The 133,203-nt window shown below is 44.5% G+C and overlaps 14 non-coding genes and 1 pseudogene across 14 annotated transcripts; all 15 read right to left on the reverse strand.

Moving 5' to 3' along the window:
* Window positions 1-5,003: 5,003 nt before the first annotated feature.
* LOC119733554 lies at window positions 5,004-5,145 on the reverse strand (annotated as a pseudogene).
* A 5,404-nt stretch (window positions 5,146-10,549) lies between these two features.
* On the reverse strand, window positions 10,550-10,734 carry LOC119733500. Its single transcript, XR_005271868.1, has one exon. It is a non-coding gene; the product is annotated as a U2 spliceosomal RNA (small nuclear RNA).
* A 5,809-nt stretch (window positions 10,735-16,543) lies between these two features.
* Window positions 16,544-16,736, reverse strand: LOC119733480. Its single transcript, XR_005271850.1, has one exon. It is a non-coding gene; the product is annotated as a U2 spliceosomal RNA (small nuclear RNA).
* Window positions 16,737-28,306: 11,570 nt separating this feature from the next.
* LOC119733483 lies at window positions 28,307-28,499 on the reverse strand. Its single transcript, XR_005271853.1, has one exon. It is a non-coding gene; the product is annotated as a U2 spliceosomal RNA (small nuclear RNA).
* Window positions 28,500-33,908: 5,409 nt separating this feature from the next.
* On the reverse strand, window positions 33,909-34,100 carry LOC119733575. The gene has a single exon (XR_005271915.1). It is a non-coding gene; the product is annotated as a U2 spliceosomal RNA (small nuclear RNA).
* A 5,391-nt stretch (window positions 34,101-39,491) lies between these two features.
* Window positions 39,492-39,684, reverse strand: LOC119733496. Its single transcript, XR_005271864.1, has one exon. It is a non-coding gene; the product is annotated as a U2 spliceosomal RNA (small nuclear RNA).
* Window positions 39,685-45,093: 5,409 nt separating this feature from the next.
* On the reverse strand, window positions 45,094-45,286 carry LOC119733508. Its single transcript, XR_005271875.1, has one exon. It is a non-coding gene; the product is annotated as a U2 spliceosomal RNA (small nuclear RNA).
* A 5,409-nt stretch (window positions 45,287-50,695) lies between these two features.
* LOC119733520 lies at window positions 50,696-50,888 on the reverse strand. Its single transcript, XR_005271886.1, has one exon. It is a non-coding gene; the product is annotated as a U2 spliceosomal RNA (small nuclear RNA).
* Window positions 50,889-56,296: 5,408 nt separating this feature from the next.
* Window positions 56,297-56,489, reverse strand: LOC119733532. The gene has a single exon (XR_005271893.1). It is a non-coding gene; the product is annotated as a U2 spliceosomal RNA (small nuclear RNA).
* Window positions 56,490-61,897: 5,408 nt separating this feature from the next.
* On the reverse strand, window positions 61,898-62,090 carry LOC119733544. Its single transcript, XR_005271899.1, has one exon. It is a non-coding gene; the product is annotated as a U2 spliceosomal RNA (small nuclear RNA).
* A 5,408-nt stretch (window positions 62,091-67,498) lies between these two features.
* Window positions 67,499-67,691, reverse strand: LOC119733556. Its single transcript, XR_005271903.1, has one exon. It is a non-coding gene; the product is annotated as a U2 spliceosomal RNA (small nuclear RNA).
* Window positions 67,692-73,100: 5,409 nt separating this feature from the next.
* Window positions 73,101-73,293, reverse strand: LOC119733563. Its single transcript, XR_005271904.1, has one exon. It is a non-coding gene; the product is annotated as a U2 spliceosomal RNA (small nuclear RNA).
* Window positions 73,294-78,702: 5,409 nt separating this feature from the next.
* Window positions 78,703-78,895, reverse strand: LOC119733564. Its single transcript, XR_005271905.1, has one exon. It is a non-coding gene; the product is annotated as a U2 spliceosomal RNA (small nuclear RNA).
* Window positions 78,896-84,303: 5,408 nt separating this feature from the next.
* LOC119733566 lies at window positions 84,304-84,496 on the reverse strand. The gene has a single exon (XR_005271907.1). It is a non-coding gene; the product is annotated as a U2 spliceosomal RNA (small nuclear RNA).
* Window positions 84,497-89,899: 5,403 nt separating this feature from the next.
* Window positions 89,900-90,092, reverse strand: LOC119733567. The gene has a single exon (XR_005271908.1). It is a non-coding gene; the product is annotated as a U2 spliceosomal RNA (small nuclear RNA).
* Window positions 90,093-133,203: the final 43,111 nt, after the last annotated feature.

The following is a 133,203-nucleotide window of genomic DNA, read 5'->3' on the forward strand; positions in this document are numbered from 1 at the left end:
TGACAACAGGTCATACAGTTGTCGGACCGTAATTGGCCCCCAGTCAATATCCGGCGAAATTGTAGATACAAGCAGGACCAGCCTGCAAAAATGGCGATAAAACCCAGTGGGTTGGAGGGCGTGTGGGGTATCATTCCTCCAGATGTTACGGGGGAGAACACCAAGGAGTGACGAGGCCGCCCAGTACAGAGAAAAAAATCTCCAAGGAGGACCATCGTCACTCAACAAAACCCTAAACCCACTGACAAAGAAAGCGTCACATTTGTGACGAATATTGGTGACCCCAAGGCCACCATTAGCTAAAGTCTGGACAAGGACTGACCTTTTTACAAGTTCAGTCTTGCCAGACCAAATAAACGAAAAAATGGCCCGGTTAATAACCCTCTCTACCGAAACCGGCAGAGGATAAACCGGGGCCAAGAAAAACAACGGAGTTAAAATCAAGGTGTTGACCAGCAACACCTTGCCTAAAAGAGAGAGCATTCTCCCTTTCCACATGTCCAAAGTGGACTGCAGATTGGGGATCCGCTCTCTCCAATTCATAGGGCCCATGTCCCCACCGCCAACCCAGACACCGTTGATTTTAATCGGGTCTCTGGTCCACTGGATAGGGACCTCGTCGGGAAGGCAGTCGGGCCATGAGCCAAAAACCAAGCCTTTCGACTTGGCAAAGTTAAGGCGAGACCCGCTCGCACGAGAAAATGCATCGATGATGCCAAACAACCGCCTCACCGATCTGAAATCCCGAACTATGCAGGTTGTATCGTCTGCGTACTGCAGAACCCTGCATTCGAGGCCACTGGCCCCAGGGATTGTCAGACCGGCAAGACGGCTATCTTTAATGACAGTCTGAGCAAAAGGCTCGATAAAAAGCACGTATAAAAGAGGGGAGAGGGGGCAACCCTGCCTCACTCCCCTCGTGACTAAAAAGGGTTCTGAAAGAGAACCATTAGTTAAAACGGCACTGGATATGTTTGTGTACAACAGCTCTATCCAGTGCCTAAAATTAGGTCCAAAACCAAAACGGTCGAGGACTTTAAAAAGAAAATCCCAATTGACCCTGTCAAAGGCCTTCTGTTGGTCTAGGGAAATAACAAGGCAGTCAAGGTTCTTCCCATCCACGAATGCTACCAGATCCCGAAGGAGTCTGATATTATCATGGATGGACCTCCCCTTGACGCCACAAGTTTGAAACTGACCGACAATGTCGGGCAACACCCGACCAAGGCGGAGGCACAAGGCCTTCGACAGGATCTTGTAGTCAACATTGAGAAGGGATATGGGACGCTTGTTCCTAGGATCAAGCGGATCCCCACCCTTCTCTAAAAGTGTGATGATTCCCAATCGCTGGGAATCACCTAGACTATTTAAAGAAAAGGCACAACGGAAGACCCCGAGAAGGTCGGGACCGACCAAATCCCAGAACTTCACGTAGAATTCCTTGGGCAGGCCGTCCCCACCAGGAGTCTTACCGTTGGCCATACTACGTAGAGCCACATCGAGCTCAGGCAGCCCAAGTGGGCTGTCCAAGTCAATGCGGCTAGCTTCGTCCAAAACATTGGACAGAGAGTCTAGAAACGGAGACTGCGATTCAACCTCCACAGGCTCGGCCGAAAACAAATCGAGATAAAAATCTCTATAAACTGTCGAGATTTCTTCCGGAGAGGAAACAATGTCCCCTCCAGGACTATAAACGGAAGAAATAGTTTTCTTCCGAGCCTGAGAGGTCTCGAGCTGGTAAAAATACCTGGACGGCTTCTCCCCTTCCTCGAGGTCACGAACCCGCGCGCGGATCCGAGCCCCCTCCGCTTCAAAGTCGTCCAGTTTAGCAAGCTCGTTTCTAATTTCCTCGTGCCGAGCAAGAACCTCAGGGTTACATTGCCCGGAATTGAGGGCGGAAACGACTGAGCGCAGGGCAGCCACAAGTGACTCCCTGCGCCGTCGTCTATTTCTTGCCAACCGGCAAGAAAAGGAAATAATAAATCGCTTAATGCGGGACTTGACGTCCTCCCACCAGAGGAGTTCGTTTCCGTACCCCTCCTTGAGAGTCCGCCAGCCCGCATAAGCCTTTCTGAAATCCGTTTGAAAGCCAGCGTCGGCCAGGACGGAAACATTACATTTCCAAAAACCCCGACCGGCGCCGGCAATCTCCGGGAAATTAAATTTCAAATCAACACAGTCATGGTCACTGAAATAGCATGGCGAATGCCCGCAAGACACGACACCCACCGAACTGGATGCGTAAATACGATCCAGCCGGCTAGTGATCGTGTTTGCCGCATTTCGCCATGTAAAAGAATGCGTGGACGGGTTGAAAGACCGCCAGCAGTCCTTAAAAGAAAAGTCGGAAATGAGGTGACCGAGCTCCGCGGCGCCGATCCCACAAGATGTGGAATCTGAACCACGGCGGTCAAGCTCTAAATCCAGGACACAGTTGAAGTCTCCTGCTAAAATAACAGGACAACTACCCGTCAAGAAAAAAGACAACTCCGTGAAGAAGAGACGACGCGACCTGGGGTCAGTCGGGGCATAAACTGTGCACAATCGCACACCCTTTCCTCCCCCCGGACCGCGCAAAATTCCAGAAACGATCCTTCCATCAGAATCGATGGAAAGATCAGAAAATTCAAAAGGACTTTTGGCAGGCAGAAGGATGACGGTCCCGCAGGAAGAAGATGTGCCAAAACTGGCAAAAATCTTCCCCCTCCACTCCGCCTGCCAAGAAACTAAATCGTCATTGCCAGAAATATGACACTCCTGAAGACAGGAAATATCATACTCCCGACAAAGACTAAAAACGCGTCTCCTCTTCACGGGGTCACGCATTCCATTGACGTTCAATGAAAGCAAATTGACCATGGTGTGCTGAAGTGAACATATTACTCGGGTGGATCACCTTTCGGTTTACCACCCGAGTCTAGAGTGGCAGCGGGGGGAGAACTACTGTCCCCCACCCGCTTGTCCGTATCCGGGCCCTGGGGCTCGGACCGGCTAGTTTGTGTGTCCCCCAAAGGTGTTGTGCGGGGGACAGCACTAGTTTTGGATGACTTTGTAGGCTCATCCACTTTCATCTCAGACTCAGATGAGTCTGAGAGACATTTCCCCGAGATTTTTTTGGGGACTGCACCCGAAGAGGGAGAATCGGAGCCAGAAGAGGGATGACGAGCCCTCTTCTTCATCTTCCTCTTCCCTCTAACGGGTAAAAAACCCAACCGCCCTATCTATTGCAGCCGCCTGGCAGTCAATGGCGTCGCAAGACACCACGGGCTTGGCGTTAATACCCGTGCAGTCTGCGCAGCCGGCCACATGAAAGGGCATAGCCCTCGAAATCCCACGGTCGCAATGGAAACATTCCCACGCGACCGGAGACTTCAGAGGGCCTATCTGCCTCGAGCATTGAATGCACGATGCTCGAGGCAATTCAAAATTCGAAGACTCGGAACTCTCCGAGTCTGACAAATCAGACCCGGGAGTTACAGCTGGGTTGGACTTCTCCGCCGCCGCCACGTCCAAAACGGGCGTGGACTCGGGGGAAGACGGAGAAGACTCCAACCCACTAGATTTGGCAGGAGAGGATTCCGCTCCAACAGATGGTACTGGAGCAGACCTCCCCTGCACTACTACATCAGCCCACCGTTTGGTGGGCTGAACTTCCTGGCGAAGGATTTGGGACACAGCTTAAAGCCATGCCCCTCCTCCTCGCACAAAGTACAAACCACCCTGTTGGGGCATTCCCCAGAAGGGTGGCCTACAAGCAAACATTTGTAGCACCTTACGGTACTACATTTGTTTGCCGAGTGTGTCGGGTCCCCGCACCGGGCGCACGTCCGGGTCTGGCCGGAGTGGCCGACCCAGGCGTTGCGGTTCCCAATGCGGAGAACCGACGGTATAGATTTGACACCCGACATTAAGTACTGTCGGGTGCCAGTGAATACGGCAGGTTCCTCAGGGTAGGTTTGGAATCTTCCCTTGTGGACCCTGCCGTACCTAGACAAGATGGACCGGACGACATTGTCGTCCACGTCCATCTCAACGTACTTGACAGTGACCAGCTTCAGGCCGAATGATGAAACACGGCAACCTGGAAGCCGGTCTAAAACTGGCTCAAACTTTCGAGCTAGTGCGACCGATTTGAACGTCATGTCAAATCGGCCGCCAGGTAGTGGTTGCAAGGCCTCAAGGTGATTGGCCGGGATAATCCCGACCCCCTTGAGGGCCTTGAACACATCACTTGACGTCTCCTTGCCCCCAAAACTAAGTTCGAGGGCTCGGAGACGCCTGGCTTCGCTACCGTTTGACGGCATGCTAAGCCGAGAAAGAAAAAAGAAAAGGAAAAATCCGACTTGGATTACTTTCACAAAAATAAAAAATACCGTTACAAGCTTGTAACGGTATTGACTATATTAAATATATACAAAAAGAGTGAGTCACAACTGCTGACTCACTCAACAAGAAGATAAATCACAGGTAGCAACTGCCTACCTGTGATAAGAAAGAAAAATGAACGCGGAGGCCAGGCCCCGCAGACCCGAAATTCCCCACCGGTGTAGTGCAGAGAACCCCGAGCCTACAGGCCCGCAATACCCGCGCTACGGCTCGCTCCCCGCTGCCGACCCACCACCTAGTGTAACGGCGGTAGTCGGCTGCGTAACGGGTCACAAGCCGCAGCACAAGCACACGGGTCCCAACCCCGCAAACACTAAAGAAAGGAAAAAATTCCCCCAACAAAGGACTTCACGGGGCTATGCACACGCACAGCCCCACCCAAATGAATAGGGCCGTGCACGCTGCCACGGCCTAAACAAAGAAACACGTAGAAACGAATGGGCCGTGCACGCTGCCACGGCCCAAACAATAGACGTGTACAAATGAATAGGCTGGCGTGTACAGCACTGCGTACACAGCCAGCAACGAAAAACCAACACGAAAAACACCCAAAATATCACCAAAAATGCAACAAAAATCTGTAAAAACTAGACCTACTTGGTCTATAAACTAAGACGAAAAGGTAGATACAAAAATTATCGACTAACGCGATCTAAAAACTCGATTTTCTTCGAAGACAACCCGGAGCTCCGGGGAGGCGTGGCTGTCTGAAAAGAACAGATACTACACATGATCTTAGCCAAAAGGCCGAGAAGCGATAACGATTAATATTAAAACAATAGCGCGGAAAGGGATTATTCGTCTTGAAATACTGTTTGCTATTGTTCTTCTTATTATTTATTTTTGCCTTTTTTTGTTTCCTGGTGTGAAAACAAAAAAAGACTCCTGCGCGTCCACCGCAACTCAACGAAACCCAGGGGAGAGAGAGATGAGCAAGAAATCTCCGGCTTTCTCAGATTAACAGAGACATATACATTCTTAAAAATATTTCTATCATGCATTTTCATACACCTCGATCATATTTCACCAAAAATCTTGTTGAAAAAATTAATCCAGACAAAAAATGGGATCAATGCATCAGTGAGCGAGAGCGTCGGCACTAAATGCCGTACGTACGATGTACCGGGACAAGCATATCAATAGATGGCGCCCTTCAACACTCCCGGTCATCGCGCCTCGGCGTTTCCCATCTGGGTATTTCTCAGGCCCTGCCAATGGGTCCCACATTAGGGGCGGGGAAATACTTCAGTTTGTCAGTAAGCTCCGTGGCCGAGTGGTTAGAGAGCACATGTAGAAAGTAATAGACCGTGGGTTCGAGTCCCAGCCTGCCGCTTTCCTTTAATTGCTTGGTTATTGTTTTTGTTTTGTTATTTTTTCACTTACTTATTTCCCCTTTTTGTAATAATTACTATTTTATTTCATTGATTTATTGTTTATTTCGTCATGAAGTTATAAGAAGAAAATTCGAAAGAAAAGAAAACATTCGTCATACCGTTTTCATTTGCGCTTATAATACTTATGTATCAATATCAATGCGGTCCCGCGGGGAGTTAATTGAAGAGAGAAAGAAAGAAAAGAAACAAACGGGAAACAAATGTCAACGCACCATTATTTGTCCATTTTTGTAACCTTTGGTGAATAAGTCATTCACATTCTACATGAGGCAACATTTAAGACAATACATATACATACATGTATGGCTAATGTACTCAGCCGGCCGGCCGGTCACATACGTTAAAGGACACAGTGGGAATTCTATCTGGAACAGTGTTCTATTGTTTATAAAAAAAATAGAGAAATTGATTTCGGCTATGAGTGAAGGTAGAGGTGGAGTTAGACAGGCAGCGACAAATCTCTTTTTTGAAGGTTGTGGTGGCTCTGAAAAGAGCCTTTTGGGTTTGTGGATGCAAAGTAAGTTCTTTTCTTTACTTTGACACTTTGGCGGTCTTCTTGGGCAGAAGAACTTGCTGGATGTTGGGAAGGACACCACCCTGCGCGATGGTAACTCCGCTCATCAACTTGTTCAACTCCTCGTCGTTGCGTATAGCAAGCTGCAGATGGCGGGGATTAATTCTCGTCTTCTTGTTGTCTCGTGCAGCGTTTCCGGCCAGTTCCAAGATCTCCGCGGTAAGGTACTCCATCACTGCCGCAAGGTAGACCGGTGCACCGGCACCGACACGCTGGGCGTAGTTGCCCTTACGCAGAAATCTGTGAACACGACCCACGGGGAACTGGAGTCCCGCCCTGGAGGACCTGCTCTTGGCCTTGCTTCTTGCTTTGCCGCTCTTTCCTCGCCCAGTCATCTTGACAGTATAGTGACAGAAGATGAATGTACTCTGCAGTAAAGGTGGTGTGTGAATGAACCCACTTGGAAAACACAACACTAGTTATAGCGTTCTGGTGGATTGGCTGAAGCGTGCCAAGTAGCCAATCACGCGACACGGGCGTGCCCGTCGCACGGTTGGGTGCACCGCATCCATTTTGGACGCGGGGGACGAGGGAACAAAAAATTACAACTGTGTCATCGTCGTTCAAAGTAATGGAATCACTAGATAAAACACAGAAACATGCAACATTCTTACCTCCATTTTAAGACGTTTTATTGTTATTCCGCCGAAGAAGTCCCATGATCTTTCGACCAGCCTCCGCACAATGGCAGTGATTCGTTGCTCTCACGCGGCGGTTAAAACTGGCCTCGGTTTCTTGCTAGATATTTGTAACATCCCACAGACGAAATCCTAATTTATTTTTTAATAGTAACCCACTCAACAAAATGCAAGCACTCGTCCGGAGATTGAAAGAAATGACCAATTGAAAAAGGCTGTGGCATAAATTAAATTATGTGTTTACGACGACGACAAGACTCAGGGATTAACTTTAATCGCATTACCTCCCCTCGCCTCACGAAGGGTAAAAGCATATTAAAAAAAAAAAGAGAGAGAGTGAAAGGGACACAACAGAATAAAAAAAGGTTAGTTGTAAAACCTAAGAAATGGGCTGATCGGGCGAACTGAGCTGACTGGCAAATCTCTTTTTGGAAACTGTGTTGGCTCTGAAAAGAGCCGTTTGGTTTTGAAGCCTTCAAAATTTCTATTTTGAAGTCGTGTACTTGGTGACGGCCTTGGTGCCTTCGCTGACTGCATGCTTAGCAAGCTCCCCGGGAAGAAGTAGGCGTACTGCTGTCTGCACTTCACGGCTTGTGATGGTGGACTTCTTGTTGTAGAGAGCGAGGCGAGAAGATTCGCTGGCGATGCGCTCAAACACGTCGTTGACAAAGCTGTTCATGATGCTCATTGCCTTGCTCGAGATTCCGGTGTCGGGGTGCACCTGTTTCATCACTTTGTAGATGTAGATGCCGTAGCTCTCCTTGCGACGCCGGTGCCTCTTTTTGTTTGCGCTAACCGGACCCTTAGTATTTCCGGCCTTCTTCTGACCTTTTCCGCTAACTTTGGGAGCCATATTGGAGGACTTGGAATGTATCGGATCGTGAGATCGAATGAAAGACCAGCACGTCTTGGCCGGCTTTTATTGTGCACAGCTTGGATTCTGACCACCCATGCATCGTCCACTTTCCCGCCAGTGACCGCTTAACCCATGCGTGAAGAAAGCGGTATGCGTGCATAGTTATACAATGCACGCACGGCACGACCCCCCCCCCCTCCCCGGCAAGGGTATTTTTAGCCTTTTTCTCAGACTGACACGTGTATAAGTGTCCTTCTTAAATATTATTGTCTACTGAATTTCTGGGAAATAATAAAGTCATCTCCAGCGGAGGGCGAATTAATATGTCGTAGTGCACCAATACTTCTTTAAATGTTGTTTCCCCCTTATGCACCATCCATTTATAATGAATCATACAATGTAACGCAAAACCGACGAAAATAAGAGAACGAGTACCTGTAATTGTCAAAACAGATAGGAAATATATATCATTATTACCATGCCCATAACAATTCAATTTTGCCTGGAACACGTTTCGGATGAGGCATACGTATAGAACCCAAAAAGTGGAATGTATTTGGACAGAATATCAACAATAATAATTCGGAAAAAAATCAACGGCCCTTTATTCTTTATTTGAAGGAAAACTCAGGGATTGGACTTAATCTCTCTTTGAAGAAGTAGTGGCTCTGAAAAGAGCCGTTAGTTTTATTTCTTTTTGCGCACACAACGTGCTCAAGCTCGTTCACCCCGAATTCGGCGGGCCAACTGGATGTCCTTGGGCATGATGGTGACCCTCTTGGCGTGAATGGCGCACAGGTTGGTGTCTTCGAAGAGGCCGACGAGGTAAGCTTCGCTCGCTTCTTGCAATGCCATGACGGCAGAACTCTGGAATCGCAGTTCAGTTTTGAAATCCTGTGCAATTTCACGCACAAGTCTCTGGAATGGCAGCTTTCGGATCAGCAGTTCGGTGCTCTTCTGGTAGCGGCGAATCTCACGGAGGGCGACGGTTCCCGGTCGGTACCGATGGGGTTTCTTGACACCGCCAGTCGCCGGTGCGCTCTTGCGGGCCGCCTTGGTGGCCAACTGCTTCCTGGGGGCTTTCCCCCCGGTGCTCTTTCTTGCCGTCTGCTTGGTGCGCGCCATGGTCAAGGGTATGGTTTGATGAACGGTGATCACAACTGAGTGCAGATTGAGCGAACGGACCCCGCCTCTTAAGGCCGGCGCATAGCATCCTAGGTTGGAAGCCTAACAATGGGCTATCTTCCGATTGGGTGCTTCGGGGGCCAAGCGGAGACGCTTCAGTGATCACGATTTCCGTACGTTGAAAAAGTATAGACGTTAAATTTCAATCGAAAATGCTGCTTTTCCGAGCCTATAGTATTATGAGCCCTCGGCAACAGAATCCATTTGGGATCGTTGTGACTACAATATTTCTCCCACCCCCTACTTGGGATTAATTGAACCCCAATAAACACCCCCTCCCCCACCCCTAAAAGAAAAGTGACAAACATACGGATTTCCCTGGCTGCTGTTTATGTTTGTTTTGTAATAAAGACAATAATCACACACACCCATTCGCGAACAAAATTGGCTGCTGTTTATGTTTGTTTTGTAATAAAGACAATAATCACACACACCCATTCGCGAACAAAATGTCACGGATCCCTCTATACGTTCCCCGCTATATCCTGAGACGAGCACCCAGTAATTATTACTTAATCGACTTTGACAAAAAAATGGAGACCAGACATGTTTTACAGTGGAAATAGGGAGGGGAAAAGCAACTCTAAGAACACACATGACAAGGACAAGTGAAATCGAGTAAAATCAAGATTCAATCTCTTTTTTGAAATAGTGGTGGCTCTGAAAAGAGCCGTTCGGTTTGATTTTTGGATATGGTGTCTAGCCGCCGAAGCCGTACAGCGTGCGTCCCTGTCTCTTCAGCGCATACACCACGTCCATTGCAGTGACAGTCTTCCTCTTGGCGTGCTCGCAGTAGGTGACTGCATCGCGGATAACGTTCTCCAGGAAAACCTTGAGGACTCCGCGGGTTTCTTCGTAGATGAGCCCGGAGATACGCTTGACTCCTCCGCGGCGGGCCAGCCGACGAATGGCTGGTTTAGTGATTCCCTGGATGTTATCTCGGAGAACCTTGCGGTGTCGCTTGGCACCCCCTTTGCCTAGTCCCTTTCCTCCTTTGCCACGGCCAGACATGTTTGTGTCTCCTCAGTCGGTTGTAGATGATTCAATGGCCATCCCAGCCCCGGCGAGGCAACTTATAGGACATGCGCGGACGCGATATGAGCATGCGAAGCCATCAACTGTTACGGCGCCCTCTGGCGACCAATCGTGGCAGGAGCACTCATCCTGGGAAACAAACAAATCAGAAGCAAAACAAGGGGGAAAAGGGATAACAAATAAGAAAAGGAAGAAGATGCCTAGAAACATATTGCAACGAGACTCAAACAATACATTTATAACCAGACACAGAGGGGTCGTGGCCAAGCCTTTTTTTTTTTTTTTTTTTTTTTTTATTTACGCCTTGAACGGAAATCAATGGAAACGCCAACATCATAATTTAACAAGACTTTACACACTTACTAATATTTACCGTAATTCAATGTGAAAGCCCTGTCACCAAAACGTCAAAAGAAAACGAACCTTTAACGACGGGGCACCGTAGTCAGAACCTGTTTTTGTATTAATTGATGTTCCCCGAAGGGAGTGGGCCGAATCCCGGATGTACTGCTATACCGGGCCAACCCGTGGCCGGGACGAGGCAAGCCTCTATTCCACGGCCCAAATCCAAAAATCAGTTTAATATACTGGCTGTTCAATGAACAGCGTTTCAGATATTAAGCTGAAAAGAACAGATACTTATTTTTTAGGGTTCCCCCACAAGACCACAAGTGGGGAACCAGGCAGGCCGACCACGCCGGACCAAGCTAGTAGGGTTGCGAACCCTCCTGCCCGGGACAAAACAACAACACGCAAAACCCGAAGGTTTACATAAAACTGACAACATAGAAACGGCCCGAAGGCCACACACATAGGCCTGTACATTTGGGGGTGGCACTAGGTACCAACCACTTGCCAAATGCACAGAAAACACCCCGAAGGGATACCACCAAGGTAGGATCACCCGAACTGGCCGCCCTTGGGAAACCAGCCGGGGACCGCTTCGGGGGCGGGGCCTTACAGTCTCAAGGCAAAGTGCAATGCCGAGTCTGGACCTCCTCCTGATATTCCTGACCAAGACTTAGACCAAAGTGCAATGATCTTAGCCAAAAGGCCGAGAAGCGATAACGATTAATATTAAAACAATAGCGCGGAAAGGGATTATTCGTCTTGAAATACTGTTTGCTATTGTTCTTCTTATTATTTATTTTTGCCTTTTTTTGTTTCCTGGTGTGAAAACAAAAAGAAGACTCCTGCGCGTCCACCGCAACTCAACGAAACCCGGGGAGAGAGAGATGAGCAAGAAATCTCCGGCTTTCTCAGATTAACAGAGACATATACATTCTTAAAAATATTTCTATCATGCATTTTCATACACCTCGATCATATTTCACCAAAAATCTTGTTGAAAAAATTAATCCAGACAAAAAATGGGATCAATGCATCAGTGAGCGAGAGCGTCGGCACTAAATGCCGTACGTACGATGTACCGGGACAAGCATATCAATAGATGGCGCCCTTCAACACTCCCGGTCATCGCGCCTCGGCGTTTCCCATCTGGGTATTTCTCAGGCCCTGCCAATGGGTCCCACATTAGGGGCGGGGAAATACTTCAGTTTGTCAGTAAGCTCCGTGGCCGAGTGGTTAGAGAGCACATGTAGAAAGTAATAGATCGTGGGTTCGAGTCCCAGCCTGCCGCTTTCCTTTAATTGCTTGGTTATTGTTTTTTGTTTTGTTATTTTTTCACTTACTTATTTCCCCTTTTTGTAATAATTACTATTTTATTTCATTGATTTATTGTTTATTTCGTCATGAAGTTATAAGAAGAAAATTCGAAAGAAAAGAAAACATTCGTCATACCGTTTGCATTTGCGCTTATAATACTTATGTATCAATATCAATGCGGTCCCGCGGGGAGTTAATTGAAGAGAGAAAGAAAGAAAAGAAACAAACGGGAATCAAATGTCAACGCACCATTATTTGTCCATTTTTGTAACCTTTGGTGAATAAGTCATTCACATTCTACATGAGGCAACATTTAAGACAATGCATATACATACATGTATGGCTAATGTACTCAGCCGGCCGGCCGGTCACATACGTTAAAGGACACAGTGGGAATTCTATCTGGAACAGTGTTCTATTGTTTATAAAAAAAAATAGAGAAATTGATTTCGGCTATGAGTGAAGGTAGAGGTGGAGTTAGACAGGCAGCGACAAATCTCTTTTTTGAAGGTTGTGGTGGCTCTGAAAAGAGCCTTTTGGGTTTGTGGATGCAAAGTAAGTTCTTTTCTTTACTTTGACACTTTGGCGGTCTTCTTGGGCAGAAGAACTTGCTGGATGTTGGGAAGGACACCACCCTGCGCGATGGTAACTCCGCTCATCAACTTGTTCAACTCCTCGTCGTTGCGTATAGCAAGCTGCAGATGGCGGGGATTAATTCTCGTCTTCTTGTTGTCTCGTGCAGCGTTTCCGGCCAGTTCCAAGATCTCCGCGGTAAGGTACTCCATCACTGCCGCAAGGTAGACCGGTGCACCGGCACCGACACGCTGGGCGTAGTTGCCCTTACGCAGAAATCTGTGAACACGACCCACGGGGAACTGGAGTCCCGCCCTGGAGGACCTGCTCTTGGCCTTGCTTCTTGCTTTGCCGCTCTTTCCTCGCCCAGTCATCTTGACAGTATAGTGACAGAAGATGAATGTACTCTGCAGTAAAGGTGGTGTGTGAATGAACCCACTTGGAAAACACAACACTAGTTATAGCGTTCTGGTGGATTGGCTGAAGCGTGCCAAGTAGCCAATCACGCGACACGGGCGTGCCCGTCGCACGGTTGGGTGCACCGCATCCATTTTGGACGCGGGGGACGAGGGAACAAAAAATTACAACTGTGTCATCGTCGTTCAAAGTAATGGAATCACTAGATAAAACACAGAAACATGCAACATTCTTACCTCCATTTTAAGACGTTTTATTGTTATTCCGCCGAAGAAGTCCCATGATCTTTCGACCAGCCTCCGCACAATGGCAGTGATTCGTTGCTCTCACGCGGCGGTTAAAACTGGCCTCGGTTTCTTGCTAGATATTTGTAACATCCCACAGACGAAATCCTAATTTATTTTTTAATAGTAACCCACTCAACAAAATGCAAGCACTCGTCCGGAGATTGAAAGAAATGACCAATTGACAAAGGCTGTGGCATAAATTAAATTATGTGTTTACGACGACGACAAGACTCAGGGATTAACTTTAATCGCATTACCTCCCCTCGCCTCACGAAGGGTAAAAGAATATTAAAAAAAAAAAGAGAGAGAGTGAAAGGGACACAACAGAATAAAAAAAGGTTAGTTGTAAAACCTAAGAAATGGGCTGATCGGGCGAACTGAGCTGACTGGCAAATCTCTTTTTGGAAACTGTGTTGGCTCTGAAAAGAGCCGTTTGGTTTTGAAGCCTTCAAAATTTCTATTTTGAAGTCGTGTACTTGGTGACGGCCTTGGTGCCTTCGCTGACTGCATGCTTAGCAAGCTCCCCGGGAAGAAGTAGGCGTACTGCTGTCTGCACTTCACGGCTTGTGATGGTGGACTTCTTGTTGTAGAGAGCGAGGCGAGAAGATTCGCTGGCGATGCGCTCAAACACGTCGTTGACAAAGCTGTTCATGATGCTCATTGCCTTGCTCGAGATTCCGGTGTCGGGGTGCACCTGTTTCATCACTTTGTAGATGTAGATGCCGTAGCTCTCCTTGCGACGCCGGTGCCTCTTTTTGTTTGCGCTAACCGGACCCTTAGTATTTCCGGCCTTCTTCTGACCTTTTCCGCTAACTTTGGGAGCCATATTGGAGGACTTGGAATGTATCGGATCGTGAGATCGAATGAAAGACCAGCACGTCTTGGCCGGCTTTTATTGTGCACAGCTTGGATTCTGACCACCCATGCATCGTCCACTTTCCCGCCAGTGACCGCTTACCCATGCGTGAAGAAAGCGGTATGCGTGCATAGTTATACAATGCACGCACGGCACGACCCCCCCCCCCCCCCTCCCGGCAAGGGTATTTTTAGCCTTTTTCTCAGACTGACACGTGTATAAGTGTCCTTCTTAAATATTATTGTCTACTGAATTTCTGGGAAATAATAAAGTCATCTCCAGCGGAGGGCGAATTAATATGTCGTAGTGCACCAATACTTCTTTAAATGTTGTTTCCCCCTTATGCACCATCCATTTATAATGAATCATACAATGTAACGCAAAACCGACGAAAATAAGAGAACGAGTACCTGTAATTGTCAAAACAGATAGGAAATATATATCATTATTACCATGCCCATAACAATTCAATTTTGCCTGGAACACGTTTCGGATGAGGCATACGTATAGAACCCAAAAAGTGGAATGTATTTGGACAGAATATCAACAATAATAATTCGGAAAAAAATCAACGGCCCTTTATTCTTTATTTGAAGGAAAACTCAGGGATTGGACTTAATCTCTCTTTGAAGAAGTAGTGGCTCTGAAAAGAGCCGTTAGTTTTATTTCTTTTTGCGCACACAACGTGCTCAAGCTCGTTCACCCCGAATTCGGCGGGCCAACTGGATGTCCTTGGGCATGATGGTGACCCTCTTGGCGTGAATGGCGCACAGGTTGGTGTCTTCGAAGAGGCCGACGAGGTAAGCTTCGCTCGCTTCTTGCAATGCCATGACGGCAGAACTCTGGAATCGCAGTTCAGTTTTGAAATCCTGTGCAATTTCACGCACAAGTCTCTGGAATGGCAGCTTTCGGATCAGCAGTTCGGTGCTCTTCTGGTAGCGGCGAATCTCACGGAGGGCGACGGTTCCCGGTCGGTACCGATGGGGTTTCTTGACACCGCCAGTCGCCGGTGCGCTCTTGCGGGCCGCCTTGGTGGCCAACTGCTTCCTGGGGGCTTTCCCCCCGGTGCTCTTTCTTGCCGTCTGCTTGGTGCGCGCCATGGTCAAGGGTATGGTTTGATGAACGGTGATCACAACTGAGTGCAGATTGAGCGAACGGACCCCGCCTCTTAAGGCCGGCGCATAGCATCCTAGGTTGGAAGCCTAACAATGGGCTATCTTCCGATTGGGTGCTTCGGGGGCCAAGCGGAGACGCTTCAGTGATCACGATTTCCGTACGTTGAAAAAGTATAGACGTTAAATTTCAATCGAAAATGCTGCTTTTCCGAGCCTATAGTATTATGAGCCCTCGGCAACAGAATCCATTTGGGATCGTTGAGACTACAATATTTCTCCCACCCCCTACTTGGGATTAATTGAACCCCAATAAACACCCCCTCCCCCACCCCTAAAAGAAAAGTGACAAACATACGGATTTCCCTGGCTGCTGTTTATGTTTGTTTTGTAATAAAGACAATAATCACACACACCCATTCGCGAACAAAATTGGCTGCTGTTTATGTTTGTTTTGTAATAAAGACAATAATCACACACACCCATTCGCGAACAAAATGTCACGGATCCCTCTATACGTTCCCCGCTATATCCTGAGACGAGCACCCAGTAATTATTACTTAATCGACTTTGACAAAAAAATGGAGACCAGACATGTTTTACAGTGGAAATAGGGAGGGGAAAAGCAACTCTAAGAACACACATGACAAGGACAAGTGAAATCGAGTAAAATCAAGATTCAATCTCTTTTTTGAAATAGTGGTGGCTCTGAAAAGAGCCGTTCGGTTTGATTTTTGGATATGGTGTCTAGCCGCCGAAGCCGTACAGCGTGCGTCCCTGTCTCTTCAGCGCATACACCACGTCCATTGCAGTGACAGTCTTCCTCTTGGCGTGCTCGCAGTAGGTGACTGCATCGCGGATAACGTTCTCCAGGAAAACCTTGAGGACTCCGCGGGTTTCTTCGTAGATGAGCCCGGAGATACGCTTGACTCCTCCGCGGCGGGCCAGCCGACGAATGGCTGGTTTAGTGATTCCCTGGATGTTATCTCGGAGAACCTTGCGGTGTCGCTTGGCACCCCCTTTGCCTAGTCCCTTTCCTCCTTTGCCACGGCCAGACATGTTTGTGTCTCCTCAGTCGGTTGTAGATGATTCAATGGCCATCCCAGCCCCGGCGAGGCAACTTATAGGACATGCGCGGACGCGATATGAGCATGCGAAGCCATCAACTGTTACGGCGCCCTCTGGCGACCAATCGTGGCAGGAGCACTCATCCTGGGAAACAAACAAATCAGAAGCAAAACAAGGGGGAAAAGGGATAACAAATAAGAAAAGGAAGAAGATGCCTAGAAACATATTGCAACGAGACTCAAACAATACATTTATAACCAGACACAGAGGGGTCGTGGCCAAGCCTTTTTTTTTTTTTTTTTTTTTTTTTTATTTACGCCTTGAACGGAAATCAATGGAAACGCCAACATCATAATTTAACAAGACTTTACACACTTACTAATATTTACCGTAATTCAATGTGAAAGCCCTGTCACCAAAACGTCAAAAGAAAACGAACCTTTAACGACGGGGCACCGTAGTCAGAACCTGTTTTTGTATTAATTGATGTTCCCCGAAGGGAGTGGGCCGAATCCCGGATGTACTGCTATACCGGGCCAACCCGTGGCCGGGACGAGGCAAGCCTCTATTCCACGGCCCAAATCCAAAAATCAGTTTAATATACTGGCTGTTCAATGAACAGCGTTTCAGATATTAAGCTGAAAAGAACAGATACTAATTTTTTGGTTTCGGGATCCTCCTAAAGAAGATCCCAGGATAGGGTAGTCACACTACACCTTAGTAAGTGAGGCTACGAGCCTCCCTACCCTTTGCCTAATAATTAAACTGACAAACACTTAACACGGACAAGACAAACAAACTGTGTAGCCACGCTACCCACGCGTTACCATGGTAGGGTACGACCCTAACTGTCTGCCGAAAACCATATTCAAACAAAATGCATACTATACACATCCAGACGAAACTTCCAAACTTCGATAAAAAAGACCTAAAGGGTCTAAAACATGAGAGCGAAGACTCTCACAGGTTCGACACAAGGCTCTAAAGAGATGCCATGATTCTACTAAAAAAGGGCCTAAAGGGCCCCAAAACCAGGAGCTGAAAGCTCCCACACAAAAGGGACCAAAAGGGTCCCAGTAAACCAGGAGCAAAAAATCTCCCACACAGAAGAGACCTAAAGGGTCTAAACAGCAAACACCAAGGGTTTCAAAAACCTAAAGGCGAAGAATTAGCTGACCTCCGACGACTGTGCAGAGAATTCCCCGCACGCACCACGTAGCACGGAAGCCGTCTTCGGTCAGCCTAGCAAAATCAGCACGAATTCTATCCCTGACCGCGCGCTTAATCCGATGGAGAACAATATCTGCGCTGGCAGTAGACTTATCGAACAAGGTCTCGCAACGCGAAGACCAAATAAGCCACTTGACAACGCAGATCAAGTACCAAACCAAAACACAATCTGCACGGTTATTCAAACCATCAGCATACAATACACAAGGTGCGGTCAGGGAGAAATGTTCCCCCAAGATCCTCCCACCCACATGTTCAACCCAACCCCAAGGAATAGAAACAAAGGCACAATCCCAAAAAACATGGTTAATAGTTTCCGGTTGGCCACAACCGGCGCGGGGGCACTTGCCGGCCCCATAACCCCAATTAAGAACTTTTTGGGCCGTTTTCACGGCCCGCCAAATGATTCTCCAGTTCAGATCCCGGAGACGGTGATCCAAAACGGAGCAGTTAGCAAATTTAAAAACCAAGGCTAAGTCTTGGAGGACTAAGACCGGTTTCCTAACAGGATCTTGGCCGAAAAAAATCAGGTATAATTGGCGGGAGGTACCCGCTTCCCAGGCAAAATTCGGAGCCAGCTTAAAAACAAGCAAGACCAGCTTGCAAAAATACCCATACCAAGAAGTGAGGTTCAAGGCGTGCGGCCTGCTGTTAGACCAAAACCCAACAGGCAGGATACTACGCAACGAAAATGTTACCCAATAAAGGGCAAAAAACCTCCAAGGAGGACCATCAACATCCAACACGCTCCTCAAACCCCGAACAAAAAGACTATCACATTTATGTCTAATATTAACTACGCCCAGCCCACCCTGATCAACAGGTTGAAAAAGGACTGGGCGCGAAACCAACTCGGTCTTATTAGACCAAATGAAACCAAAAATAGCCTTGTTCACCACCTTCTCCACCGAGGCGGGGAGGGGGTAAATAGGCGCTAGATAATACAGAGGCGAAAGAATAACTGAATTAACAACCAAAACTTTACCAAGAAGAGAAAGATTTCTCCCTTTCCATTTAGTAAGACAAGTGAGCAGAGCTGGAATTCGTTCCTTCCAGCTCTTCTCACCCATGTTTCCCTTACCAACAAAAATACCATTAATTTTAATGGGAGTTCTGGTCCACTTAATGTCAACCAGAGAAGACATATCATCAGGCCAGGCCCCGAAAATGAGGCCCTGAGATTTGGCCATATTCAGGCGAGAACCGCTCGCTAACTCATACTGTTTAATGATACCGAACAGTCGCACCAGCGACAAGCGATCCCTGACAATGCAAGTGGTGTCGTCAGCGTACTGAACGACTTTGCACTGCAAACCACTGCTGCCTGGAACCACCAGGCCACCGATGCGACCGTCACGGATAACTGTAGCCGCAAACGGCTCAATAAAAAGAACGTAGAGGAGAGGAGATAGGGGACATCCCTGCCTCACTCCCCTCGACAAACCAAACGGATCAGAAAGAACACCATTAACTAAAACTTGACTAGAAATGTCGGTGTACAAAAGTTTGACCCAGTGCAAAAAGTTAGGGCCGAACCCAAAACGACTCATGACTTTAAACAAAAAATTCCAGTTAACTCTGTCGAAAGCCTTCTGTTGATCTAAAGAGATTACAAGGCAGTCAAGGTTCTTTCCATCCACATACGCCACCAGATCCCGTAGGAGTCTGATGTTGTCGTGGATGGACCTCCCCTTGACGCCGCAAGTCTGGAAAGGACTGATGATGTCTGGCAGCACTTTGCTGATACGTAAGCATAAGGCCTTCGACAAAATTTTGTAGTCAACATTCAGCAAAGAAATTGGCCGTTTATTACGGGGATCTAACGGGTCACCGGGCTTTTCTAATAGAGTTAGAATGCCCGACCGCTGAGAAACAGCTAAACAATTCAACTTATAAGCACAACGAAAAACCCCCAGCAGGTCTGGACCTAACAACTCCCAGAAGGAAATGTAAAATTCCCTGGGAAGTCCGTCCCCACCAGGGGTCCTACAGTTGGCCATCCCCTTCAGTGCATCGGTCAACTCCGAGAGTTCAAGTGGACTCTCGAAATCCAAAAAAAGGTCATGAGGGACTCTGGAGGTTAACGAGTCTAGAAAGGGAGACTGGAGATCCTCCTCTACCGGCTCCTCGCTAAACAAATCGGAATAAAAGGACCGATAAACAGAGGCAATTTCTGCCGAAGTCTCGACAACAACGTCGTCGGCACCGCGGACAGAAGAAATAAACTTTTTTCTGGCTTGCTCGGACTCCAGCCGAAAGAAAAACTTGGATGGCTTCTCCGCATCATTGAGGACACGGACACGAGAACGTATTCGAGCCCCCTCAGCTTCAAAGTCATCCAATGTCTCCAATCTCCATTTCAAAGAGTCATACTGGGCTAGAAGCGCGGGGTTAGAATCCCCACTATTCAAATCAAGAAGAACAGATTTAAGAGAAGACATTAAGTCCTCCCTTTTCTTCCGTCGTTTCCTGGCTAAGCGGCTAGAAAAGCTGACCAACATTTGCTTGGAACGCAATTTGACGTCCTCCCACCAGAGGAGTTCATTATCAAACCCCTCCTTGAGCGAACGCCAACCTAAATAAGCTTGCGTAAACTCTTCTCTAAAAACGGCATCAGAAAGGATGGAGACGTTACACTTCCAGTAACCGCTCCCGATGCCGGGAGAAGAGGGGAAGGTAAATTTCAAAGTAATAGCATCATGATCAGACAAATAACAGGGCGAGTGCGAACAAGACTCCACATCCAGCAGACGGGACACGTAAAAACGGTCCAGCCTACTGGAGGCGGAGTTCGCCGCATTTCGCCAGGTAAAAGAATGAACATTAGGAAAACGATCTCTCCAACAGTCTTTTAGGGAAAAGGTGGACAAAAGCTGCCGCAACTCCGCGGCTCCCAAACCACACGAAGTAGCAGCAGAACCGCGACGGTCCAAATGGATGTCCAAAACACAATTAAAATCGCCACACAAAATAATTGGATGATTGCCTCTCAAATGAGAGGCCAGATTAGAAAAGAAAAGACGACGGGCTCCAGGGTCCGTGGGAGCGTAAACTACACAGAGATTAACACTACCCCCGTGACCCTGGAGGGTACCGCTAATAATACGACCCTCAGTATCCACTGAAGAATCGAAAAAACGTAAAGGACTACGCCTAGGAATAAGAATTACAGTACCAGAGGAGAAAGATGTGCCAAAACTGGCAAACATCTCTCCCCTCCATTCTGCACTCCATAAAGCCAAATCTGCAGGGGTGATATGACATTCCTGCAGGCAGGATATGTCATAATGATGACAAAACTGAAAAATGCGTTTTCTTTTCAGGGAATCACGCATTCCATTAACATTCAATGAAATAATGGAAATCATTGAAATAAATACAAGAAAGGAAAAGAAACAGACTGATGAAGGCGTCATTTTGCCTAGAAAAAAATACTCAATACTTCAAATAGGACCTAAGGTCCGCCGATCCGGCATCCAAAACGAAATGTGCATGTTCCTGGATCAGGTGGCTAAACCAGTCATAAGAAGACCGGGTGGTCTTGTCACAGCGGGGACACTTGAATTCCACAGGGGACTTATCCTGATGGACTGTCACCCTGTGGCTATTAAGCTCAGACCAAGCCTGGAAAACCTCCTTGCAAGCAGGAACGCTGCAAGGGATCAAATTTTCTTGGATCCCAGGAAGCTTAAGACTTTTAAGTTTAAGTCTGGCTTTCCTTACTACGGCAACGGTAGGTCCTTTAAGAACCTCCTGTGGGGCATCAGGGGTCTCGCTACATGTTTCCATGCCCTCAGAGCCCGAGCCGGAAAGTTCCTTCTCGGAAGCAATGCGGAGCACGGGCGTCAGTGAAGGAGGAGAACTTTTTTTGTGTTGTACTTCCTCATCCGAAGATGAGGAAGAAATTACACGCCTCTTTCTGTTACTTGGTCTTTTCCTGCTGGAACCAGCAGGAACCTTTGGGATTTTTCGCTGGCGTTCCAGCAGAAAAGTGTTGCACTCAGGCTCACTGCAAACAATTTGCGGCGGGCCGTTAACATTAGTGCAATCAGCACAAGAAAGAACAGTGATTTTCCTGTGACCGATGGGGCAGTCACAGGAAATACATAAAGCATCAACCCCGTAGGGTCCAACCTGCGTATTGCAGGAACTACACCGCACCTTCGGACGGCTAGACAAGCTGTCCTCCGGCGCGGTGCTGTTAAGCTTAGTGGGTGGGGTCTCCCCTACGGTTGACGAGCTAGATGGAGATGCATCAGAGGCAGCAGCCTGGGACTCAGGCTCGGCAGGAGTCGACGAAGTCGTCTCCTCCCGCACCACCTGAGCCCAGGTGCGTTTAGGAACTACTTTGTTTGCAAAGGAGTTAGGGCACATCTTAAAGTTGTGCCCCTCCTCCCCGCAAACAGTACAGACAACTCGGTTGGGGCACGAGGAAGCCACGTGCCCCACACCAAGGCACTTATAGCACTTTTCCTGCTTACAGGAATTAGCAAAATGGCCCTGCTGGCCACACTTTGCACAAGTCCTGGGCTGTCCAATGTAGGACACCCAGGCATTTCTATTACCAATCCGCATAACGGACGGTATGTTTTTCTTGATCCTCATACGGTACTGCCTAGTACCGTTGAAGATCGTAGGCTCTCCAGCGTGGGTACAAAACCGACCCTGGAGAACCTCGCCATAGGCACTCAGCAAACGACGAACAATATTGTCGTCGATGCTAAGACAAACATAGTGCATCGTCACAATGGCAATGCCATCAAAAGCAATCACCTGACATCCGGGGATGGATGTCAGGGACGGTTGATACGTCTTCGCCAGTTCTGGCGTCTTGAACACAACATCGAATCGATGCCCTGGCAAAGGCTGGACAGCCGACAGGTGGTCCTTGGCCACAATTCCCAACTTACTAAATTCCGAAAAAACTAGTTTCGGCGTAACTTCGCCGCCGAACCGCAGCTCGACGGCGCACTCTTTATATCGGAGAGATGGCATCTTGCCTATCTCCGACAAGGAAACAAAAAACGAAGGAAAACAAATGCACAGGCCGGTAAATACTCCTGGTAAAACACCGACCAGTTACCAAAATGATTACTGCAGGATGCAACTGCCACCCTGCAGCAAAAAGAAAAAAGGGACGGTCAGCAAATTGCTGATCAGTGAGGTATTTAAATATACAAGTGCAAAATGCACAGAGCCTATATATACAAAATGGCGTAAAAGGCAAGGCTTTTTGCCTTTACGCTTAGACAAAAAACAACAAGAACACAAAATCCCGTAGAGTTACGCACACGAATGCTGTTACGCAACACCACGGGTAACTGAATCAGAAGAAAGGAAAGGCCGTGCACTGCCCGGCGTGAACAAAAGAAGAGCTGAACAAAGGAATACACTGGCTAATACTGTACTGTGTGTTCAGCCAGCTACAAAAACCCACCCCAAAACCCTCAAAAATACACCCAAAATCCAACAAATTTCAAACGAAAAGTAGACAGACTTCGTCTATGAAATAACCAAAACCCCTGGTAAAAAATTTAACTTTAGAAAAGCTCTGAAGATTTACTACGCTTCAAGAAAACACGGAGCTTCGGGAAGTCGTGATGATCTTAGCCAAAAGGCCGAGAAGCGATAACGATTAATATTAAAACAATAGCGCGGAAAGGGATTATTCGTCTTGAAATACTGTTTGCTATTGTTCTTCTTATTATTATTTTTGCCTTTTTTTGTTTCCTGGTGTGAAAACAAAAAAAGACTCCTGCGCGTCCACCGCAACTCAACGAAACCCGGGGAGAGAGAGATGAGCAAGAAATCTCCGGCTTTCTCAGATTAACAGAGACATATACATTCTTAAAAATATTTCTATCATGCATTTTCATACACCTCGATCATATTTCACCAAAATCTTGTTGAAAAAATTAATCCAGACAAAAAATGGGATCAATGCATCAGTGAGCGAGAGCGTCGGCACTAAATGCCGTACGTACGATGTACCGGGACAAGCATATCAATAGATGGCGCCCTTCAACACTCCCGGTCATCGCGCCTCGGCGTTTCCCATCTGGGTATTTCTCAGGCCTGCCAATGGGTCCCACATTAGGGGCGGGGAAATACTTCAGTTTGTCAGTAAGCTCCGTGGCCGAGTGGTTAGAGAGCACATGTAGAAAGTAATAGACCGTGGGTTCGAGTCCCAGCCTGCCGCTTTCCTTTAATTGCTTGGTTATTGTTTTGTTTTGTTATTTTTTCACTTACTTATTTCCCCTTTTTGTAATAATTACTATTTTATTTCATTGATTTATTGTTTATTTCGTCATGAAGTTATAAGAAGAAAATTCGAAAGAAAAGAAAACATTCGTCATACCGTTTGCATTTGCGCTTATAATACTTATGTATCAATATCAATGCGGTCCCGCGGGGAGTTAATTGAAGAGAGAAAGAAAGAAAAGAAACAAACGGGAATCAAATGTCAACGCACCATTATTTGTCCATTTTTGTAACCTTTGGTGAATAAGTCATTCACATTCTACATGAGGCAACATTTAAGACAATACATATACATACATGTATGGCTAATGTACTCAGCCGGCCGGCCGGTCACATACGTTAAAGGACACAGTGGGAATTCTATCTGGAACAGTGTTCTATTGTTTATAAAAAAAAATAGAGAAATTGATTTCGGCTATGAGTGAAGGTAGAGGTGGAGTTAGACAGGCAGCGACAAATCTCTTTTTTGAAGGTTGTGGTGGCTCTGAAAAGAGCCTTTTGGGTTTGTGGATGCAAAGTAAGTTCTTTTCTTTACTTTGACACTTTGGCGGTCTTCTTGGGCAGAAGAACTTGCTGGATGTTGGGAAGGACACCACCCTGCGCGATGGTAACTCCGCTCATCAACTTGTTCAACTCCTCGTCGTTGCGTATAGCAAGCTGCAGATGGCGGGGATTAATTCTCGTCTTCTTGTTGTCTCGTGCAGCGTTTCCGGCCAGTTCCAAGATCTCCGCGGTAAGGTACTCCATCACTGCCGCAAGGTAGACCGGTGCACCGGCACCGACACGCTGGGCGTAGTTGCCCTTACGCAGAAATCTGTGAACACGACCCACGGGGAACTGGAGTCCCGCCCTGGAGGACCTGCTCTTGGCCTTGCTTCTTGCTTTGCCGCTCTTTCCTCGCCCAGTCATCTTGACAGTATAGTGACAGAAGATGAATGTACTCTGCAGTAAAGGTGGTGTGTGAATGAACCCACTTGGAAAACACGACACTAGTTATAGCGTTCTGGTGGATTGGCTGAAGCGTGCCAAGTAGCCAATCACGCGACACGGGCGTGCCCGTCGCACGGTTGGGTGCACCGCATCCATTTTGGACGCGGGGGACGAGGGAACAAAAAATTACAACTGTGTCATCGTCGTTCAAAGTAATGGAATCACTAGATAAAACACAGAAACATGCAACATTCTTACCTCCATTTTAAGACGTTTTATTGTTATTCCGCCGAAGAAGTCCCATGATCTTTCGACCAGCCTCCGCACAATGGCAGTGATTCGTTGCTCTCACGCGGCGGTTAAAACTGGCCTCGGTTTCTTGCTAGATATTTGTAACATCCCACAGACGAAATCCTAATTTATTTTTTAATAGTAACCCACTCAACAAAATGCAAGCACTCGTCCGGAGATTGAAAGAAATGACCAATTGACAAAGGCTGTGGCATAAATTAAATTATGTGTTTACGACGACGACAAGACTCAGGGATTAACTTTAATCGCATTACCTCCCCTCGCCTCACGAAGGGTAAAAGAATATTAAAAAAAAAGAGAGAGAGTGAAAGGGACACAACAGAATAAAAAAAGGTTAGTTGTAAAACCTAAGAAATGGGCTGATCGGGCGAACTGAGCTGACTGGCAAATCTCTTTTTGGAAACTGTGTTGGCTCTGAAAAGAGCCGTTTGGTTTTGAAGCCTTCAAAATTTCTATTTTGAAGTCGTGTACTTGGTGACGGCCTTGGTGCCTTCGCTGACTGCATGCTTAGCAAGCTCCCCGGAAGAAGTAGGCGTACTGCTGTCTGCACTTCACGGCTTGTGATGGTGGACTTCTTGTTGTAGAGAGCGAGGCGAGAAGATTCGCTGGCGATGCGCTCAAACACGTCGTTGACAAAGCTGTTCATGATGCTCATTGCCTTGCTCGAGATTCCGGTGTCGGGGTGCACCTGTTTCATCACTTTGTAGATGTAGATGCCGTAGCTCTCCTTGCGACGCCGGTGCCTCTTTTTGTTTGCGCTAACCGGACCCTTAGTATTTCCGGCCTTCTTCTGACCTTTTCCGCTAACTTTGGGAGCCATATTGGAGGACTTGGAATGTATCGGATCGTGAGATCGAATGAAAGACCAGCACGTCTTGGCCGGCTTTTATTGTGCACAGCTTGGATTCTGACCACCCATGCATCGTCCACTTTCCCGCCAGTGACCGCTTACCCATGCGTGAAGAAAGCGGTATGCGTGCATAGTTATACAATGCACGCACGGCACGACCCCCCCCCCCCCCTCCCCGGCAAGGGTATTTTTAGCCTTTTTCTCAGACTGACACGTGTATAAGTGTCCTTCTTAAATATTATTGTCTACTGAATTTCTGGGAAATAATAAAGTCATCTCCAGCGGAGGGCGAATTAATATGTCGTAGTGCACCAATACTTCTTTAAATGTTGTTTCCCCCTTATGCACCATCCATTTATAATGAATCATACAATGTAACGCAAAACCGACGAAAATAAGAGAACGAGTACCTGTAATTGTCAAAACAGATAGGAAATATATATCATTATTACCATGCCCATAACAATTCAATTTTGCCTGGAACACGTTTCGGATGAGGCATACGTATAGAACCAAAAAGTGGAATGTATTTGGACAGAATATCAACAATAATAATTCGGAAAAAAATCAACGGCCCTTTATTCTTTATTTGAAGGAAAACTCAGGGATTGGACTTAATCTCTCTTTGAAGAAGTAGTGGCTCTGAAAAGAGCCGTTAGTTTTATTTCTTTTTGCGCACACAACGTGCTCAAGCTCGTTCACCCCGAATTCGGCGGGCCAACTGGATGTCCTTGGGCATGATGGTGACCCTCTTGGCGTGAATGGCGCACAGGTTGGTGTCTTCGAAGAGGCCGACGAGGTAAGCTTCGCTCGCTTCTTGCAATGCCATGACGGCAGAACTCTGGAATCGCAGTTCAGTTTTGAAATCCTGTGCAATTTCACGCACAAGTCTCTGGAATGGCAGCTTTCGGATCAGCAGTTCGGTGCTCTTCTGGTAGCGGCGAATCTCACGGAGGGCGACGGTTCCCGGTCGGTACCGATGGGGTTTCTTGACACCGCCAGTCGCCGGTGCGCTCTTGCGGGCCGCCTTGGTGGCCAACTGCTTCCTGGGGGCTTTCCCCCCGGTGCTCTTTCTTGCCGTCTGCTTGGTGCGCGCCATGGTCAAGGGTATGGTTTGATGAACGGTGATCACAACTGAGTGCAGATTGAGCGAACGGACCCCGCCTCTTAAGGCCGGCGCATAGCATCCTAGGTTGGAAGCCTAACAATGGGCTATCTTCCGATTGGGTGCTTCGGGGGCCAAGCGGAGACGCTTCAGTGATCACGATTTCCGTACGTTGAAAAAGTATAGACGTTAAATTTCAATCGAAAATGCTGCTTTTCCGAGCCTATAGTATTATGAGCCCTCGGCAACAGAATCCATTTGGGATCGTTGAGACTACAATATTTCTCCCACCCCCTACTTGGGATTAATTGAACCCCAATAAACACCCCCTCCCCCACCCCTAAAAGAAAAGTGACAAACATACGGATTTCCCTGGCTGCTGTTTATGTTTGTTTTGTAGTAAAGACAATAATCACACACACCCATTCGCGAACAAAATTGGCTGCTGTTTATGTTTGTTTTGTAATAAAGACAATAATCACACACACCCATTCGCGAACAAAATGTCACGGATCCCTCTATACGTTCCCCGCTATATCCTGAGACGAGCACCCAGTAATTATTACTTAATCGACTTTGACAAAAAAATGGAGACCAGACATGTTTTACAGTGGAAATAGGGAGGGGAAAAGCAACTCTAAGAACACACATGACAAGGACAAGTGAAATCGAGTAAAATCAAGATTCAATCTCTTTTTTGAAATAGTGGTGGCTCTGAAAAGAGCCGTTCGGTTTGATTTTTGGATATGGTGTCTAGCCGCCGAAGCCGTACAGCGTGCGTCCCTGTCTCTTCAGCGCATACACCACGTCCATTGCAGTGACAGTCTTCCTCTTGGCGTGCTCGCAGTAGGTGACTGCATCGCGGATAACGTTCTCCAGGAAAACCTTGAGGACTCCGCGGGTTTCTTCGTAGATGAGCCCGGAGATACGCTTGACTCCTCCGCGGCGGGCCAGCCGACGAATGGCTGGTTTAGTGATTCCCTGGATGTTATCTCGGAGAACCTTGCGGTGTCGCTTGGCACCCCCTTTGCCTAGTCCCTTTCCTCCTTTGCCACGGCCAGACATGTTTGTGTCTCCTCAGTCGGTTGTAGATGATTCAATGGCCATCCCAGCCCCGGCGAGGCAACTTATAGGACATGCGCGGACGCGATATGAGCATGCGAAGCCATCAACTGTTACGGCGCCCTCTGGCGACCAATCGTGGCAGGAGCACTCATCCTGGGAAACAAACAAATCAGAAGCAAAACAAGGGGGAAAAGGGATAACAAATAAGAAAAGGAAGAAGATGCCTAGAAACATATTGCAACGAGACTCAAACAATACATTTATAACCAGACACAGAGGGGTCGTGGCCAAGCCTTTTTTTTTTTTTTTTTTTTTTTTTTTATTTACGCCTTGAACGGAAATCAATGGAAACGCCAACATCATAATTTAACAAGACTTTACACACTTACTAATATTTACCGTAATTCAATGTGAAAGCCCTGTCACCAAAACGTCAAAAGAAAACGAACCTTTAACGACGGGGCACCGTAGTCAGAACCTGTTTTTGTATTAATTGATGTTCCCCGAAGGGAGTGGGCCGAATCCCGGATGTACTGCTATACCGGGCCAACCCGTGGCCGGGACGAGGCAAGCCTCTATTCCACGGCCCAAATCCAAAAATCAGTTTAATATACTGGCTGTTCAATGAACAGCGTTTCAGATATTAAGCTGAAAAGAACAGATACTACACATGATCTTAGCCAAAAGGCCGAGAAGCGATAACGATTAATATTAAAACAATAGCGCGGAAAGGGATTATTCGTCTTGAAATACTGTTTGCTATTGTTCTTCTTATTATTTATTTTTGCCTTTTTTTGTTTCCTGGTGTGAAAACAAAAAGAAGACTCCTGCGCGTCCACCGCAACTCAACGAAACCCGGGGAGAGAGAGATGAGCAAGAAATCTCCGGCTTTCTCAGATTAACAGAGACATATACATTCTTAAAAATATTTCTATCATGCATTTTCATACACCTCGATCATATTTCACCAAAAATCTTGTTGAAAAAATTAATCCAGACAAAAAATGGGATCAATGCATCAGTGAGCGAGAGCGTCGGCACTAAATGCCGTACGTACGATGTACCGGGACAAGCATATCAATAGATGGCGCCCTTCAACACTCCCGGTCATCGCGCCTCGGCGTTTCCCATCTGGGTATTTCTCAGGCCCTGCCAATGGGTCCCACATTAGGGGCGGGGAAATACTTCAGTTTGTCAGTAAGCTCCGTGGCCGAGTGGTTAGAGAGCACATGTAGAAAGTAATAGATCGTGGGTTCGAGTCCCAGCCTGCCGCTTTCCTTTAATTGCTTGGTTATTGTTTTGTTTTGTTATTTTTTCACTTACTTATTTCCCCTTTTTGTAATAATTACTATTTTATTTCATTGATTTATTGTTTATTTCGTCATGAAGTTATAAGAAGAAAATTCGAAAGAAAAGAAAACATTCGTCATACCGTTTGCATTTGCGCTTATAATACTTATGTATCAATATCAATGCGGTCCCGCGGGGAGTTAATTGAAGAGAGAAAGAAAGAAAAGAAACAAACGGGAATCAAATGTCAACGCACCATTATTTGTCCATTTTTGTAACCTTTGGTGAATAAGTCATTCACATTCTACATGAGGCAACATTTAAGACAATACATATACATACATGTATGGCTAATGTACTCAGCCGGCCGGCCGGTCACATACGTTAAAGGACACAGTGGGAATTCTATCTGGAACAGTGTTCTATTGTTTATAAAAAAAAATAGAGAAATTGATTTCGGCTATGAGTGAAGGTAGAGGTGGAGTTAGACAGGCAGCGACAAATCTCTTTTTTGAAGGTTGTGGTGGCTCTGAAAAGAGCCTTTTGGGTTTGTGGATGCAAAGTAAGTTCTTTTCTTTACTTTGACACTTTGGCGGTCTTCTTGGGCAGAAGAACTTGCTGGATGTTGGGAAGGACACCACCCTGCGCGATGGTAACTCCGCTCATCAACTTGTTCAACTCCTCGTCGTTGCGTATAGCAAGCTGCAGATGGCGGGGATTAATTCTCGTCTTCTTGTTGTCTCGTGCAGCGTTTCCGGCCAGTTCCAAGATCTCCGCGGTAAGGTACTCCATCACTGCCGCAAGGTAGACCGGTGCACCGGCACCGACACGCTGGGCGTAGTTGCCCTTACGCAGAAATCTGTGAACACGACCCACGGGGAACTGGAGTCCCGCCCTGGAGGACCTGCTCTTGGCCTTGCTTCTTGCTTTGCCGCTCTTTCCTCGCCCAGTCATCTTGACAGTATAGTGACAGAAGATGAATGTACTCTGCAGTAAAGGTGGTGTGTGAATGAACCCACTTGGAAAACACGACACTAGTTATAGCGTTCTGGTGGATTGGCTGAAGCGTGCCAAGTAGCCAATCACGCGACACGGGCGTGCCCGTCGCACGGTTGGGTGCACCGCATCCATTTTGGACGCGGGGGACGAGGGAACAAAAAATTACAACTGTGTCATCGTCGTTCAAAGTAATGGAATCACTAGATAAAACACAGAAACATGCAACATTCTTACCTCCATTTTAAGACGTTTTATTGTTATTCCGCCGAAGAAGTCCCATGATCTTTCGACCAGCCTCCGCACAATGGCAGTGATTCGTTGCTCTCACGCGGCGGTTAAAACTGGCCTCGGTTTCTTGCTAGATATTTGTAACATCCCACAGACGAAATCCTAATTTATTTTTTAATAGTAACCCACTCAACAAAATGCAAGCACTCGTCCGGAGATTGAAAGAAATGACCAATTGACAAAGGCTGTGGCATAAATTAAATTATGTGTTTACGACGACGACAAGACTCAGGGATTAACTTTAATCGCATTACCTCCCCTCGCCTCACGAAGGGTAAAAGAATATTAAAAAAAAAAAGAGAGAGAGTGAAAGGGACACAACAGAATAAAAAAAGGTTAGTTGTAAAACCTAAGAAATGGGCTGATCGGGCGAACTGAGCTGACTGGCAAATCTCTTTTTGGAAACTGTGTTGGCTCTGAAAAGAGCCGTTTGGTTTTGAAGCCTTCAAAATTTCTATTTTGAAGTCGTGTACTTGGTGACGGCCTTGGTGCCTTCGCTGACTGCATGCTTAGCAAGCTCCCCGGGAAGAAGTAGGCGTACTGCTGTCTGCACTTCACGGCTTGTGATGGTGGACTTCTTGTTGTAGAGAGCGAGGCGAGAAGATTCGCTGGCGATGCGCTCAAACACGTCGTTGACAAAGCTGTTCATGATGCTCATTGCCTTGCTCGAGATTCCGGTGTCGGGGTGCACCTGTTTCATCACTTTGTAGATGTAGATGCCGTAGCTCTCCTTGCGACGCCGGTGCCTCTTTTTGTTTGCGCTAACCGGACCCTTAGTATTTCCGGCCTTCTTCTGACCTTTTCCGCTAACTTTGGGAGCCATATTGGAGGACTTGGAATGTATCGGATCGTGAGATCGAATGAAAGACCAGCACGTCTTGGCCGGCTTTTATTGTGCACAGCTTGGATTCTGACCACCCATGCATCGTCCACTTTCCCGCCAGTGACCGCTTACCCATGCGTGAAGAAAGCGGTATGCGTGCATAGTTATACAATGCACGCACGGCACGACCCCCCCCCCCCCCCTCCCCGGCAAGGGTATTTTTAGCCTTTTTCTCAGACTGACACGTGTATAAGTGTCCTTCTTAAATATTATTGTCTACTGAATTTCTGGGAAATAATAAAGTCATCTCCAGCGGAGGGCGAATTAATATGTCGTAGTGCACCAATACTTCTTTAAATGTTGTTTCCCCCTTATGCACCATCCATTTATAATGAATCATACAATGTAACGCAAAACCGACGAAAATAAGAGAACGAGTACCTGTAATTGTCAAAACAGATAGGAAATATATATCATTATTACCATGCCCATAACAATTCAATTTTGCCTGGAACACGTTTCGGATGAGGCATACGTATAGAACCCAAAAAGTGGAATGTATTTGGACAGAATATCAACAATAATAATTCGGAAAAAAATCAACGGCCCTTTATTCTTTATTTGAAGGAAAACTCAGGGATTGGACTTAATCTCTCTTTGAAGAAGTAGTGGCTCTGAAAAGAGCCGTTAGTTTTATTTCTTTTTGCGCACACAACGTGCTCAAGCTCGTTCACCCCGAATTCGGCGGGCCAACTGGATGTCCTTGGGCATGATGGTGACCCTCTTGGCGTGAATGGCGCACAGGTTGGTGTCTTCGAAGAGGCCGACGAGGTAAGCTTCGCTCGCTTCTTGCAATGCCATGACGGCAGAACTCTGGAATCGCAGTTCAGTTTTGAAATCCTGTGCAATTTCACGCACAAGTCTCTGGAATGGCAGCTTTCGGATCAGCAGTTCGGTGCTCTTCTGGTAGCGGCGAATCTCACGGAGGGCGACGGTTCCCGGTCGGTACCGATGGGGTTTCTTGACACCGCCAGTCGCCGGTGCGCTCTTGCGGGCCGCCTTGGTGGCCAACTGCTTCCTGGGGGCTTTCCCCCCGGTGCTCTTTCTTGCCGTCTGCTTGGTGCGCGCCATGGTCAAGGGTATGGTTTGATGAACGGTGATCACAACTGAGTGCAGATTGAGCGAACGGACCCCGCCTCTTAAGGCCGGCGCATAGCATCCTAGGTTGGAAGCCTAACAATGGGCTATCTTCCGATTGGGTGCTTCGGGGGCCAAGCGGAGACGCTTCAGTGATCACGATTTCCGTACGTTGAAAAAGTATAGACGTTAAATTTCAATCGAAAATGCTGCTTTTCCGAGCCTATAGTATTATGAGCCCTCGGCAACAGAATCCATTTGGGATCGTTGAGACTACAATATTTCTCCCACCCCCTACTTGGGATTAATTGAACCCCAATAAACACCCCCTCCCCCACCCCTAAAAGAAAAGTGACAAACATACGGATTTCCCTGGCTGCTGTTTATGTTTGTTTTGTAGTAAAGACAATAATCACACACACCCATTCGCGAACAAAATTGGCTGCTGTTTATGTTTGTTTTGTAATAAAGACAATAATCACACACACCCATTCGCGAACAAAATGTCACGGATCCCTCTATACGTTCCCCGCTATATCCTGAGACGAGCACCCAGTAATTATTACTTAATCGACTTTGACAAAAAATGGAGACCAGACATGTTTTACAGTGGAAATAGGGAGGGGAAAAGCAACTCTAAGAACACACATGACAAGGACAAGTGAAATCGAGTAAAATCAAGATTCAATCTCTTTTTTGAAATAGTGGTGGCTCTGAAAAGAGCCGTTCGGTTTGATTTTTGGATATGGTGTCTAGCCGCCGAAGCCGTACAGCGTGCGTCCCTGTCTCTTCAGCGCATACACCACGTCCATTGCAGTGACAGTCTTCCTCTTGGCGTGCTCGCAGTAGGTGACTGCATCGCGGATAACGTTCTCCAGGAAAACCTTGAGGACTCCGCGGGTTTCTTCGTAGATGAGCCCGGAGATACGCTTGACTCCTCCGCGGCGGGCCAGCCGACGAATGGCTGGTTTAGTGATTCCCTGGATGTTATCTCGGAGAACCTTGCGGTGTCGCTTGGCACCCCCTTTGCCTAGTCCCTTTCCTCCTTTGCCACGGCCAGACATGTTTGTGTCTCCTCAGTCGGTTGTAGATGATTCAATGGCCATCCCAGCCCCGGCGAGGCAACTTATAGGACATGCGCGGACGCGATATGAGCATGCGAAGCCATCAACTGTTACGGCGCCCTCTGGCGACCAATCGTGGCAGGAGCACTCATCCTGGGAAACAAACAAATCAGAAGCAAAACAAGGGGGAAAAGGGATAACAAATAAGAAAAGGAAGAAGATGCCTAGAAACATATTGCAACGAGACTCAAACAATACATTTATAACCAGACACAGAGGGGTCGTGGCCAAGCCTTTTTTTTTTTTTTTTTTTTTTTTTTTTTATTTACGCCTTGAACGGAAATCAATGGAAACGCCAACATCATAATTTAACAAGACTTTACACACTTACTAATATTTACCGTAATTCAATGTGAAAGCCCTGTCACCAAACGTCAAAAGAAAACGAACCTTTAACGACGGGGCACCGTAGTCAGAACCTGTTTTTGTATTAATTGATGTTCCCCGAAGGGAGTGGGCCGAATCCCGGATGTACTGCTATACCGGGCCAACCCGTGGCCGGGACGAGGCAAGCCTCTATTCCACGGCCCAAATCCAAAAATCAGTTTAATATACTGGCTGTTCAATGAACAGCGTTTCAGATATTAAGCTGAAAAGAACAGATACTACACATGATCTTAGCCGAAAATAAGATTAATATTAAACGATTAGCGCGGAAATAGCGCGGAAAGGGAATTCTGTTTGCTATTGTTTCTTATTCTTTTTTATTTTTTTTGTTTCCTTTGTTCCTGCGCCTCCACCGCAACTCAACGAAAAAAGAAGGGGCGAGAGAGATCCACCGCAACAAGACGAATCTCCGAGAGAGAGATGAGCAAGAAACAGAGACATATACATTCTTAAAAATATATTTCTATCATGCATTTTCATACACCTCGATCATATTTCACCAAACCAAAACTTGTTGAAAAAAATCCAGATCCATGGATCAAAATGGGATCAGATGCATCGGCGAGAGCGTCGGCCACTAAATGCCGTACGTACGATGTACCGGGACAAGCATATCAATAGATGGCGCCCTTCAACACTCCCGGTCATCGCGCCTCGGCGTTTCCCATCTGGGTATTTCTCAGGCCCTGCCATGGGTCCCACATTAGGGGCGGGGAAATACTTCAGTTTGTCAGTAAGCTCCGTGGCCGAGTGGTTAGAGAGCACATGTAGAAAGTAATAGATCGTGGGTTCGAGTCCCAGCCTGCCGCTTTCCTTTAATTGCTTGGTTATTGTTTTTTGTTTTGTTATTTTTTCACTTACTTATTTCCCCTTTTTGTAATAATTACTATTTTATTTCATTGATTTATTGTTTATTTCGTCATGAAGTTATAAGAAGAAAATTCGAAAGAAAAGAAAACATTCGTCATACCGTTTGCATTTGCGCTTATAATACTTATGTATCAATATCAATGCGGTCCCGCGGGGAGTTAATTGAAGAGAGAAAGAAAGAAAAGAAACAAACGGGAATCAAATGTCAACGCACCATTATTTGTCCATTTTTGTAACCTTTGGTGAATAAGTCATTCACATTCTACATGAGGCAACATTTAAGACAATACATATACATACATGTATGGCTAATGTACTCAGCCGGCCGGCCGGTCACATACGTTAAAGGACACAGTGGGAATTCTATCTGGAACAGTGTTCTATTGTTTATAAAAAAAATAGAGAAATTGATTTCGGCTATGAGTGAAGGTAGAGGTGGAGTTAGACAGGCAGCGACAAATCTCTTTTTTGAAGGTTGTGGTGGCTCTGAAAAGAGCCTTTTGGGTTTGTGGATGCAAAGTAAGTTCTTTTCTTTACTTTGACACTTTGGCGGTCTTCTTGGGCAGAAGAACTTGCTGGATGTTGGGAAGGACACCACCCTGCGCGATGGTAACTCCGCTCATCAACTTGTTCAACTCCTCGTCGTTGCGTATAGCAAGCTGCAGATGGCGGGGATTAATTCTCGTCTTCTTGTTGTCTCGTGCAGCGTTTCCGGCCAGTTCCAAGATCTCCGCGGTAAGGTACTCCATCACTGCCGCAAGGTAGACCGGTGCACCGGCACCGACACGCTGGGCGTAGTTGCCCTTACGCAGAAATCTGTGAACACGACCCACGGGGAACTGGAGTCCCGCCCTGGAGGACCTGCTCTTGGCCTTGCTTCTTGCTTTGCCGCTCTTTCCTCGCCCAGTCATCTTGACAGTATAGTGACAGAAGATGAATGTACTCTGCAGTAAAGGTGGTGTGTGAATGAACCCACTTGGAAAACACGACACTAGTTATAGCGTTCTGGTGGATTGGCTGAAGCGTGCCAAGTAGCCAATCACGCGACACGGGCGTGCCCGTCGCACGGTTGGGTGCACCGCATCCATTTTGGACGCGGGGGACGAGGGAACAAAAAATTACAACTGTGTCATCGTCGTTCAAAGTAATGGAATCACTAGATAAAACACAGAAACATGCAACATTCTTACCTCCATTTTAAGACGTTTTATTGTTATTCCGCCGAAGAAGTCCCATGATCTTTCGACCAGCCTCCGCACAATGGCAGTGATTCGTTGCTCTCACGCGGCGGTTAAAACTGGCCTCGGTTTCTTGCTAGATATTTGTAACATCCCACAGACGAAATCCTAATTTATTTTTTAATAGTAACCCACTCAACAAAATGCAAGCACTCGTCCGGAGATTGAAAGAAATGACCAATTGACAAAGGCTGTGGCATAAATTAAATTATGTGTTTACGACGACGACAAGACTCAGGGATTAACTTTAATCGCATTACCTCCCCTCGCCTCACGAAGGGTAAAAGAATATTAAAAAAAAAAAGAGAGAGAGTGAAAGGGACACAACAGAATTAAAAAAAGGTTAGTTGTAAAACCTAAGAAATGGGCTGATCGGGCGAACTGAGCTGACTGGCAAATCTCTTTTTGGAAACTGTGTTGGCTCTGAAAAGAGCCGTTTGGTTTTGAAGCCTTCAAAATTTCTATTTTGAAGTCGTGTACTTGGTGACGGCCTTGGTGCCTTCGCTGACTGCATGCTTAGCAAGCTCCCCGGGAAGAAGTAGGCGTACTGCTGTCTGCACTTCACGGCTTGTGATGGTGGACTTCTTGTTGTAGAGAGCGAGGCGAGAAGATTCGCTGGCGATGCGCTCAAACACGTCGTTGACAAAGCTGTTCATGATGCTCATTGCCTTGCTCGAGATTCCGGTGTCGGGGTGCACCTGTTTCATCACTTTGTAGATGTAGATGCCGTAGCTCTCCTTGCGACGCCGGTGCCTCTTTTTGTTTGCGCTAACCGGACCCTTAGTATTTCCGGCCTTCTTCTGACCTTTTCCGCTAACTTTGGGAGCCATATTGGAGGACTTGGAATGTATCGGATCGTGAGATCGAATGAAAGACCAGCACGTCTTGGCCGGCTTTTATTGTGCACAGCTTGGATTCTGACCACCCATGCATCGTCCACTTTCCCGCCAGTGACCGCTTACCCATGCGTGAAGAAAGCGGTATGCGTGCATAGTTATACAATGCACGCACGGCACGACCCCCCCCCCCCTCCCCGGCAAGGGTATTTTTAGCCTTTTTCTCAGACTGACACGTGTATAAGTGTCCTTCTTAAATATTATTGTCTACTGAATTTCTGGGAAATAATAAAGTCATCTCCAGCGGAGGGCGAATTAATATGTCGTAGTGCACCAATACTTCTTTAAATGTTGTTTCCCCCTTATGCACCATCCATTTATAATGAATCATACAATGTAACGCAAAACCGACGAAAATAAGAGAACGAGTACCTGTAATTGTCAAAACAGATAGGAAATATATATCATTATTACCATGCCCATAACAATTCAATTTTGCCTGGAACACGTTTCGGATGAGGCATACGTATAGAACCCAAAAAGTGGAATGTATTTGGACAGAATATCAACAATAATAATTCGGAAAAAAATCAACGGCCCTTTATTCTTTATTTGAAGGAAAACTCAGGGATTGGACTTAATCTCTCTTTGAAGAAGTAGTGGCTCTGAAAAGAGCCGTTAGTTTTATTTCTTTTTGCGCACACAACGTGCTCAAGCTCGTTCACCCCGAATTCGGCGGGCCAACTGGATGTCCTTGGGCATGATGGTGACCCTCTTGGCGTGAATGGCGCACAGGTTGGTGTCTTCGAAGAGGCCGACGAGGTAAGCTTCGCTCGCTTCTTGCAATGCCATGACGGCAGAACTCTGGAATCGCAGTTCAGTTTTGAAATCCTGTGCAATTTCACGCACAAGTCTCTGGAATGGCAGCTTTCGGATCAGCAGTTCGGTGCTCTTCTGGTAGCGGCGAATCTCACGGAGGGCGACGGTTCCCGGTCGGTACCGATGGGGTTTCTTGACACCGCCAGTCGCCGGTGCGCTCTTGCGGGCCGCCTTGGTGGCCAACTGCTTCCTGGGGGCTTTCCCCCCGGTGCTCTTTCTTGCCGTCTGCTTGGTGCGCGCCATGGTCAAGGGTATGGTTTGATGAACGGTGATCACAACTGAGTGCAGATTGAGCGAACGGACCCCGCCTCTTAAGGCCGGCGCATAGCATCCTAGGTTGGAAGCCTAACAATGGGCTATCTTCCGATTGGGTGCTTCGGGGGCCAAGCGGAGACGCTTCAGTGATCACGATTTCCGTACGTTGAAAAAGTATAGACGTTAAATTTCAATCGAAAATGCTGCTTTTCCGAGCCTATAGTATTATGAGCCCTCGGCAACAGAATCCATTTGGGATCGTTGAGACTACAATATTTCTCCCACCCCCTACTTGGGATTAATTGAACCCCAATAAACACCCCCTCCCCCACCCCTAAAAGAAAAGTGACAAACATACGGATTTCCCTGGCTGCTGTTTATGTTTGTTTTGTAGTAAAGACAATAATCACACACACCCATTCGCGAACAAAATTGGCTGCTGTTTATGTTTGTTTTGTAATAAAGACAATAATCACACACACCCATTCGCGAACAAAATGTCACGGATCCCTCTATACGTTCCCCGCTATATCCTGAGACGAGCACCCAGTAATTATTACTTAATCGACTTTGACAAAAAAATGGAGACCAGACATGTTTTACAGTGGAAATAGGGAGGGGAAAAGCAACTCTAAGAACACACATGACAAGGACAAGTGAAATCGAGTAAAATCAAGATTCAATCTCTTTTTTGAAATAGTGGTGGCTCTGAAAAGAGCCGTTCGGTTTGATTTTTGGATATGGTGTCTAGCCGCCGAAGCCGTACAGCGTGCGTCCCTGTCTCTTCAGCGCATACACCACGTCCATTGCAGTGACAGTCTTCCTCTTGGCGTGCTCGCAGTAGGTGACTGCATCGCGGATAACGTTCTCCAGGAAAACCTTGAGGACTCCGCGGGTTTCTTCGTAGATGAGCCCGGAGATACGCTTGACTCCTCCGCGGCGGGCCAGCCGACGAATGGCTGGTTTAGTGATTCCCTGGATGTTATCTCGGAGAACCTTGCGGTGTCGCTTGGCACCCCCTTTGCCTAGTCCCTTTCCTCCTTTGCCACGGCCAGACATGTTTGTGTCTCCTCAGTCGGTTGTAGATGATTCAATGGCCATCCCAGCCCCGGCGAGGCAACTTATAGGACATGCGCGGACGCGATATGAGCATGCGAAGCCATCAACTGTTACGGCGCCCTCTGGCGACCAATCGTGGCAGGAGCACTCATCCTGGGAAACAAACAAATCAGAAGCAAAACAAGGGGGAAAAGGGATAACAAATAAGAAAAGGAAGAAGATGCCTAGAAACATATTGCAACGAGACTCAAACAATACATTTATAACCAGACACAGAGGGGTCGTGGCCAAGCCTTTTTTTTTTTTTTTTTTTTTTTTTTTATTTACGCCTTGAACGGAAATCAATGGAAACGCCAACATCATAATTTAACAAGACTTTACACACTTACTAATATTTACCGTAATTCAATGTGAAAGCCCTGTCACCAAAACGTCAAAAGAAAACGAACCTTTAACGACGGGGCACCGTAGTCAGAACCTGTTTTTGTATTAATTGATGTTCCCCGAAGGGAGTGGGCCGAATCCCGGATGTACTGCTATACCGGGCCAACCCGTGGCCGGGACGAGGCAAGCCTCTATTCCACGGCCCAAATCCAAAAATCAGTTTAATATACTGGCTGTTCAATGAACAGCGTTTCAGATATTAAGCTGAAAAGAACAGATACTACACATGATCTTAGCCAAAAGGCCGAGAAGCGATAACGATTAATATTAAAACAATAGCGCGGAAAGGGATTATTCGTCTTGAAATACTGTTTGCTATTGTTCTTCTTATTATTTATTTTTGCCTTTTTTTGTTTCCTGGTGTGAAAACAAAAAGAAGACTCCTGCGCGTCCACCGCAACTCAACGAAACCCGGGGAGAGAGAGATGAGCAAGAAATCTCCGGCTTTCTCAGATTAACAGAGACATATACATTCTTAAAAATATTTCTATCATGCATTTTCATACACCTCGATCATATTTCACCAAAAATCTTGTTGAAAAAATTAATCCAGACAAAAAATGGGATCAATGCATCAGTGAGCGAGAGCGTCGGCACTAAATGCCGTACGTACGATGTACCGGGACAAGCATATCAATAGATGGCGCCCTTCAACACTCCCGGTCATCGCGCCTCGGCGTTTCCCATCTGGGTATTTCTCAGGCCCTGCCAATGGGTCCCACATTAGGGGCGGGGAAATACTTCAGTTTGTCAGTAAGCTCCGTGGCCGAGTGGTTAGAGAGCACATGTAGAAAGTAATAGATCGTGGGTTCGAGTCCCAGCCTGCCGCTTTCCTTTAATTGCTTGGTTATTGTTTTTTGTTTTGTTATTTTTTCACTTACTTATTTCCCCTTTTTGTAATAATTACTATTTTATTTCATTGATTTATTGTTTATTTCGTCATGAAGTTATAAGAAGAAAATTCGAAAGAAAAGAAAACATTCGTCATACCGTTTGCATTTGCGCTTATAATACTTATGTATCAATATCAATGCGGTCCCGCGGGGAGTTAATTGAAGAGAGAAAGAAAGAAAAGAAACAAACGGGAATCAAATGTCAACGCACCATTATTTGTCCATTTTTGTAACCTTTGGTGAATAAGTCATTCACATTCTACATGAGGCAACATTTAAGACAATACATATACATACATGTATGGCTAATGTACTCAGCCGGCCGGCCGGTCACATACGTTAAAGGACACAGTGGGAATTCTATCTGGAACAGTGTTCTATTGTTTATAAAAAAAAATAGAGAAATTGATTTCGGCTATGAGTGAAGGTAGAGGTGGAGTTAGACAGGCAGCGACAAATCTCTTTTTTGAAGGTTGTGGTGGCTCTGAAAAGAGCCTTTTGGGTTTGTGGATGCAAAGTAAGTTCTTTTCTTTACTTTGACACTTTGGCGGTCTTCTTGGGCAGAAGAACTTGCTGGATGTTGGGAAGGACACCACCCTGCGCGATGGTAACTCCGCTCATCAACTTGTTCAACTCCTCGTCGTTGCGTATAGCAAGCTGCAGATGGCGGGGATTAATTCTCGTCTTCTTGTTGTCTCGTGCAGCGTTTCCGGCCAGTTCCAAGATCTCCGCGGTAAGGTACTCCATCACTGCCGCAAGGTAGACCGGTGCACCGGCACCGACACGCTGGGCGTAGTTGCCCTTACGCAGAAATCTGTGAACACGACCCACGGGGAACTGGAGTCCCGCCCTGGAGGACCTGCTCTTGGCCTTGCTTCTTGCTTTGCCGCTCTTTCCTCGCCCAGTCATCTTGACAGTATAGTGACAGAAGATGAATGTACTCTGCAGTAAAGGTGGTGTGTGAATGAACCCACTTGGAAAACACGACACTAGTTATAGCGTTCTGGTGGATTGGCTGAAGCGTGCCAAGTAGCCAATCACGCGACACGGGCGTGCCCGTCGCACGGTTGGGTGCACCGCATCCATTTTGGACGCGGGGGACGAGGGAACAAAAAATTACAACTGTGTCATCGTCGTTCAAAGTAATGGAATCACTAGATAAAACACAGAAACATGCAACATTCTTACCTCCATTTTAAGACGTTTTATTGTTATTCCGCCGAAGAAGTCCCATGATCTTTCGACCAGCCTCCGCACAATGGCAGTGATTCGTTGCTCTCACGCGGCGGTTAAAACTGGCCTCGGTTTCTTGCTAGATATTTGTAACATCCCACAGACGAAATCCTAATTTATTTTTTAATAGTAACCCACTCAACAAAATGCAAGCACTCGTCCGGAGATTGAAAGAAATGACCAATTGACAAAGGCTGTGGCATAAATTAAATTATGTGTTTACGACGACGACAAGACTCAGGGATTAACTTTAATCGCATTACCTCCCCTCGCCTCACGAAGGGTAAAAGAATATTAAAAAAAAAAAGAGAGAGAGTGAAAGGGACACAACAGAATTAAAAAAAGGTTAGTTGTAAAACCTAAGAAATGGGCTGATCGGGCGAACTGAGCTGACTGGCAAATCTCTTTTTGGAAACTGTGTTGGCTCTGAAAAGAGCCGTTTGGTTTTGAAGCCTTCAAAATTTCTATTTTGAAGTCGTGTACTTGGTGACGGCCTTGGTGCCTTCGCTGACTGCATGCTTAGCAAGCTCCCCGGGAAGAAGTAGGCGTACTGCTGTCTGCACTTCACGGCTTGTGATGGTGGACTTCTTGTTGTAGAGAGCGAGGCGAGAAGATTCGCTGGCGATGCGCTCAAACACGTCGTTGACAAAGCTGTTCATGATGCTCATTGCCTTGCTCGAGATTCCGGTGTCGGGGTGCACCTGTTTCATCACTTTGTAGATGTAGATGCCGTAGCTCTCCTTGCGACGCCGGTGCCTCTTTTTGTTTGCGCTAACCGGACCCTTAGTATTTCCGGCCTTCTTCTGACCTTTTCCGCTAACTTTGGGAGCCATATTGGAGGACTTGGAATGTATCGGATCGTGAGATCGAATGAAAGACCAGCACGTCTTGGCCGGCTTTTATTGTGCACAGCTTGGATTCTGACCACCCATGCATCGTCCACTTTCCCGCCAGTGACCGCTTACCCATGCGTGAAGAAAGCGGTATGCGTGCATAGTTATACAATGCACGCACGGCACGACCCCCCCCCCCCTCCCCGGCAAGGGTATTTTTAGCCTTTTTCTCAGACTGACACGTGTATAAGTGTCCTTCTTAAATATTATTGTCTACTGAATTTCTGGGAAATAATAAAGTCATCTCCAGCGGAGGGCGAATTAATATGTCGTAGTGCACCAATACTTCTTTAAATGTTGTTTCCCCCTTATGCACCATCCATTTATAATGAATCATACAATGTAACGCAAAACCGACGAAAATAAGAGAACGAGTACCTGTAATTGTCAAAACAGATAGGAAATATATATCATTATTACCATGCCCATAACAATTCAATTTTGCCTGGAACACGTTTCGGATGAGGCATACGTATAGAACCCAAAAAGTGGAATGTATTTGGACAGAATATCAACAATAATAATTCGGAAAAAAATCAACGGCCCTTTATTCTTTATTTGAAGGAAAACTCAGGGATTGGACTTAATCTCTCTTTGAAGAAGTAGTGGCTCTGAAAAGAGCCGTTAGTTTTATTTCTTTTTGCGCACACAACGTGCTCAAGCTCGTTCACCCCGAATTCGGCGGGCCAACTGGATGTCCTTGGGCATGATGGTGACCCTCTTGGCGTGAATGGCGCACAGGTTGGTGTCTTCGAAGAGGCCGACGAGGTAAGCTTCGCTCGCTTCTTGCAATGCCATGACGGCAGAACTCTGGAATCGCAGTTCAGTTTTGAAATCCTGTGCAATTTCACGCACAAGTCTCTGGAATGGCAGCTTTCGGATCAGCAGTTCGGTGCTCTTCTGGTAGCGGCGAATCTCACGGAGGGCGACGGTTCCCGGTCGGTACCGATGGGGTTTCTTGACACCGCCAGTCGCCGGTGCGCTCTTGCGGGCCGCCTTGGTGGCCAACTGCTTCCTGGGGGCTTTCCCCCCGGTGCTCTTTCTTGCCGTCTGCTTGGTGCGCGCCATGGTCAAGGGTATGGTTTGATGAACGGTGATCACAACTGAGTGCAGATTGAGCGAACGGACCCCGCCTCTTAAGGCCGGCGCATAGCATCCTAGGTTGGAAGCCTAACAATGGGCTATCTTCCGATTGGGTGCTTCGGGGGCCAAGCGGAGACGCTTCAGTGATCACGATTTCCGTACGTTGAAAAAGTATAGACGTTAAATTTCAATCGAAAATGCTGCTTTTCCGAGCCTATAGTATTATGAGCCCTCGGCAACAGAATCCATTTGGGATCGTTGAGACTACAATATTTCTCCCACCCCCTACTTGGGATTAATTGAACCCCAATAAACACCCCCTCCCCCACCCCTAAAAGAAAAGTGACAAACATACGGATTTCCCTGGCTGCTGTTTATGTTTGTTTTGTAGTAAAGACAATAATCACACACACCCATTCGCGAACAAAATTGGCTGCTGTTTATGTTTGTTTTGTAATAAAGACAATAATCACACACACCCATTCGCGAACAAAATGTCACGGATCCCTCTATACGTTCCCCGCTATATCCTGAGACGAGCACCCAGTAATTATTACTTAATCGACTTTGACAAAAAAATGGAGACCAGACATGTTTTACAGTGGAAATAGGGAGGGGAAAAGCAACTCTAAGAACACACATGACAAGGACAAGTGAAATCGAGTAAAATCAAGATTCAATCTCTTTTTTGAAATAGTGGTGGCTCTGAAAAGAGCCGTTCGGTTTGATTTTTGGATATGGTGTCTAGCCGCCGAAGCCGTACAGCGTGCGTCCCTGTCTCTTCAGCGCATACACCACGTCCATTGCAGTGACAGTCTTCCTCTTGGCGTGCTCGCAGTAGGTGACTGCATCGCGGATAACGTTCTCCAGGAAAACCTTGAGGACTCCGCGGGTTTCTTCGTAGATGAGCCCGGAGATACGCTTGACTCCTCCGCGGCGGGCCAGCCGACGAATGGCTGGTTTAGTGATTCCCTGGATGTTATCTCGGAGAACCTTGCGGTGTCGCTTGGCACCCCCTTTGCCTAGTCCCTTTCCTCCTTTGCCACGGCCAGACATGTTTGTGTCTCCTCAGTCGGTTGTAGATGATTCAATGGCCATCCCAGCCCCGGCGAGGCAACTTATAGGACATGCGCGGACGCGATATGAGCATGCGAAGCCATCAACTGTTACGGCGCCCTCTGGCGACCAATCGTGGCAGGAGCACTCATCCTGGGAAACAAACAAATCAGAAGCAAAACAAGGGGGAAAAGGGATAACAAATAAGAAAAGGAAGAAGATGCCTAGAAACATATTGCAACGAGACTCAAACAATACATTTATAACCAGACACAGAGGGGTCGTGGCCAAGCCTTTTTTTTTTTTTTTTTTTTTTTTTTTATTTACGCCTTGAACGGAAATCAATGGAAACGCCAACATCATAATTTAACAAGACTTTACACACTTACTAATATTTACCGTAATTCAATGTGAAAGCCCTGTCACCAAAACGTCAAAAGAAAACGAACCTTTAACGACGGGGCACCGTAGTCAGAACCTGTTTTTGTATTAATTGATGTTCCCCGAAGGGAGTGGGCCGAATCCCGGATGTACTGCTATACCGGGCCAACCCGTGGCCGGGACGAGGCAAGCCTCTATTCCACGGCCCAAATCCAAAAATCAGTTTAATATACTGGCTGTTCAATGAACAGCGTTTCAGATATTAAGCTGAAAAGAACAGATACTACACATGATCTTAGCCAAAAGGCCGAGAAGCGATAACGATTAATATTAAAACAATAGCGCGGAAAGGGATTATTCGTCTTGAAATACTGTTTGCTATTGTTCTTCTTATTATTTATTTTTGCCTTTTTTTGTTTCCTGGTGTGAAAACAAAAAGAAGACTCCTGCGCGTCCACCGCAACTCAACGAAACCCGGGGAGAGAGAGATGAGCAAGAAATCTCCGGCTTTCTCAGATTAACAGAGACATATACATTCTTAAAAATATTTCTATCATGCATTTTCATACACCTCGATCATATTTCACCAAAAATCTTGTTGAAAAAATTAATCCAGACAAAAAATGGGATCAATGCATCAGTGAGCGAGAGCGTCGGCACTAAATGCCGTACGTACGATGTACCGGGACAAGCATATCAATAGATGGCGCCCTTCAACACTCCCGGTCATCGCGCCTCGGCGTTTCCCATCTGGGTATTTCTCAGGCCCTGCCAATGGGTCCCACATTAGGGGCGGGGAAATACTTCAGTTTGTCAGTAAGCTCCGTGGCCGAGTGGTTAGAGAGCACATGTAGAAAGTAATAGATCGTGGGTTCGAGTCCCAGCCTGCCGCTTTCCTTTAATTGCTTGGTTATTGTTTTTTGTTTTGTTATTTTTTCACTTACTTATTTCCCCTTTTTGTAATAATTACTATTTTATTTCATTGATTTATTGTTTATTTCGTCATGAAGTTATAAGAAGAAAATTCGAAAGAAAAGAAAACATTCGTCATACCGTTTGCATTTGCGCTTATAATACTTATGTATCAATATCAATGCGGTCCCGCGGGGAGTTAATTGAAGAGAGAAAGAAAGAAAAGAAACAAACGGGAATCAAATGTCAACGCACCATTATTTGTCCATTTTTGTAACCTTTGGTGAATAAGTCATTCACATTCTACATGAGGCAACATTTAAGACAATACATATACATACATGTATGGCTAATGTACTCAGCCGGCCGGCCGGTCACATACGTTAAAGGACACAGTGGGAATTCTATCTGGAACAGTGTTCTATTGTTTATAAAAAAAAATAGAGAAATTGATTTCGGCTATGAGTGAAGGTAGAGGTGGAGTTAGACAGGCAGCGACAAATCTCTTTTTTGAAGGTTGTGGTGGCTCTGAAAAGAGCCTTTTGGGTTTGTGGATGCAAAGTAAGTTCTTTTCTTTACTTTGACACTTTGGCGGTCTTCTTGGGCAGAAGAACTTGCTGGATGTTGGGAAGGACACCACCCTGCGCGATGGTAACTCCGCTCATCAACTTGTTCAACTCCTCGTCGTTGCGTATAGCAAGCTGCAGATGGCGGGGATTAATTCTCGTCTTCTTGTTGTCTCGTGCAGCGTTTCCGGCCAGTTCCAAGATCTCCGCGGTAAGGTACTCCATCACTGCCGCAAGGTAGACCGGTGCACCGGCACCGACACGCTGGGCGTAGTTGCCCTTACGCAGAAATCTGTGAACACGACCCACGGGGAACTGGAGTCCCGCCCTGGAGGACCTGCTCTTGGCCTTGCTTCTTGCTTTGCCGCTCTTTCCTCGCCCAGTCATCTTGACAGTATAGTGACAGAAGATGAATGTACTCTGCAGTAAAGGTGGTGTGTGAATGAACCCACTTGGAAAACACGACACTAGTTATAGCGTTCTGGTGGATTGGCTGAAGCGTGCCAAGTAGCCAATCACGCGACACGGGCGTGCCCGTCGCACGGTTGGGTGCACCGCATCCATTTTGGACGCGGGGGACGAGGGAACAAAAAATTACAACTGTGTCATCGTCGTTCAAAGTAATGGAATCACTAGATAAAACACAGAAACATGCAACATTCTTACCTCCATTTTAAGACGTTTTATTGTTATTCCGCCGAAGAAGTCCCATGATCTTTCGACCAGCCTCCGCACAATGGCAGTGATTCGTTGCTCTCACGCGGCGGTTAAAACTGGCCTCGGTTTCTTGCTAGATATTTGTAACATCCCACAGACGAAATCCTAATTTATTTTTTAATAGTAACCCACTCAACAAAATGCAAGCACTCGTCCGGAGATTGAAAGAAATGACCAATTGACAAAGGCTGTGGCATAAATTAAATTATGTGTTTACGACGACGACAAGACTCAGGGATTAACTTTAATCGCATTACCTCCCCTCGCCTCACGAAGGGTAAAAGAATATTAAAAAAAAAAAGAGAGAGAGTGAAAGGGACACAACAGAATTAAAAAAAGGTTAGTTGTAAAACCTAAGAAATGGGCTGATCGGGCGAACTGAGCTGACTGGCAAATCTCTTTTTGGAAACTGTGTTGGCTCTGAAAAGAGCCGTTTGGTTTTGAAGCCTTCAAAATTTCTATTTTGAAGTCGTGTACTTGGTGACGGCCTTGGTGCCTTCGCTGACTGCATGCTTAGCAAGCTCCCCGGGAAGAAGTAGGCGTACTGCTGTCTGCACTTCACGGCTTGTGATGGTGGACTTCTTGTTGTAGAGAGCGAGGCGAGAAGATTCGCTGGCGATGCGCTCAAACACGTCGTTGACAAAGCTGTTCATGATGCTCATTGCCTTGCTCGAGATTCCGGTGTCGGGGTGCACCTGTTTCATCACTTTGTAGATGTAGATGCCGTAGCTCTCCTTGCGACGCCGGTGCCTCTTTTTGTTTGCGCTAACCGGACCCTTAGTATTTCCGGCCTTCTTCTGACCTTTTCCGCTAACTTTGGGAGCCATATTGGAGGACTTGGAATGTATCGGATCGTGAGATCGAATGAAAGACCAGCACGTCTTGGCCGGCTTTTATTGTGCACAGCTTGGATTCTGACCACCCATGCATCGTCCACTTTCCCGCCAGTGACCGCTTACCCATGCGTGAAGAAAGCGGTATGCGTGCATAGTTATACAATGCACGCACGGCACGACCCCCCCCCCCCTCCCCGGCAAGGGTATTTTTAGCCTTTTTCTCAGACTGACACGTGTATAAGTGTCCTTCTTAAATATTATTGTCTACTGAATTTCTGGGAAATAATAAAGTCATCTCCAGCGGAGGGCGAATTAATATGTCGTAGTGCACCAATACTTCTTTAAATGTTGTTTCCCCCTTATGCACCATCCATTTATAATGAATCATACAATGTAACGCAAAACCGACGAAAATAAGAGAACGAGTACCTGTAATTGTCAAAACAGATAGGAAATATATATCATTATTACCATGCCCATAACAATTCAATTTTGCCTGGAACACGTTTCGGATGAGGCATACGTATAGAACCCAAAAAGTGGAATGTATTTGGACAGAATATCAACAATAATAATTCGGAAAAAAATCAACGGCCCTTTATTCTTTATTTGAAGGAAAACTCAGGGATTGGACTTAATCTCTCTTTGAAGAAGTAGTGGCTCTGAAAAGAGCCGTTAGTTTTATTTCTTTTTGCGCACACAACGTGCTCAAGCTCGTTCACCCCGAATTCGGCGGGCCAACTGGATGTCCTTGGGCATGATGGTGACCCTCTTGGCGTGAATGGCGCACAGGTTGGTGTCTTCGAAGAGGCCGACGAGGTAAGCTTCGCTCGCTTCTTGCAATGCCATGACGGCAGAACTCTGGAATCGCAGTTCAGTTTTGAAATCCTGTGCAATTTCACGCACAAGTCTCTGGAATGGCAGCTTTCGGATCAGCAGTTCGGTGCTCTTCTGGTAGCGGCGAATCTCACGGAGGGCGACGGTTCCCGGTCGGTACCGATGGGGTTTCTTGACACCGCCAGTCGCCGGTGCGCTCTTGCGGGCCGCCTTGGTGGCCAACTGCTTCCTGGGGGCTTTCCCCCCGGTGCTCTTTCTTGCCGTCTGCTTGGTGCGCGCCATGGTCAAGGGTATGGTTTGATGAACGGTGATCACAACTGAGTGCAGATTGAGCGAACGGACCCCGCCTCTTAAGGCCGGCGCATAGCATCCTAGGTTGGAAGCCTAACAATGGGCTATCTTCCGATTGGGTGCTTCGGGGGCCAAGCGGAGACGCTTCAGTGATCACGATTTCCGTACGTTGAAAAAGTATAGACGTTAAATTTCAATCGAAAATGCTGCTTTTCCGAGCCTATAGTATTATGAGCCCTCGGCAACAGAATCCATTTGGGATCGTTGAGACTACAATATTTCTCCCACCCCCTACTTGGGATTAATTGAACCCCAATAAACACCCCCTCCCCCACCCCTAAAAGAAAAGTGACAAACATACGGATTTCCCTGGCTGCTGTTTATGTTTGTTTTGTAGTAAAGACAATAATCACACACACCCATTCGCGAACAAAATTGGCTGCTGTTTATGTTTGTTTTGTAATAAAGACAATAATCACACACACCCATTCGCGAACAAAATGTCACGGATCCCTCTATACGTTCCCCGCTATATCCTGAGACGAGCACCCAGTAATTATTACTTAATCGACTTTGACAAAAAAATGGAGACCAGACATGTTTTACAGTGGAAATAGGGAGGGGAAAAGCAACTCTAAGAACACACATGACAAGGACAAGTGAAATCGAGTAAAATCAAGATTCAATCTCTTTTTTGAAATAGTGGTGGCTCTGAAAAGAGCCGTTCGGTTTGATTTTTGGATATGGTGTCTAGCCGCCGAAGCCGTACAGCGTGCGTCCCTGTCTCTTCAGCGCATACACCACGTCCATTGCAGTGACAGTCTTCCTCTTGGCGTGCTCGCAGTAGGTGACTGCATCGCGGATAACGTTCTCCAGGAAAACCTTGAGGACTCCGCGGGTTTCTTCGTAGATGAGCCCGGAGATACGCTTGACTCCTCCGCGGCGGGCCAGCCGACGAATGGCTGGTTTAGTGATTCCCTGGATGTTATCTCGGAGAACCTTGCGGTGTCGCTTGGCACCCCCTTTGCCTAGTCCCTTTCCTCCTTTGCCACGGCCAGACATGTTTGTGTCTCCTCAGTCGGTTGTAGATGATTCAATGGCCATCCCAGCCCCGGCGAGGCAACTTATAGGACATGCGCGGACGCGATATGAGCATGCGAAGCCATCAACTGTTACGGCGCCCTCTGGCGACCAATCGTGGCAGGAGCACTCATCCTGGGAAACAAACAAATCAGAAGCAAAACAAGGGGGAAAAGGGATAACAAATAAGAAAAGGAAGAAGATGCCTAGAAACATATTGCAACGAGACTCAAACAATACATTTATAACCAGACACAGAGGGGTCGTGGCCAAGCCTTTTTTTTTTTTTTTTTTTTTTTTTTTATTTACGCCTTGAACGGAAATCAATGGAAACGCCAACATCATAATTTAACAAGACTTTACACACTTACTAATATTTACCGTAATTCAATGTGAAAGCCCTGTCACCAAAACGTCAAAAGAAAACGAACCTTTAACGACGGGGCACCGTAGTCAGAACCTGTTTTTGTATTAATTGATGTTCCCCGAAGGGAGTGGGCCGAATCCCGGATGTACTGCTATACCGGGCCAACCCGTGGCCGGGACGAGGCAAGCCTCTATTCCACGGCCCAAATCCAAAAATCAGTTTAATATACTGGCTGTTCAATGAACAGCGTTTCAGATATTAAGCTGAAAAGAACAGATACTACACATGATCTTAGCCAAAAGGCCGAGAAGCGATAACGATTAATATTAAAACAATAGCGCGGAAAGGGATTATTCGTCTTGAAATACTGTTTGCTATTGTTCTTCTTATTATTTATTTTTGCCTTTTTTTGTTTCCTGGTGTGAAAACAAAAAGAAGACTCCTGCGCGTCCACCGCAACTCAACGAAACCCGGGGAGAGAGAGATGAGCAAGAAATCTCCGGCTTTCTCAGATTAACAGAGACATATACATTCTTAAAAATATTTCTATCATGCATTTTCATACACCTCGATCATATTTCACCAAAAATCTTGTTGAAAAAATTAATCCAGACAAAAAATGGGATCAATGCATCAGTGAGCGAGAGCGTCGGCACTAAATGCCGTACGTACGATGTACCGGGACAAGCATATCAATAGATGGCGCCCTTCAACACTCCCGGTCATCGCGCCTCGGCGTTTCCCATCTGGGTATTTCTCAGGCCCTGCCAATGGGTCCCACATTAGGGGCGGGGAAATACTTCAGTTTGTCAGTAAGCTCCGTGGCCGAGTGGTTAGAGAGCACATGTAGAAAGTAATAGATCGTGGGTTCGAGTCCCAGCCTGCCGCTTTCCTTTAATTGCTTGGTTATTGTTTTTTGTTTTGTTATTTTTTCACTTACTTATTTCCCCTTTTTGTAATAATTACTATTTTATTTCATTGATTTATTGTTTATTTCGTCATGAAGTTATAAGAAGAAAATTCGAAAGAAAAGAAAACATTCGTCATACCGTTTGCATTTGCGCTTATAATACTTATGTATCAATATCAATGCGGTCCCGCGGGGAGTTAATTGAAGAGAGAAAGAAAGAAAAGAAACAAACGGGAATCAAATGTCAACGCACCATTATTTGTCCATTTTTGTAACCTTTGGTGAATAAGTCATTCACATTCTACATGAGGCAACATTTAAGACAATACATATACATACATGTATGGCTAATGTACTCAGCCGGCCGGCCGGTCACATACGTTAAAGGACACAGTGGGAATTCTATCTGGAACAGTGTTCTATTGTTTATAAAAAAAAATAGAGAAATTGATTTCGGCTATGAGTGAAGGTAGAGGTGGAGTTAGACAGGCAGCGACAAATCTCTTTTTTGAAGGTTGTGGTGGCTCTGAAAAGAGCCTTTTGGGTTTGTGGATGCAAAGTAAGTTCTTTTCTTTACTTTGACACTTTGGCGGTCTTCTTGGGCAGAAGAACTTGCTGGATGTTGGGAAGGACACCACCCTGCGCGATGGTAACTCCGCTCATCAACTTGTTCAACTCCTCGTCGTTGCGTATAGCAAGCTGCAGATGGCGGGGATTAATTCTCGTCTTCTTGTTGTCTCGTGCAGCGTTTCCGGCCAGTTCCAAGATCTCCGCGGTAAGGTACTCCATCACTGCCGCAAGGTAGACCGGTGCACCGGCACCGACACGCTGGGCGTAGTTGCCCTTACGCAGAAATCTGTGAACACGACCCACGGGGAACTGGAGTCCCGCCCTGGAGGACCTGCTCTTGGCCTTGCTTCTTGCTTTGCCGCTCTTTCCTCGCCCAGTCATCTTGACAGTATAGTGACAGAAGATGAATGTACTCTGCAGTAAAGGTGGTGTGTGAATGAACCCACTTGGAAAACACGACACTAGTTATAGCGTTCTGGTGGATTGGCTGAAGCGTGCCAAGTAGCCAATCACGCGACACGGGCGTGCCCGTCGCACGGTTGGGTGCACCGCATCCATTTTGGACGCGGGGGACGAGGGAACAAAAAATTACAACTGTGTCATCGTCGTTCAAAGTAATGGAATCACTAGATAAAACACAGAAACATGCAACATTCTTACCTCCATTTTAAGACGTTTTATTGTTATTCCGCCGAAGAAGTCCCATGATCTTTCGACCAGCCTCCGCACAATGGCAGTGATTCGTTGCTCTCACGCGGCGGTTAAAACTGGCCTCGGTTTCTTGCTAGATATTTGTAACATCCCACAGACGAAATCCTAATTTATTTTTTAATAGTAACCCACTCAACAAAATGCAAGCACTCGTCCGGAGATTGAAAGAAATGACCAATTGACAAAGGCTGTGGCATAAATTAAATTATGTGTTTACGACGACGACAAGACTCAGGGATTAACTTTAATCGCATTACCTCCCCTCGCCTCACGAAGGGTAAAAGAATATTAAAAAAAAAAAGAGAGAGAGTGAAAGGGACACAACAGAATTAAAAAAAGGTTAGTTGTAAAACCTAAGAAATGGGCTGATCGGGCGAACTGAGCTGACTGGCAAATCTCTTTTTGGAAACTGTGTTGGCTCTGAAAAGAGCCGTTTGGTTTTGAAGCCTTCAAAATTTCTATTTTGAAGTCGTGTACTTGGTGACGGCCTTGGTGCCTTCGCTGACTGCATGCTTAGCAAGCTCCCCGGGAAGAAGTAGGCGTACTGCTGTCTGCACTTCACGGCTTGTGATGGTGGACTTCTTGTTGTAGAGAGCGAGGCGAGAAGATTCGCTGGCGATGCGCTCAAACACGTCGTTGACAAAGCTGTTCATGATGCTCATTGCCTTGCTCGAGATTCCGGTGTCGGGGTGCACCTGTTTCATCACTTTGTAGATGTAGATGCCGTAGCTCTCCTTGCGACGCCGGTGCCTCTTTTTGTTTGCGCTAACCGGACCCTTAGTATTTCCGGCCTTCTTCTGACCTTTTCCGCTAACTTTGGGAGCCATATTGGAGGACTTGGAATGTATCGGATCGTGAGATCGAATGAAAGACCAGCACGTCTTGGCCGGCTTTTATTGTGCACAGCTTGGATTCTGACCACCCATGCATCGTCCACTTTCCCGCCAGTGACCGCTTACCCATGCGTGAAGAAAGCGGTATGCGTGCATAGTTATACAATGCACGCACGGCACGACCCCCCCCCCCCTCCCCGGCAAGGGTATTTTTAGCCTTTTTCTCAGACTGACACGTGTATAAGTGTCCTTCTTAAATATTATTGTCTACTGAATTTCTGGGAAATAATAAAGTCATCTCCAGCGGAGGGCGAATTAATATGTCGTAGTGCACCAATACTTCTTTAAATGTTGTTTCCCCCTTATGCACCATCCATTTATAATGAATCATACAATGTAACGCAAAACCGACGAAAATAAGAGAACGAGTACCTGTAATTGTCAAAACAGATAGGAAATATATATCATTATTACCATGCCCATAACAATTCAATTTTGCCTGGAACACGTTTCGGATGAGGCATACGTATAGAACCCAAAAAGTGGAATGTATTTGGACAGAATATCAACAATAATAATTCGGAAAAAAATCAACGGCCCTTTATTCTTTATTTGAAGGAAAACTCAGGGATTGGACTTAATCTCTCTTTGAAGAAGTAGTGGCTCTGAAAAGAGCCGTTAGTTTTATTTCTTTTTGCGCACACAACGTGCTCAAGCTCGTTCACCCCGAATTCGGCGGGCCAACTGGATGTCCTTGGGCATGATGGTGACCCTCTTGGCGTGAATGGCGCACAGGTTGGTGTCTTCGAAGAGGCCGACGAGGTAAGCTTCGCTCGCTTCTTGCAATGCCATGACGGCAGAACTCTGGAATCGCAGTTCAGTTTTGAAATCCTGTGCAATTTCACGCACAAGTCTCTGGAATGGCAGCTTTCGGATCAGCAGTTCGGTGCTCTTCTGGTAGCGGCGAATCTCACGGAGGGCGACGGTTCCCGGTCGGTACCGATGGGGTTTCTTGACACCGCCAGTCGCCGGTGCGCTCTTGCGGGCCGCCTTGGTGGCCAACTGCTTCCTGGGGGCTTTCCCCCCGGTGCTCTTTCTTGCCGTCTGCTTGGTGCGCGCCATGGTCAAGGGTATGGTTTGATGAACGGTGATCACAACTGAGTGCAGATTGAGCGAACGGACCCCGCCTCTTAAGGCCGGCGCATAGCATCCTAGGTTGGAAGCCTAACAATGGGCTATCTTCCGATTGGGTGCTTCGGGGGCCAAGCGGAGACGCTTCAGTGATCACGATTTCCGTACGTTGAAAAAGTATAGACGTTAAATTTCAATCGAAAATGCTGCTTTTCCGAGCCTATAGTATTATGAGCCCTCGGCAACAGAATCCATTTGGGATCGTTGAGACTACAATATTTCTCCCACCCCCTACTTGGGATTAATTGAACCCCAATAAACACCCCCTCCCCCACCCCTAAAAGAAAAGTGACAAACATACGGATTTCCCTGGCTGCTGTTTATGTTTGTTTTGTAGTAAAGACAATAATCACACACACCCATTCGCGAACAAAATTGGCTGCTGTTTATGTTTGTTTTGTAATAAAGACAATAATCACACACACCCATTCGCGAACAAAATGTCACGGATCCCTCTATACGTTCCCCGCTATATCCTGAGACGAGCACCCAGTAATTATTACTTAATCGACTTTGACAAAAAAATGGAGACCAGACATGTTTTACAGTGGAAATAGGGAGGGGAAAAGCAACTCTAAGAACACACATGACAAGGACAAGTGAAATCGAGTAAAATCAAGATTCAATCTCTTTTTTGAAATAGTGGTGGCTCTGAAAAGAGCCGTTCGGTTTGATTTTTGGATATGGTGTCTAGCCGCCGAAGCCGTACAGCGTGCGTCCCTGTCTCTTCAGCGCATACACCACGTCCATTGCAGTGACAGTCTTCCTCTTGGCGTGCTCGCAGTAGGTGACTGCATCGCGGATAACGTTCTCCAGGAAAACCTTGAGGACTCCGCGGGTTTCTTCGTAGATGAGCCCGGAGATACGCTTGACTCCTCCGCGGCGGGCCAGCCGACGAATGGCTGGTTTAGTGATTCCCTGGATGTTATCTCGGAGAACCTTGCGGTGTCGCTTGGCACCCCCTTTGCCTAGTCCCTTTCCTCCTTTGCCACGGCCAGACATGTTTGTGTCTCCTCAGTCGGTTGTAGATGATTCAATGGCCATCCCAGCCCCGGCGAGGCAACTTATAGGACATGCGCGGACGCGATATGAGCATGCGAAGCCATCAACTGTTACGGCGCCCTCTGGCGACCAATCGTGGCAGGAGCACTCATCCTGGGAAACAAACAAATCAGAAGCAAAACAAGGGGGAAAAGGGATAACAAATAAGAAAAGGAAGAAGATGCCTAGAAACATATTGCAACGAGACTCAAACAATACATTTATAACCAGACACAGAGGGGTCGTGGCCAAGCCTTTTTTTTTTTTTTTTTTTTTTTTTTATTTACGCCTTGAACGGAAATCAATGGAAACGCCAACATCATAATTTAACAAGACTTTACACACTTACTAATATTTACCGTAATTCAATGTGAAAGCCCTGTCACCAAAACGTCAAAAGAAAACGAACCTTTAACGACGGGGCACCGTAGTCAGAACCTGTTTTTGTATTAATTGATGTTCCCCGAAGGGAGTGGGCCGAATCCCGGATGTACTGCTATACCGGGCCAACCCGTGGCCGGGACGAGGCAAGCCTCTATTCCACGGCCCAAATCCAAAAATCAGTTTAATATACTGGCTGTTCAATGAACAGCGTTTCAGATATTAAGCTGAAAAGAACAGATACTACACATGATCTTAGCCAAAAGGCCGAGAAGCGATAACGATTAATATTAAAACAATAGCGCGGAAAGGGATTATTCGTCTTGAAATACTGTTTGCTATTGTTCTTCTTATTATTTATTTTTGCCTTTTTTTGTTTCCTGGTGTGAAAACAAAAAGAAGACTCCTGCGCGTCCACCGCAACTCAACGAAACCCGGGGAGAGAGAGATGAGCAAGAAATCTCCGGCTTTCTCAGATTAACAGAGACATATACATTCTTAAAAATATTTCTATCATGCATTTTCATACACCTCGATCATATTTCACCAAAAATCTTGTTGAAAAAATTAATCCAGACAAAAAATGGGATCAATGCATCAGTGAGCGAGAGCGTCGGCACTAAATGCCGTACGTACGATGTACCGGGACAAGCATATCAATAGATGGCGCCCTTCAACACTCCCGGTCATCGCGCCTCGGCGTTTCCCATCTGGGTATTTCTCAGGCCCTGCCAATGGGTCCCACATTAGGGGCGGGGAAATACTTCAGTTTGTCAGTAAGCTCCGTGGCCGAGTGGTTAGAGAGCACATGTAGAAAGTAATAGATCGTGGGTTCGAGTCCCAGCCTGCCGCTTTCCTTTAATTGCTTGGTTATTGTTTTTTGTTTTGTTATTTTTTCACTTACTTATTTCCCCTTTTTGTAATAATTACTATTTTATTTCATTGATTTATTGTTTATTTCGTCATGAAGTTATAAGAAGAAAATTCGAAAGAAAAGAAAACATTCGTCATACCGTTTGCATTTGCGCTTATAATACTTATGTATCAATATCAATGCGGTCCCGCGGGGAGTTAATTGAAGAGAGAAAGAAAGAAAAGAAACAAACGGGAATCAAATGTCAACGCACCATTATTTGTCCATTTTTGTAACCTTTGGTGAATAAGTCATTCACATTCTACATGAGGCAACATTTAAGACAATACATATACATACATGTATGGCTAATGTACTCAGCCGGCCGGCCGGTCACATACGTTAAAGGACACAGTGGGAATTCTATCTGGAACAGTGTTCTATTGTTTATAAAAAAAAATAGAGAAATTGATTTCGGCTATGAGTGAAGGTAGAGGTGGAGTTAGACAGGCAGCGACAAATCTCTTTTTTGAAGGTTGTGGTGGCTCTGAAAAGAGCCTTTTGGGTTTGTGGATGCAAAGTAAGTTCTTTTCTTTACTTTGACACTTTGGCGGTCTTCTTGGGCAGAAGAACTTGCTGGATGTTGGGAAGGACACCACCCTGCGCGATGGTAACTCCGCTCATCAACTTGTTCAACTCCTCGTCGTTGCGTATAGCAAGCTGCAGATGGCGGGGATTAATTCTCGTCTTCTTGTTGTCTCGTGCAGCGTTTCCGGCCAGTTCCAAGATCTCCGCGGTAAGGTACTCCATCACTGCCGCAAGGTAGACCGGTGCACCGGCACCGACACGCTGGGCGTAGTTGCCCTTACGCAGAAATCTGTGAACACGACCCACGGGGAACTGGAGTCCCGCCCTGGAGGACCTGCTCTTGGCCTTGCTTCTTGCTTTGCCGCTCTTTCCTCGCCCAGTCATCTTGACAGTATAGTGACAGAAGATGAATGTACTCTGCAGTAAAGGTGGTGTGTGAATGAACCCACTTGGAAAACACGACACTAGTTATAGCGTTCTGGTGGATTGGCTGAAGCGTGCCAAGTAGCCAATCACGCGACACGGGCGTGCCCGTCGCACGGTTGGGTGCACCGCATCCATTTTGGACGCGGGGGACGAGGGAACAAAAAATTACAACTGTGTCATCGTCGTTCAAAGTAATGGAATCACTAGATAAAACACAGAAACATGCAACATTCTTACCTCCATTTTAAGACGTTTTATTGTTATTCCGCCGAAGAAGTCCCATGATCTTTCGACCAGCCTCCGCACAATGGCAGTGATTCGTTGCTCTCACGCGGCGGTTAAAACTGGCCTCGGTTTCTTGCTAGATATTTGTAACATCCCACAGACGAAATCCTAATTTATTTTTTAATAGTAACCCACTCAACAAAATGCAAGCACTCGTCCGGAGATTGAAAGAAATGACCAATTGACAAAGGCTGTGGCATAAATTAAATTATGTGTTTACGACGACGACAAGACTCAGGGATTAACTTTAATCGCATTACCTCCCCTCGCCTCACGAAGGGTAAAAGAATATTAAAAAAAAAAAGAGAGAGAGTGAAAGGGACACAACAGAATTAAAAAAAGGTTAGTTGTAAAACCTAAGAAATGGGCTGATCGGGCGAACTGAGCTGACTGGCAAATCTCTTTTTGGAAACTGTGTTGGCTCTGAAAAGAGCCGTTTGGTTTTGAAGCCTTCAAAATTTCTATTTTGAAGTCGTGTACTTGGTGACGGCCTTGGTGCCTTCGCTGACTGCATGCTTAGCAAGCTCCCCGGGAAGAAGTAGGCGTACTGCTGTCTGCACTTCACGGCTTGTGATGGTGGACTTCTTGTTGTAGAGAGCGAGGCGAGAAGATTCGCTGGCGATGCGCTCAAACACGTCGTTGACAAAGCTGTTCATGATGCTCATTGCCTTGCTCGAGATTCCGGTGTCGGGGTGCACCTGTTTCATCACTTTGTAGATGTAGATGCCGTAGCTCTCCTTGCGACGCCGGTGCCTCTTTTTGTTTGCGCTAACCGGACCCTTAGTATTTCCGGCCTTCTTCTGACCTTTTCCGCTAACTTTGGGAGCCATATTGGAGGACTTGGAATGTATCGGATCGTGAGATCGAATGAAAGACCAGCACGTCTTGGCCGGCTTTTATTGTGCACAGCTTGGATTCTGACCACCCATGCATCGTCCACTTTCCCGCCAGTGACCGCTTACCCATGCGTGAAGAAAGCGGTATGCGTGCATAGTTATACAATGCACGCACGGCACGACCCCCCCCCCCCTCCCCGGCAAGGGTATTTTTAGCCTTTTTCTCAGACTGACACGTGTATAAGTGTCCTTCTTAAATATTATTGTCTACTGAATTTCTGGGAAATAATAAAGTCATCTCCAGCGGAGGGCGAATTAATATGTCGTAGTGCACCAATACTTCTTTAAATGTTGTTTCCCCCTTATGCACCATCCATTTATAATGAATCATACAATGTAACGCAAAACCGACGAAAATAAGAGAACGAGTACCTGTAATTGTCAAAACAGATAGGAAATATATATCATTATTACCATGCCCATAACAATTCAATTTTGCCTGGAACACGTTTCGGATGAGGCATACGTATAGAACCCAAAAAGTGGAATGTATTTGGACAGAATATCAACAATAATAATTCGGAAAAAAATCAACGGCCCTTTATTCTTTATTTGAAGGAAAACTCAGGGATTGGACTTAATCTCTCTTTGAAGAAGTAGTGGCTCTGAAAAGAGCCGTTAGTTTTATTTCTTTTTGCGCACACAACGTGCTCAAGCTCGTTCACCCCGAATTCGGCGGGCCAACTGGATGTCCTTGGGCATGATGGTGACCCTCTTGGCGTGAATGGCGCACAGGTTGGTGTCTTCGAAGAGGCCGACGAGGTAAGCTTCGCTCGCTTCTTGCAATGCCATGACGGCAGAACTCTGGAATCGCAGTTCAGTTTTGAAATCCTGTGCAATTTCACGCACAAGTCTCTGGAATGGCAGCTTTCGGATCAGCAGTTCGGTGCTCTTCTGGTAGCGGCGAATCTCACGGAGGGCGACGGTTCCCGGTCGGTACCGATGGGGTTTCTTGACACCGCCAGTCGCCGGTGCGCTCTTGCGGGCCGCCTTGGTGGCCAACTGCTTCCTGGGGGCTTTCCCCCCGGTGCTCTTTCTTGCCGTCTGCTTGGTGCGCGCCATGGTCAAGGGTATGGTTTGATGAACGGTGATCACAACTGAGTGCAGATTGAGCGAACGGACCCCGCCTCTTAAGGCCGGCGCATAGCATCCTAGGTTGGAAGCCTAACAATGGGCTATCTTCCGATTGGGTGCTTCGGGGGCCAAGCGGAGACGCTTCAGTGATCACGATTTCCGTACGTTGAAAAAGTATAGACGTTAAATTTCAATCGAAAATGCTGCTTTTCCGAGCCTATAGTATTATGAGCCCTCGGCAACAGAATCCATTTGGGATCGTTGAGACTACAATATTTCTCCCACCCCCTACTTGGGATTAATTGAACCCCAATAAACACCCCCTCCCCCACCCCTAAAAGAAAAGTGACAAACATACGGATTTCCCTGGCTGCTGTTTATGTTTGTTTTGTAGTAAAGACAATAATCACACACACCCATTCGCGAACAAAATTGGCTGCTGTTTATGTTTGTTTTGTAATAAAGACAATAATCACACACACCCATTCGCGAACAAAATGTCACGGATCCCTCTATACGTTCCCCGCTATATCCTGAGACGAGCACCCAGTAATTATTACTTAATCGACTTTGACAAAAAAATGGAGACCAGACATGTTTTACAGTGGAAATAGGGAGGGGAAAAGCAACTCTAAGAACACACATGACAAGGACAAGTGAAATCGAGTAAAATCAAGATTCAATCTCTTTTTTGAAATAGTGGTGGCTCTGAAAAGAGCCGTTCGGTTTGATTTTTGGATATGGTGTCTAGCCGCCGAAGCCGTACAGCGTGCGTCCCTGTCTCTTCAGCGCATACACCACGTCCATTGCAGTGACAGTCTTCCTCTTGGCGTGCTCGCAGTAGGTGACTGCATCGCGGATAACGTTCTCCAGGAAAACCTTGAGGACTCCGCGGGTTTCTTCGTAGATGAGCCCGGAGATACGCTTGACTCCTCCGCGGCGGGCCAGCCGACGAATGGCTGGTTTAGTGATTCCCTGGATGTTATCTCGGAGAACCTTGCGGTGTCGCTTGGCACCCCCTTTGCCTAGTCCCTTTCCTCCTTTGCCACGGCCAGACATGTTTGTGTCTCCTCAGTCGGTTGTAGATGATTCAATGGCCATCCCAGCCCCGGCGAGGCAACTTATAGGACATGCGCGGACGCGATATGAGCATGCGAAGCCATCAACTGTTACGGCGCCCTCTGGCGACCAATCGTGGCAGGAGCACTCATCCTGGGAAACAAACAAATCAGAAGCAAAACAAGGGGGAAAAGGGATAACAAATAAGAAAAGGAAGAAGATGCCTAGAAACATATTGCAACGAGACTCAAACAATACATTTATAACCAGACACAGAGGGGTCGTGGCCAAGCCTTTTTTTTTTTTTTTTTTTTTTTTTTATTTACGCCTTGAACGGAAATCAATGGAAACGCCAACATCATAATTTAACAAGACTTTACACACTTACTAATATTTACCGTAATTCAATGTGAAAGCCCTGTCACCAAAACGTCAAAAGAAAACGAACCTTTAACGACGGGGCACCGTAGTCAGAACCTGTTTTTGTATTAATTGATGTTCCCCGAAGGGAGTGGGCCGAATCCCGGATGTACTGCTATACCGGGCCAACCCGTGGCCGGGACGAGGCAAGCCTCTATTCCACGGCCCAAATCCAAAAATCAGTTTAATATACTGGCTGTTCAATGAACAGCGTTTCAGATATTAAGCTGAAAAGAACAGATACTACACATGATCTTAGCCAAAAGGCCGAGAAGCGATAACGATTAATATTAAAACAATAGCGCGGAAAGGGATTATTCGTCTTGAAATACTGTTTGCTATTGTTCTTCTTATTATTTATTTTTGCCTTTTTTTGTTTCCTGGTGTGAAAACAAAAAGAAGACTCCTGCGCGTCCACCGCAACTCAACGAAACCCGGGGAGAGAGAGATGAGCAAGAAATCTCCGGCTTTCTCAGATTAACAGAGACATATACATTCTTAAAAATATTTCTATCATGCATTTTCATACACCTCGATCATATTTCACCAAAAATCTTGTTGAAAAAATTAATCCAGACAAAAAATGGGATCAATGCATCAGTGAGCGAGAGCGTCGGCACTAAATGCCGTACGTACGATGTACCGGGACAAGCATATCAATAGATGGCGCCCTTCAACACTCCCGGTCATCGCGCCTCGGCGTTTCCCATCTGGGTATTTCTCAGGCCCTGCCAATGGGTCCCACATTAGGGGCGGGGAAATACTTCAGTTTGTCAGTAAGCTCCGTGGCCGAGTGGTTAGAGAGCACATGTAGAAAGTAATAGATCGTGGGTTCGAGTCCCAGCCTGCCGCTTTCCTTTAATTGCTTGGTTATTGTTTTTTGTTTTGTTATTTTTTCACTTACTTATTTCCCCTTTTTGTAATAATTACTATTTTATTTCATTGATTTATTGTTTATTTCGTCATGAAGTTATAAGAAGAAAATTCGAAAGAAAAGAAAACATTCGTCATACCGTTTGCATTTGCGCTTATAATACTTATGTATCAATATCAATGCGGTCCCGCGGGGAGTTAATTGAAGAGAGAAAGAAAGAAAAGAAACAAACGGGAATCAAATGTCAACGCACCATTATTTGTCCATTTTTGTAACCTTTGGTGAATAAGTCATTCACATTCTACATGAGGCAACATTTAAGACAATACATATACATACATGTATGGCTAATGTACTCAGCCGGCCGGCCGGTCACATACGTTAAAGGACACAGTGGGAATTCTATCTGGAACAGTGTTCTATTGTTTATAAAAAAAAATAGAGAAATTGATTTCGGCTATGAGTGAAGGTAGAGGTGGAGTTAGACAGGCAGCGACAAATCTCTTTTTTGAAGGTTGTGGTGGCTCTGAAAAGAGCCTTTTGGGTTTGTGGATGCAAAGTAAGTTCTTTTCTTTACTTTGACACTTTGGCGGTCTTCTTGGGCAGAAGAACTTGCTGGATGTTGGGAAGGACACCACCCTGCGCGATGGTAACTCCGCTCATCAACTTGTTCAACTCCTCGTCGTTGCGTATAGCAAGCTGCAGATGGCGGGGATTAATTCTCGTCTTCTTGTTGTCTCGTGCAGCGTTTCCGGCCAGTTCCAAGATCTCCGCGGTAAGGTACTCCATCACTGCCGCAAGGTAGACCGGTGCACCGGCACCGACACGCTGGGCGTAGTTGCCCTTACGCAGAAATCTGTGAACACGACCCACGGGGAACTGGAGTCCCGCCCTGGAGGACCTGCTCTTGGCCTTGCTTCTTGCTTTGCCGCTCTTTCCTCGCCCAGTCATCTTGACAGTATAGTGACAGAAGATGAATGTACTCTGCAGTAAAGGTGGTGTGTGAATGAACCCACTTGGAAAACACGACACTAGTTATAGCGTTCTGGTGGATTGGCTGAAGCGTGCCAAGTAGCCAATCACGCGACACGGGCGTGCCCGTCGCACGGTTGGGTGCACCGCATCCATTTTGGACGCGGGGGACGAGGGAACAAAAAATTACAACTGTGTCATCGTCGTTCAAAGTAATGGAATCACTAGATAAAACACAGAAACATGCAACATTCTTACCTCCATTTTAAGACGTTTTATTGTTATTCCGCCGAAGAAGTCCCATGATCTTTCGACCAGCCTCCGCACAATGGCAGTGATTCGTTGCTCTCACGCGGCGGTTAAAACTGGCCTCGGTTTCTTGCTAGATATTTGTAACATCCCACAGACGAAATCCTAATTTATTTTTTAATAGTAACCCACTCAACAAAATGCAAGCACTCGTCCGGAGATTGAAAGAAATGACCAATTGACAAAGGCTGTGGCATAAATTAAATTATGTGTTTACGACGACGACAAGACTCAGGGATTAACTTTAATCGCATTACCTCCCCTCGCCTCACGAAGGGTAAAAGAATATTAAAAAAAAAAAGAGAGAGAGTGAAAGGGACACAACAGAATTAAAAAAAGGTTAGTTGTAAAACCTAAGAAATGGGCTGATCGGGCGAACTGAGCTGACTGGCAAATCTCTTTTTGGAAACTGTGTTGGCTCTGAAAAGAGCCGTTTGGTTTTGAAGCCTTCAAAATTTCTATTTTGAAGTCGTGTACTTGGTGACGGCCTTGGTGCCTTCGCTGACTGCATGCTTAGCAAGCTCCCCGGGAAGAAGTAGGCGTACTGCTGTCTGCACTTCACGGCTTGTGATGGTGGACTTCTTGTTGTAGAGAGCGAGGCGAGAAGATTCGCTGGCGATGCGCTCAAACACGTCGTTGACAAAGCTGTTCATGATGCTCATTGCCTTGCTCGAGATTCCGGTGTCGGGGTGCACCTGTTTCATCACTTTGTAGATGTAGATGCCGTAGCTCTCCTTGCGACGCCGGTGCCTCTTTTTGTTTGCGCTAACCGGACCCTTAGTATTTCCGGCCTTCTTCTGACCTTTTCCGCTAACTTTGGGAGCCATATTGGAGGACTTGGAATGTATCGGATCGTGAGATCGAATGAAAGACCAGCACGTCTTGGCCGGCTTTTATTGTGCACAGCTTGGATTCTGACCACCCATGCATCGTCCACTTTCCCGCCAGTGACCGCTTACCCATGCGTGAAGAAAGCGGTATGCGTGCATAGTTATACAATGCACGCACGGCACGACCCCCCCCCCCCTCCCCGGCAAGGGTATTTTTAGCCTTTTTCTCAGACTGACACGTGTATAAGTGTCCTTCTTAAATATTATTGTCTACTGAATTTCTGGGAAATAATAAAGTCATCTCCAGCGGAGGGCGAATTAATATGTCGTAGTGCACCAATACTTCTTTAAATGTTGTTTCCCCCTTATGCACCATCCATTTATAATGAATCATACAATGTAACGCAAAACCGACGAAAATAAGAGAACGAGTACCTGTAATTGTCAAAACAGATAGGAAATATATATCATTATTACCATGCCCATAACAATTCAATTTTGCCTGGAACACGTTTCGGATGAGGCATACGTATAGAACCCAAAAAGTGGAATGTATTTGGACAGAATATCAACAATAATAATTCGGAAAAAAATCAACGGCCCTTTATTCTTTATTTGAAGGAAAACTCAGGGATTGGACTTAATCTCTCTTTGAAGAAGTAGTGGCTCTGAAAAGAGCCGTTAGTTTTATTTCTTTTTGCGCACACAACGTGCTCAAGCTCGTTCACCCCGAATTCGGCGGGCCAACTGGATGTCCTTGGGCATGATGGTGACCCTCTTGGCGTGAATGGCGCACAGGTTGGTGTCTTCGAAGAGGCCGACGAGGTAAGCTTCGCTCGCTTCTTGCAATGCCATGACGGCAGAACTCTGGAATCGCAGTTCAGTTTTGAAATCCTGTGCAATTTCACGCACAAGTCTCTGGAATGGCAGCTTTCGGATCAGCAGTTCGGTGCTCTTCTGGTAGCGGCGAATCTCACGGAGGGCGACGGTTCCCGGTCGGTACCGATGGGGTTTCTTGACACCGCCAGTCGCCGGTGCGCTCTTGCGGGCCGCCTTGGTGGCCAACTGCTTCCTGGGGGCTTTCCCCCCGGTGCTCTTTCTTGCCGTCTGCTTGGTGCGCGCCATGGTCAAGGGTATGGTTTGATGAACGGTGATCACAACTGAGTGCAGATTGAGCGAACGGACCCCGCCTCTTAAGGCCGGCGCATAGCATCCTAGGTTGGAAGCCTAACAATGGGCTATCTTCCGATTGGGTGCTTCGGGGGCCAAGCGGAGACGCTTCAGTGATCACGATTTCCGTACGTTGAAAAAGTATAGACGTTAAATTTCAATCGAAAATGCTGCTTTTCCGAGCCTATAGTATTATGAGCCCTCGGCAACAGAATCCATTTGGGATCGTTGAGACTACAATATTTCTCCCACCCCCTACTTGGGATTAATTGAACCCCAATAAACACCCCCTCCCCCACCCCTAAAAGAAAAGTGACAAACATACGGATTTCCCTGGCTGCTGTTTATGTTTGTTTTGTAGTAAAGACAATAATCACACACACCCATTCGCGAACAAAATTGGCTGCTGTTTATGTTTGTTTTGTAATAAAGACAATAATCACACACACCCATTCGCGAACAAAATGTCACGGATCCCTCTATACGTTCCCCGCTATATCCTGAGACGAGCACCCAGTAATTATTACTTAATCGACTTTGACAAAAAAATGGAGACCAGACATGTTTTACAGTGGAAATAGGGAGGGGAAAAGCAACTCTAAGAACACACATGACAAGGACAAGTGAAATCGAGTAAAATCAAGATTCAATCTCTTTTTTGAAATAGTGGTGGCTCTGAAAAGAGCCGTTCGGTTTGATTTTTGGATATGGTGTCTAGCCGCCGAAGCCGTACAGCGTGCGTCCCTGTCTCTTCAGCGCATACACCACGTCCATTGCAGTGACAGTCTTCCTCTTGGCGTGCTCGCAGTAGGTGACTGCATCGCGGATAACGTTCTCCAGGAAAACCTTGAGGACTCCGCGGGTTTCTTCGTAGATGAGCCCGGAGATACGCTTGACTCCTCCGCGGCGGGCCAGCCGACGAATGGCTGGTTTAGTGATTCCCTGGATGTTATCTCGGAGAACCTTGCGGTGTCGCTTGGCACCCCCTTTGCCTAGTCCCTTTCCTCCTTTGCCACGGCCAGACATGTTTGTGTCTCCTCAGTCGGTTGTAGATGATTCAATGGCCATCCCAGCCCCGGCGAGGCAACTTATAGGACATGCGCGGACGCGATATGAGCATGCGAAGCCATCAACTGTTACGGCGCCCTCTGGCGACCAATCGTGGCAGGAGCACTCATCCTGGGAAACAAACAAATCAGAAGCAAAACAAGGGGGAAAAGGGATAACAAATAAGAAAAGGAAGAAGATGCCTAGAAACATATTGCAACGAGACTCAAACAATACATTTATAACCAGACACAGAGGGGTCGTGGCCAAGCCTTTTTTTTTTTTTTTTTTTTTTTTTTATTTACGCCTTGAACGGAAATCAATGGAAACGCCAACATCATAATTTAACAAGACTTTACACACTTACTAATATTTACCGTAATTCAATGTGAAAGCCCTGTCACCAAAACGTCAAAAGAAAACGAACCTTTAACGACGGGGCACCGTAGTCAGAACCTGTTTTTGTATTAATTGATGTTCCCCGAAGGGAGTGGGCCGAATCCCGGATGTACTGCTATACCGGGCCAACCCGTGGCCGGGACGAGGCAAGCCTCTATTCCACGGCCCAAATCCAAAAATCAGTTTAATATACTGGCTGTTCAATGAACAGCGTTTCAGATATTAAGCTGAAAAGAACAGATACTACACATGATCTTAGCCAAAAGGCCGAGAAGCGATAACGATTAATATTAAAACAATAGCGCGGAAAGGGATTATTCGTCTTGAAATACTGTTTGCTATTGTTCTTCTTATTATTTATTTTTGCCTTTTTTTGTTTCCTGGTGTGAAAACAAAAAGAAGACTCCTGCGCGTCCACCGCAACTCAACGAAACCCGGGGAGAGAGAGATGAGCAAGAAATCTCCGGCTTTCTCAGATTAACAGAGACATATACATTCTTAAAAATATTTCTATCATGCATTTTCATACACCTCGATCATATTTCACCAAAAATCTTGTTGAAAAAATTAATCCAGACAAAAAATGGGATCAATGCATCAGTGAGCGAGAGCGTCGGCACTAAATGCCGTACGTACGATGTACCGGGACAAGCATATCAATAGATGGCGCCCTTCAACACTCCCGGTCATCGCGCCTCGGCGTTTCCCATCTGGGTATTTCTCAGGCCCTGCCAATGGGTCCCACATTAGGGGCGGGGAAATACTTCAGTTTGTCAGTAAGCTCCGTGGCCGAGTGGTTAGAGAGCACATGTAGAAAGTAATAGATCGTGGGTTCGAGTCCCAGCCTGCCGCTTTCCTTTAATTGCTTGGTTATTGTTTTTTGTTTTGTTATTTTTTCACTTACTTATTTCCCCTTTTTGTAATAATTACTATTTTATTTCATTGATTTATTGTTTATTTCGTCATGAAGTTATAAGAAGAAAATTCGAAAGAAAAGAAAACATTCGTCATACCGTTTGCATTTGCGCTTATAATACTTATGTATCAATATCAATGCGGTCCCGCGGGGAGTTAATTGAAGAGAGAAAGAAAGAAAAGAAACAAACGGGAATCAAATGTCAACGCACCATTATTTGTCCATTTTTGTAACCTTTGGTGAATAAGTCATTCACATTCTACATGAGGCAACATTTAAGACAATACATATACATACATGTATGGCTAATGTACTCAGCCGGCCGGCCGGTCACATACGTTAAAGGACACAGTGGGAATTCTATCTGGAACAGTGTTCTATTGTTTATAAAAAAAAATAGAGAAATTGATTTCGGCTATGAGTGAAGGTAGAGGTGGAGTTAGACAGGCAGCGACAAATCTCTTTTTTGAAGGTTGTGGTGGCTCTGAAAAGAGCCTTTTGGGTTTGTGGATGCAAAGTAAGTTCTTTTCTTTACTTTGACACTTTGGCGGTCTTCTTGGGCAGAAGAACTTGCTGGATGTTGGGAAGGACACCACCCTGCGCGATGGTAACTCCGCTCATCAACTTGTTCAACTCCTCGTCGTTGCGTATAGCAAGCTGCAGATGGCGGGGATTAATTCTCGTCTTCTTGTTGTCTCGTGCAGCGTTTCCGGCCAGTTCCAAGATCTCCGCGGTAAGGTACTCCATCACTGCCGCAAGGTAGACCGGTGCACCGGCACCGACACGCTGGGCGTAGTTGCCCTTACGCAGAAATCTGTGAACACGACCCACGGGGAACTGGAGTCCCGCCCTGGAGGACCTGCTCTTGGCCTTGCTTCTTGCTTTGCCGCTCTTTCCTCGCCCAGTCATCTTGACAGTATAGTGACAGAAGATGAATGTACTCTGCAGTAAAGGTGGTGTGTGAATGAACCCACTTGGAAAACACGACACTAGTTATAGCGTTCTGGTGGATTGGCTGAAGCGTGCCAAGTAGCCAATCACGCGACACGGGCGTGCCCGTCGCACGGTTGGGTGCACCGCATCCATTTTGGACGCGGGGGACGAGGGAACAAAAAATTACAACTGTGTCATCGTCGTTCAAAGTAATGGAATCACTAGATAAAACACAGAAACATGCAACATTCTTACCTCCATTTTAAGACGTTTTATTGTTATTCCGCCGAAGAAGTCCCATGATCTTTCGACCAGCCTCCGCACAATGGCAGTGATTCGTTGCTCTCACGCGGCGGTTAAAACTGGCCTCGGTTTCTTGCTAGATATTTGTAACATCCCACAGACGAAATCCTAATTTATTTTTTAATAGTAACCCACTCAACAAAATGCAAGCACTCGTCCGGAGATTGAAAGAAATGACCAATTGACAAAGGCTGTGGCATAAATTAAATTATGTGTTTACGACGACGACAAGACTCAGGGATTAACTTTAATCGCATTACCTCCCCTCGCCTCACGAAGGGTAAAAGAATATTAAAAAAAAAAAGAGAGAGAGTGAAAGGGACACAACAGAATTAAAAAAAGGTTAGTTGTAAAACCTAAGAAATGGGCTGATCGGGCGAACTGAGCTGACTGGCAAATCTCTTTTTGGAAACTGTGTTGGCTCTGAAAAGAGCCGTTTGGTTTTGAAGCCTTCAAAATTTCTATTTTGAAGTCGTGTACTTGGTGACGGCCTTGGTGCCTTCGCTGACTGCATGCTTAGCAAGCTCCCCGGGAAGAAGTAGGCGTACTGCTGTCTGCACTTCACGGCTTGTGATGGTGGACTTCTTGTTGTAGAGAGCGAGGCGAGAAGATTCGCTGGCGATGCGCTCAAACACGTCGTTGACAAAGCTGTTCATGATGCTCATTGCCTTGCTCGAGATTCCGGTGTCGGGGTGCACCTGTTTCATCACTTTGTAGATGTAGATGCCGTAGCTCTCCTTGCGACGCCGGTGCCTCTTTTTGTTTGCGCTAACCGGACCCTTAGTATTTCCGGCCTTCTTCTGACCTTTTCCGCTAACTTTGGGAGCCATATTGGAGGACTTGGAATGTATCGGATCGTGAGATCGAATGAAAGACCAGCACGTCTTGGCCGGCTTTTATTGTGCACAGCTTGGATTCTGACCACCCATGCATCGTCCACTTTCCCGCCAGTGACCGCTTACCCATGCGTGAAGAAAGCGGTATGCGTGCATAGTTATACAATGCACGCACGGCACGACCCCCCCCCCCCTCCCCGGCAAGGGTATTTTTAGCCTTTTTCTCAGACTGACACGTGTATAAGTGTCCTTCTTAAATATTATTGTCTACTGAATTTCTGGGAAATAATAAAGTCATCTCCAGCGGAGGGCGAATTAATATGTCGTAGTGCACCAATACTTCTTTAAATGTTGTTTCCCCCTTATGCACCATCCATTTATAATGAATCATACAATGTAACGCAAAACCGACGAAAATAAGAGAACGAGTACCTGTAATTGTCAAAACAGATAGGAAATATATATCATTATTACCATGCCCATAACAATTCAATTTTGCCTGGAACACGTTTCGGATGAGGCATACGTATAGAACCCAAAAAGTGGAATGTATTTGGACAGAATATCAACAATAATAATTCGGAAAAAAATCAACGGCCCTTTATTCTTTATTTGAAGGAAAACTCAGGGATTGGACTTAATCTCTCTTTGAAGAAGTAGTGGCTCTGAAAAGAGCCGTTAGTTTTATTTCTTTTTGCGCACACAACGTGCTCAAGCTCGTTCACCCCGAATTCGGCGGGCCAACTGGATGTCCTTGGGCATGATGGTGACCCTCTTGGCGTGAATGGCGCACAGGTTGGTGTCTTCGAAGAGGCCGACGAGGTAAGCTTCGCTCGCTTCTTGCAATGCCATGACGGCAGAACTCTGGAATCGCAGTTCAGTTTTGAAATCCTGTGCAATTTCACGCACAAGTCTCTGGAATGGCAGCTTTCGGATCAGCAGTTCGGTGCTCTTCTGGTAGCGGCGAATCTCACGGAGGGCGACGGTTCCCGGTCGGTACCGATGGGGTTTCTTGACACCGCCAGTCGCCGGTGCGCTCTTGCGGGCCGCCTTGGTGGCCAACTGCTTCCTGGGGGCTTTCCCCCCGGTGCTCTTTCTTGCCGTCTGCTTGGTGCGCGCCATGGTCAAGGGTATGGTTTGATGAACGGTGATCACAACTGAGTGCAGATTGAGCGAACGGACCCCGCCTCTTAAGGCCGGCGCATAGCATCCTAGGTTGGAAGCCTAACAATGGGCTATCTTCCGATTGGGTGCTTCGGGGGCCAAGCGGAGACGCTTCAGTGATCACGATTTCCGTACGTTGAAAAAGTATAGACGTTAAATTTCAATCGAAAATGCTGCTTTTCCGAGCCTATAGTATTATGAGCCCTCGGCAACAGAATCCATTTGGGATCGTTGAGACTACAATATTTCTCCCACCCCCTACTTGGGATTAATTGAACCCCAATAAACACCCCCTCCCCCACCCCTAAAAGAAAAGTGACAAACATACGGATTTCCCTGGCTGCTGTTTATGTTTGTTTTGTAGTAAAGACAATAATCACACACACCCATTCGCGAACAAAATTGGCTGCTGTTTATGTTTGTTTTGTAATAAAGACAATAATCACACACACCCATTCGCGAACAAAATGTCACGGATCCCTCTATACGTTCCCCGCTATATCCTGAGACGAGCACCCAGTAATTATTACTTAATCGACTTTGACAAAAAAATGGAGACCAGACATGTTTTACAGTGGAAATAGGGAGGGGAAAAGCAACTCTAAGAACACACATGACAAGGACAAGTGAAATCGAGTAAAATCAAGATTCAATCTCTTTTTTGAAATAGTGGTGGCTCTGAAAAGAGCCGTTCGGTTTGATTTTTGGATATGGTGTCTAGCCGCCGAAGCCGTACAGCGTGCGTCCCTGTCTCTTCAGCGCATACACCACGTCCATTGCAGTGACAGTCTTCCTCTTGGCGTGCTCGCAGTAGGTGACTGCATCGCGGATAACGTTCTCCAGGAAAACCTTGAGGACTCCGCGGGTTTCTTCGTAGATGAGCCCGGAGATACGCTTGACTCCTCCGCGGCGGGCCAGCCGACGAATGGCTGGTTTAGTGATTCCCTGGATGTTATCTCGGAGAACCTTGCGGTGTCGCTTGGCACCCCCTTTGCCTAGTCCCTTTCCTCCTTTGCCACGGCCAGACATGTTTGTGTCTCCTCAGTCGGTTGTAGATGATTCAATGGCCATCCCAGCCCCGGCGAGGCAACTTATAGGACATGCGCGGACGCGATATGAGCATGCGAAGCCATCAACTGTTACGGCGCCCTCTGGCGACCAATCGTGGCAGGAGCACTCATCCTGGGAAACAAACAAATCAGAAGCAAAACAAGGGGGAAAAGGGATAACAAATAAGAAAAGGAAGAAGATGCCTAGAAACATATTGCAACGAGACTCAAACAATACATTTATAACCAGACACAGAGGGGTCGTGGCCAAGCCTTTTTTTTTTTTTTTTTTTTTTTTTTTATTTACGCCTTGAACGGAAATCAATGGAAACGCCAACATCATAATTTAACAAGACTTTACACACTTACTAATATTTACCGTAATTCAATGTGAAAGCCCTGTCACCAAAACGTCAAAAGAAAACGAACCTTTAACGACGGGGCACCGTAGTCAGAACCTGTTTTTGTATTAATTGATGTTCCCCGAAGGGAGTGGGCCGAATCCCGGATGTACTGCTATACCGGGCCAACCCGTGGCCGGGACGAGGCAAGCCTCTATTCCACGGCCCAAATCCAAAAATCAGTTTAATATACTGGCTGTTCAATGAACAGCGTTTCAGATATTAAGCTGAAAAGAACAGATACTACACATGATCTTAGCCAAAAGGCCGAGAAGCGATAACGATTAATATTAAAACAATAGCGCGGAAAGGGATTATTCGTCTTGAAATACTGTTTGCTATTGTTCTTCTTATTATTTATTTTTGCCTTTTTTTGTTTCCTGGTGTGAAAACAAAAAGAAGACTCCTGCGCGTCCACCGCAACTCAACGAAACCCGGGGAGAGAGAGATGAGCAAGAAATCTCCGGCTTTCTCAGATTAACAGAGACATATACATTCTTAAAAATATTTCTATCATGCATTTTCATACACCTCGATCATATTTCACCAAAAATCTTGTTGAAAAAATTAATCCAGACAAAAAATGGGATCAATGCATCAGTGAGCGAGAGCGTCGGCACTAAATGCCGTACGTACGATGTACCGGGACAAGCATATCAATAGATGGCGCCCTTCAACACTCCCGGTCATCGCGCCTCGGCGTTTCCCATCTGGGTATTTCTCAGGCCCTGCCAATGGGTCCCACATTAGGGGCGGGGAAATACTTCAGTTTGTCAGTAAGCTCCGTGGCCGAGTGGTTAGAGAGCACATGTAGAAAGTAATAGATCGTGGGTTCGAGTCCCAGCCTGCCGCTTTCCTTTAATTGCTTGGTTATTGTTTTTTGTTTTGTTATTTTTTCACTTACTTATTTCCCCTTTTTGTAATAATTACTATTTTATTTCATTGATTTATTGTTTATTTCGTCATGAAGTTATAAGAAGAAAATTCGAAAGAAAAGAAAACATTCGTCATACCGTTTGCATTTGCGCTTATAATACTTATGTATCAATATCAATGCGGTCCCGCGGGGAGTTAATTGAAGAGAGAAAGAAAGAAAAGAAACAAACGGGAATCAAATGTCAACGCACCATTATTTGTCCATTTTTGTAACCTTTGGTGAATAAGTCATTCACATTCTACATGAGGCAACATTTAAGACAATACATATACATACATGTATGGCTAATGTACTCAGCCGGCCGGCCGGTCACATACGTTAAAGGACACAGTGGGAATTCTATCTGGAACAGTGTTCTATTGTTTATAAAAAAAAATAGAGAAATTGATTTCGGCTATGAGTGAAGGTAGAGGTGGAGTTAGACAGGCAGCGACAAATCTCTTTTTTGAAGGTTGTGGTGGCTCTGAAAAGAGCCTTTTGGGTTTGTGGATGCAAAGTAAGTTCTTTTCTTTACTTTGACACTTTGGCGGTCTTCTTGGGCAGAAGAACTTGCTGGATGTTGGGAAGGACACCACCCTGCGCGATGGTAACTCCGCTCATCAACTTGTTCAACTCCTCGTCGTTGCGTATAGCAAGCTGCAGATGGCGGGGATTAATTCTCGTCTTCTTGTTGTCTCGTGCAGCGTTTCCGGCCAGTTCCAAGATCTCCGCGGTAAGGTACTCCATCACTGCCGCAAGGTAGACCGGTGCACCGGCACCGACACGCTGGGCGTAGTTGCCCTTACGCAGAAATCTGTGAACACGACCCACGGGGAACTGGAGTCCCGCCCTGGAGGACCTGCTCTTGGCCTTGCTTCTTGCTTTGCCGCTCTTTCCTCGCCCAGTCATCTTGACAGTATAGTGACAGAAGATGAATGTACTCTGCAGTAAAGGTGGTGTGTGAATGAACCCACTTGGAAAACACGACACTAGTTATAGCGTTCTGGTGGATTGGCTGAAGCGTGCCAAGTAGCCAATCACGCGACACGGGCGTGCCCGTCGCACGGTTGGGTGCACCGCATCCATTTTGGACGCGGGGGACGAGGGAACAAAAAATTACAACTGTGTCATCGTCGTTCAAAGTAATGGAATCACTAGATAAAACACAGAAACATGCAACATTCTTACCTCCATTTTAAGACGTTTTATTGTTATTCCGCCGAAGAAGTCCCATGATCTTTCGACCAGCCTCCGCACAATGGCAGTGATTCGTTGCTCTCACGCGGCGGTTAAAACTGGCCTCGGTTTCTTGCTAGATATTTGTAACATCCCACAGACGAAATCCTAATTTATTTTTTAATAGTAACCCACTCAACAAAATGCAAGCACTCGTCCGGAGATTGAAAGAAATGACCAATTGACAAAGGCTGTGGCATAAATTAAATTATGTGTTTACGACGACGACAAGACTCAGGGATTAACTTTAATCGCATTACCTCCCCTCGCCTCACGAAGGGTAAAAGAATATTAAAAAAAAAAAGAGAGAGAGTGAAAGGGACACAACAGAATTAAAAAAAGGTTAGTTGTAAAACCTAAGAAATGGGCTGATCGGGCGAACTGAGCTGACTGGCAAATCTCTTTTTGGAAACTGTGTTGGCTCTGAAAAGAGCCGTTTGGTTTTGAAGCCTTCAAAATTTCTATTTTGAAGTCGTGTACTTGGTGACGGCCTTGGTGCCTTCGCTGACTGCATGCTTAGCAAGCTCCCCGGGAAGAAGTAGGCGTACTGCTGTCTGCACTTCACGGCTTGTGATGGTGGACTTCTTGTTGTAGAGAGCGAGGCGAGAAGATTCGCTGGCGATGCGCTCAAACACGTCGTTGACAAAGCTGTTCATGATGCTCATTGCCTTGCTCGAGATTCCGGTGTCGGGGTGCACCTGTTTCATCACTTTGTAGATGTAGATGCCGTAGCTCTCCTTGCGACGCCGGTGCCTCTTTTTGTTTGCGCTAACCGGACCCTTAGTATTTCCGGCCTTCTTCTGACCTTTTCCGCTAACTTTGGGAGCCATATTGGAGGACTTGGAATGTATCGGATCGTGAGATCGAATGAAAGACCAGCACGTCTTGGCCGGCTTTTATTGTGCACAGCTTGGATTCTGACCACCCATGCATCGTCCACTTTCCCGCCAGTGACCGCTTACCCATGCGTGAAGAAAGCGGTATGCGTGCATAGTTATACAATGCACGCACGGCACGACCCCCCCCCCCCTCCCCGGCAAGGGTATTTTTAGCCTTTTTCTCAGACTGACACGTGTATAAGTGTCCTTCTTAAATATTATTGTCTACTGAATTTCTGGGAAATAATAAAGTCATCTCCAGCGGAGGGCGAATTAATATGTCGTAGTGCACCAATACTTCTTTAAATGTTGTTTCCCCCTTATGCACCATCCATTTATAATGAATCATACAATGTAACGCAAAACCGACGAAAATAAGAGAACGAGTACCTGTAATTGTCAAAACAGATAGGAAATATATATCATTATTACCATGCCCATAACAATTCAATTTTGCCTGGAACACGTTTCGGATGAGGCATACGTATAGAACCCAAAAAGTGGAATGTATTTGGACAGAATATCAACAATAATAATTCGGAAAAAAATCAACGGCCCTTTATTCTTTATTTGAAGGAAAACTCAGGGATTGGACTTAATCTCTCTTTGAAGAAGTAGTGGCTCTGAAAAGAGCCGTTAGTTTTATTTCTTTTTGCGCACACAACGTGCTCAAGCTCGTTCACCCCGAATTCGGCGGGCCAACTGGATGTCCTTGGGCATGATGGTGACCCTCTTGGCGTGAATGGCGCACAGGTTGGTGTCTTCGAAGAGGCCGACGAGGTAAGCTTCGCTCGCTTCTTGCAATGCCATGACGGCAGAACTCTGGAATCGCAGTTCAGTTTTGAAATCCTGTGCAATTTCACGCACAAGTCTCTGGAATGGCAGCTTTCGGATCAGCAGTTCGGTGCTCTTCTGGTAGCGGCGAATCTCACGGAGGGCGACGGTTCCCGGTCGGTACCGATGGGGTTTCTTGACACCGCCAGTCGCCGGTGCGCTCTTGCGGGCCGCCTTGGTGGCCAACTGCTTCCTGGGGGCTTTCCCCCCGGTGCTCTTTCTTGCCGTCTGCTTGGTGCGCGCCATGGTCAAGGGTATGGTTTGATGAACGGTGATCACAACTGAGTGCAGATTGAGCGAACGGACCCCGCCTCTTAAGGCCGGCGCATAGCATCCTAGGTTGGAAGCCTAACAATGGGCTATCTTCCGATTGGGTGCTTCGGGGGCCAAGCGGAGACGCTTCAGTGATCACGATTTCCGTACGTTGAAAAAGTATAGACGTTAAATTTCAATCGAAAATGCTGCTTTTCCGAGCCTATAGTATTATGAGCCCTCGGCAACAGAATCCATTTGGGATCGTTGAGACTACAATATTTCTCCCACCCCCTACTTGGGATTAATTGAACCCCAATAAACACCCCCTCCCCCACCCCTAAAAGAAAAGTGACAAACATACGGATTTCCCTGGCTGCTGTTTATGTTTGTTTTGTAGTAAAGACAATAATCACACACACCCATTCGCGAACAAAATTGGCTGCTGTTTATGTTTGTTTTGTAATAAAGACAATAATCACACACACCCATTCGCGAACAAAATGTCACGGATCCCTCTATACGTTCCCCGCTATATCCTGAGACGAGCACCCAGTAATTATTACTTAATCGACTTTGACAAAAAAATGGAGACCAGACATGTTTTACAGTGGAAATAGGGAGGGGAAAAGCAACTCTAAGAACACACATGACAAGGACAAGTGAAATCGAGTAAAATCAAGATTCAATCTCTTTTTTGAAATAGTGGTGGCTCTGAAAAGAGCCGTTCGGTTTGATTTTTGGATATGGTGTCTAGCCGCCGAAGCCGTACAGCGTGCGTCCCTGTCTCTTCAGCGCATACACCACGTCCATTGCAGTGACAGTCTTCCTCTTGGCGTGCTCGCAGTAGGTGACTGCATCGCGGATAACGTTCTCCAGGAAAACCTTGAGGACTCCGCGGGTTTCTTCGTAGATGAGCCCGGAGATACGCTTGACTCCTCCGCGGCGGGCCAGCCGACGAATGGCTGGTTTAGTGATTCCCTGGATGTTATCTCGGAGAACCTTGCGGTGTCGCTTGGCACCCCCTTTGCCTAGTCCCTTTCCTCCTTTGCCACGGCCAGACATGTTTGTGTCTCCTCAGTCGGTTGTAGATGATTCAATGGCCATCCCAGCCCCGGCGAGGCAACTTATAGGACATGCGCGGACGCGATATGAGCATGCGAAGCCATCAACTGTTACGGCGCCCTCTGGCGACCAATCGTGGCAGGAGCACTCATCCTGGGAAACAAACAAATCAGAAGCAAAACAAGGGGGAAAAGGGATAACAAATAAGAAAAGGAAGAAGATGCCTAGAAACATATTGCAACGAGACTCAAACAATACATTTATAACCAGACACAGAGGGGTCGTGGCCAAGCCTTTTTTTTTTTTTTTTTTTTTTTTTTTATTTACGCCTTGAACGGAAATCAATGGAAACGCCAACATCATAATTTAACAAGACTTTACACACTTACTAATATTTACCGTAATTCAATGTGAAAGCCCTGTCACCAAAACGTCAAAAGAAAACGAACCTTTAACGACGGGGCACCGTAGTCAGAACCTGTTTTTGTATTAATTGATGTTCCCCGAAGGGAGTGGGCCGAATCCCGGATGTACTGCTATACCGGGCCAACCCGTGGCCGGGACGAGGCAAGCCTCTATTCCACGGCCCAAATCCAAAAATCAGTTTAATATACTGGCTGTTCAATGAACAGCGTTTCAGATATTAAGCTGAAAAGAACAGATACTACACATGATCTTAGCCAAAAGGCCGAGAAGCGATAACGATTAATATTAAAACAATAGCGCGGAAAGGGATTATTCGTCTTGAAATACTGTTTGCTATTGTTCTTCTTATTATTTATTTTTGCCTTTTTTTGTTTCCTGGTGTGAAAACAAAAAGAAGACTCCTGCGCGTCCACCGCAACTCAACGAAACCCGGGGAGAGAGAGATGAGCAAGAAATCTCCGGCTTTCTCAGATTAACAGAGACATATACATTCTTAAAAATATTTCTATCATGCATTTTCATACACCTCGATCATATTTCACCAAAAATCTTGTTGAAAAAATTAATCCAGACAAAAAATGGGATCAATGCATCAGTGAGCGAGAGCGTCGGCACTAAATGCCGTACGTACGATGTACCGGGACAAGCATATCAATAGATGGCGCCCTTCAACACTCCCGGTCATCGCGCCTCGGCGTTTCCCATCTGGGTATTTCTCAGGCCCTGCCAATGGGTCCCACATTAGGGGCGGGGAAATACTTCAGTTTGTCAGTAAGCTCCGTGGCCGAGTGGTTAGAGAGCACATGTAGAAAGTAATAGATCGTGGGTTCGAGTCCCAGCCTGCCGCTTTCCTTTAATTGCTTGGTTATTGTTTTTTGTTTTGTTATTTTTTCACTTACTTATTTCCCCTTTTTGTAATAATTACTATTTTATTTCATTGATTTATTGTTTATTTCGTCATGAAGTTATAAGAAGAAAATTCGAAAGAAAAGAAAACATTCGTCATACCGTTTGCATTTGCGCTTATAATACTTATGTATCAATATCAATGCGGTCCCGCGGGGAGTTAATTGAAGAGAGAAAGAAAGAAAAGAAACAAACGGGAATCAAATGTCAACGCACCATTATTTGTCCATTTTTGTAACCTTTGGTGAATAAGTCATTCACATTCTACATGAGGCAACATTTAAGACAATACATATACATACATGTATGGCTAATGTACTCAGCCGGCCGGCCGGTCACATACGTTAAAGGACACAGTGGGAATTCTATCTGGAACAGTGTTCTATTGTTTATAAAAAAAAATAGAGAAATTGATTTCGGCTATGAGTGAAGGTAGAGGTGGAGTTAGACAGGCAGCGACAAATCTCTTTTTTGAAGGTTGTGGTGGCTCTGAAAAGAGCCTTTTGGGTTTGTGGATGCAAAGTAAGTTCTTTTCTTTACTTTGACACTTTGGCGGTCTTCTTGGGCAGAAGAACTTGCTGGATGTTGGGAAGGACACCACCCTGCGCGATGGTAACTCCGCTCATCAACTTGTTCAACTCCTCGTCGTTGCGTATAGCAAGCTGCAGATGGCGGGGATTAATTCTCGTCTTCTTGTTGTCTCGTGCAGCGTTTCCGGCCAGTTCCAAGATCTCCGCGGTAAGGTACTCCATCACTGCCGCAAGGTAGACCGGTGCACCGGCACCGACACGCTGGGCGTAGTTGCCCTTACGCAGAAATCTGTGAACACGACCCACGGGGAACTGGAGTCCCGCCCTGGAGGACCTGCTCTTGGCCTTGCTTCTTGCTTTGCCGCTCTTTCCTCGCCCAGTCATCTTGACAGTATAGTGACAGAAGATGAATGTACTCTGCAGTAAAGGTGGTGTGTGAATGAACCCACTTGGAAAACACGACACTAGTTATAGCGTTCTGGTGGATTGGCTGAAGCGTGCCAAGTAGCCAATCACGCGACACGGGCGTGCCCGTCGCACGGTTGGGTGCACCGCATCCATTTTGGACGCGGGGGACGAGGGAACAAAAAATTACAACTGTGTCATCGTCGTTCAAAGTAATGGAATCACTAGATAAAACACAGAAACATGCAACATTCTTACCTCCATTTTAAGACGTTTTATTGTTATTCCGCCGAAGAAGTCCCATGATCTTTCGACCAGCCTCCGCACAATGGCAGTGATTCGTTGCTCTCACGCGGCGGTTAAAACTGGCCTCGGTTTCTTGCTAGATATTTGTAACATCCCACAGACGAAATCCTAATTTATTTTTTAATAGTAACCCACTCAACAAAATGCAAGCACTCGTCCGGAGATTGAAAGAAATGACCAATTGACAAAGGCTGTGGCATAAATTAAATTATGTGTTTACGACGACGACAAGACTCAGGGATTAACTTTAATCGCATTACCTCCCCTCGCCTCACGAAGGGTAAAAGAATATTAAAAAAAAAAAGAGAGAGAGTGAAAGGGACACAACAGAATTAAAAAAAGGTTAGTTGTAAAACCTAAGAAATGGGCTGATCGGGCGAACTGAGCTGACTGGCAAATCTCTTTTTGGAAACTGTGTTGGCTCTGAAAAGAGCCGTTTGGTTTTGAAGCCTTCAAAATTTCTATTTTGAAGTCGTGTACTTGGTGACGGCCTTGGTGCCTTCGCTGACTGCATGCTTAGCAAGCTCCCCGGGAAGAAGTAGGCGTACTGCTGTCTGCACTTCACGGCTTGTGATGGTGGACTTCTTGTTGTAGAGAGCGAGGCGAGAAGATTCGCTGGCGATGCGCTCAAACACGTCGTTGACAAAGCTGTTCATGATGCTCATTGCCTTGCTCGAGATTCCGGTGTCGGGGTGCACCTGTTTCATCACTTTGTAGATGTAGATGCCGTAGCTCTCCTTGCGACGCCGGTGCCTCTTTTTGTTTGCGCTAACCGGACCCTTAGTATTTCCGGCCTTCTTCTGACCTTTTCCGCTAACTTTGGGAGCCATATTGGAGGACTTGGAATGTATCGGATCGTGAGATCGAATGAAAGACCAGCACGTCTTGGCCGGCTTTTATTGTGCACAGCTTGGATTCTGACCACCCATGCATCGTCCACTTTCCCGCCAGTGACCGCTTACCCATGCGTGAAGAAAGCGGTATGCGTGCATAGTTATACAATGCACGCACGGCACGACCCCCCCCCCCCCTCCCCGGCAAGGGTATTTTTAGCCTTTTTCTCAGACTGACACGTGTATAAGTGTCCTTCTTAAATATTATTGTCTACTGAATTTCTGGGAAATAATAAAGTCATCTCCAGCGGAGGGCGAATTAATATGTCGTAGTGCACCAATACTTCTTTAAATGTTGTTTCCCCCTTATGCACCATCCATTTATAATGAATCATACAATGTAACGCAAAACCGACGAAAATAAGAGAACGAGTACCTGTAATTGTCAAAACAGATAGGAAATATATATCATTATTACCATGCCCATAACAATTCAATTTTGCCTGGAACACGTTTCGGATGAGGCATACGTATAGAACCCAAAAAGTGGAATGTATTTGGACAGAATATCAACAATAATAATTCGGAAAAAAATCAACGGCCCTTTATTCTTTATTTGAAGGAAAACTCAGGGATTGGACTTAATCTCTCTTTGAAGAAGTAGTGGCTCTGAAAAGAGCCGTTAGTTTTATTTCTTTTTGCGCACACAACGTGCTCAAGCTCGTTCACCCCGAATTCGGCGGGCCAACTGGATGTCCTTGGGCATGATGGTGACCCTCTTGGCGTGAATGGCGCACAGGTTGGTGTCTTCGAAGAGGCCGACGAGGTAAGCTTCGCTCGCTTCTTGCAATGCCATGACGGCAGAACTCTGGAATCGCAGTTCAGTTTTGAAATCCTGTGCAATTTCACGCACAAGTCTCTGGAATGGCAGCTTTCGGATCAGCAGTTCGGTGCTCTTCTGGTAGCGGCGAATCTCACGGAGGGCGACGGTTCCCGGTCGGTACCGATGGGGTTTCTTGACACCGCCAGTCGCCGGTGCGCTCTTGCGGGCCGCCTTGGTGGCCAACTGCTTCCTGGGGGCTTTCCCCCGGTGCTCTTTCTTGCCGTCTGCTTGGTGCGCGCCATGGTCAAGGGTATGGTTTGATGAACGGTGATCACAACTGAGTGCAGATTGAGCGAACGGACCCCGCCTCTTAAGGCCGGCGCATAGCATCCTAGGTTGGAAGCCTAACAATGGGCTATCTTCCGATTGGGTGCTTCGGGGGCCAAGCGGAGACGCTTCAGTGATCACGATTTCCGTACGTTGAAAAAGTATAGACGTTAAATTTCAATCGAAAATGCTGCTTTTCCGAGCCTATAGTATTATGAGCCCTCGGCAACAGAATCCATTTGGGATCGTTGAGACTACAATATTTCTCCCACCCCCTACTTGGGATTAATTGAACCCCAATAAACACCCCCTCCCCCACCCCTAAAAGAAAAGTGACAAACATACGGATTTCCCTGGCTGCTGTTTATGTTTGTTTTGTAGTAAAGACAATAATCACACACACCCATTCGCGAACAAAATTGGCTGCTGTTTATGTTTGTTTTGTAATAAAGACAATAATCACACACACCCATTCGCGAACAAAATGTCACGGATCCCTCTATACGTTCCCCGCTATATCCTGAGACGAGCACCCAGTAATTATTACTTAATCGACTTTGACAAAAAAATGGAGACCAGACATGTTTTACAGTGGAAATAGGGAGGGGAAAAGCAACTCTAAGAACACACATGACAAGGACAAGTGAAATCGAGTAAAATCAAGATTCAATCTCTTTTTTGAAATAGTGGTGGCTCTGAAAAGAGCCGTTCGGTTTGATTTTTGGATATGGTGTCTAGCCGCCGAAGCCGTACAGCGTGCGTCCCTGTCTCTTCAGCGCATACACCACGTCCATTGCAGTGACAGTCTTCCTCTTGGCGTGCTCGCAGTAGGTGACTGCATCGCGGATAACGTTCTCCAGGAAAACCTTGAGGACTCCGCGGGTTTCTTCGTAGATGAGCCCGGAGATACGCTTGACTCCTCCGCGGCGGGCCAGCCGACGAATGGCTGGTTTAGTGATTCCCTGGATGTTATCTCGGAGAACCTTGCGGTGTCGCTTGGCACCCCCTTTGCCTAGTCCCTTTCCTCCTTTGCCACGGCCAGACATGTTTGTGTCTCCTCAGTCGGTTGTAGATGATTCAATGGCCATCCCAGCCCCGGCGAGGCAACTTATAGGACATGCGCGGACGCGATATGAGCATGCGAAGCCATCAACTGTTACGGCGCCCTCTGGCGACCAATCGTGGCAGGAGCACTCATCCTGGGAAACAAACAAATCAGAAGCAAAACAAGGGGGAAAAGGGATAACAAATAAGAAAAGGAAGAAGATGCCTAGAAACATATTGCAACGAGACTCAAACAATACATTTATAACCAGACACAGAGGGGTCGTGGCCAAGCCTTTTTTTTTTTTTTTTTTTTTTTTTTATTTACGCCTTGAACGGAAATCAATGGAAACGCCAACATCATAATTTAACAAGACTTTACACACTTACTAATATTTACCGTAATTCAATGTGAAAGCCCTGTCACCAAAACGTCAAAAGAAAACGAACCTTTAACGACGGGGCACCGTAGTCAGAACCTGTTTTTGTATTAATTGATGTTCCCCGAAGGGAGTGGGCCGAATCCCGGATGTACTGCTATACCGGGCCAACCCGTGGCCGGGACGAGGCAAGCCTCTATTCCACGGCCCAAATCCAAAAATCAGTTTAATATACTGGCTGTTCAATGAACAGCGTTTCAGATATTAAGCTGAAAAGAACAGATACTACACATGATCTTAGCCAAAAGGCCGAGAAGCGATAACGATTAATATTAAAACAATAGCGCGGAAAGGGATTATTCGTCTTGAAATACTGTTTGCTATTGTTCTTCTTATTATTTATTTTTGCCTTTTTTTGTTTCCTGGTGTGAAAACAAAAAGAAGACTCCTGCGCGTCCACCGCAACTCAACGAAACCCGGGGAGAGAGAGATGAGCAAGAAATCTCCGGCTTTCTCAGATTAACAGAGACATATACATTCTTAAAAATATTTCTATCATGCATTTTCATACACCTCGATCATATTTCACCAAAAATCTTGTTGAAAAAATTAATCCAGACAAAAAATGGGATCAATGCATCAGTGAGCGAGAGCGTCGGCACTAAATGCCGTACGTACGATGTACCGGGACAAGCATATCAATAGATGGCGCCCTTCAACACTCCCGGTCATCGCGCCTCGGCGTTTCCCATCTGGGTATTTCTCAGGCCCTGCCAATGGGTCCCACATTAGGGGCGGGGAAATACTTCAGTTTGTCAGTAAGCTCCGTGGCCGAGTGGTTAGAGAGCACATGTAGAAAGTAATAGATCGTGGGTTCGAGTCCCAGCCTGCCGCTTTCCTTTAATTGCTTGGTTATTGTTTTTTGTTTTGTTATTTTTTCACTTACTTATTTCCCCTTTTTGTAATAATTACTATTTTATTTCATTGATTTATTGTTTATTTCGTCATGAAGTTATAAGAAGAAAATTCGAAAGAAAAGAAAACATTCGTCATACCGTTTGCATTTGCGCTTATAATACTTATGTATCAATATCAATGCGGTCCCGCGGGGAGTTAATTGAAGAGAGAAAGAAAGAAAAGAAACAAACGGGAATCAAATGTCAACGCACCATTATTTGTCCATTTTTGTAACCTTTGGTGAATAAGTCATTCACATTCTACATGAGGCAACATTTAAGACAATACATATACATACATGTATGGCTAATGTACTCAGCCGGCCGGCCGGTCACATACGTTAAAGGACACAGTGGGAATTCTATCTGGAACAGTGTTCTATTGTTTATAAAAAAAAATAGAGAAATTGATTTCGGCTATGAGTGAAGGTAGAGGTGGAGTTAGACAGGCAGCGACAAATCTCTTTTTTGAAGGTTGTGGTGGCTCTGAAAAGAGCCTTTTGGGTTTGTGGATGCAAAGTAAGTTCTTTTCTTTACTTTGACACTTTGGCGGTCTTCTTGGGCAGAAGAACTTGCTGGATGTTGGGAAGGACACCACCCTGCGCGATGGTAACTCCGCTCATCAACTTGTTCAACTCCTCGTCGTTGCGTATAGCAAGCTGCAGATGGCGGGGATTAATTCTCGTCTTCTTGTTGTCTCGTGCAGCGTTTCCGGCCAGTTCCAAGATCTCCGCGGTAAGGTACTCCATCACTGCCGCAAGGTAGACCGGTGCACCGGCACCGACACGCTGGGCGTAGTTGCCCTTACGCAGAAATCTGTGAACACGACCCACGGGGAACTGGAGTCCCGCCCTGGAGGACCTGCTCTTGGCCTTGCTTCTTGCTTTGCCGCTCTTTCCTCGCCCAGTCATCTTGACAGTATAGTGACAGAAGATGAATGTACTCTGCAGTAAAGGTGGTGTGTGAATGAACCCACTTGGAAAACACGACACTAGTTATAGCGTTCTGGTGGATTGGCTGAAGCGTGCCAAGTAGCCAATCACGCGACACGGGCGTGCCCGTCGCACGGTTGGGTGCACCGCATCCATTTTGGACGCGGGGGACGAGGGAACAAAAAATTACAACTGTGTCATCGTCGTTCAAAGTAATGGAATCACTAGATAAAACACAGAAACATGCAACATTCTTACCTCCATTTTAAGACGTTTTATTGTTATTCCGCCGAAGAAGTCCCATGATCTTTCGACCAGCCTCCGCACAATGGCAGTGATTCGTTGCTCTCACGCGGCGGTTAAAACTGGCCTCGGTTTCTTGCTAGATATTTGTAACATCCCACAGACGAAATCCTAATTTATTTTTTAATAGTAACCCACTCAACAAAATGCAAGCACTCGTCCGGAGATTGAAAGAAATGACCAATTGACAAAGGCTGTGGCATAAATTAAATTATGTGTTTACGACGACGACAAGACTCAGGGATTAACTTTAATCGCATTACCTCCCCTCGCCTCACGAAGGGTAAAAGAATATTAAAAAAAAAAAGAGAGAGAGTGAAAGGGACACAACAGAATTAAAAAAAGGTTAGTTGTAAAACCTAAGAAATGGGCTGATCGGGCGAACTGAGCTGACTGGCAAATCTCTTTTTGGAAACTGTGTTGGCTCTGAAAAGAGCCGTTTGGTTTTGAAGCCTTCAAAATTTCTATTTTGAAGTCGTGTACTTGGTGACGGCCTTGGTGCCTTCGCTGACTGCATGCTTAGCAAGCTCCCCGGGAAGAAGTAGGCGTACTGCTGTCTGCACTTCACGGCTTGTGATGGTGGACTTCTTGTTGTAGAGAGCGAGGCGAGAAGATTCGCTGGCGATGCGCTCAAACACGTCGTTGACAAAGCTGTTCATGATGCTCATTGCCTTGCTCGAGATTCCGGTGTCGGGGTGCACCTGTTTCATCACTTTGTAGATGTAGATGCCGTAGCTCTCCTTGCGACGCCGGTGCCTCTTTTTGTTTGCGCTAACCGGACCCTTAGTATTTCCGGCCTTCTTCTGACCTTTTCCGCTAACTTTGGGAGCCATATTGGAGGACTTGGAATGTATCGGATCGTGAGATCGAATGAAAGACCAGCACGTCTTGGCCGGCTTTTATTGTGCACAGCTTGGATTCTGACCACCCATGCATCGTCCACTTTCCCGCCAGTGACCGCTTACCCATGCGTGAAGAAAGCGGTATGCGTGCATAGTTATACAATGCACGCACGGCACGACCCCCCCCCCCCTCCCGGCAAGGGTATTTTTAGCCTTTTTCTCAGACTGACACGTGTATAAGTGTCCTTCTTAAATATTATTGTCTACTGAATTTCTGGGAAATAATAAAGTCATCTCCAGCGGAGGGCGAATTAATATGTCGTAGTGCACCAATACTTCTTTAAATGTTGTTTCCCCCTTATGCACCATCCATTTATAATGAATCATACAATGTAACGCAAAACCGACGAAAATAAGAGAACGAGTACCTGTAATTGTCAAAACAGATAGGAAATATATATCATTATTACCATGCCCATAACAATTCAATTTTGCCTGGAACACGTTTCGGATGAGGCATACGTATAGAACCCAAAAAGTGGAATGTATTTGGACAGAATATCAACAATAATAATTCGGAAAAAAATCAACGGCCCTTTATTCTTTATTTGAAGGAAAACTCAGGGATTGGACTTAATCTCTCTTTGAAGAAGTAGTGGCTCTGAAAAGAGCCGTTAGTTTTATTTCTTTTTGCGCACACAACGTGCTCAAGCTCGTTCACCCCGAATTCGGCGGGCCAACTGGATGTCCTTGGGCATGATGGTGACCCTCTTGGCGTGAATGGCGCACAGGTTGGTGTCTTCGAAGAGGCCGACGAGGTAAGCTTCGCTCGCTTCTTGCAATGCCATGACGGCAGAACTCTGGAATCGCAGTTCAGTTTTGAAATCCTGTGCAATTTCACGCACAAGTCTCTGGAATGGCAGCTTTCGGATCAGCAGTTCGGTGCTCTTCTGGTAGCGGCGAATCTCACGGAGGGCGACGGTTCCCGGTCGGTACCGATGGGGTTTCTTGACACCGCCAGTCGCCGGTGCGCTCTTGCGGGCCGCCTTGGTGGCCAACTGCTTCCTGGGGGCTTTCCCCCGGTGCTCTTTCTTGCCGTCTGCTTGGTGCGCGCCATGGTCAAGGGTATGGTTTGATGAACGGTGATCACAACTGAGTGCAGATTGAGCGAACGGACCCCGCCTCTTAAGGCCGGCGCATAGCATCCTAGGTTGGAAGCCTAACAATGGGCTATCTTCCGATTGGGTGCTTCGGGGGCCAAGCGGAGACGCTTCAGTGATCACGATTTCCGTACGTTGAAAAAGTATAGACGTTAAATTTCAATCGAAAATGCTGCTTTTCCGAGCCTATAGTATTATGAGCCCTCGGCAACAGAATCCATTTGGGATCGTTGAGACTACAATATTTCTCCCACCCCCTACTTGGGATTAATTGAACCCAATAAACACCCCCTCCCCCACCCCTAAAAGAAAAGTGACAAACATACGGATTTCCCTGGCTGCTGTTTATGTTTGTTTTGTAGTAAAGACAATAATCACACACACCCATTCGCGAACAAAAATGGCTGCTGTTTATGTTTGTTTTGTAATAAAGACAATAATCACACACACCCATTCGCGAACAAAATGTCACGGATCCCTCTATACGTTCCCCGCTATATCCTGAGACGAGCACCCAGTAATTATTACTTAATCGACTTTGACAAAAAAATGGAGACCAGACATGTTTTACAGTGGAAATAGGGAGGGGAAAAGCAACTCTAAGAACACACATGACAAGGACAAGTGAAAATCGAGTAAAATCAAGATTCAATCTCTTTTTTGAAATAGTGGTGGCTCTGAAAAGAGCCGTTCGGTTTGATTTTGGATATGGTGTCTAGCCGCCGAAGCCGTACAGCGTGCGTCCCTGTCTCTTCAGCGCATACACCACGTCCATTGCAGTGACAGTCTTCCTCTTGGCGTGCTCGCAGTAGGTGACTGCATCGCGGATAACGTTCTCCAGGAAAACCTTGAGGACTCCGCGGGTTTCTTCGTAGATGAGCCCGGAGATACGCTTGACTCCTCCGCGGCGGGCCAGCCGACGAATGGCTGGTTTAGTGATTCCCTGGATGTTATCTCGGAGAACCTTGCGGTGTCGCTTGGCACCCCCTTTGCCTAGTCCTTTCCTCCTTTGCCACGGCCAGACATGTTTGTGTCTCCTCAGTCGGTTGTAGATGATTCAATGGCCATCCCAGCCCCGGCGAGGCAACTTATAGGACATGCGCGGACGCGATATGAGCATGCGAAGCCATCAACTGTTACGGCGCCCTCTGGCGACCAATCGTGGCAGGAGCACTCATCCTGGGAAACAAACAAATCAGAAGCAAAACAAGGGGGAAAAGGGATAACAAATAAGAAAAGGAAGAAGATGCCTAGAAACATATTGCAACGAGACTCAAACAATACATTTATAACAGACACAGAGGGGTCGTGGCCAAGCCTTTTTTTTTTTTTTTTTTTTTTTTTTTATTTACGCCTTGAACGGAAATCAATGGAAACGCCAACATCATAATTTAACAAGACTTTACACACTTACTAATATTACCGTAATTCAATGTGAAAGCCCTGTCACCAAAACGTCAAAAGAAAACGAACCTTTAACGACGGGGCACCGTAGTCAGAACCTGTTTTTGTATTAATTGATGTTCCCCGAAGGGAGTGGGCCGAATCCCGGATGTACTGCTATACCGGGCCAACCCGTGGCCGGGACGAGGCAAGCCTCTATTCCACGGCCCAAATCCAAAAATCAGTTTAATATACTGGCTGTTCAATGAACAGCGTTTCAGATATTAAGCTGAAAAGAACAGATACTACACATGATCTTAGCCAAAAGGCCGAGAAGCGATAACGATTAATATTTAAAAACAATAGCGCGGAAAGGGATTATTCGTCTTGAAATACTGTTTGCTATTGTTCTTCTTATTATTTATTTTTGCCTTTTTGTGTTTCCTGGTGTGAAAACAAAAAAAAGAATCCTGCGCGTCCACCGCAACTCAACGAAACCCGGGGAGAGAGAGATGAGCAAGAAATCTCCGGCTTTTCAGATTAACAGAGACATATACATTCTTAAAAATATTTCTATCATGCATTTTCATACACCTCGATCATATTTCACCAAAAATCTTGTTGAAAAATTAATCCAGACAAAAAATGGGATCAATGCATCAGTGAGCGAGAGCGTCGGCACTAAATGCCGTACGTACGATGTACCGGGACAAGCATATCAACCATAGATGGCGCCTTGTAGCTAGTAGTCGTCGCAAAATAAGAAGAGTCCGTTTTTAGCCAGTTTTGTGACACAAACATTACATACATGTGTAAACAAGATTAGAATACTGAGGCAATGTGTGTAAAATTGTAAATAGAAAATTCATTGAATAATTATGAATTAGACTGGAATATTGCAGTTGAAATTTCAAAGTAGCTTTGCAGTCCACTGAGAGCTTGTTTTCCTTCAAAACCTGCGATGCACGACTGCCATTTTGTTTTACGTTTTAACAAATTTCGAGCTGAGATCGGACAACTCTTTGTTGAATATCAGACGACGGTTTACTGTACACTGACTAAAAACATAAAACAGTCACCGAGTTGTGCTATAAATACACATATGACGCGTCGCACTTACGACGTGTTTTGTGAAATGGATTGCAGCTGCGACGCCTCGTAGGGATACGACGCCGCGATGCATCATAAGTTACGAAGAGTTTGGTGAAATCGGGTGCAGGGAGTACAACATCAATCATACATGTACCTGGGGGTAGAAATCAGCAACAATCTCAATTGGGCCTGTCATATCAACCAAACAGCAAATAGGGCCTAAAGCAAATACATGTAAAATGCTTGGGCTTCTGCGACGAAATATCCATTCCTGTAGAAAAAAGGTTGAGGAAACTGCATAAAAGACGCTAGTTCGCTCAAAGCTGGGGTATTGTGGAGCCATCTGGATCCATACCATAAAAAACAACTAGAGGTTCGTGTTTATTGTTACAAACGCAGAGTGTTTGGGTAGACAAATATTTCATAGACATTGTCCGGTTAAGTTATGAATATGTTCATGTCAGATAAAATTGAACTTTAACATCTCCAGTACCAATAATTTTGTACAAAAAGAATCTTTTAGGGTATGATAAATTTCAGTAAACATTTAGGTACACGTACAAGTTATTTCTGGTTTGATGGCGTCATCAGTAAAAAAACGGGAAGGGAGGACACTTGTTTATCATTAAGTAAAAATAACGCATGGAAATATGGAAATGAAGTGTATGTAATAATAACACCCAACTTCCGGTTTGATGACGTCACAGTATTTGAAAGCAAAAGGTCAATATCAAGTGTAACAGATGTCATTTTTGTGGGCAAAAGTTATGAAACCTTACAATTTTGCAAATTATTTGTGGTTGCTCACGGGATTTATTAATTTTATAAAAATTTGGATTGAGGGTTTTAATATTTGAAAGATTACACTGTTTTGATGTGCCGCTTGAGGGCGCCCTTTCGTGGGATGACGTCAAATAATATTGTTTTGCAATTTAGTATATAGTACGTGTATATTATGTCGTATTTTTGACCTTTGCATTTTTTTTTTGCTATAGAAGGAATTTTTGTCAGTTTTGGATAGAGTTTACCTTCCTCAGCCAGAAATCCATTGGTAACATTTTGTCCATCTACCATGTGGCGGCCATCTTGGATTTCAAAATGGTGTCCATTTCTGACCTAATTTGTATCATAACTTCGGACCTGATTGTCATATGAAGTCCATTTTGGTGGTAAACCCTATGTTTTTGATACCAAGGAATCCAAGTAAATCATTGTTGACGGGGTACTCCCAATGGATGGCAGCCATCTTGGATATTTCAAAATGGCCGCCATTTCGGACATAATTTGTATCATAACTTCGGACCTGATTGTCATATGAAGTCCATTCGTGGCAAACCCTATGTTTTCGATAGCAAGGAACCCAAGTAAATCAAATTTGACGGGGTAGTCCCAATGGATGGCAGCCATCTTGGACACTTAAAATAACCGCCATCTTAGATTTCATTTTAATAATAAGGTCAAACAAAAAAAATTGTGAGTTTACGGTAACGGCCTGAAAAAAATCCAGGTAGGTAGGGAAATAATTTTATTTTGTATTTTTTTTTTATATTTCAGTTCTCATGCCCATGCGTGTTCTTTCGCAAAAAAATTGTACAAAACCACTATTCAAGCATTGAAGATATTCAATCGGTACATTTCAATCCTAATTAATTCGTATTGTCGGCCAGGGTTCTCCCCAGATTTTTTCAAACATGTGGGGGAAGATTTGCTGTGATTCAACAACCCGAAAATGTTTGAACTTTAGAAGCTTTCTGGTGCATTTTAGAGAAAATCTGGTCTTTATCTTAAGATTTGCCCTTGAAATTCAGAGGAGATCTTGTAGGTCACTAATTTTTTCGTAATTAAAGAAAAAGTCAAAATTGTTAACTTAAATTTTTTTTTAACATTTTACAACCTGTGTTTCACTGCTTCCTAACTAGAAAAGTATGAATTACATTTACATGTAAGTTTCAAATTAAGAAACTAAGGTGGAGAAAAAAATAACTTTTGCTTCCGATTACATGCCTTTCAAAATAGCGATAGCTGATTAATGGAGCATCATTCGTACTAATCATAGAGCAAGGAATCATGTTTATTTTGTGCCTGGATTATTTTCATTTGCGCCACGAAAATTATCAAGACTGGCTATCAAAAGTGATTAAAACTTGCCTCACCTAATTAAAAATATATTTGAGGTCGGTGATTCCACTTTATGCTTAACATACATCACGGCCGCTGGCACCACCAACATTCCGCCTGGCTGGCCGAACATCGCGCCGTGCTCACGGCCCACGTGGCTGAAAATCTTGCACTACTGCAGAAACACGCTACGATGTTTCGCCACAAGTTCGAGCTTTGCAATCTCGTCATTTTAATGGAAAACACATACACAGAAAGTGATCGTTCTGTGAATTAATTCGCAGAAATTCTCTTTCTCCAGCGATGTTTGTTTGGTAATATTTTTACGATCCAACTTCGGCCCACTACATCATCATGCTGTATGGAATGATACGATGTATGGACCGGAGAGAGGCAGTAGTCACTGGTTCCGGTCCTTCATCATAGCATTGATTCCGTTAGCTGGCGAAGGGAACCAGTGTACCATGCTGTATGTTAGCTGGGTGCTGCTGGTGGTCGACAGAACACGTCATCGTGTGCATTTTGATCACACATGCATCAGAAAAACAGGACTTTGGTCAAGATTTTGCATGTCAAGATGAAATAATGGCGTATGTAACGATCAAATTGTACATTTTAATGGCGTGTATGATAATTATATTGTGTGTATCAGGGGCTAAAAAAATGTGATCGGCATTTCTGTCAGCGTATCGGGCTGGCCGCAATTCCAGTGTATCGGGCCGATACGCAGCACGCACGTTTGTACGTGGGGAGAATCATGCCGTCCGTCGGCCAGCTAGGCGTACCGGTTCACCCTGATACGTTTGTGCAAAAATAATCGTACTTCGTAGTTTGAAATTTCAAGTTTTCAGATCGTCGCGATTTTCGCACGTTTAACAAAGGTATGTTTGTGTCAAATCATGGTCAGATTCAAGTGTGGAAAATGGTTTTTGTGATTGGCAAATAATTAATAGTACTTGAAATGTTTGAAATTTGTCAATAATCAACCTTCAAAATGGCAATAAAACGTTTGAGGTCGGCAATTTGGCCGAAAAAAATCCAGGTTGGTCGGGTTACCGTAAACACACCATTTTGTTTGTTTGGCCTAACTTACGTTGCACCTGAACGTTCGTATGAAGTCCATTTTAAGGAACCTAAAAAATACATTAGTGATGAGGTATCCCCGATGGATGGCAGCCATCTTGGATATTTCAGAATGAGCGCCATTTTGCAGTTCAGTTTTTAAAGGGTCTCTATTGCACAGTGACAAGTGTTGACCATTCCTGGACCGGATTGTTAGGATTGTTAATTATTGGCAATAGTTGAGCGGCATAGTGACAGAATTGTGCACTTTGTGGTTAAACTTGGCATATCACGTCTTCATGCCTTGACGAGAATTTTTGAGAAATGGACGCATTTAATATCTGACCCCTGGTGACCTTTGTGAAGGGTCAAAGAAGGGGAAGAATGTAGAATCCACATGCAACTTCAGCAGTTGTGTACAAAGTCGATGGAGAGTCAAGAAAGTTTTTAAAGTATTTTCTTAACAAAATTGGAAATGATATATTATGAAAAAAATTGATGTCAAGATGCAACATCTTTTCCCAATGAACGTTGTATACCCTAATTGCCGCTATTTATATAATCTTCCAAATGCCACTTTTCATTACCTAAGTCTAAATAGTGAAAAAGAAGTGTTTTTTTAACAATTATTCTATAGTGTGTTATGATTCAGACCCAAAGACAATTTTGTCATGACTTCTGATCTCCATTTCCCTGCTTTAAGAATATAAGAGGTACATTGGACAAGCATCACACTCTGTAAAAAGGTTAAAAATGTGGTTACTCAAGTCCATCTGGATATAACAGAGTGTAATAAGAACACAATAATGAATACTGCTTGACATTTGTATATATATATTCCATTGCATTCCAATTGGGGCATGTTGAGTCTGTCATTAATTAAAAAAGAAAAGAAAACTGAGTTCAGAGGTCACCTCAAAATTGTTTGTGCATGGAGTCTGAATTCAATACATGATTATGGAATAAATATGATAGATATTGACAAGATACATGTATGATGCCCTCTTATCATGAAAAAAGTGGCATTTACCGAGATAATCTTATAAATATCTCTCGAAAGGTAACCAGAGGTTAAATATGAATTGTCTTACATACATATATATGAATATTTTCTTTTCATAGCATAACATTTAGACTTAGTACTTAAAAGTCTCAAAGGTCACCAGAAGTCAAATATGAATGCCTCTTGTATTTAAAAAATGTTATTCAAGGCATGAAAAACCAACATGCGTAGTTTAATTCATAATTGTATCACAGATTGCACAATTCTTGGTATTATTGGGGCTATGCCGCTCCACTACAAGTCCGTGTGAATGCTGTCTATAGTTAGCAATAAGTCCACTTCAGGTTGTTTGTATGCCTGGGTTTCTTTTTGTTCGTAAGTGGCTCTCTGCATCAACTGCATCACATGCCCAGACAACCCTGGTCCTGTCGTGGCTAGGCTAGATATGAAAGCAGAGTCACAACTTTTGGTGACTCGACTCGACTCAAGTCCCTAAGGGTAAATGACTGGACTGGAGTCACGGCGAGCAAATGAATCGACTCAACTCGAGTCCTCATCAGAAGACTCGAATCGACTCAAGCGAAGGATAATTAGGCTCGAGTCTCAAAAATATAAGCAAAAGTTTGCGAAAAATAATTGCAATGACGTGCAGTGCAACATTTATGTTCATGCCGCTTTGCGAATACAGTTACAGTGGCCGCTTGTAATGTCCACGTGTCACAGACTCCCATACCACATCATATCATCATTATGGAACGCACAAAATACTATCCACCGAGGAGACAGATTTTGAACACATTTTCCAATTTGTTGTTTCATCATTGGCTTTGGGCGGTTTCTTATGAAGTTCTTGGATTCAAACGCAACATTTAAAAATTAAACAGAAACATACCGACTTTTTAAATAATCAGAAACAGTTTTGTATATTGCAATTTGGTTTTGATGTCAGCGTATCAGCGAAATAAAATCAAGACCCGAAGCCAAACCAGATAGCCTTGATAAGATCGAAGTTTCACTTCTTGTTAACTGTAAGTGATACTACCGTAATTTTTGGAATATAAGCCGCGGCTTTACGTTGATTTTTCCCATGGAAATGTTTACTGCGGCTTATACACAGGGCGGCTTATATGCCAAGCCTTGAAGAATAAAAATGGTATTCAAATGTATATTTAATGTACTGGTATAAGAAAAGATCTGTTGCTGAAATAAATCATCAATTAAGAAAGTCATTAACAAACCGAAAGCACGTCCCACGAAAAGGTACCGAGCGGTAAAAATCTTTGGTAAAAAGTACGGCTAGTGAAAGCTGTCTCTTCGACATCGACAACCAGCTGTACGTGATGCTGCATGCATGCTGCATACATGGATTCCCCATGGACCACACCATTTGTGGAAAGAAAGGGGTGTTCTTTCTTGGGAACAATAATTACCAATATTTCCGCTGTTTAAAAAAAGAAAAAAGACAACTAATACCTTTTATGGAGTTCAAAACATATCTTTATTTGAAAATCGGTTGTTCAACGTCACAATATAATTTTTTTCTTGAAATGTATTCAAGAAACGATGTAAAACTCAAAATAGGGGTTAAATCACCCCCTAGGAAATTAATGGATTCGTCCATATAAATTTCAGGATCGTGTTGACTGTTTTTGAAGAAAGTTACGATCGCAACTTGAAATTTTGATGTTGCTACTCGCTAGTAATCGCAACAATTTGAATCGTTTTGTTCTAAAAACGGACCTGTTTATTCTTAGGACAAAACAAATCAGCATCTGTTGCCGAAAAGCAGGATTTGTAGCACCCCAGTCAGACAACACACGGTGGGTTGCATACTCTCTCACGTGCTGTGGGAAAATGTTATCATTCACCGGCGCAGGCTACCGGGCCATGCACTGACGGGCCAGCCTGCAGCAATTCCCGTTTTTTATCTCTCATGATCAGTTTCCCTATTTGTTGTAAGAGTATCGACTGTCAATGATTTGATGTAACTTTTGTGGCCCTTTTTATAGCTTTCAAAATTGAAACCGCTGCGGTCGGTGCGGCTTATACGCCGATGCGGCTTATACGCCGACTTCAAATCTTAATTTGCAGATTTTTGCGTGCTGCGGCTTATACTCCGGGCGGCTTATATTCCGAAAATTACGGTAATGACTTTTGTAACCTTCCGGATTCCAAGTTACAACAATCAAGGGTTCAAATCATCGATATATCGGGCGACTTTGGATTAACAAGGAAATGATCATCTGGTTTATTCGGTTCTGTTCTACGACTGATTGGAAATCACATAAACATTATAACATTAGCCATCTTGGATTATATCCCAGCATGCCCCATTCAAGCCCTACCTCATCAATATAAAGGAAATATAACATACAGTTGGTGATAAGTGTGTAATCCCGTTACACTCCCCCCGGCTAAATGAGACTGTGGGTAAAAAGAAAATATATTATGAGATCTTGAAAGTTGTTTTCCTCCTATCAAAAGAAAGATAAACATGTAGTTAATGACAGTTAATGGTAGTTAAATGTAGTTAATGGTTCATGGCTAAAGATGACACAATAAAACAAGTTTCGCTTGGGTTCTTCTAAGCAAGGTTTCTGCATCTAGAAATAAAGTGTACAAAATTATTGCAATGATCAAAGTTATACAGATTATTAAAAGAATTCTGTTCTGCAATCCTAGGAATTTCACTTAATTTTTGTTTTGTTTTGTTTTGTTTCTCTGTTTTGCTGTGTCTCCAAAACATGTTTTCATGCATTTTGCAAACAACTTGAGCACTCTTTTTTGCTCTCAAACATGTAACAAAAAAGTTGAACAACAAAGTTTAACAAGAAAAAAAAAACATGACAATGTCTCAGCCACACAGTTCACGGCGATCATGGAATATTTCAGTCCGTGAAATCAACACAGCTTGAGCTGATCTACGTGGGCCACAAGTTCCTTCGAAGGATTTGCTATGTCAGTCAATTTGACGTTTACTGGGGTAAGACACTCCTTCACTATGAATGGCTCACGCCACAAAGGTGCCAGTTTTGCATTGAAGTTGGCCTGAGCACTCGATTTTGGGTGGGTGCGAACCATCACATGTTTGCCCTCAGTGATGTCTGGAGGTCGTCGACGCTTGTCGTAGTGTTTTTTACGTTTGGCCTGGGCACGCTGTCTGCATGCTTCGAACGTGTGTCTTGAGCGCTGCTTAATCTGTGGCGGCGTCAGCCTGGATGCGTGTGTTCCACTTGTTGATGAGTGGAGTCCTCATCTTCCTGCCTAGCATTAGCATGGACGGTTCGACTCCGATCGTCTCGTGGTGAGCCGAATTCATCGCGAAAGCGAACTCTGCCAGATGGACATCCCATGAGCGATGGTCATCGCCCTATGAGTGCGCGGATCATGCCTTTGAGGTTGCGGTTTACACGCTCTACCCAGTTGCTTTGGGGATGATAGGGTGAAATGAAAATCTGCTGGACTCCCCACTCAGTGCAGACAGCTTCCATCGCCCGACAGGTGAACTGTGCACCGTTATCCGACAACAACTTCTTCAGTGCACCGTACCGACAAAACAGCTGTTGCACAAGTACACTGGCCACCTCTTTTCCTGTAGCTCTGCGAATGGGGATCGCCTCAACCCACTTTGTGTAGTGGTCAACTGCAACAAGGACATATTCATGTCCGGCATAACTTCGGGGCAGAGGCCCCATCAAGTCAACACCAAGAACTTCCCAAGGACTCTCCGAGCTGGTAGACAACATGAAACCAGCAGGCTTTCGAAAAACTGGCTTCGTTTCCCGACAAGACTGGCATGCTCGAACAAAGCTTCGGACATCCTTGGCAACTCCGTTCCACCACAACCGCAAACTGTTGATGCATTGCAATGTCTTACTGCGTCCCAGGTGACCAGCAATTGGTTTGCAGTGGCATGCCTGCAGTACAGCTCGTTGTAGGGATTTGGGGACTACCACTTTCCATTTCTCCTGATGATAGTGATGGAGAACTCCATTCTGATGGCGGTAAACGGGGGAATCAGACGGTAGACTGGTCAAGGTGGGATCCTTTTCCTGTTCCGTCCGTAGTTGTGCCTCGTCATGCACAGGGTCACACTAGTCAGCTTCTGCAAGCGACGTCTGCGATGCAGTCTGCCACTCGATTTCTCGTCGGTTCTCCCAGCGCTGTTTCTTGCACTGAGGACACGCGTAAGTGGGCATCTTGTCTGCTTCCTTCTTTCAGACATGGACGCACAGCATGTGGAACCATTTATCACATCCGTCGCATTGAATCCAGTTGATTGGCTCTGTCTGTTGGTACTCACACCGTGGAGCAGCACATGCCTCAGCTTGGCGCTCACTGTCATTGTAGGAGGGGTCAATCATCATGGTAGGGTCAGATTGTGATATGCCAGCTACTGATGTGTAAGCTACTGATGTGTCAGCTGTTGCACGTGGTTGACGCCTTCGGACGACTCCAACCACGGGGCTCTCATGAGATCGAGACAGTGCGTCAGGGACCAGATGGAGAACACCAGGACGGTAGGTCACCTCGAAGGAGAATGCCTGCAGTCTCAGTACCCAGCGTGCAAACTTGCCAGTAAGTCGAACCTTCTTGAAGAGCCAAGTGAGGGCCTGATGATCCGTGACAACTTAGAAATGGCTCCCCGCGAGATAGACTCGCCACTTTTCTAGTGCCCATATCACCACTAAGCATTCTTTCTCCGTAGTGCTATAATTGCGTTCTGGAGCATTCAGAGACCGGCTCGCGTAAGCGATGGCGTGTAAGTTTCCTCCGTTTTCCTGCAGGAGGACAGCTCCCAGACTGGAGTCGCTGGCATCAGTATGGATGACCAGGGGTCTCGACAGATCTGGGTAGGCTAGCACTGGTTCTGAAGCGAGGATAGATTTCAGCCGCTTGAACGATGCGTCACACTCCTCGGTCCAGACCCACTCAACTTCCTTATGTCGCAGTTGATTAAGTGGTGCAGCCACATCAGTAAGATTTGGGATGAACTTGGAGTACCATGTCACCATGCCCAGGAATCTCTCCAGGCGCTTCAAGTTGTCTGGAGCTGGGTAGGCAACTATGGCTTCCACCTTGTCGGGATCTGTGTGCAAGCCATCACCAGCGACGACATGACCAAGGTACTTCATGGAAGTAGCTCCAAACACACACTTGTGCCTGTTGACTGTCAGACCATACTGTTGTAGTCGCTGCAAGATTCGACGAAGATCTGTCATGTGTTGGCTGGGTGACATGGAATATATGACAATATCATCAAGGTACACGTAGCAATTTCTGCCAATCAGACCACGCAGTACAATCTCCATGAGCCGTTGGAAGCTGGCTGGTCCACTGACTACACCGAAAGGCAGGACGGTAAACTGAAAAAGTCCCTCCTCACATACAAAGGTGGTCTTCTCCTTGTCGTTGTCGTTGAGGGCCATCTGATGGTAACCACTTTTCAAGTCCAAGGAACTGAAAACTGTGGCTCTGTGAAGGGACTCGAGGATGCTGTCCACTGTCGGCATGGGGTAGGCGTCCAGTTTGGTGATGTTATTCAGTTTCCTGAAATCGATACACAGACTGTACTTGCCTTTGGACTTCTTCGGGACCATTACCACAGGAGATGACCATGGTGAACATGAGGGCTCAATCCGGCCATCCGCTAGCATCTTGTCAAGTTGCTTCTGCAGCGAATGCCGGTGGTCAGGAGACAGACAATACACTGGGTTGCCAACGGGCGGGGAATCACCAGTGTTGATGTGGTGTATGGCGACATCGGTTCAACCCGGTTGTGTCGTAAGGACATCAGGGAATTCGCGGAGTAACGCCTCAAGGCGAAAGTTGTCATCTGTGCTGAAGACGGTATGAACGACGCAGAGATTTTCCGCATCAGGGGCGAAATCATCTTCAACAAGGGGGGACACACTGTGGGGACTCTTGATCACATGATAGACCAACGAGGGGCCACTTCACACACGGTGCATCACCCTCAGGCTGAAACCAGTATGACTTACTGCTGAAATCCATTGCAAGTTTGGACTGCATTGCAAAGTCTCTCCCGAGGAGTAGGGGGGCTGGTAACTCATCTACTCGATGGAGAACGATGGGGATGTCTGTGCCTGTTACTTCCACAATTCCAGTGTACGAACCGGTTGTGTGGAATTCAGGTGGGGTTGGGAGGGGGCAATCAACTGCTCTATGGCCCAGCTGACGGCACTTGAAGCAAATCAACTCGAATCCTCCCGTTCTTCTTGGGGGCGCTGTGGGGGTACCATTTTGTGGGGGGCACTGGTGTTGGCGTTGTCGGGTTTAGGGGGCGGTCGTCGATCTGCGCCACTTGGTTTGGGCGTCCACGATTGTCTTGGGGGAAAGCTGGTACTGGTGGTGCTTTCCATCTGGCAACAGCCTGGACTGTCGCAAGTTTCTTTTCCCGCAATTTCAGGCGGAAATTGTCATTTCTGATGGTGTTCAGAAACTGGTCGATCAAGAGGTGTTCAAAAATCCTCTTGACGTCTACCGTCGCAGTTGTCTCCTCGCTTGGTTTCAACCACCAACGGAAATACAACTCCAGTCGCGTTGCGAATTCCTCATAAGTTTCTTGAGCATCCTTAGTTGCAGTTCGGAATTTGACCCTGTAGGCCTCTGGGGTCAACTGGTAATGACGAAGGATGATGTCGACAATCTTTTGAAAGTCCTTCTTGTCCTCCACTTTCAGGGCGTAGAATGCCTTTTGCGCCTTGCCGGTGAGGTATGGCTCGATCAGGCGCGGCCAGTCTTCCTTGTTTTTTTTTTGCTGCTTTGGCCATCCTCTCAAAGGTGGCCAGGTAGCAGGTGATGTCATCATCTGATGATAATTTGTGGAAGTCCGGTAATTCAGGTCCCATGCGAATGGACGCAACCGATGTCTTAGTTGCTTCTGTCATGGCTTTGACAAGTGACTGGCAAAGTGAATCTGTCTCACTTCGGTGAAGTGACTCAAGTTTCTCAAGAATTTGCCCCAGATCGGACTGCGCTGGCATAGCTGCACCCGATGGGGGGTGATCTTCCACTGATTCCTTCATTTGAGGAAGTGTACAGAGGGTTTCGATCCTGTCCTGTTTTGTTTTCAGTTGTGCGGTGTCGATGTGATTCAACGTACACAGCTGATTAATGTACTCCGATGTGATTCGACGTAAGTATACTGCTCGATCCATGTTCATGGTGTCTGAGTCCGACATAATATAAGCAGTAGCACTCAGCAGACTAACTAATTTAGTAATTGGGATGTTGAGATGAAAGTTGAAACTCAAAAGTTGAACCAACTTTTCAATCAAAAGTTCAAAGTTCACCAGTCTTTGGTGTAGCAAAACTGTACACACAGCGACGAAATTTATCAATGTCCAAGTAGAGCTCTACGAGGGGTCAAGGATAACAAGTTCAGGTTATAATTGCTATCGCTACATCATTTGTGACGTTTGTTTACTCACGCCTCCACCAGCGCTGTGACGGCGTGCTCACGTTGAATTTCTGACGTTCAGACGATCCGTTTCAATCACCCGAATATCGGCATAATCCTGCCGACTACGCCAGTGTAACCTTCCTGATTCCAAGTTACAACAATCAAGGGTTCAAATCATCGATATATCGGGCGACTTTGGATTAACAAGGAAATGATCATCTGGTTTATTCGGTTCTGTTCTACGACTGATTGGAAATCACATAAACATTATAACATTAGCCATCTTGGATTATATCCCAGCATGCCCCATTCAAGCCCTACCTCATCAATATAAAGGAAATATAACATACAGTTGGTGATAAGTTTGTAATCCCGTTACACTTTCCCTCTTGTCTTTGTTATGTGGTTTTCAAATATCCGTAACTCAAATTGAGTCAATATTTGACTCAACCCGACTCGACTCAAATTTCTTAAACTGATGACTCGACTGGACTGAACTCACTTCTTTAAAATGACTTGACTCGACTTGACTCGAGTCACAAAAATTAGTGGCTCTTTACAACTCTGATTCACACCAATTTCAGTGCTATCAGGTGCCTGGGAAAAACGGTTGAACACAGTGGTTTAGACCAAGTCTGCATGGGTTGCTTCTGATCTGTACAGTCAGGTTACAGTCAGTCCAATCATATCCAGCAGTCATTATTATCGTGCTGTTGATCATAATGAGGTAATAACACTCTTAGTATTGTTCCTAGTGGTTTGAAACATTCTTCCCGGGGAAACCTGCCATCCATCGGGGTAACAATGTGTAGATTCCTTGGTATCAAATTTATGGGGTTGCCACCAAAATATCCAAGATGGCTGCCATCCATTGGGAGTACTCCATCAACTATGATTGACTTGGGTTCCTAGGTATCAAAAATATGACGTTTGCCACCTAAATGGACTTCGACATTCAGGTGCAATGTTATTATTTGAATGAAACCCTAGATGGCGGCTATTTTGAAATATCCAAGATGCTGCCATCCATTGGGAGTACCCTGTCAACACTGATTTACTTGGATTCCTTTGTATCAAAAACTAAGGGTTTGCCACCAAAATTAACTTCATATGACAATCACTGAATCAGGTCCGAAGTTATGATACAAATTAGGTACTAAATGGCGGCCATTTTGAAATATCCAAGATGGCTGTCATCCATTGGGAAGTACCCCATCAACAATGATTTATGTGGGTTCCTTTGCATCAAAAGCATGGGGTTTGCCACCAAAATAGACTTCATTATGACAATCAGGTCTGAAGTTATGATGATACAAATTAGGTACTAAATGGCAGCCATTTTGAAATATCCAAGATGGCTGCCATCCATTTGGAGTATCCCATCAACAATGATTTATGTGGGTTCCTTGATATTAAAAACATAGGGTTTGCCACCAAAATGGACTTCATATGACAATCAGGACCGCAGTTATGATACATATTAGGTTCGAAATGGCGGCCAGTTTGAAATCCAAGATGGCCGCCACATGGTAGATGGAAAAAAATGTTACCAATGGATTTCTGGCCTAGGAAGGTAAACTCTATCCAAATATGACAAAAATTCCTTCTTTAGCAATAAAAATGCAAAAGTAGGCCTACTTAACAGCCTATACTAATTGGCATTCCTCACTTAACACAGTTTCCATAATGTATTTGTCTGTAGTAAAATGCTTCCGTTTAAGAGTTAGATTCAATTTTAATTGCACTTCCGGTAAGGAATGAGATCCGGAATGGGACCGTTCAAGAACCGGGCGAACTCGGCCCGCCCAGTAAGCTGCCGCCCGCTTCGAACACTGTACCCGCCCGGTTACTCAAGCGTGACGCTCGGTTGACTGCTGGAGTGGCCCTCTGGGTCACAACAATAGCTGCTATCAACGGATTAGTGGTTATTGTTCGAGGATTACAGCGCCCAACTCAGGTTGGGTTGGTCTGGAATTTTATTCTTTTCTATCTTCATAGAATAAAAGTATTTTGTTTTTACATGAAATCATTTGACAAATACACTTGATACAACTGCCTAGTTTGCAAAGTTCTATATATGAACAATGGTTAAATGCTAGATGATCAAGGTGTGATTTTTTTCTTTGAATTTTTCGAAATACGATGTTCGATATCAAATGTACGAAATACCTCATTCTGTATTAATTGAAATAGAGGATTCCCCATATGACGAACATGAATTGTTTTGCGAACATGAATTTGTTTTGCATTTTAAACAGAAAAGTCTGATACTCGTTTGAGCGGGCGGGCTTGGGCCCCGATCGGTATGAAGTGGCCCACTCGGTAGCCCCGATCGGTATGAATACTGGGCACTCTTTTATTCAAGCGTGACGCTCGAGAAGCGGGTGGGAATGACCCACTCTGTAGCTCCCGATCGGTATGAACGCTCGGTTATTCAAGCGTGAGCTTGGTTGACCGGAGTGGCTCTCTTGGTCACTATCAACGGATTAGTGGTTATTGTTCAAGGATTACAGCGCCAAACTCAGGTTGGGTTGGTGTGGAAGACACTGGCAATCATTATATTTTTTGTGGAATTGTATTCTTTTCTAGCTTCATAGAATGCAATATTTTGTTTTTGCATGAAATCATTTGACAAATGAACTTGATACAACTGCCTAGTTTGCAAAGTTCTGTATGTGAACAATGGTGTGAATTTTTTTCTTTGAGCAAATGTACGAAATACCTCATTCTGTATTAATTGAAATAACCACCAATGAAGTGGCCCACTCGGTAGCCCCGATCGGTATGAATACTGGGCACTCTTTTATTCAAGCGCGACGCTCGAGAAGCGGGTGGGAATGACCCACTCTGTAGCTCCCGATTGGTATCAGTGCAAGTCCATATGCATCAGTGCAAGTCCATATACGGTACATTTGTATACATTTAAGGGGAGAAAAACGTACCGCGTAACTAATTGAAACCGTGTTCACTGATCACTCAAGCTTTTCAATAGGCCTGCGAGGGCAATGGGTCACCAACATTAGCAGTCCGCGGGAGGGATTACAGGCGGTGCGCCCTTTGATTTGCCGGGTCTTTGTTACCTCGCAGTGCAGATTATCGCCTTGCAAATTGCTTCTTTTGTTAGATTCAGGAGAGGGCCCACCAGTCAGACTTGTACTTCGTTCTCTTAATCCGAGCTCGCCCACTTTGGAGAGGAGTCCCAATCCCTTTCTCGGAGCGGGCGGGGCTTAGCCCAGACCGTCTGGGAACTGGGCAGTAAGGGATCCCACGCCTAACACCGGAAGTAAAGGTCAAGCAGTTTTGTGCCCGGGAATAGGAAATGTTGCTCAAGGTATCGTCTACAACCTCTAGAAAAAAATGAACACGATACTCTATGAAGTTCAAGAGATATACATGTAGGTCAAAATATTTTGCCAAATCGTGCAATCAAATCGCTCATAATTTGATACCTGATGACGTCATGATGACGTAATATTATGTATAACATTTTTGTTACACGGTACAAGTTCACACTAGGTTCATACCGTAAACCGTTCTGAAGAAATTGTGCATTGCTTTGATTACAGGCTAATGTCTTCATTTTGATTTCACCAAACTTACAATTAACAGAAATCATTTAAAAAAACCATAATATTAAAACATAAAAATATTCTAAAAAACCTCTTATACATACATGTGCATTAAAAAGTGTTAAAATTCTACCCAAACTAGATAAAAAGAACCGTGTTTTGTACATCTACACACCTTTCAATCACATAGTGATCAAAAGAATGCATTTTGTTTTACATCCAGACATAAGCATTTTTTATTACATTACATTAGGTGTTGATTAATGAGTCTGACTAGGTATTTAAAGGCAGGGTACTGCTCCGCAGTCTCTCCGTTCTGCACTTAAAGTCTCTCAGTCGCTCACTGTGCCGAAGCTGACGCATTGAGCTCTGTGATTCGGGGAAACCAATGTCTGAAATTCTTATACAAGGATTTCGCGAACTTGATACAAAGTTGTTCCCTTCACTCACTCAAGGATATCAGGCCAGTCACCCAGAGAGCGTTATCATACGTCTCATAGTGATCGGAGAGGATGATGCGAAGAGCTGTCTTCTGGATCATCTCTACGTCGTTGCTTTGTTGTGCAATTATTGAGGAGTGCCAGACTGGTACGCAGTACTCCAGCAAGGGACGGATGTAACACGTGTATATGGTCAATAACACCGCGTTCCCACTTGAATTGAAAAAAAGTGGATCAAGATCCGGCATTTTAGTGTGATCGTTATCTTACCGCAACGAAACCGCAAGTCGCGTTCCCACTTATACTTGATCCACCTTTTCGTACGGAAATGTTGGGTCCGAAAGGTCACTGAGTTCGGAATTACGCGCGCTCTGTGTGAGTGCCATTGTTGCATGGTTGCATGCTAGGCCAGGATGGGTCAGTTTTCAAACAGCACTATCAGAATTCACAGACAAAAATTACGCGAATTCACCTACATAAATCACGGATCAGTAGAGGATCTGTGCGTGCATAAATTAACAGGTGAAATCCAACAGAGCCGCTCATTGTGTGACATCACGGCAGAAACCAATGCATCGATAAGGGATTCCCTGGTTCTGAAGCTTCTCATTGGTTAGAAACGGTCACATGATGTACTACGACATCATTTTCCAATTTTCTATAATCAATACTTCAGATTTGTCACCTCCGTACGTACCGCGTTATCGGCACTATTCTCATCGCATACTCGTAAGCTTTTCCATGATTCTGTGCCAAAGTGAAGTCTTTTGGTGAGTGCGGACTCAGAGTCATTTATGGATGGAAAAATAAGTAAAATTTCAGGAATGAAAAGGTTTAGTAATGGACGAACACGCAACAAAAATAAGGCCTATAGTGTAGTTTTAGGATACCACGTACGCTTTTGCATGCGCGGTGCAAGCCCGTAGTTCAGCGGTTGTTTATTGTGCGTGTTGTATACGCTGGAAATGTTCACATGAGCTACACGCCTGAAAACGTGTTTCTTCGTTCATGAGACCGCAACATTTTCGCGCCACTCGTGCACCGGGCGGATGTTAACAGGTCAAATTGCCGGATCAGATCCACCTTTTGCATTCCCATCTGATCGTGATCCGGCAATTGCCGGATCTGATCCACCAATTGGGGGATCTGATCCGGCAATTTGGCAAAAGGTGGATCAGATCCACCAATTGGTGGATCAAGTGGGAACGGGGTCTAAGTCTTCCACTGCCAAGCGGAAGCGTTTCAGTGATAGACATGCTATCAAGTAAAGGTCAAACGAGTTCACGTACACGACCAAAAATGTTTATCAATTAATGGTCTATCTGATTACAAGGTTGGAACATAATTGATCATTTTGTTCAGGAGTTATATGTGTAAGAAGATCGTCATTTTTTAAATGAAAAACGCTTGTAATTTGACACCCGATGACATCATAATTACGTCAGAGTAATATGCACCACTTAGGATGAGGGTCGATATATACTGAAAGTTACAAGTTCCTATCATAAACTGTTTAGGAGAAAACCCGCGGAAACGTGCTGTACGGAAAAGAAAGAAAGAAAGAAAGATTAATCGTAACAACTCCAAAGAGTGGTTGGGTTGTACCTGACCACTCAATAAGATGACCCTGGAGAAAGTCCAACGACAGGCAGCCCGCTTTGCACTCAACAACTACAACTACAGAGACAGTGTCACCAACACATCCGTGCAGCGCCTGACATTAAGACATTCAAATCCAGTTTGGCGGATATTAACCTTCCAAGTTTATTTACCAAAGCGCACTTCAAAATTGAGCTTGCTACACTTCCACACTGACCCATGCGTGATAACCGCCAAATGGAGGTGATTGCACAGTATTGAGCAGAAGCAGAAGCAGAACCATGCAAATGGTGTATTTTGATGGATCATATGCAGCAGCACACATCACAATTTTCATGTGAACATGGTATCCTGAATCCGTCGAAATCCACCAGAAATTTAGGTGATGGATTTTGGAGACTCTTTGGAAAATCATACCGTAATTTGTTTAAGCATGGTAGCCTGAATCCGCCAGAATCCATCAATCTACACTACCCGCGATTCTGATGGACTCAGGACACTACACCAACATTTTTTGCGTGACAAAATTGGTGGATTTCGGTGGATTCAGGATACTTTCTAGTAAAAGAGCCCAAGCAGTTAGGGTTAAAGCATCCTGTAAAATCCTGGCTGCTGACATTTTCAGGAAAATTAGTATTTTGCCAACGCTGGAAAAAAATGGCCTTTTTTTTTCAAAAACTGCTTCTAAATTTTCAGATTTAGTTATTCCCCATTTTCTTTGCAATGTATTACACACCTGTGAAAGGTTACAAACCTGCCAGACTGATTCTCTGACCTTACAATTCCCAAAAGTCTATAAATTGATCCGTTTCATTTTAAATGGGGTCAGAGCACCAGACTACAAGAACATGATTAGTTTTCTTGATTTTCCAGCATCTTCAAGCCCAAAACATGAAACAAATCAATTTGCTATAACATACTAATCCTCGAATCCATTTATTTCTGAAAAATTGCATCAAAAGCACATGTTGTACATACCCTTTTAAGAGTCTTCAGTAGGCTATAATTATTATTATTTTTTACTAAATCATTTTTTGATTGATTGATTCATATTGTTTTTCTTATTGCCCTTGGTTTTCGAGGTTGCTTTTTATACACCACGTTCTGTTTATACTACGCTGCATCGTCGTTGGGGGCAGCAAACAAAACATAGTAAATTGTGACATAATAAACAGGACTCCCGATGCAGCGTAGTATAAACGAGTCCTGTTTATTACGTCACGATTTACTATGTTTTGTTTGCTGCCCCCAACGACAACTTTTACACAAATTGCACATTCAGGTCAAAACAGGACCTTAAAAACAGCTCTCAAAAGTACCTTTTCTACTCATTTCATGACAGACACAATATGTAGTCATTTTTATTTCATCACACCTTAGGCTACATTCACCCTAAAAATGAAATGTCTTCGAGCATTCCACAACCTCTTTAAATTAAAATTCAGTTCAAGCAATTCAAACAACAAGTACACGTTTTTGTACCAAAGTATCGATTTCGTCTAGTCTACGCCAAACCTTTTTAGTAAGTCAAGAAATTAAATTCCTCTTATATGATTTATAAACAACTAATTTGATTTCTGAATGCTGCCATTCGGCAACAGCTTAGACGAATTTGATCTGTAATGATCTTCAAAGGGAACTTGAAAGAAGATTATGATGATAGATTATGATGTACCATATCTAAAAAGCTTTGTTCCCCGATCTGGCAAGCGCTCATTGCGTGCCCAAATGCGTTTTTATCCCAGATTTTCTCATTCCCAAACAAACTGTGGATCGGGGAACAAAGCTTTTTAGATATGGTACATCATAATCTACATGTCTGGAAAGTTTTATAGAATTCGACAGACCAGATGGCGTATCTCGAAAACTAAAGCATTTTCGGCCTCTCGTCTCACGGACTAAAAGAAAGAAAAAAAATACTAGTGGGAGATTTCAAAATTGGGTTATCATATTTTTTTACCAAACCAAATAACGGTACGATTTTACAAAAAGTTGACATTCAGCTGACGGTCGTGCCTAAACGAGTGAGGTGCAGCATGCAATGACCTCCACAAAGGTTGGGTATACCATAGCTTGCAGGATCCAATGATCACTAAGGCCTTTACGAAATATTACTATAGTGTTTTCGTAATGACACTTGCTGAACATTGGACCCTTTGGAACAAAAAACTTGAAAAAGGTCCCTGTTACAAAGTGTCAAGTGGCTACAGAAAACAATAAAGATGTCAATGAACGTCCATGTGACCCAAGTACATGTACATGTAAGTTGATGTTGAAAGGGAAAATACAACATTTGCAAACATCAAAAAATAAAACTACCAAATCATTTTGAAATACCTTGCTGGACTGTTAGTGAATGACAGTATAAAGCATCCTGTAAAATCATGGCACCTGGTATACTGTCATTTTCAAGAAAAGTGATATTTTGGATCAATTTCCAAAAACTGGCTTTTTTTCAAATACTGGCCCCAGTTGACCATCGCACTTGTTTGCAATCGATTACACACATATGAATGGGTACAAGCCAGCTAGACTGGTTCCCTGACCTTACAATTCTCTAATGTATGTAAACTGCTCTGTTTCTTCTTAAATGGAGTCAGGGAACCAGACTACAGGGAAATGATTGTTTTTCTTGGTTTTTATAGCATTTTCGAACCCAAAACCTCATTCCATCCATTTCTGAAAATTACAGCAAAAGCAAATGATGTATATTCCCTTTAAAGAGTGGTGTTGTGTCATGGGAACAGTCACGGTTGCGGGGCATTTGTGTTTGTAAACACACCTGACTTGTTGCTATTGACTCCTCTTTTGAAAAGCATTTAAGGCAAAAAAAGTACAATGTACTACTGCTACTACCATTTACATACCTTTCAAAATAGGGTAGGTACGTGTAGTGGGAGCATGGGTGGGGGATGTTTTTGGTGTGTTCTTATTGAATGGGGAATCTAATTATATGCGAATTTCATCCTGAACTATTTGCATTTGTGCTAAGATAGCTATACAAAAAATGGCCCAAAAAGTGATAAAAGTTGCAAAAATTAATGCAAAAAAATATTTACGGTCACAAAGTCTTAAAATTACTGGAGAATTCAGGTCGTGCACACCACTATGCACAATGCTAGTATAAGCATGCGTGGTGCACTGTGGTGGCTGGCGACGAATTGTGTTGCGTCAGGAAAATTCGGGGAAACACACAAGCAACCTTGAAATAAATTCATAAACATGGAAAATATACACAGACAACAAAGATCAAGTGAGGGAGCTTCAAGAAAAGGTCAAACTGCATTTTGACCGCTTCCATCACAGTTTGACTGATCGTTAGACCGATTAGTTACAAGCAAAACATCAAACTCTTCTGCCTACTTAAAGGATATACATCATTGGCCTTTGCTGTAATTTTCAGAAATGAAGTATGTGAGGGGTTAGTATAATAGATCAAATATTGTTACACTCACATGTTTGACGTTTTGTGTTCGAAAATGCTGGAAAAACCAAGAAAAACAAAACTGTTCAAGTAGTCTGGTTCCCTGACTCCGCTAAATATAAAATGGATCAATTTACAGATGCCGTAAAATTGTAAGGTAAGGGTACCAGTCTAGCTGGCCTGCACCCGTTCATGAACATGTAACAAATAGCAAACAAAATTTTGATTAAATTTATGGTAAATTTGGAGCAGTAGTTGAAAAATAGTTGGGTTTTTCCAACGGTGTTCGGCCGACCACCGCTGAAAATTTTTACAAAAATACCATTTTCTTGAAAATGACTGCACACCAGGTGCCATAATTTTACAGGATGTTTTAGACTGTCATCTACCAACGTCCTAGTAAGGTATTTCGCAAAAACTGTTTAATTTTATTTTTCGACGTTTGCAAATGTTGTATATTCCCTTTAACAAATCAATACAGCTGACTTATAACCGGCCCCATTGTTACTGAAAAACATTCAGAACACGTTGACTGCAGTCGTGTGTGCGGTGAATGCAATCGACTCCACAGAGGCATAACTGCCGACTACTGCCACCATGTTTACACTCCCTTGATGTCTGGAGGCATCTGCATTTTGACTTTAAATGTACATGTACATAATTTATCTGCTGCAGTGTGGAATATAATAATAATTATAATACCAGAGTCTTATAGAGTGCACGTATCTACCAACAATTAGGTACTCAAGGCGATGGAAATTTTGTGTAATATTATAGACAGGTAAATGAAGTTTATATAGAGTGCAACATTTTTTCTTTGAAGGGATAGGAACCTCGAAAGCAATGCTGGTCTTGTCATAGAAGAAGGAATCTTTTGGGGAATGTTTGGGATTTGGAAATTAAAATTAAACCAGCGTAGATAATGCAGATTTCTGAGAGAATCGTCATATTATTGTTGAAATAATACTTACTTGCACGTTAGGCCCTACTTTATAATGTTATTATCCCTAAAATACTAAATTTGTATTGGCTGTCTTGAGTCGAAGGAAACAATATCTTGCTTGAACACTGTCATGTATATTAACCAAATTCCCGGCAGTTTGCTTCAATACCGCTTCTGATTAAGGTCGACCAAATAGTCAAACGAATTTCGCTGTACACATCAAATTACTTCAAAGATCATAACTTTGTCCACATGCAACTGCGTGGAAAACCAGGATGTTTATTTGTCCAGACACGCTGGTACCCGCTATGGTGTGTGTATCGATATGTTTCGAGTAGCTGTACTTTCAGTGCATGTACATGTACATGTACGTGGCCATTTCTCATGTGGGGTATTCCCCGGTAGTTTTGGAATCACGTGTCACTTGCTGTTGATCATGGAAAGCAAGAGGTTTCTTCGTTCAGTCTGCATTCATTACGCATGGTTGGCGAAAGTGCTACCATGATCCCATGACAGAACATAAATCAGAGGGTGAATTTGTTCCTCTTTTTGCACCAAAATAATTTTAATTAATTAAAATAAAAAAATATACAGTGTTTTTGAAGCTTGATACTTTTGCTTTTATTTTGTTTGGTGGCCGGGGAAACAAGCGTATACTGCAAGGGTGACAGAAGAGATCCATTGTCTCGAAGTTCTTGTCATGAAACCTGCCTGCCAACCAATCATCATGCATTGGTACTGCACAGTGGATCCACAAGTCACCCCCAGGTCCATCACAGCTCCTTATCGGTCCTGGTCGATGTTACAAAACCAAAAAAGAGTCTAATCTTTATGTTTGTGTCACACAATCTCAATTTTGTTGGTTGTGAGCTGGTATCCTCATTTCACAAGGAATCAGCACCTGGTGATATAAAAAAACAAACCAAGCACTTTCTTTTTAAAGAATTACCGCAGGTGGTCCATTTTATCTACAAAGATATTTGTTGTTGGTCGCTGTCAATCTTTGTCTGTAAATGCCTTTCCGAGTAAGAATAAAGATATTTGCAAATAGTGGGTGAACGTTATTAGTTTCTGTCATTGTATTTCAATGCACTTTAGTAAGGCCCCCCCCAAAATAAGTCGGTCTCTGGTCAGCGCGTGCGTCGATTTTAATCATGCGCGTCGATCTTTTTTTTTTCCAAAATGTTCCGCGGTAGCTCCAACAGCGCCCTCTATTTCCGCACCTGCTCAATTTTTTTTACCAAAGAGCACCAAGGAATGGGAAATTGCACCAAGGCAAATGATCGAAAGCACCAAGGCAAATTATGGAGGACAACAATTTACATGAGGACACCAAAAAAGCAAAATAGTACCCCACCTTGTCTGTACAATCCAAGCTTGAAGAAAAAAAAAAAGCAAAAAAAAAAAAAAAAGCCGCGTGGCCGCGTCAATTCCGGAACTTTGGTCTGACCAGAGACCGAATATTTTTTTTTTTGGCCTAATATCATGAAACTGTCCATCACAGAACAGTTTTGGAACTGTCCATTGGAATTATTCTCTGGATGCGTAAATGAACACATGGCAAAGTAAACCATAACATATTGTCGGTCGCTCCACGAACCGGCGTATCTCAATTTTTTGCCAAATTGAGTTTTTGTCATTAAAGTTTTTATTTCATCAAAGTGCTCATTGTCAGAAAGTTTTATTCCGATCGGAGTTCTAATTAACTAAGAACGCTAATTAGACTGTGTGGCGTATCTCTAAAAAATGAAAAATGCTGCACCATGAAGTGGCGTATCCCGATACGCCACTACACGCTAATTCTCATAGTGCTATGACGTCACAAAGGAGCATCGACATGAAAAATTGGAATTAAGCGTTTCACGAACCGACGTATCTCCGTATCTGGCACACGGCCACTATTACGCGCGTTGTATGACATACGATAAACATGATAAAAACCTGTTTCACGAAGTGACGAATAACTTTGGAACAGAATTTCTCAAAAATTAAGCAACTCAGATGCACACGGATTGCATACAATATAGTTCAATCTATAATTTAATAGTAAAAAACGAAACAGCTTGAATTCTCACACAGGGAGTATATGGAATGAGCCTACAAAATAGTGACCAACTTTAAATTGGTTTTTCTCGAAACACAAAAAAATGCGATACGTCGGTTCGTGGTGCAACCGACGATATGGATCTTCAGAAACATCCTCAACAGCGAAGAGATCTAACCATAAACATTTCAGCATGCAGCTAAATGATACTATTTACATTATAGAATAGCTGATTCTTTGCATCTTTTCCCCAGCCTGGACTACTATTGTATCTGGAGGTACAGCCTTGGATGCAGTGGAGCAAGGATGCAGCACCTGTGAGCAACAGCAATGTGATGGAAGTGTTGGCTATGGAAACCAGTAAGTCATTTCATATCTCTACAGTTTGTGCTCAACTTTTTTTTTTTTTTTTCATTTTAAGGAAAAAATCATAGATTTCAAAAGATAATAATAAGAAGAATAACTAGAGGCTGTAGTAACAACCATACGGTGTTGGGCTACCATGTTTTATTTTGTTTGAGAGTTATAAGTGAAAGACATTGGTCATTTTTTTCAACAAAAAATGTTTGGAATTTGACACCTGATGATGTCATCATGACATCAGAGTAATATGTACCACTTGGGATGAGGGTTGATATATGTTGAAAGTTACAAGTTCATACCATAAATCGTTTAGGAGAAAACCCGCGGAGAATTATTGTCCGGAAAAAAGGAAAGAAAGAAAAAAGACTAGCTGTTGATTGTCTACGGACAATGCAACTGGCTTTTCTGCCTTTCAAGATGTTTCAAGTTTATACTTTGTGTGATGAAAATTGAAATTGCATTTTTGATGACTCATGATGACATGACATATTTTTCAAAACGTCAGACTAATAATGTCCTCAATACGAGACTTTGAAAAGTGTGCATTAATGATGACGCCACATGTCCCGTGATTCAATTCATTCAATTCAACATGGTTTATTAACAAATCACGAATGGCAGCCACAGCTGAATTGCACGTGATTTACATTTTAAAAAAATACATTTAAAAAAAAGTTAAAGGCCTACCTTTAAAAAAACAAAAACAAAATATGACATTAAATACTAATATTAGAAAAGGTTTAAACATTGTGCATACAGATCTGACTAAAGAAAATTGTCTATATAGAGATATACATATTATTGTTACAGACTGTGTTGCAATCAATTTATCTTACTTTAAAAAGGGGGCATTGAAATAGCGTTAAAACTTATAAAAGACATTCAAAAAGGTTGCAGGTAAAAAAATTTATAGTTTCATTTAGGATTAGAATTATAAAAATGAGCCAGATGGGGAATGAGTTTAAAAATTGTGCAAGATGTGTGGCAGTCAAATTATCTTATTTAAATGAAAGGTAGTATTAAAATAACGTTAAAACTTGTAAAATACAATAAAAGCTTGCAGGTAAAAATCAATTCATTTCATTTGGGATTAGAGTTATACAGATGTACCAGATGAGGAATGGCACTATTCTGCATTCTATTTGTTTTACACTTAAGTTCTGGGACTTTATTCGAATTTCTTAATGTACGTTTCATTTTTGGAGGAGAAGGGATAAAATCCTTAAAAAGATAAGTTTGTTTCAATGTTCTTTCGATGAATGATGAACATAGAAATTCTCTTCTTTGTTTCAAGGGGGTAATTCCGAGCTCACATAGCATCTCGGAATAACTGTTATAACCACCGCGTCCGGTGATTATTCGTAGAGCTCTTTTTTGGATGCTTTCGATGTGGTCAGACTGGGCGGTGGTTAATCCCCCATCCCATACTGGTGCTCCATATTCAAGAAGCGGTCTGATGTAGCTGTTGTAGATAATAAGTAGATCCTGGACAGGCAAACAGTGGCCTTTAAGAAGACGGAGCATGTAAAGTTTTCTACCTGCATGTTTCATGAGGTCGGTAATATGTGCGTCCCATTTCAAATTGCTCTGAATAAGTATGCCAAGTAGTTTAATTGATTGCACTGTTTGTAATTGATGATCATGCAGCATGAGCGAAGGTGGTGCTGGGGGGTTTCGCTGGAATGTTATTTCCATTGCTGTACATTTCTTTGGGTTTAGTTTCATGTTGTTATCCTTCGACCACCGTACCAAAGAGGAGACAGCTGACTGCATGCGGGACAATTGGTTTTGAGTTCGGCATTCGACAAGAGTCATGTCGTTGACATATTTGTAGGCGTTTATACCATTCGGTGGGGACATATCGTTGATCTTTGCCAGAAAGATAATTGGCCCTAGACGTGTGCCCTGTGGTACGCCAGAGTGAAGAGTGGACCAATCAGACTCGGAGGTTTTGTACCGTACTCTTTGTTGACGTGATGTGAGGAAGTCTGCGACCCATGGGATGAGCGACGGACGAACACCGAGGTCCAACAACTTAGCAATTGCTATAGTGTGGTCGATACGGTCGAATGCTTTTGTAAAGTCTGTCGCAACAATTGTAGACGAAGCTTTTGGAATTTCAGCGTTAGCGTAGACTTGGTGTAAAATGTTAATTAAGCAGTGGGTAGTTGAAAGGAATTTTCGATTCCCAAATTGGTTTGGGTCCAGTTTGGGCTGGATATCACTGAAGATCCATTTGGCTATGAAGCCTTCAGTCACCTTCGCGAAATGGTCTGTGAGAGAGATTGGACGGAGTTTATCCAGTGTAGGGGGATTTGTTTTGGGTACCGGGATAACGATAGCTCGTTTCCATTGATCGGGCACAATGCATTGTTCGAAAGATGAATTAATAATATGTGTTACGGGTGTCGCAAGTTCATAAGAGAATGTTCTCACAATCCTCGCGGAAATGTCATCTGGACCTCCAGCTGTCGTGCGTTTGATCTTCCCCAGTGCCTTCTGTACATCCCAAGGATAAACCTCAGGACATGGTGTTGAAGAGGGGAGGTAGGCCGGGAGTTTTGCAAGGTTTAGTGGTTCTAAATCACCCGCAATAGATACGAAGTGTTCATTGATTGCGTTAGCGATCGATTTAGTGTCATCATGATTTACTCCTGGGATAGTGATGGGCGAGTGGTCTTTATTGGTGCCAGAGAGCACGCGGATTTCACGATACCAGGATGACGGATTGTTTTTCTTGAGCCTCTGAATCCGCTTTGAGTAATATTCCGTTCTTGCCTTTTTGATAGTTACGATGACTGCATTTCGGAGCCGTGTCCATTCATCAGTCTGTTTATTATAGTACGCTTTTTGACGTCTGCGGATAAGAAGTTTAATTTCGGGAGTTATCCAGGGCTTATCAGAAGAATGTACCTTAGCTACTCGGAGAGGGAAATGCGTATTTATAGCTGTATGCAAGGTATTGTAGAATTCGGTACATTGTAGGTTGACGTCACTTGTATTGGTGACTTCTAGCCAATCATGTTCGCTGATCCATCTACCAAATGATCGAATGGCACTGTCTGGTATTGGACGATTAAACTGCTTCATCGTAATTTATCAGTGCACATTTCTTAACTGTGGTCTTAGTTTGTACCATGTTTAACCCTTACTCTCTGAGGGTAGTTTACTGCATGTCAGTTGGTTATGCCAATGCCCTCCAGCTGCAGTTAATTGGAGGATAAACTATCTTGACTGTGAAGGCTCCAATTGGCAGGAGTTGGAGGCCCTGGAGGGTGCCTGATACTGACCAGCTGGGGGCACTCACTTTGTTATCAGAGGACTCTCATTGTTCTCTGTGGCATGTATTGGAGTGCCTGTCCAGTTACCCTTGAAATGACATGGCAGATATTGGAGGGCCATGCAAAAAACATAGGAGATTTTCTTGAGGCACATATTGGCATGCGTTGGAGGGTCTAGTAGGGTAAGGGTTAAAGTCAATCTGATGAACAAAAGTGTAACATTTTGTAAATGGAAGAAAATTTTAAATATTAAAAAAATCATAAAAAAAACAACCGACAACGTCATTGAAACGTCATTGCGTGTATTAGTACTATTATCTACCTGCACACCAAGTTTCATGACGATCGGACCTTCCCTTATATGTGTTAAAAAACAAACAACAAACAAACACATTTTTGATGACGTCATCATTAAGTCACACATTTCTCAAATTTTGTGCATATATCTATTGCTTAACAAGCATTATACAAAAAGAATTTGAATCTAGCATATTGTGTTTATGAGATATGTCAAAACATTTCAAAACTTCAAAAATATATGTGTATAATCACATGATGACGTCATGATCAAACATTCAAAATGTCTATGAGATTTTTGCCAACAAGAAGATTAAAAGGAATATACAACATTCGCTTTTGCTGCAATTTTTAGAAATAAATGGGTTTGGAGGACTAGTATGCTATAGAAAATATTGTTAAACTGGCTTGTTTCACGTTTTTGGGTTCGTAGATGCTGGAAAATCTGAGAAAGCCAACATGTTCTTATAGTCCGGTTTCCTGACCCCACCTAAGATGAGACGTTGCAATTTATTCGGTTCGGTTTGGCTTCGGAAGTGCATACATAATGTACATGTCCATACAATGTATTGGGCCACAATGAAAAGCCCTTCCCCTGTTCGAACAAACATGTGTGTACCGCGCACATCTGACAGAAATAGGCACCGCAATTTCCACATGCTATTCAACACAAGTTGAATCTTATTTTTGTGTAAACAAAATTCCGTTATAATTTGACTTGATGACGTTGAGAACTGAACATCGTAAATTTCTACCGTGTTACCTATCGCAGCCCTATTCGGCCCGGCAACTACATGTATGCTCAAATTGGCGATCGTGTAGTGTAGGGCCCGGTTCCTAACTTAAGGGAACATAATCCACTAAAAAAATTATTAGACAGACCAAACTAGTTGGTTCTCAATAAACAGGCATTCATAGATAGAGGGCAGGGTTTTGATTTTTTTGAGGGAAACTTGGGGGTAAAATGAGGATGACAGGACGGCGACACAACACACAACCCGAAAATAAAGATGGCGATCACCGCACAATGTACCGTGAGCATGCACGGCGCAGGAAAATCGTGATTTCTACCTCAAAATTGCAAAACGGGTGTCATTAGAATTAAAAACAGTCTGCTTTTGATTCTAGGTGATTTTCTAGCAATAAAAAACATTTTTGACTGTAATTTGATCAAAACAAAACAGGGGCCCTACGCTACACGATCGCCATACAATTTTCCCACCCGTGCTGACGGTTTTCCCGACGAGTTCCGTCCCGTCCGTCCGAGCATGCCCTGATAAGCACTAAAAACTTGCTTCGTGGCAATAATTGCTGATTAGTTTTGTTCTAAGAACAAACAGGTCTTTTACTGTGCCAAACTTATGAACAGTTAGTGGCCGTGTCACGCACACAGCCCTGTTTGACCTCAGTTTCTTGTCCTGAGGTCACGGACGTATTGCCCAAAAGTGTACACGATATTTTACGAGATTTATTCGAGACTACAGAAAAACATGAAAAGTGCATGGATACAGTACCGATCAGCGTTAATAATTCCTGATAAACGGTAAACACGTTCTTCGTCAATGGGGTTTCAGCCCTGCCCACTACGGAAGGCTGATTATTGGGGATTATAAAACCACAAACGATCCTGCGGTCAAGCGGCAAGTCTATATCGTTATATTGCTGCAGTACACGTTGTTTTGTTTACCAATCAACCACAGGCAGATCTCGGGGTGGTAGTTCGTTTTTATGAGGTCGGCGAACGCTTCTTATCTGTGCTTAATCCTTAGCAAACACTGCGAGATAATAACATTGTTACCTGGAGTAATTCTGCACTCATACATGTACCAACAGGCCGCTACACTACAGTATGAGTATGATGAGTGGATACCGGTTTTCAGAACATTTCACGAAAACGTTTTACAGTATAGACTGTATAGTACGTACGTATCCATAGAGCGGTCTAAAAAACGACCTATATAGTATCATGCGGGGGGGGGGGGGGGGGGGGAATCAGGCTTCTTTCTTTGAGAGGCCGCCTGGGTATTTTTGGGGGGGGGGGAATACGAAAATGTTAGGAAAAAAAACCATTTCCAGAGGCGAAATGCAAATAAAGAAGAACTCAATCTTCTGCTAGTGTTGTCAAATATAGTGTCACTGTCACTTCAAAAATGTCACTTCAAGAAAGACATTTTCCAGGCCTGAGGAAGATCGTTTATTTGTATTTTGTACGTAACGTTCAAGCTCAGATTATCTTTAAAAAAATTATTAAACGAAATAGAAGCCGCATCTTAGGCCAAAAGAAAGCTCTGCTTCCGGTTCCCTACCTACCCTATTTTTTTATGGGAAAATGAGAACAAAAAACCCGATACCATCAATGTCTACCTTGTGACGAATACGTCTCCATAATGATCCTACCAAAAAAAAAGTCAAAAAAAATTAAAAATACATTCCCTACCTACCATACCTACCATATTTTTGAACGCCATGAAAAAATAATCGGAAGTAGAACTTTTTTGGTTGTTGCCTTCACAAATGTCCCCAAAGCGTCGGCATTCGAGAAAATAGTCACACCCTCTCTCACATGCAAGATTTTCTGGCTACGCAACCGGCAGTCTGGGACATCACAGGGGAGCCTCCCTAGCAACAGTATCTCTAGGCAACCAGGTTGGAATGTGACAGTTTTGCTGCACCTGCGGCTCAGCTTAGCAAGGAATTCCAGCCATTGGCCATCAATATCCATTTGAGTGTGGAAGGCGTGTCATATTCATGAAAGCATAAATGGTCCGTGAAGAAAGCAACCAATGGCGTATTTATTTGCCGGGACCGGCTCATTTAATTGGCTGAGACTGTTCATCAGACACCGTCCTCAAAGTTCGGCGGCGCCTTTTAAATGATGCCAAATAGATCTTTGTAACAACAACGAATATGTGTTGTATCAATTTGAACAATTGATGCGGCTATCAATCATTCTGCGGGGAAGGTTTTTTTTGGTTATATTTTATCTGGGCATTTTTTCAAAGGCCATGAAAACTTTAGAAAAAAAAATGAGGGAAACTGAAATTTCACCCAGGCCGGTTTTGTGAATATGCACATTGCAAAATAACGAGTCGGATAGGGATATTCCAAGTCCCAAAATGAGTCATTAAATGCAGAGAGACCTCCATGTCTTTTTTGATATTATGCTTCGTTTAAAAAAACCCATAACATTGCCTACATTATTTTGTGTAGATGTTACTCTAGAATATATTTTTCACGTTCAGTATTAATAAAAGTTCAAGGGCAGTTCAGTGTTGATAATCTTGATTTTATTCCTTTAAAAATAATAAAAACTAAGCATAATTCGTATAAAATTTCCCCAGGAATTCACAGGAGATTGAACTGACAGTTCAGAATTTAATGGGCTAAGATGTGGGGAAATCGTTTCATTTTGAAAAAAAAGAGAATCAGACAAATTGTATTAAATTAACTCCTTAAATGTATTCGGCGTCTCTTTCTCTGAGGTCGGGTGAATAAATGGGCATAGCCTATTATTTTTGGGTCCGCTCATAAGTCCGACGCCTCATAAGTCCGACAACGGAATAACGAGGCGTTTAATTTGTCGGACTTATGAGGCGTCGGACTTATGAGGCGTCGGACCTATGAGGCGGAATAAATACATTTTAGGCCTCATAAGTCCGACGCCTCAAAAGTCCGAAATTTCGGACTTATGAGGCGTCGGACCCATGAGGCGTCGGACTTATGATACGGCCCCATTATTTTGTGGTCTTTTTTATTTGACGAAGTAGAAGCCACATCTTAGGCCCAAAACAGAGTTCTGCTTCGGTTTCTCGACTTACCCTATTTTGACGGCCCCTACCTACCCTTTTTTTTTATGGGAAAAAAATGAAGGAAAAAACACCCTAGAACCATTAATTCCTACCTTTTACCCTTGATTACGCGCAGACGCCTCCATAATAAAAATGGCAAAAAAAATTAAATTCCCTACCGATCAACCTTATTTTTGAATGGCATATCAATCGGAAGCAGAACCTTTTTTTGGGTTGTTACCTTCACAAATGTCTCCAAAGCGTCAGCATTCGAGAAAATAGTCACACCCGCTCTCTCCCATGCAAGATTTTCCGGCTCATTTAATTGGCTGAGACTGTTCATGGGACACCGTCCTCAAAGTTCGGCGGCGCCTTTAGCTGATGCCAAACTGATCCTTTGTATATAACGAGCAACAGATGTATTGTATAAATTTGAACAATGCGGCCATCAATCATTCTGCGGGGAAGGTTTTTTTAAAGATTTTATTTAGGCATTTTTTTCAAAGACCATAAAAACTTCAAACAGAAAATGAGGTAAACTGAAATTTCACACGGGCCCCTTTTGTGAATATGCACATGAAAAAATAACGAGTCGGGTAGGGATATTCCAAGTCCCAAAATAATTCATTAAATGCAGGGCCCTCCATGTGTTTATTTCGGGGCAAGACTTTCTTCTTCATTTAAACCCCCCATCGCCTCCCCCCCCAAAAAAAAAAACCCACCCCGCCTACATTATTCCGTGAAGGCTAGATGTTACTCTAGAATGTATTTTGACGTTCAATATAAAAGTCCAAGGGCTGTTGATAATCTTGATCTTATTCCTTTAAAATAAAAAAAATAAGCATAATTCGTATTTACGTTTCCCCAGGAGTTCACAGAAGATTTAACTGAGAGTTCATAATTTAATGGGCTAGGACATTTATTTTAAAATCAAGCGAATCAGACAAAAATGGTATTAAATTAACCACTTGGTTGTATTCGGCGTCTCTCTAAAATAAAATGGCATGGCCTTTTAATAGTTTTATTGTGTAAATATACTTTGACGTTCAGTATAAAAGTCCAAGGGCTGCTGATAATAATCGTGATGTTATTCCTGAAAATAACAAAATCTAAGTATCATAATTCGTATTAAATTGTCTACAGGAATCAACAGGAGATTTAGCGAAGAGTTCGGAATTTAATGGGCTAGGACTTATTCTGGAAATCGCATTTTTATTGTAACAATCAAGAAATTTAGAACCAGACAAATTATATTAAATTACCCCTTGAATGTATTCGGTGTCTCGCTCTCTCTCGCTCTCTCCGAGGCTATAGAAAATAAGACAAAAAAGTGCGGTATAAACCAGTCTGTGCATGTACACGTACGGTAGCTATTCGCTATAGCGCAGAGCGCTAGCATGGCAGGCCCACGCGGTGCACTGTTTACTGGTCAGTCGGATTCGACGTCGTAAAAAATGCCAAGAAAACACCAATGGAGAAGGAACATTTTTGCAAGTTTATTCACAGAGCTTGATCTCTCTTGTCTGTGTATGTATTTTCCGTGTTCAAGCGTTCATTTTGAGATGGCACTACTCGTACTTGGAGTGATACGATCCAGCGTGTTTCCCCAAAATTGTCCACAGTAAAAACGAGGTCTGTCGCCCGCTGGCCACACATGCATTCACTCATGAATTACGGAGTTTTGGCCAGTTTCCAGTCTTGACTAGCGTTAACTTTTTGTGGCATTTTTTGTATAGCTTTCGTAGTGCAATGGAAAAAGTTCAGTCTAAAACTCCGCATATAATTGAATACCCCATTCAATCAGCACTAAAAAAAAATGGCAAAACAAATATTCCGACCAACCGACCCTATTTTGGAAAAGCATGTAATCAGAAGCAGAAGTATTTTTTGGCCTAAATGGGAATGACGATTTTCTTCGTTTATTAAAAAAGAACATTACAACAACAACAACAGCGCACGGCCTATTATTTTGTTTTAATGATACTCTAGAATGTACTTTAGAATATATTTGATTGTTCGATTAAAAGACCAAGGGCTGTTGGTAATCTTGACCCTTATTCCTTAAAAATAAGAAAAACTTTAGAACAATTCATATTAAATAAAATCACGAATTCGCAGGATTTAACGAGGAGTTCAGAATTTAATGGGCTGGGATGTAGGGAATTGTTTTGTTTCAAAAATCGAGAGGACCAGACAAATTTGTCTAGAATATATATTAAAAATATTCTTTGACGTTCAGTTAATGGTCCAAGGGATGCTGGTTACCTTGATATTATTTGTTAAGAAACTAAGCATAGTTCGTATTAAATGTTTCCCAGAAATCCACAGGATATTTAACGGAGAGTTCGTGTAGGTGTTTGTCGTTGTTTTACTTTAAAAAACGACCAAGCAAATTTTTATACATGTTCCCCAATTACAGCCGGGGAATAAAATAGTGTCCTATATATTCTTGTCTGGAAAGCCATTTCGAGACGATGATTGACAGGCGAACTTCAAAACTTATACATTGTATATATCTTTGATGATAAGCGGCCTTGGAGGTACTTGCACCATACATCGGTCAGCATGCCTTCTTGTAGCTGGAAAGATCGTGGTCAAAAGTTGATACACGATAGCAGATAATTGACCCAAGGATTTTACGACTGCATTATCTAACCACAAGTGCGTGTACTGGAACAATAAAACGATGTGTAGGCTGCTGCAGGAGGGAACGTTGTTTATAGAATCCATGAACGAAGGCAGGAAGTTTACAACCTTAGCCTGACCGCAGACTGTTTACCAATCGGATAAGCATGCCGTTTTGCGGCCTTTCGTCCAAATGCAACGAGATTATCGGGAGGATTATAGGTAACCATTGGTTACCGTTAAGCGGTGGTAGGTTTACAATGATCGGTACTGTACATGCACTGTTTGACCAAGATGGCTAAATAAGTGAAAACTTGAAATCGTGTGCTTTATTTTGATGCCAAAAATGACTGCTTTTGGCAAATATAAAGTGTTGTTACGGCCTGTCAAAGAAAATCATATTTTTTATCAACAAAATCAAGGGCCGATAGTTTTTAGGTGTACATTCGATTCTTAAAAAAGGCCGAAACAAACGGCAAGGCTCAGTAGATAGAGGAAAGTATACGCTTCATTTTTATGTGAAACACATGCAGAAGACTTCTAATGTTTGGTCCAAATCGCCGGTTGAAAAATGAAGACTTTTGCAAGATTTCGTGATTTTAAATCACATGTACGTGTGTAAACGAACGTAAGTATGCCGACGTACGTTGGCCTGAAAACATTGTGAATAATGTGGAGGAGTATTAGTTTTCTTTGTACTTTTTACTTTATTCCTAGTCTGTTTTCTAGATAGGAGTAGCACCCCTTCCCCTCTAGGTTAGTACCCTGACTCCTCTTGCCCCGTACACTGTTTACTTTAGAGAGGGTCACTGAACTTCCTTTGTTAAGAGTTATGTGATCATTGAGCAGCAAGGCATCATGGAGTGAGCACCTCTATTCACTAGCTCCATTGCCACTTGTACTTACTCTTTCTTTCTTTCTACTTTTTTTTTTTTTGTACCGAATTATATTATTTTTTGCTTTTGGAAACCAGTTGAAGTGAAATTTGAAGATACAATGTAAGATTTGAGTTTTGGATAACTAAGCGTGCCCTTTTAAAACAGTTTTGTTGAGCAACTGAAATTTCCTTTTTGTTGTGAGTTTGTTACTGAGCCAAAATTTGTTGAGTTTCATGTGAATAAAATATATATATATTTTTTTGGAAATCAACTCCTGTTTCTGTCCCAGCTTCTTAAAAGTATTTTGCTCCCAGTCATTTGAACCAGGACAATTTGCTAGTGTTTAAGACAGTGTGCTATTTTTCCAGGTTACAATATAAATGGCTTATGAATATTAAGCAGGCCATACTCGAGCTTGACCAATCAGTGGGCGTATGGGTCTCAAGGTCACACCGTGTTTGGATTCCTCGCTCTACTGATGCTTTACAATGGCGACGATCTTTTCGTGTTGTGAAAAATGGAAGTTGTTGGAAACATTAGGTGTACATCGAATTCTTAAAATACTAACGACATCACGTTCACGAGATTTTTTGTAGATGAAGGTTCACTCTTTCCTTTGATTACCTCAACATTCGGGAGACTTTCGTCGTTCTCGAAAAAACTGGAAATTTCATGACCTAATTTTTAGTCAATTTGTCCGTGAAATTATTTCGTCAAAATGCATCAAAAGCCCTTTTTTGAGAAAAAATACCTTGATGGATGTATGAAGTAGGCTTTTAAGTACCTACACAACTTTGTTTGTGTGGATCGGTTGTGGTTTTGCCATGAAAATTCCGAATTTGCTGAAGCCTTTTTACGGCCATCGTTCACTGGCCTCGCGTTGCTTTCAGTTGTGTGGACGAGAAAATAGAGCAGCTACGGGTGACATGGCAACTGACTGTGAAATCATAATTGTTTTTAGCAACAAGCTGACAAGTAGCCACCATAAAAAAAGAATAACTTTTCTATTCGCGACTCCATGATGAATACTCATTCTGAGGACGGATCCATTTTGTAAAGGGATGTTTCACCCTTTTGGGAGACTACATCATTTTTCGTATTGATTCTTTACGAAAAAAAATATATTGCGAATATTACGAACTTATTTTGAACATGGGAAAGGTTTCAGAATCCATAAAAAGTATTTTTTTTTTAATTCTGATACGGTGAAAAAACTGAAAATGCTGGTGAATTTTGCCAAGGAAAGCACACCCTTCACCACTATTGGTTTGGTCCAAACGTATTACGTCATGCTGGAACACGGCGCAGCAGGGCCAGATACTGACCACGCAGGATGAATGTAAAGAGCACGCATTTCATTGAGCAAATTGCAAGGTGCGTGTCGGCCCAATATGTTATTGTATGCCTTGCTAGAACACTACAAATAATGAGGATGAATGCAGTGACTTGTCAACATGGTAAATTCAATCATCTGTACGTTTTATTTTTGCCCTTTCATTGCAAGCAGTAGCATTCCTAGCGCTATCAACAAATACTTGCCGAACTCTTCCAAACCGACATTTGGGTTCGGTTCGGTTCGGGTTCGGTTCGAATCGGGTTCGGTTCGGAAGGCCAAGTTCGGCTATTTTTAGTTCGGTTCGGTGGTTTGGCTGCAGCACTAGGTCAGAGAATCAGTCTGACAGGCTTGTACCCCTTCACATTTGTGTAATCAATTACAAAGTAAATGCAGAATAACTAAATATGAAAATTTAGGAGCAGTTTTTGAAAAAAAATTCCAGTTTTCTCCAACGATGGTTGGCCGACCAGCGTTGGAAAAATACAAGTTTTCTTGAAAATGTCAGCACACCAGGAACCACGATTTTACAGGATGCTTTAGACTCTCAATCCCTAACAATCCAGTAAGGTATTTCGTGATAATTTGATCATTTCGTTTTTTGATGTTTGCAAATGTTGAAAATTCCCTTTAAGAGAAGAAAAAAAAATCAGAACAAAAACAAAGTCATTTCTGCACATTGCAGAAAAGCCAACTAATGAGAACATTTCCAGACAGTGGTCCAGTTGTGCCCATCTACTCAAAAACGCCCAAAAATGAAATTGGCCCCCCCCCTGCTTTTATAAAATGAGGCCCCACCCCCAAAGAGGCCAAATTCTAAAAAAAAAATGCTCGTGATGTAGCACTTGAATGTACTGTCCAAATTCTTAAAGAAAAGTGAAGTTATCTGAATAATTTCTTGCGCACAAAGACCCCCACTTTTGAAAGTCATGGCCCCTATTGATGCAGAAACAAACTCATACACTCTGCTTGGCCGGACATGGACAAGGAGGATCTAGGAACGGAGGCTTGGACAATTTACATTGTAATTCAGTTCAATTCAACTCATTTATTATTGAGATTTGAAGGTTTGCATGGTGGAAAGATACTAAGACGAGATAAGTTTGCAGTAGCACCATGTGAATAAATCTCTTTATTCACATGTTATTATTATTCATCATAATTAAAAACATGATCTTTTTATATCTGGTCTGTTAAAAATACATTGCCACTGTGTAGTGACACAAACCTTAACATGACACGATAATGAGAATAATTAAAGACTCCAAAAACACAACAATTAATCAAAAAAGAATTTACAATACGAATACCTAAATAATACACAATATACTGTCCTATGTTAAAGGCTTGAAAAGCTATTGCTGACAGTCTTAAGAACAATCTTATTGCCACAGTTAAGTCTTAATCATTGCAATATTGCCCTATGAGCACATTGTAGCTGCTTCAAAAGTTGTGCACGTCGGTCGTGTATTACCGTAATTTTCGGAATATAAGCCGCGCGGCGTATAAGCCGCAGCATGCAAACATCTGCAAATTAAGATTTGAAGTCGGCGTATAAGCCGCATCGGCGTATAAGCCGCACCAACCGCAGCGGTTCAATTTTGTAAGGCCTCCAAATTCTAGTCAAAATGCTCTGAACCAGTTCCATTTGCACTACGAAAGCTATAAAAGGGCCACAAATGTTATGTCAAATCATTTACAGTCGATTACTCTTACAAACAAATATGGAAATTGATGATGAGAAATAAAAAAACGGGAATTGCTGCCGGGTGGCTCGTCAGTGAGGGAAAGTGAGCCTGTGCCGGCGAATGACATTATTTTCCCCCAGCACTTGAGAGAGTATGCAACCCCACCATGGAGGTAGAATTCTACCTCCATGAACCCACCATGTGTTGTCTGACTGGAGCGCTACAAATCCTGCTTTGTGGCAACAGACGCTGAGTTGTTTTGTCCTAAAGGATAAACAAGTCTGTTTTACAGCACAAGTTATCAAATTGTTGTGATTACTAACGAGTAGTAACGTCAAAACTTCAAGTTTGGATCGTAACTTTCTTCGAAAACAGTCAACACGATGCCGAGATTTTTATGGACGAATCCATTAATTTCGTAGGGGTGGTTTCACCCCTGTTTTGAGTTTTACATCGTTTCTTGAATACATTTCAAAAAAAAAATTATATTGTGACGTTGAACAACTGATTATCAAATAAAGATATGTTTCAAACTCCATAAAAAGTATTAGTTGTCTTTTTCCTTTTTTTAAACTGGGGATATATTGGTAACAAGCTGTTTTACCCGATCATAGATCGGGTAGGGCGTATTTGTGTTGGGGTTGAAAGTGTGGGAGTTACATGTAAATGTAAATGGGGGATTTAGTTGAGAAGACATGTAGCTATAGAAAAGCAATTTACGGTGACGCGATCTGAGGCAATTTCTGACCACGTACGATAGTAAAACAAAAGATCATCTTTTAAACATCATTTTCGAGTTTGGAGTCATTGAATCAGCTGTTCTGAGCAAAAGATTGTTATAGTAGGCTACAATTTTTATTCGGGGAAGAAAAAGTGGGGGTAGGGAACCAAACGATATTGCCCGCTTTAAAATGTTGGGGTGGGGTCCCCCATCCCCCACCGATTGACGCTGCGTCCATGATAATTATGTACCATGGCATGTATAACTGTCTGTAAATTTTCCCGTTGGTGTGTTAAATTGCATTTTGTGAGGCAGTCGCGTTTGTTAATGTGGGAAAACTGAGTTGAAAGACTTGCCGTATAGTACACAGGCAAAGGCTGATTGTACTGTTTTGACAATAAATCATAATGGAATAAAACGTGAAGGTGGCATTTGCAATAAAAATGTTGAGTGTGTTACCATAAAATTACTTAGTCTGAATCATGGAGGAAGGTCATTATGAAGGTACAGTATTGGACTCTTCAACAAACGTAAACTTGAACTTCTTACAATTTGCGAGACCTGCGAGGAAAAAGTCGATTTAACTATTTTATTCAGGTTGGCATGGTTCAACCATAATATAAGCAAGGCCAAACAGCCAACAACCGCCAATATTATTATTTATGCACTCTTCGTTATTCCAACCCAACATAGTTCAAAGATCACAATATTTGAAGCAATGCATCGATCCCTCGTTGATTTACCGATCATAGATCGGGTAGGGCGTAGAGTTGGGGATGAAAATGGGGGGAGATGAATGTAATTGGGGGATTTAGTTGAGAAGACATGCAGTTATAGAAAAGCAATTTCTGTGGTGCGATCTGAGGCAATTTCTGACCACTAAAACATTTTTTTTTAGCAAAAGATCATCTTTTAAACATCATTTTTGAGTTTGGTGTCATTAAATCAGCTATTCTGAGTAATAGAATCATTATACATGTAGTAGCTACAATTTTTTTCGGGGAAGAAAAGTGGTGGGGGGGGGACCAAAAAAGTCTCCACCGCTTTAAAATGGGGGGGGGGGGGGGGAGGGGTTCCCCGTCCCCCACCGATTGACGCCCATGATAATTATGTACCATGGCAACAGTCTGTAAATGTTCGCGTTGGTCTGTTAAATTGGCATTTTGTGAGGCAGTGGCATTTGTGAGAAAACGTACTTGAAAGGCTTGCCGTATACACAGGCGAAGGCTGATAAGAAGGTCATAATTTAGTTTCACTATATTGGACTCTTCAATAAAACGTAAACTTGAACGTCTTACAATTTGCGAGACTGTCTGCGAGGAACTTGTCGAGTCAACTGTTATTCAACTTGGGTCAACCATCTATATAAGAGCAAATTTTACTCGGCCTCCGAGAAAGTTTGCTCCTGAAACATCTGAGGCGCGGTCTTTCGCGACGCCAAAATCGCTCCACGTCCGTGGAAAAATGTGGAGGGTGTCTTCCGCCGGATCGGACACATGTTGGTTGATTTTTTGTTGTGACTGCGTTTAAGATCGCGATGTTTGAAGCAATGCATCGATCCTTCGTTGATCCCAGACAGGCCACCGAAATTATAACGCAACACTGTGGCGCGCAGCGAACTCACAACGGTCAGCCTTGGTGGAAGCATGGAGCTGCATTAACACACGATGGAAGCAACAGAGCACTATACACGTCACTCACATGCTTGTGCTTCAAATCATGCAAATAGCGAGCACCGTAGACTCAACCTCGTTTCCAGGGTGTGAGCAGGCTGCTGCAGTACGCGTTACCATCGACAGTTTTGCATAGCCCGGAAATACTACGCAGTGTAGACTTTCGATTGGTCAGACCGCGCAAGGCATACTTAATGTGAAGTCCTTCTGAGTATTCGTTGCACTCGGCGCAGGGGCGGCAAGCGAAGCATATGAAAGAATAGGGGCACTTGGTGGCCACGCACCATGGAGAAAAAATATTTTACCAAGGTCACCCCATAACACAATTTGGTGAACGCTTTTGCAGAAGGGCCGAGTAGAACACGTAAACGGAACCCCTACGTTGACCTCGCTGACCTCGCACAGTCTAGACACGCAGAGAAGCCAGCACAGGGGGCGGCCAGGCAGTCAACGTGAAAGCGCACACGACGGCAAATTCCTGCGAAAAACGCAGTCACGAAAAATCGACGAAAAGGATCGCCGGTCCGTACGGGTAAATCAGGACGACCCGAAGTGTCCGACCCGGCGGAAGACACCCTCCGCATTTTTCCACGGACGTGGAGCGATTTTCGCGCAGCGGGAGCCCGCGGTCTGGGATCCTTTCATGAGCAAACATCGTCTCGGAGGCAGAGTTAAACTCTCTCTTATATATATAGATTATTGTTCCCAAGAAAGTGCACCCCTTTATTACCACAAATGGTGTGGTCCATCGGGAATCCATGCAGCATGGGGCAAGTTCGCGCAAGGACTATAGTTAACCATTGGTCGACTAACGCTTGCCCGAACTCTGTCTAGTCGACGATGGTTAACTACGCTAGTCGACTATTTGGAACCAACCTACTGGGGTTGGATGCTTCGCTGGTAACCATAGCCGCGCGCGTTCATAACGTACAGCAGGGAGCCAGGATCCAGACGTTTTGCAATGACATTTTGACCAGTGTTTGACTAGAGACGTTCGCACTTTGCTATCAGTGCGCAGGCGTGAGGTACGTCACAAATCAACCACTAGTCGACTAATGGTCCTTGCCCGAACTTGGCCCTGCATGCAGCATAGGCAGCATCACGTACGTACGGCCGGTTGTCGATGTCCAAGGGACAGCTCTCACTAGCCGTACTTTTACCGCTCGGTATCTTTTTGTGGGACGTGCTTTTGGTTTGTTAATGACTTTCTTAATTGATAATTATTTCAGAAAACATCTCTTCTTGTACCAGTACATTAAATACACATGTAAATGTCATTTTTATTCTTCAAGTCTCGGCGTATAAGCCGCCCTGTGTATAAGCCGCAGTAAACATTTTCATGGGCAAATTCAACGTATAAGCCGCGGCTTATATTCCGAAAATTACGGTACTGTACGTGTGTATAAATGTATACACTCACGCATGTACATGTATATCATACAAGAATGTATGTATGCATTGATCATGGCAGCCTTTCTGAGACTGACGTTGCAAAAGTCTTGCAAGAAATCGATCAAAATGATTCGGACAGTGATTGTGAAGATTTATTGTTCTTGGAAGTGATATTGACGTGTCACAGTTATTTATTGCAATGTTTTTGGGGAAAATCGTACAAACGATGGAGAAAAGTGAACTCCAATGACTATGAAAGCCAGTCATATTTTTGTTTCCGACACGCATCACAGCTGATCGTGAATTTCTTTTATTATTATCAACTGACTAAACATCATAATTGCAGAGATGAAACTGGCCTTGGCAAACAATTCTGAAATTACAGGGGCCTAATGAAAAAAAAAATAGTGGAAACATATTAAATAATCTTTTTTTTAGTGGTATTGTTAAAAAAACCTGAAGTCTGCTTCACTCAACTTACCTGTAGAGCAATACTACTTATGCATATTCCCCCTACCGGCAGGTATTTTCCGCTAAGAGTTATATACAATAGGGCCCTCTGGCGCCCTACCCCATAATACCCCGTGGCATGCGTGCCTCGTGAGCGTCCTCTTTTCTCTTAGCGCAGGGTAGGGTAGGAGTGTGTGTAAAATAGCTCCTGTTTTTCCTCGTCAATTTACTACCCTTTTTTCG

The sequence above is a fragment of the Patiria miniata genome, unplaced genomic scaffold (genome assembly GCF_015706575.1).
Source record: "Patiria miniata isolate m_02_andy unplaced genomic scaffold, ASM1570657v1 HiC_scaffold_25, whole genome shotgun sequence".
In the NCBI taxonomy this organism is placed as follows: domain Eukaryota; kingdom Metazoa; phylum Echinodermata; class Asteroidea; order Valvatida; family Asterinidae; genus Patiria; species Patiria miniata.